This window comes from Pristiophorus japonicus, chromosome 9 (assembly GCF_044704955.1).
Source record: "Pristiophorus japonicus isolate sPriJap1 chromosome 9, sPriJap1.hap1, whole genome shotgun sequence".
Taxonomy (NCBI): domain Eukaryota; kingdom Metazoa; phylum Chordata; class Chondrichthyes; family Pristiophoridae; genus Pristiophorus; species Pristiophorus japonicus.
Window position 1 is genome coordinate 63,133,357 of NC_091985.1, and position 144,179 is coordinate 63,277,535.

A 144,179-nucleotide genomic window follows, 5' to 3' on the forward strand; every position below is an offset into this window, starting at 1 on the left:
CAGTGCAGCTCTTCCGGCCGGTGCTGCTCAGTGATGCCACAAAACCCGACTAGAGGATTGCGGCGGGACGTTGGAGACCTCACCGCTGCCTTTCAAATCACTCCAGGGCGAAACCCGGAGTGCAAAGGACCGGGAAATCCAACGCTTGACTCTGCAAAAGGATATAAACAGGCTAAGTGAGTGGGAAAATATTTGGCAGATGGAGTATAATGTGGGAAAATGTGAGGTTATCCACATTGGTAGGAAGAATAAAAAAAGCAAATTATTATTTAAATGGGGAGAGACTACAAAATGCTTTGGTACAGAGGGATCTGGGGGTTCCTTGTACATGAAACACAAAAAGTTAGTATGCAGGTACAGCAAGTAATTAAGAAGGCAAATGGAATGTTGGCCTTTATTGCAATGGGGTTGGGGTACAAAGGTAGGAAAGTCCTGCTACAGCTGTACAGGGCATTGGTGAGACCACGCCTGGAGTACTGCGTACAGTTTTGGTCTTGAATAAGGAGGGATATACTTGCATTGGAGGCAGTTCAGAGAAGGTTCACTAGTTTGATTCCTGAGATGAAGAGGTTGACTCATGAAGAAAGGGTGAGAAGGTTGGGCTTATACACATTGGAGTTCAGAAGAATGAGAGGTGATCTTATTGAAACATATAAGATACTGAGGGGACTTGACAGGGTAGATGCAGAGAGGATGTTTCCCCTCATGGGGGAATCTAGAACTAGGAGGCATAGTTTCAGAATAATGGCTCGTCCATTTAAATCAGAGATGAGGAAGAATTCTCTCAGAGGGTTGTGAATCTTTGGAATTCTCTACTCCAGAGAGTTGTGGAGGCTGGATCATTAAATATATTTAAGGTAGTGATAGAGAGATTTTTGAACTACAGGGGAATCAAAGATTATGGGGAGCAGGCAGGAAAGTGGAGTTGAGGCCAAGATCAGATCAACCATGATCTTGTTGAATGGAGTAGCAGTCTCGAGGGGCCAAATGACCTACTCCTGCTCCTATTTCTTTTTTCTTATGTTCTTATGTTAGCAGTTCTCCAATCCTCTGGTACAACTCCGATAGCCAGGGAGTATTGAAAAATGATGTTCAGAGCCTCTGCAATTTTCTCCCTTGCTTCTTTTAAGTTCCTCGGATTTATTTCATATTGTCCTGGTGATTTATCTATTTTCAAGGATGCTAAACCCCTTTATACTTTCTCTCTTACTATGTTTATCCCATCCAATATTTCACTATCTTCCTCCTGAACTTCAACATTGGCATCGTCCCCCTCTTTTGTGAAGACAGTCGCAAAGTATTCATTAAGTACCTTACCCACATCCTCTGCCTTCACACATAGGTCACCATTTTGGTCCCGAATATGCCCTACTCTTTCCTTAGTTATCCTCTTCCTCTTTATGTAATTGTAAAACATCTTTTGGGTTTCTTTGATTCTACTTGCCAATATTTGTTCATGCCTTCTTTTTGCTTTCCTAATTTCCTTCTTAATTTCACCCTTGCACTTTCTATACTCTTCTTGGCTTTTTGCAGTATTGAGTTCACAATATCTGATATAGGCTTCCCTTCTTTGCCTTATCTTCTTACACTGTATGCACCTTGTCATCCAGGGGGTTCTAAATTTGGCAGTTCTTCCCCTTTCTTTGTGGGAACATGTTTACCCTAAACTCCATGGGATGGATTTTAAGGTCTTCTGTGCTCCGTTTTTTGCCCCGGAGTGGCGGCAATGGCGGCGGTCTTCTGGGAGGACCATGATCGCGCAAACTTGTCACGCGATATTGAGGTCAATGACACTGTGTTTGTAATCAATTATGGACATGGTCCCAAATGGCTTGCTGGCACGGCCATAGCCAAAGAAGGGAGCAGGGATCCTCGGGACCTGTTTTGCGGCGGTATGGAGCAGCACCAAAAGAGCTGCACCAGTGTGCAATGCCCCTGGTTGTGGCACCGGCGTGAGTTTTGACTTCAGCCCGACCCGTACGCCCCGTAGTGAACGCCAGGGAAATCAGGCGGTCCAACGATACCGACTGCAGAGAGGTAAATAATGGACTCCTAAGGTAAGTGTGATTGTTTTTTCTTTTAATTTTTTTTGCGATTTATGCTGTGTTGGCGAGGGCAATGTTTTGGGAATGTTTTTGTGAGGGTTTTTTTCGTGTTCTTTTCTCCCCAGGCATCTCTCGGAGCGCTCCCAGCCCGGTTCTTTAGCTCAGGATTTTCTCATACTAGCGCCCAAGAAAGGTGTACAACGCCTCCCTTAGCGCTGCAATCCCTGCCTCAGGGCCCAGCTGCCCAACTTTACTTACTGAGGCGCAAACTATTCCTGGGCACCAACTTTACCGCCCCGCTGCCATTACCGCCCCGAAATCATCAAAGCCAAAAATCCAGCCCAATGTATCTCCCATTGAATGCCTCCCACTGCTCTGGCACTGATTTACCTTCAAGTAACTGTTTCCAGTCCACTTTTGCTAAATCACGTCTCAGCCTAGTAAAATTGGCCTTCCCCCAATTTAAAATCCTTTCTCTTGTTTTTTCTTTGCCCTTATCCATAATTATGCCAAAACTAACTGAATTATGATCACTACCACAAAAATGCTCTCCCACTGACACTCCTTCCACCTGCCCAGCTTTATTCCCTAACACTAAATCCAGAACAGCCGCCCCCCCACCCCCCTCTTTTGTTGTTTTTTTTACATATTGGCTAAAAACGTTTTACAGGATGCAATATAGAAATTCTGCGCCCTCTGTACCGTTTACATTTCTACTTTTTTTTTCAAGCGAAGCGGAAGTGGCCTCATCATGGGGGCAGAAGTGGGAGCAGAGCGGAGTGGCCATCACTAGCGGGGTGGAGGTGGGGGCGGGACGTAGCCTCCGCCACTGTCACTCATCCGTGCCGCGCCGATGATGTCATCATGCTGTTGCATCACAATGTCTCTCAACTTCAGTTAAAGGGGAGGGCCACTACGAGCTCTGCATCTTTTTTAGGTAGGTCCACTGGGCCACCAGGGAGGGTTTCGGCCAGGTGAATAGCCTGGCACCAAAGAGATCAGGCAGTCGGCCAACAAAAATAAAATGGCATCACCAGCAGCGTCATCTCCCTTTTAAGAGCGGCCACGCCCACAGCCAACAAGGAGTGCAGCCACACAAAAAGCTGTTGGGGGCACCGAGCGGAGGCCGGGAGACTTTGGCAGGGGAACTTCCCTCCTGGGGCGGCTCCGTTGCAGTGCGCTTTGATGACATCTTTAAGACGCATCTGCAGGAGCGGGGAGGTTCGTCACAGCTCAGCAAAAAGCCCCGAGCTGAATTTAGCGAGCATCGGCCACTGCTTTCAGGGGGCCAGAGGCCTTAACGTGAGGCTGAATTTTGGACCCATAGGGAAGCTGAATTTCTCCGGTTAGGCCGCCGCATCCATTGCAGCGGCCAGAAGACTTCGAAAACGGGAGGTACGCGTCGTTTTGAGTGGAGGTGAATTTCGGCATCATATTATCCCAGTTAATATTAGGCTAACTGAAATTCCCCACTATTGCTGCCCTATTGTTTTTGCACTGGTCAGAAATTTGCCTACAAGTTTGCTCTTCTATCTCCCTAGGACTGTTTGGGGGGATCTATAGTACACTCCCAGCAGTGTGATCTCCCCTTTTTTGTTCTTTAGTTCAACCCATATAGCCTCATTTGATGATCGTTCTGACATATCATCCCTCCTCACGGTTTCTAATTGTTTCTTTAATCAATACTGCGACCCCTCTCTCCTTTTTTAAGGCCCCCTCTATCTCCCCTGAAAACCATGTAACCAGGAATGTTGAGCTGCCATTGCTGCCCTTCTTTCAGCTATGTCTCAGTAATAGCTATATCATACTCCCTTGTGTCTATCTGTGCCCTTAGCTCATCTGCCTTATTTCCTCGACTCCTTGCATTAAAGTTTAAACCATTTAGCATTGTCAAACTGCTTTGTTGTCTTTTTTCTAGCCTTTGTTTCCTCTGCCTTCCAAACTCACTTACTAATTTTCTGCCTTCCATTTCCAGCTTGGCTTCTCTCCCTTCTGACAATGATCTCACGTTCCCATCTCCCTGCCAAGCTAGTTTAAACCCTCCTGTTATGTATGGAGAAAGAGTCAGACTGAACACTGTGAGCTCAAAGTAAAGTGTGACCTTAGTCTTTTATTGCAGGTCTCCAACCTGTGAGGCCTCCTTAAATATCTGTGCTCCCAAGGGATTATGGGACCCCTTGGGACTCCAGGGGATGAGCACTCTGGTGGCTGTACAGAGTATATACAAGTTTATATATATAACAACACTTCCCCCCTAAGTCAATAGTGTAACTATTTACATTGTGAGTCAATCTGGGGCCTTTCTTTTCCTGGTTGATCGTCTCGGTGTAAATGCTGGTTTTGGTGAGTCATTTGTTGGGCCCTCGCTGGGCTGCTGTGCAGCTGGCCTTGCTGGGCTGCCTGGTGTGGTGGGTCCTGCTGGGCTGCTGTGGATGATGGGTTCTGCTTCGTGGTCAACCGTGATTGCCACTGGTGTGTATGTTGGGGGGTCAAAGGTGGTAGGGTCCAAGGTGGGTTGCTCAGGATAGTCCGTGAATCTGAGTTTGATTTGGTCCAAGTGTTTCCAGTGAATGAGTCCATTTGAAAGTTTGATCCGAAACACCCTGCTCCCTGCTTTGGCCACGACAGTGCCAGGAAGCCACTTGGGACCTTGCCCATAATTCAATACAAATACAGGATCATTGATTTCAATCTCGCGTGACACATTTGCGCTATCATGGTATGTACTTTGTTGAAGCCGCCTGCTCTCTACCTGTTCATGTAGATCATGGTGAACTAACGAGAGCCCTGTCTTAAGTATTCTTTTCATGAGCAGTTCAGCAGATGGGATCCCAGTGAGCGAGTGGCGTCTCGTGCGGTAGCTAAGCAAGACTCGGGATAGTTGAGTCTGCAGTGAGCCTTCTGTTACCCTCTTCAAGCCCTGCGTGATAGTTTGCACTGCTTTCTCTGCCTGACCATTGGACGCTGGTTTAAACGGGGCAGATGTGACATGTTTGATCCCGTTGCGGGTCATGAATACTTTGAACTCAGCACTGGTAAAACATGGCCCGTTGTCGCTCACCAGGACATCGAGTAGGCCGTGTGTGGCAAACATGGCCCGCAGGCTTTCAGTAGTGGCAGCGGGCATGCTAGCCGACATTATCTCACATTCAATCCACTTGGAGTACGCATCTAAAACCACAAGGAACATTTTACCCAAGAACGAGCCTGCATAGTCGACGTGTACCCTAGACCACGCTTTGGAGGGCCAAGATGATAAACTTAGCGGCGCCTCCCTTGGTACATTGCTTAACTGCGAGCATGTATTACATCTGTGCATGCAGGACTCTAAGTCCGCATCGATACCGGGCCACCACACGTAGGATCTGGCTATCGCTTTCATTACGATGCCTGGGTGGGTACTGTGAAGGTCACTGATGAAGGTATCTCTGCCCTTCTTGGGAACCACTACTCGATTGCCCCATAGAAGGCAGTCTGCCTGTATAGATATTTCATCTTTGCGCCGCTGAAATGGCTTTATCTCTTCCTGCATTTCCACTGGGACACTGGACCAGCTCCCGTGAAGCACACAGTTTTTAACTAGGGTCAATAAGGGGTCTTGGCTCGTCCAGGTTTTGATCTGCCGGGCAGTGATGGGTGATTGCTCACTCTCAAATGCTTCCATAACCATGGCTACATCTGCGGGCTGTGCCATTTCTACCCTCGTGATTGGCAATGGCAGCCTACTGAGAGCATCGGCGCAGTTTTCTGTGCCTGGCCTGTGGCGGATGGCATAGTTGTATGCGGACAACGTGAGCGCCCATCTCTGGATGCGGTCCGATATTGAAGGAATGCAAAATTCATAAGAAACCCCCCCTGTGTTTGGGCTCATTCAAAAGGAAATTTAATTTAGGACTTTCTACCGAAAAGTTTGGAACTCTAAAGTGCTTATGGAAGAAACTATGAACTTTAATAGAATTTTGGATTTTAAAAGATAAACTCAAGGCTGTGGGCGGACCTACGGAACTAGCAAGAGACAGTCTAATCAAGTAAAGCGACCTGGGTGTGAGGACTGAGTTAACCTGTCTGGAATAATGAGTATTCAAAAATTCTTCCACCACAAGAGACATTAACATCGCAAAATCACCCAGAGGTAGCTACCCATCAACATGGATAACCATTTCAGCATATACATCACAAAGAGGCCCAATCCAGCCTGTATACGAAAGACTAAGCACAAAAGGACATTGCAATTACCAAACTAATATTTCCATCAGGAAACAGTTTTCAAACATCAACCCACCCAGACATAGCAACTTTTAACGAGCCCGACAAAATATTGCAAAGACGAACCAAGCTCGCCAAAATTATACAAAGGATTGTGAACAGATTTGGCGGCAAGATTATAACACTGAAATCGTAAAACTGACTCCTGTTTTCAACAGAGGTTAGGTGGTTGCTAGGTAGCTACAAGGCTGATACTACCTCATCAAGACAAGGAGAGAAACCAACGCGACAGTTGTAAACTAACTTCTCCAGCCTCAAAGTCCTGAAATCCTGAAGGAAGGAAAAACATCACCATCGCAGCAGCGACCAACCACAGTCAACGTGGTATCAAGGGAAAAACAACCGCGATCTACCGTTAACTATCAAAAGGGTTGGTAAGCATAGTCCCTGCAGGCCCTGGAGTCTAACCTCGCTAGAATTAGGTATTGGGAGGTGGGAGGTATAATTTACTGTGACCCCCCTTTGAATGTGTAGTGCATGGTTCTTTATTAGAGTGATTTGTGATTTTAAGTTTGACCTTGTACCTTTCCTTGTATTGTTCTTTATTAGAGTGATTGTAAGTTTGGCCTTGTATTTTCTTACTAGAGTAATAAGCCTGTATTACCTTGACTGTAATAAAAACAAAGTTCTTTGCATCAAACCGGTGTCCTTTGCACTTTTGTCACACCCCCCAAATAAATCCAGAGTACAGAACCCAAGGGAGTGGGAGAATTCGAACCGCTCAAGTTGGTCAGAAGGGAACCTGACCCCCTCATAGAGACCATCCCCCCTTACAGTATGTATCCCTTTACTCTCGGAAAACAGTGATATGGGTGACTTATGGTCAGTTTTCAATTCGAATTTTAGCCCAAACAAATATTGATGCAGTTTCTTTACCCCATAGACACACGCTAATGCTTCTTTTACAATCATGCTGTAGGCTCTCTCAGACAGACTCCTGGATGCATAAGCAACCGGTTGCAGTCTCCCAAAATCATTCGCTTGTTGCAATACACACCCGACGCCATATGACGGCGCATCACATGTTAGTACCAAACGCTTACATGGAGCATAACAATTTTCTCGCTTTTACAAAGACATTTTCTTGGCTTGCCCCAAACCCATTCGTTCCCTTTATGCAGTAAGACATGCAGTGGTTCTAACAGTGTGCTGAGACCTGGTAAGAAGTTACCAAAATTGTTCAGGAGTCCTAGAAATGACCGCAGCTCCGTCACGTTCTGTGGCCTTGGTGTGTTTCCGATTGCCTCCATCTTCGAATCAGTGGGCCTGATACCATCCGCCGCGATCCTCCTCCCCAAGAACTCCACTTCAGGCGTCAGAAAAACGCACTTCGAGCGTTTTAACCTGAGCCCCACGCGGTTGAGTCAACTAAGAACCTCCTCCAGGTTCTGCAGATGCTCGGCTGTGTTCCAACCTGTGACCAAGGTGTCGCCCTGGGGGACCGGCTTCAGCAAGCTTTCCATGTTTCTCTGGAATATCGCCACCGCTGATCGGATTCCAAACGGGCATCTGTTGTAAACAAAAAGACCTTTGTGCATGTTGATGATTCCTCCAGTTCCTGCGTCATGTAGGCTGAAGTCAAATGCAGCTTCATGAACGTCTTTCCTCCTGCCAGCGTTGCAAAAAGGTTGTCGGCCTTTGGTAGTGGGTATTGGTCCTGCAGGGAGAAACGATTGATAGTTACTTTGTAATCGTCACAGATTCTGACGGTGCCGTCTCCCTTGAGGACAGGAATGATCGGGCTGGCCCACTCGTTGAACGCAATCGGTGAAATGATGCCCTCTCGTTGCAGCCAGTCTAGCTCGATCTCTAACCTTTCTCTCATCATGTACGGTATTGCTCTTGCCTTGTGATGGATGGGTCACGCCCCCGGAATTAGGTGGATCTGCACTTTTGCTCCTTGGAATTTCCCGATGCCCGAACAGCGAAGGAAATTTGTTTAAGACCTGTGCACACGAAGTGTCGTCAACGGGCGATAGCACTCGGACGTCGTCCCAGTTGGCCTCATGAGAATCATTGGAATACAGAATTTGGTGATAGTCATGAAATGTGATGTCTGTGATGATTTTGATAGCAGTGGTGCTTTTGTCGTGCATATGCTGTGTGTAGCGCTGGAGTCACCATGTGACCCTAGCATCCCCTTCTTCTCTAATAACCTCATTTGTGTTTTGCAGCTCAGCCAGCAGCGTGGCCCCATGCAAGACCACAAAGGCCAGAAGCTGGGGGCACGGGGCCGGATTTGCCAGACGATTGGACATCTGGTGCTGAGGAGCGCCGATTCTCGCCCGTGGATCTGCTGGGTCCATTCTCCATGGATGACAGTGCAGAATTTGAGGAGCTTGCATCACCAGGCTCCATAACGCATTCCACCCCAAAGCCATCTAGTGCTCCTGCGGCCATTCCCTCTCCACCGTGGAGGTACCAGTCCCAAGCACCTCACCACAGGGCACCCGAGATGTCCCAGGACGGCGCCGGCCAAGCGGAGGTTGGTTAGATGCAGCAGGTCTGCTCCACGAGCGGAAGATCTGAGCGGGGACATGGTAAACTTGTCCAGGAGGAGTGTTGACATAGGTCAGCAGATCCTACAGACAATGGGGGGCATATCCCACCAGCTGGCCAGCATGTCCGCCACCATGACGGAGTACGTTCCGCAGATAGCGGAGGCCCTGGAGGCGATAGCCAGGAACACTGGTGGCAGAGGGCTCCCAGTGGTCCCGGAGTGCGGCACTGCACCCCAAGGTGCTGCACCCCATTGCCAACCACACATGAGAGCCAGGAGGAAGATCTTGCTTCTGGCTCAGAGCATGTTCCCACCTCAGGACCGTCCTCTCACGTATCCATCCAACCACCAGATCTGCCGTCATCGCTCCTAATGAAGCAGCACCTGAGAAGCTCCTCGGTCAGGCGGCGTGGAGTCAGGAGGGGAAGGGGAAGGGGCAACGATGGGGAGAAGATGTGGGGTGGAGAGAAGGAAAGTGAGGTGCATGGCCGCAGGTGATGGCTTGGTAATATTTCCATGCTGTTGTAGCAATTTTGTTGAGAGGTTTGGGGGAAGGGGGAGGGGGCTACCTTGTTGGTTTGCATTTGTGTTCTGTGTTGCTGGAAATGTTGACCATCTGATTGATGTAAATGTGATCAATTTGTTATGGGGTGGGGTGGGGTGTTTTTTACAGTTATAATTATGATTTCACACAAATGTTCGGCTTAAATGTTTTTTATTTAACATAACCTTGTTGCACATTGTCTCAGATAGCTGCACCGTTACACACTGGTGATTCCTTAACATGATAGGGTATAATTAAACTTAACTTGAATCAACTTAAGCTTTAACTGTCACCAAGGTGATGCACACCATTGATGTATGAGCTGCACACACAGCAGTTTGTCAGCTTTGTAAATACCAACAACATTCTTTTAAGCAAAGCACTCATTTATGAGCTGCTGACGTAAGAGTCTTGCAGCGATGTAGCAACCATAGGCCCTTTCCTGTGGTCAAGAGGGGGGCGGGGGCAGGATTTCAGCATCAGCCTGATTGTCTGGCCCGAGATCAGCATCCATCTCCTCGTCCTCCTCTTCCTCTCTCTCCTGAGGTGGACCGGCAGTCCCTTCCGGCAATTCTTGTCCCCTCCTGATAGCCAAGTTGTGCAGCATGGAGCACATTACCATAAATTGAGCTACCTGCTCAGGGTGGTATTGTAGCTCGCCTCCTGAGTGATCCAAGTTTCTAAAGCACTGCTTAAGCAATCCAATGGTTTTCTCGACAATATTGCATGTGGCTCTGTGGCTCTCATTGTATTGCTTCTCGACTTCTGTCTGGGTGTTACGCAGGGTGGTCATCAGCTAGGTGGCGAGGCCATATCCTTTGTCATCAAGCATCCAGCATTGACCTTGTGGTTGACTGGTAAACATGTCAGATACAGTGCTCTCACGCAGGATGTAAGCATCATGAATGCTGCCCGGAAATTTGGCATTCACTGCCATAATTATTTGCTGGTGGTCAACAACGAGTTGCACATTCAGGGAATGGAATCCCTTTCAGTTCCGAAAAGCCTCTGCATCCTGAAAAAGTGCTAGTATTGCGATGTGCGTACAGTCTATTGCTCCCTGCACCTTGGGGAAGTTAGCAATTCGGTAGAATCCTACAGCCTGAGTCTGAGCCTTCGTGGTCATGGGGAAACTGATAAAGTCCATCCTGCGTGCGTAAAGGGCTTCAATGACCTGTCGAATGCAGAAATGTGTGGCATGCTGAGATATAGCGCAAATGTCGCCAGCTGAGTCCTTGGTTACCACGGTAACCTTGACCTCGACGGAAAGTGCGCTCCTGATGGTGCTGGCAGGCTGCAGATCTTCCCTGGTATATCTCACTGATAACCTCTTTGTGGAAGCACAGTCTCCTAAGGCAGGTGTTATCAGACAAGTTGAGGTAAGACCGCTTCTCCCTGTAAGTGCAGTGGGTGTAAGGTCTGGTCCTCCTCATCAGTCTGGCACATCTTAGATTGGGCACATAATGCTGTTGAATATATCTTCTGCCATCTCTAGTCTGCACCATCTGCGTGGTCATCAAGACAGGCTGAGAAATGACAGGCCCCATTCCAATAACTATCAGTGTTATACCTATTGTTCACAAACAATAAATTTCCCCACTAAGACACCTAAACTAAATTCCAATTATCCACAGTATGATCAGATGTTTGTTTAGATGTTCTCATCACCTTAAAAGAACTCCAGAGTACAGCAAAACTCCCAAGAAGTTGAAGCAGCCTTTTAAATGAAGCGATCTGCGATTTACAAAATGGCGTCCATACCACTGTGATTAGATCAGGTGAGAGCAACTTTTTCATAGCGGTTTTGTTGGCGAGCAATATTTTCTGTGATATATTTGCGAGGTGCCGAAAGTAACACTCGCCAATATTTTGGGCGTCAGTTTTGGCAAATCTGATCTTTCCGACAAAAAAAAGTTGGCGGGCGGTATTATTAAATCTCGACATTAATTAAATGCCAAAAGTAACGCTGGGCGATATTATGGGTGTTGGTTTCACCCATTCTAATCTTTCCGCCAAAAAAAGTGGGCGGGCGGTATTATTTTTTCTCGCCGTTAAGTACATGCCGAAAGTAATGCTCGGCGATAAGTGACCAAGAAATGGGCGTTAATTTCCATTTTGTGGCTAAATAGGTGATATATGGGCATTACACCTCATTTCAGCGTTAAAATGGATGTTAAGTAGGCGGTATGCACGCAAAAATAATGGAAAGTCTAGCGCTCCGGATTTAAGGTGTCACAGTGACCTACAGTTAACTGGACCACTATTGCTGCTGGGGAAAGTGACTGCCTAACGAATTCTATTAATATTTTAAGACTTTATATTAATGATTAAAATTGATACTTAATGCAGTGGGATTGATACAATTTTCAATAAAAGTTAACGCAGGATAATAGAAATGTAGGACAGACCCATTGCAAACCCATTGCAGAGTCTTGTCAAAAAATCTTTCGACCCTTTATTGTCTGATATATGTTGGTAAAATTTGTCTTCTTTTCTGAAGTGTTAAAGAAATGTTCAATGACATGATGTTTCTGAGCTCACAATTGATTTAAGTTGTATTGACAGTATATTGATGTTTATACTTAATGAAACATTACCTGCATAGAAGTTGCACAATATTCTTCGAAGATTGTTGATATAAATAATAAAATGTTGATAAATAGGGATTTACAGTGCTGGTGGGATGGACTTTAATTTTATCATCATTTAGGACAACCTTCACAAATTAAGATTGTTTGAAAAGCAAGTTTGGCAATTACTAACAACACAAAGGGGTGTCAGTTTGGAGAGAAGGCAAGGGTAGCACATTAACTTAAAATTAAGTCATGTAGGTTTCTTTTTATTTGTCAATGGTACTAAGTTTTATAGACCAGGGCACTAACAATCTAAAAATCTGCTCTGAAGCCAAACTGGCAGTTATAGTTAGCTGACTAGTATTAAAGTTATTTCCACACAGGATCATTGGAACTCAGCCAATTACATTGATACATCAATGGTTGGCTCGGCCTAATCATGGCATAGTTTTCCACTGTTATGAAAAATTCTGTGCTTGTTGATTTGAAAGAGCCCAGCTAAAGGCTTGGCCAACTCACTTGAGTATCCTTACTGGAACAGGGATGAGCTTTAATGGTCAATTTTTTTTTCTCATCCTTACTTTTCTTGTATTCCTGTGGACATGATTAAATCCTCTCTGACATGCTTCTCTGATTTGTGTTAGTCTGTGGAAAGCATATTTTGGTAGGTAGTATATTCTTTAATTGTACTACATGTTGGAGTGAAAACATCTTCTATGTGAGACCAACAGCCAAGTCCAATTCAAACCAAATGGAGCTGATTTTCCACATTCCCTCTGCTCCATTGTCAGCAGCTCTCCAGCTGTGCTTTAGCCTTGGGCCTTTGGCCTCGGGCCATCCACAATATGCTGAGCCGTGCTTTGGCCTCCCTCTTTGACCTTGCTCCATGGCTTCTTCGTCCAATGGCTCACTGTCTGCTTGGCCCAGCTTTCTTCCCTATGGTTCCTTCTTTCCACATGAGTTCTCCTCCTCCTTAGCTCTCCATTCCTGCCCAACTTGAATTAACCTGAACCTCCCTTGAAGGCCTGCCATCAACTTAAAGGAGAAATAGCAGTTTGGAATGTTGACTGCAAAGATTACCTGCACAGCTGAAAATGTGTCTGGCAATAGCCTAGGAAGAGCCAGGGCAAACTGCTTTGATGAGGAGACCATAGATATCTTGCTGCAGCCTGAGTGACCTCCACTTTTCCAGAATTGGGCATCAGGTGAACAAGATGGTGGGGCAACGACCTTAACAGGAAGTGGCAAATTCTATTAATGCAGGCAGCACTGAGCAAGGGATGTGACACAAGTGGCCAGCTTCCCTCTTGTCCTGGATACTATAGATTGCACTCATGTAGCCATCAAGCAGAAGATGAGCCAGAAGCTTCAGTGAACAGGAAGAGCTTTCACTCCATTAACGTCCAACTGGTGCATGATCACACAGAGGGCCTATGCCACTCTGTATCAGTTTTGTAGGCAGCTGCCACAATGAATTCATCCTGTGATACTCATCCATCTAGATCTCTCTTCGCTGAGATTGTAGATGTTTGTTAGGTAATGGCATCAAGGATATGGTGAAAAGGTAGATAAATGGAGTTGAGGTACAGATCAACCATGATCTAAAAGAACAGCAGAACAGACTTGAGAGGCTGAATGACCTACTCCTGCTCCTAGGTGGGAATGTAAGTTGTCAGGAGGATGCAAAGAGGTTTCAAGAGGATATAGAGGTTTCAAGAGGCTAAGTGAGTGGGCAAGAACATGGCAAATACAATATAATGTGGAGAAATGTGAAGTTATCCACTTTGGTAGGAAAAATAGAAAAGCAGAGTATTTTTTAAATGGTGAGAGATTAAGAAATGTTGGTGTTTAGAGGGACCTGGGTGTCCTTGTACACGAATCACTGAAAGTTAGCATGCAGGTACAGCAAGCAATTAAGTGAGCAAATGTTGCCCTTTATTACAAGAGAATTTTAGTACAAGAGTAAAGGCATCTTACTGCAATTATATAGGGCTCTGGTGAGACCTCACCTGGAGTATTGTGTACAGTTTTGGTCTCCTTACCTTAGGAAGGATATACCTGCCATAGAGGGAGTGCAACGAAGGTTCAGGAGACTGATTCCTGGGATGGGGGGGATTGTCCTATTGAGTAAATTAGGCTTATATTCACTAGAGTTTCGAAGAATGAAAGGGGATCTCATTGATACATACAAAATTCTTACAGGGCTTGACAGGGTAGATGCAGGGAGGATGTTTCCCCTGGCTGGGGAGTCTAGAATCAGGGGTCACAGTCTCAGCATAAAGGGTCAGCCATTTAGGACTGAGATGAGGAGAAATTTCTTTACTCGGAGGGTTGTGAATCTTTGGAATTCTGTACTCAGAGGGCTTTGGAAGCTCAGTCTTTGAGCATATTCAAGACAGAGATCAATAGATTTTTGGATATTAAGGGAATCAAGGGTTATGGGGATAGTGCAGGAAAAGGGAGTAGAGGTAGATCAGCCATTATCTTATTGAATGGCAAAGCAGGCTTGAGAGGCCGAATGGCCTACTCCTGCTCTTATTTCTTAAATTCTCATGTCCCTATGTTCCTCCCACTTTTCCATCCTTCCAGCAGTGTCAGAGGATAGCTGCTTGGGTACCCATTTGGGTACATAGCCGATGAACCCCTCCGCAACACCACGACTCCTGAACAGCTCAGATTCAATAACAGCCATGGGACCAGCAGAAGCATCATAGAGCACACTATTGGGATATAGGAGCAATGGTTCAGGTGCCTTGATCAGTCTGAGGGCTCCTTACAATATGGCCCAGAAAAAGTCTTCCGCATCGTGTGGGTTTGTCGATTTCTGCACAACCTGGCTATGCAAAGGAAATTGCAGTTGGAGGAGGCACAGCAACAGGAAGGGTCATCATCTGATGAGGAAGAAGTGGGTGCAGGTGAAGGAGAAGCAGAAGAAAGAGAGTGAACACAACAAATTACGGCCAAAGAGGCCAGGGAGCAGTTAATAGAACATCGCATTCGGTAACTTGCTCATTCCCCTCTCCTGAAAAGTTACACAAAGCCCCTCTGCATTGCTGGGCAAATCTGGTGGCAATTCCACCAGTCAAATTAAAATGATAGCCGAGAGTTAAAATAGCACGGGTCTCAAATTTTCTGCAGCAAATGCATTTCGCACTCACCCCCCCGCCCTCTCACCCCCACCCACCCAAAACCCACCCAGACTTAAAATCGGGGTCTATAACTATTGAAAATATTGCAGTAGATATGCAATGTTCATTTCTTCCCATTTTCACCTGTCCTATATCGAAAGCATTGACTCGTGCGAATGCCAGCAGCCAACTCAAACAAGTGAATGTTTAGCAATGTGTGAGCCTCAGTAGTGGGTTGTGATAAACTATTCAATCTTTGATGGTGTCACAGGTGAACCTGATCCTGTTCTCATCTGATATCCACAGGTACTTTCCAGCAGGAGTCACTGGAAAGTGAACAGGAGCAGAAGCCCCACTGTTTTTCCTCTCTCTGGCTCAGAAGCAATTCTAGTGGCTCAGCTAGCTTTGGTTGAGATCAACATCATAGTCCAGGAATCTAACCTGGGCTCCAAGCATTTAAGACCTTCTGGTTGATGGGGCTCAGTATTATACAAGGTAATTTCTTTACACAATCACAGAGGCTATTTGGCCTATTTTAATTTATCCATCCAGAACAACCCACAAGATCACAAGATACGTACGGAACTAAACCATTGGAGGAGCAGACAATGACCTATTAAAAATCCCAAACAGTAATGTTAATGCAGCTCCAAGTGGGCTCAATCTGGGTAACAAAATGAAAATCAGCTTCCACACTGTCTTCAAGTACAATGATTTAACATATATAACAGAATGTGCATTCATAGCCATGGGACAAAAATTCTCAGTTTGAACAAACTTAAGCATGGTCAGCCTGAGAAAAAAGATGAGATTCAACATTTCCCAAAACAACTTAATTTTTTTCTTGCAAATTCTTTTAAAATAGGTAAAACTGTGACTGCAATGTCTCAAGAACAAAAGCAGACACGTTGTGAAATGACTTAACTGATCTGGCCGATAATTGTTTTCTCCACTTGAGAGCAGTTTGGGCATCCCCCAGACATTGTTAACTGCTGAGATCTGAAACTAAACAGGTTCTGTGAAAAAGGAGGCAGATCAGGTAACAATGATTGAGGTGGTGAAAGTATGAGCAAGGTGGCACCCTATCATCATCCGCTAATAGGTCATGCAAAGAGTCTGAGGAAAGCCCCCCTTGGGGTAGTTCTTGATATAACACATTATCCTTCACCAGAAAGAAAAAACAAGGACAATGAAGAAAGGAAAATGATGCAGAGAAAGTGATTTTTATCTCAGCAGTATGTAATATTGATATTGAAGAGAGCAATTTTAATCTCTGTAAAGTTAGTACAGTCGCTGTTACAGCAACGCTACATGTTGGAGCTCCACTAACTTTTGCCACAGAGTGAAAAAAGTTGGAATGCTTTCCAGTGGGAATCTGCTCCAACAAGGCAGAAACCGGTCACAGTAAATTTAACTGCCGGGCCTAATTTAAAGACCGTTGTCCACTCCCGCCCAGAACGGGTGGTTAAAAAGGTCTCAGACCGGATGCTGGCAGGGAAGATCGGCCGGCCCTTAGCCACCTGTTGGCTTCCAGGTAAGTGAGTGTCTTATAGAAGGCAAGAGGAGGTCTGGGGCAGGAAAGACCTCAAGGAAGCTTTCCTTGTGAGACCTGCCAAAAGAAATACCTGGAGGTTCTCGCCGTCCTTCCCGTCAGCTGCCAAACTGCTTCAGCCTGGTGGGCAAGCAACAGTGGCTTCCCCACTCAGCTCCTGTTAAAAGGATGACGGGGTCCTTATGGCACAATAGGACCCGGATCTGCATAAGTTCATGAGGCTCCCGCCCTCATTTAGAAGTGCACCTTATTTGCCTGCAGAACTTTGCAGGTTAACATCGGACACAGCAGGAAATGGTCAAGTTCTGAGCGGTTAAATAACCAACTCATTATTAACTGCCCACGCACACGGTTTTCACCAATTGAATCGACTCCATAGATTCATGTCTGTAATTCATCCACGTAGTCAGATATCAGTCTCAGCCATGGCATTTTTTATAATGTTGTACAATCTACTCTCCTCAAATCTATTAAGTGCATATATCCTGCTTAAAATGAGTATATTTTTCAAAAACAAATTCTTCACACCAATTAATTTTCATACAAGCTTCTTCTTTAATTGTCACTAATGGTCATTTTCTTTCGCATGTTGCATTTTATAATCCTTGCCAATTATCAATTCTGTCAACACAGACTGCCAACATATATTTTATTTTACATTTCTCTTATGCTCCTGGCTGGCCTCCCACATTCTACCCTACATAAACTAGAGGTGATCCAAAACCTGGCTGCCCGTGTCCTAACTCGCACTACGTCCCGCTCACCCATCACCCCTGTGCTCGCTAACCTACATTGGCTCCCGGTTAAGCAACACCTCGATTTCAAAATTCCCATCCTTATTTTCAATTCTCTCTATGGCCTCGCTCCTCCCTATCTCTGTAATCTCCTCCAGCCCCAAAAACCCCCAAGATGTCTGCGCTCCTCTAATTCTGCCCTCATGAGCATTCCTGATTATAATCTCTCAACCATTGGTGACCGTGCCTTCTGTTGCCTAGGCCCCAAGCTCTGGAACTCCATGTCTAAACCTCTCTGCCTCTCTACCTCTCTTTCCTCCATCAAGACACTCCTTAAAACATACCTCTTTGAACAAGCATTTGGTCACCTGCGCTAATTTCTACTTATGCGGCTTGGTGTCAAATTTTTATTGCATAATACTCCTGTAAAGCGCCTTGAGACGTTTCACTACATTAAAGGCACTATATAAATACAAGTTGTTATTGTTATGGCTGTGATCAAAAATAGATCGTTGATGCTATAAAATGTATATTGGATATAAGTTTCCAACTAATTAACTTTTCTTTTTCTTGTTAAAAGTTATATTGATAACACAAATACTGTTCATTCTCTTGTGTAAATAGCATCACATATCAAGTCCATGAAACACAACAGCAATGGTCACTGATGCAAACCTCTTAGAATCATAGAAATTTATAGAACAGAAGGAGGCCATTTCGGGCTATCGTGTACGTACCGACTGACCAAGAGCTATCCTGTCTAATCCCACTTTCCTGCAATTGGTCCATAGCCCTGTAGGTTATGGCCCTGTAGGATAAGTGCACATCCAAATATTTTTTGCCTCTTTCTGCCTCTACCACCCTTTCAGGCAGTGAGTTCCAGACCCCCACCACCATCTGGGTGAAGAGAATTCCCCTCATATCTCCTCTATACCTCCCCGCAATTACTTTAAATCTATGCCCTCTGGTTGTCGACCCCTTTGCTAAGGGAAACAGGACCTTCCTATCCACTCTATCCAGGCCTCTCATAATTTTATACACTTCAATCAGGTCTCCCCTCGGCCTCCTCTGTTCTAAAGAAAACAGACCCAGAATCTCCAATCTTTTCTCATAGCCAAATTCTCCGGTCCAGGCAACATTCTTGTAAAACTCCTCTGCACCCTGTCCAGTGCAATCACATCTTTCTTGTAATGTGGTGACCAGAACTGCACATAGTACTCCAGCTGCGGCCTAACCAGTGTTTTATACAGTTCAAATATAACCTCCTTGCTCTTGTATTCCATGCCTCGACAAATAAAGGCAAGTATGTCATATGCCTTCTTAACCACCTTATCTACCTGGCCTGCTACCTTCAGGGATCTGTGGACATGCACTCCAAGGTCCCTTTGTACCTCTACACTTTTCAATGTTGTACCATTTAATGTGTATTACCTTGTCTTGTTTGATCTCCCCAAATGCATTACCTCACACTTATCCGGATTGAATTCCAGTTGCCACTATTCTGCCCACCTGACCAGTACATTGAGCTCTTCCTGCAGTCCACAGCTTTCTTCTTCATTATCAATCATACAGCCTACTTTAGTGTCATATGCAAACTTCTTAATCATATCCCCAACATTCAAGTCCAAGTCATTGAAATATACCACAAAAAGCAAGGGACCCAGCACTGAGCCCTGCAGAATCCCACTGAATACAACCTTCCAGTCACAAATATACCCATCAACTATTGCTTCCTGCCTCTGATCCAATTTTGGATCCAACTTGCCACTTTGCCCTGGATCCCATGGGCTTTTACTTTCATGACCAGTCTGCCATGTGGGACCTTATCAAAAGCTTTGCTAAAATCCATATACATTACATCGCCCTCATCGACCCTCCTGGTTTCCTCCTCGAAAAATTCAATCAAGTTAGCCAGACACGACCTTCCCTTAACAAATCCATGCTAACTGTCCTTGATTAATCCATGTCATTCCAAATGAACATTTATCCTGTCTCTCAGGATTTTTTCCAATAATTATCCCACCACCGAGGTTAGGCTGACTGGCCTGTAATTACTCGGTCTATCCCTTTCTCCCTTTTTAAACAAAGGTACAACATTAGCAGTCCTCCAGTCCTCTTGCACCACACCTGTAGCCAGGGAGGACTGGAAAATGTTGGTCAGAGCCTCTGCTATTTCCTCTTTTGCTTCTCTTGACAGCCTGGAATACATTTCATCCGGGTCTGGGGATTTATCCACTTTCAAAGCTGCTAAGCCCCTTAATACTTCCTCTCTCACTATGTTTATCTTGTCTAATATTTCACACTCCTCCTCCCTCATTGCAAAGTCTGCATCACCCCTCTCTTTTGTGAAAACAGATGCAAAGTATTCATTACGAATCATAGCCACATCTTCTGCCTCCCACACACAGATTTCCTTTATGGTCTCTAATAGGCCCCACTCTTTCTCTTGCTTTTAATGTATTTATAAAACATCTTAGGGTTTTTCCTGATTTACTTACCAACATTTTTTTAAGCTCTCTCTTTGCTTTCCTGGTATCTTTTTTAATTGCACCCCTGCACTTTTTATACTCCTCTAGAGGTTCTGCAGTGTTGCGTTCTCGGTATCTGTCATAAGCTTCCCATTTTTTCTTGATCTTACCCTGTATGTCCCTCTTCTCTGTTTGTTACCCTGCATGTAATGAGCTATGACAGTCTCAATCCAATTTCTAATTTGATACAATTGGCACTAAATTGTCAGTGTCCTTCAGAAAGTTTCCAGGATGGCTGGTGCAGTTGGGCTGCCATTGTGAGGTTCAGGATAAAGAACATGGTTGGAACGGAGTAGATGGAGCTTTACTCCGTATTTAACCAAGCCATACCAGACCTGGAAATATCTAACGCTAATATCAGACACACCAGCATCTGTTCCGTTCCCTTGAGCAAAAAATGTTACAAAGAGCTGGGAAAAAAACTGACAATAACTACAAGCAGCAGTCTAAGTTTAGATTATCCTGAGCCAGTAGCACCATACTGTACGGCTGCACCCGCAGTGCTCTGAGTAAAGCAGTGCTATGAGCATATGTACTTTAATGCATGCACAGAACCCTGCTCGTGGGCTTTGGAAAACTGGGAGAATTTTTTACTTTAGTGAAGAGCCAACTGGCCTGTCAGTTCTTCATTATTAATATTTAAAATATTAAGGGGCCCCAAAAATAGTTAGGTATATATCTAAACTTTAACAATAAATAGCATTAGAACAGCTGCAATTATATTGCTGTCAATGTGAACCCCAAGTGATGTGACCTCCTGGAAGTGATCTCATACATTTGCCTAAATTCAAATTGCCCTCATCTCAATGAGTTCAAACCACAGTTAAACTATGCTGTGTGCTTTTAAACTGCATTGCAACAATACAAAAACAGTAATAACATTGCCCAATAAAATCCCGGAATAAAACTGAAACAGCATATCCAGATCTATCAATATTAAAAATGTTATGTCTGCATGCACTTCTTGTCTGCATCACTTGGACTTTCTGTTGTCACTTTATTGCAATAGTTTTTGTGTCAACTTTTTCCAGTATAAATGGCTGTGTCCACATTTTTCATGGGTTTTGTCTATGTAAATTCACTACTCTCCAAATTCTGGCTCATGGGTTGTACATTCTGGCCACATGGTTCCCACAATTCTCTCAGTATACTCTCAGAAAATATTTCTCCGTTGTCAATTTTTCCTCAGTAATTAGAATTTGTAATATTCAAAATAATGATTCAAACAAAAAAAAATTTTAAATTATATTTCATAATAATATAATTAAATTTAACCATTGAATTGTCATTATTAAGTCTTTGAAGGCCTTTATTAAAGTTTCACTTGAAGGATTCGATCGCTCCCAAAAGTCCAGACTGATATCTTTGCCCAGAGTTGAATTTGGATTGTGTAGAGTGCCTAGTTTCCCAGGATACACCAGTACCATTCAGTCAGCTGTACTAAAGGCTATTCTTTCCTTAGCTTCAAGCAGAGTTGGCTCAAAAATTTTTCAAAATTATTTGAAAAAAAGCTGGAGGATCAATTTCAAAAGTTTTACTGAGGTAAAATTCATATTGAATGCTTAAAAAAGGATGTGAGTGAGAGAGAGAATTTCTGTGGTCTGATTACATACCTGTTACAGCTTTTGTCTTGTGTTCCTTAAGTTTAGAAAGTGAAAATAGAGAAAGGAAGAGAGAGAGTGAGAAAGAGAGGTTTATCTAAATGCAAGTTCATTCATCTGTCCTGCATTACTCCCTCGATCTGCTTTAATCCTTTTAGTTATTTGCTACTCCATATTCATTTTGCCATCTAAATCTATTCATTTCCATTGCTTATTTCAAACAACAGCTCTCTCTCCCATTCTCCATTCTACCTCCACCAGTTCCCTCTCTCCACATATCCACTCACCCACTAATGCTAACCATCACTCCAGATACCCAGTACCCACCTCCAAGCTATTCACTTCCTCCAAATACCCACTGACCCTCACATACCCATTACACCCAACTCCATCCAATTCATTCAATGCCCCTCAGCTGTCCTCTTCCCCTGTATATAGTAACCATTCCCTCAACTATTCGTTATACGTGTATCAACTATTTTTGGCGCAAAGACTAATGGCTCCCTGCACAATTACTAACTTCCCCAATTCAATTCTTACTAGCAACACTGCTGAATACCCCAATTCCTGAAATTCTCACTACTCACACTACCCATCAACTGCTTACTAACCCTCCCTATCCCTTCACTAACCCAACTATCATTCTCCCAAATCTTCATTATTTTACACCCCAAATTAGTCCCACACCACCTCCCATATAGTCACAAACACAACATCCCTTTCTAAACACCAATTATTACTTCTTTCGTAAACATTACAGCATGTCTACTTCCCTACCGATCACGGTATCCGATTTCTCCCCATTAGAAACAGAAGGGAGATGCATTCATCTGTTTCCTCAGGGGGGGATTCCCAATCGGCCGTCATAACTTTGGTGTAAACTCCATTTACGCTACTAAATGGGATTTCAGTGCCACACTTTTAAAAAAAGTAGAAAGGCCTTTATTTCCTGCTAATTTCTTCTGATCTGGAGCTGGGAAATTTACAAGCAGCTGCCAATCTACAAGCATCCTTCAACAGCTTCATTTGGCCTCTAATTAACCTCAGGTCTGTTACTTACAGAAATTAGATCTTGTGGTTTTAAAATAACTGGACAGATTAAACACCTCCTTAGGAGTAGAATAATATATTAGGTAATACATTAGAATATTCCAGGAGTGATTAGTTAATTGACGTGTTGCAATGTCTACACCTGATTTCTAGTTTGTTATTTACCTAGACAAAATATAAGGTCATCTGACAATGAACATCTAGCAAGTTCACATTAAAATGCAGACGATCATGAAGAACAGAACTGAAATACTAGAACTGAAATATTCAATATCAATAAAGCAAAACTACTCTCAAGTGGATCATTCACGTTGTGTCTTTCTATGTAGAACCTTCAACTGGGAGAACTTTGAGAATTAAATGAATCTCCAGTTCTTTCCCATTGTAATTTATTGCCTTTCAAATGTAGAACAGAATACAACAAACTACAATTGGACACTATCTTCATGCTTAGAAAGGTCTCTTATAGCCCCCTTTTGCACCACTAGTGACAGGCATGGTATAATGATGATACATCACTTTCCTCCTCAGTAGTAGCATTTAAATATATTTTTTAATAGAAGTATTGGATAAAAAACAAGAAATGGGTACAGCTGGTTGGTTTTTCCAGGTAATTAATATGTGCTGACACCAAATTTAGCCAGATGCATCTGACATATTGACTGATTCATCTGGTGGAACCTGTGGCTTTTTGGCATAGGTGTATCCACAGGAATATTTGACTAATTATACAATCTTACAATAAGCGATCTGGGAACAACCTAATGGAAAAAACAGATCAGTTCCTGCAAACAAATTAGCTAATTCCACAGTACTCTGTGTAGCATGGAATTCATGTGGAAAAGAATGGACATATGGGCAATGTTTACCATGGCAAGTTTTGTTATGTGCCCCAATCCCCAATTACAACCAAAAGTGTTTTTTTTAAATATTATGGGGGAGAAATTGGGGAGCGCCCCACTTGGGGTGCTAACATTTAAAAGTTTGGAAAATTAGCGCCAGACGCTAATGGTTTTAAACTTATTTGGCGGTTGCCCTCCAGGAAGGAAGTGGAGCGCTAAATCAGGTGGGGCTGTGATTGGGGCCGTGCTGCACACCGGGCCATACATTGTTGCCGTGTTGAAAGATTCCTTCCCTCCCTTAAAGGGAGGGGCCATCATTGCAAGCTCTACAAAGAAAAAAAGACTTACCTTCTCCACGACGGCAGCCACGATCCCGCGCAATCAGCCCTGCACTCAAGCAGAGAGCCGTGCTGTTCAATCGCGAATAGGAACCCGTGAGAAAATCTACAAGCGAGAAGGTACTTTTTTTTTTACTTATCTTGGACACCTCGCCTTTAAGAATCGCCCTGACCCGAAGCGGCCAGTCACCCGATACATGCCTCCTGCAGCTGTCGGTATTTTTGCCCAGCGATGCTGCAGGGGATGGATTGCAATTTCGGGTCTGGGGCACTATCGAGGCGATGCGCATGGTGATGATGTCATGATCTCCGGGCGAAGGGGATCGGGGCGCAACGCTGCGCCGTCACCGGATTTAGTGGAAGTCGCCGATATCGCAAAACCAATCGCAAAACCAAACCCCCGGCAGCGCTAATGGGAGGCGCAAAGGAGCCCAATTTCGTTCCCTGAAAGTAATTAGATCTCAAGTATACAAAACAATCTTATGTCTGGGTTTTCAGATGTTTGTAGCACTTGCTAAGATATTATATTTCAAATTTAAATTTAAAGTATTTTTAATATAGCACTGTTAAAAATAAGTTAATGGAATAATAGAATCATACTGCACAGAAGGAGGCCATGCCTGTGCTGGTTCGCAGTTAACACCAGCAGCTTGGTGTAGCAAGATCCACTCAAATGTTTTGGCGAGTAAGTTTACTCATTTCAGTTAAAATATTTTGTAATATCCCTGTGCAGTGCTCACCTAATTGTTGAAAGCTGCAAGTGACTCGTATCAGCCACTGTCTTGGTGCAGTTGAAGCAAAAGTATCGACTGGGGTCACAAGTGGGGTCATACATCAATAAGCCCAATAAGAATATTCATGTGATTTCTATCAACTCCATGCTAGCCCTGGGATTCTCAATTTAGTTCAGTGAGCATTTCTTGCTCTCGGGATTTGGCTGTGTTTCAACTCCAAGCTGTTCTGTTAGAACATTGCTCTGCTGCCCCACAAAGAAGGCTTTCATGATAATGGCCCCTTTCTATTCAAGATCATGTATTTCAGGATTCTCTATCATTATTATTCTTAGAAAATGTCTGTGCTCAATAAAGTGATATACAAGAGAGTCCTTAATATTAATGAATTAATGTTATAGTGCTTATGTAGTTTACCCAAAAGTCATCACCCAAACTCTTTAGAGATTTTAACTTCCAGCTTCAGCCATGCTGGGGGGGGGGCGGGGGCGGTCATGGCGGGTGGGAAACCAGGTGAGTGAGGCTCAGGCGAATTTAACTCCTGGGCTTCACCTGTAAGCTGGTCGTCAGTTTCCCGCCTGAACCGTAACTTCGAGCAACAAGAAGCCGCTGCCAGAGATCAAATATTACAATCCCCAGCACTAAGGTAAGTGGTCCAAAGAGAATATCGGCTGGAAGAATGGTTGGGAAACCCAAAAGAGGGGAGGCCTCCTGCTCTTCCTTGCCCACAAGGCAACCATAAAAAAAATTAAATTACCTACCTATGAGAGGGGATCTCATAGAAACATATAAAATTCTGACGGGTTTAGACAGGTTAGATGCAGGAAGAATGTTTCCGATGTTGGGGAAGTCCAGAACCAGAGTCACAGTCTAAGGATAAGGGGTAAGCCATTTAGGACCGAGATGAGGAGAAACCTCTTCACTCAGAATTGTGAACCTGTGGAATTCTCTACCACAGAAAGTTGTTGAGGCCAGTTCGTTAGATATATTCAAAAGGGAGTTAGATGTGGCCCTTACGGCTAAAGGGGTCAAGGGGTGTGGAGAGAAAGCAGGAATGGGGTACTAAAGTTGCATGATCAGCCATGATCATATTGAATGATGGTGCAGGCTCAAAGGGCCGAATGGCCTACTCCTGCACCTATTTTCTATGTTTCTATGTTTCTATCCGGGCCTCTTTTGGCTCCACTTCTGCTTGCTGCCAGGTTTCACTGGCGGGTCCAACACTGCGTATCTTGAGTGATCATCAGTAAAAATGGCATCAGGGTCTTAATTGCGTCATAGACTTTTACATACTATTGAGACCCCTGCCTGCCTTTGACGGAGGCCTTCTACGAAACCAAAAACATGGCGGTTAAAATGGCGATGGACAGGACATGTCACGAATGCAGCAGGAAAGAAAGAAAAATAAATTAAAAAAAGGCTTGCATTTCTATAGCGCCTTTCGCGACCACCGGACGTCCCAGCGAATGAAGTAATTTTGAAGTGTTGTCACTGTTGTAATGTGTAATTAGGAAGCGCGGAGCTGCCATTTTAACCATACACTCACCCCATTACTATCGGGGAGGGAGGGGCAAGAATTAAAATCAGGCCTCTTGATTTTTCATGCCCGGGGCCAGATGCTTTGAAGCCACTTGGGTAATATTTCAGAAACATGAATTGCCTCTCTAGCCTGCAGTCTTCTGAAAGCAGGGCCCGATACTCTTCTTGTTGGGATGTAGGGCAATTTTTGCACAGCAAGAAATCAAGGGTGAGCAACAAGTGACTTGTGCACTCATATAGCTTCCAGTACTTAATCTAAGTGCTAGAAAATAGCTGCAGGAGTGGGCCATTCGGCCCTTCGAGCCTGCACCACCATTCAATATGATCGTGGCTGATCATGCATTTCAGTACCCCATTCCTGCTTTCTCTCCATACCCTTTGATCCCTTTAGCCATAAGGGCCACATCTAACTCCCTTTTGAATCTATCTGAAGTGCTGCTATACAGTACGATCAATGTTTCTTTCATGTGTAAATATATTAAAAAGAGAACTGACATAAAGAAATGCAAAGAACATACAGTCAGATATTACTGCAGTATATAATTTTCATTGATTCCAGCTGAAGCTTCTCCTGATTTATTTATCGTTTCATTGGTCAGGCATTACAATGGTGATCCATCTTCCTTTCACCTCTACCTTCGAAAACTCCTAAATGGTAAGCGAAGCAGATAAAGAGGTTAGGGTATTTAAATATGTGCCAGATGTTCCCAGTATATTTATTTAAGGCACTTTGTCAGAATATTAATAAAATATTACTCTTTGAGCAACTTGCTACTTGAAAGACTGGAAGCGAGAAAACATCTGGTCTGTCTAGATCTTTGACTTAAAATCATTTAAAATGAAACTGAGAAGTTCTGAGGGTTTGTGCATCTACCTGAAAGATAGATGACGGACACAATGCTACAGTCTAACAACTCTTTCTTTCTTTCGCACTCTATCTCTCACTTTGTCACTGTCAGTCTCATTTCTCTCCTCCTGCCCGCCTCCCACTCACTCTTGCTTATTTTCTGTCTTTATTTGCCATGGCAGTCGCCCAAGCCCAAGAAGAAGGACAGTGAAATTATTCACTAAATCTAACAGGGTAACTTTCCCAGTCTATCATTCTAAGCTCCCTAAGCACTGACAGAGCAATCTCTGGAGCTTTTCGTTTTTTGATGGACAAGGCCTGGAAAATCGAAGCTCAAGCCAAGCTCAACAGTAATACTGCTGTAACAGCATTTCTCATTCAAATCTGTGCAGACAGTTGGCCAGAATAATATGAACGTAATAAACAGGGATATCATGCTGACTTGTAGAATCCTCCCGTTGCAGAGCTTTTAATGAAGTGTTAAAACTGTTAAATTCCTCGTACTGCTCTCTCAGATCCAACATTTATACTCTAAACATAAAAGTACAGCAGCTTTATTTTATTTTTAACAACATAGCACTGGCTTCTTGCAACGACTTATTGCCACGATTGTTGAATTATAATAGTTTTATTTCTGAATTCAGCTGCCTCAAACTAGTTGGTTGTTGCAAATGTTCAAACTGTAAATCTTGCAAAATTAAATCTGGTGAGGTTTGGTCTAACTCCATCTTTCCCATTCTCAAAAATGTAGAACTTATTATTCCCTTTTTAACCTTACCGTGTGAAAAGAAAAAAAAAAGCCTTGCATTTATATAGCGCCATTCACGACCACCGGACGTCCCAGAGCACTTTACAGCCAATGAAGCACTTTTGGAGTGTAGTCATTGTGGTAATGTGAGAAAAAGCTTTTAAAACCGAAGCTCGCTATCACCTGATCAGAACTGCTTGATTTAACTTGTCAGCGGGATCTTTCCTTAAATACACAGGTAGATCTCTGATGATGTCATGGGGGTCGACTGCAATTTTAACCACAGGCCTGCACACTTTGAAAGGGAAGAGGAGCCGGCATCAGAAGAGGCCAAAGAAAGCAAGTGCATGTCATTGTTTTTTTACTTTCCTTGTGGGCCCAGGTTTACCCCCACCACCATCATCTGCCGCCGCAAGGCCCTCCTGAACTCCCTCCCAAATATTTACCAGAGTGCCGGGCAATGTTTCCTTTACGCTGCTCACCCGCGATCTTACTCCGCTGTGATCTTTCCCCCGCCACCTCTCTCCTCGCCGTCTGTCTCCCCACCATCTCTCTCCCCGCCATCTCTCTCCCCGTCGTCTCTCTCCCCGCCGTCTCTCTCCCTGCCGTCTCTCTCCCCGCCGTCTCTCTCCCCGCCGTCTTTCTCCCCGCCACCTCTCTCCCCGCCACCTCTCTCCCCGCCATCTCTCTCCCCGCCATCTCTCTCCCCGCCACCTCTCTCCCCGCCACCTCTCTCCCCGCCACCTCTCTCCCCGCCACCTCTCTCCCCGCCGTCTCTCTCCCCGCCATCTCTCTCCCCGCCACCTCTCTCCCCGCCGTCTCTCTCCCCGCCACCTCTCTCCCCGCCACCTCTCTCCCCGCCGTCTTTCTCCCCGCCACCTCTCTCCCCGCCACCTCTCTCCCCGCCGTCTCTCTCCCCGCCATCTCTCTCCCCGCCACCTCTCTCCCTGCTGTCTCTCTCCCCGCCGTCTCTCTCCCCGCCACCTCTCTCCCCGCCACCTCTCTCCCCGCCACCTCTCTCCCCGCCGTCTCTCTCCCCGCCATCTCTCTCCCCGCCACCTCTCTCCCTGCCGTCTCTCTCCCCGCCGTCTCTCTCCCCGCCGTCTTTCTCCCCGCCATCTCTCTCCCCGCCACCTCTCTCCCCGCCATCTCTCTCCCCGCCACCTCTCTCCCCGCCATCTCTCTCCCCGCCATCTCTCTCCCCGCCACCTCTCTCCCCGCCGTCTCTCTCCCCGCCATCTCTCTCCCCGCCACCTCTCTCCCCGCCGTCTTTCTCCCCGCCGTCTCTCTCCCCGCCACCTCTCTCCCTGCCGTCTCTCTCCCCGCCACCTCTCTCCCCGCCGTCTCTCTCCCCGCCATCTCTCTCCCCGCCACCTCTCTCCCCGCCGTCTTTCTCCCCGCCATCTCTCTCCCCGCCACCTCTCTCCCTGCCGTCTCTCTCCCCGCCACCTCTCTCCCCGCCACCTCTCTCCCCGCCATCTCTCTCCCCGCCACCTCTCTCCCCGCCGTCTCTCTCCCCGCCATCTCTCTCCCCGCCACCTCTCTCCCCGCCGTCTTTCTCCCCGCCGTCTCTCTCTCCGCCACCTCTCTCCCCGCCACCTCTCTCCCCGCCACCTCTCTCCCCGCCACCTCTCTCCCCGCCGTCTCTCTCCCCGCCATCTCTCTCCCCGCCACCTCTCTCCCCGCCGTCTTTCTCCCCGCCGTCTCTCTCTCCGCCACCTCTCTCCCCGCCACCTCTCTCCCCGCCACCTCTCTCCCCGCCACCTCTCTCCCCGCCACCTCTCTCCCCGCCACCTCTCTCCCCGCCACCTCTCTCCCCGCCATCTCTCTCCCCGCCACCTCTCTCCCCGCCATCTCTCTCCCCGCCGTCTCTCTCCCCGCCACCTCTCTCCCCGCCGTCTCTCTCCCCGCCGTCTCTCTCCCCGCCGTCTTTCTCCCCGGCGTCTCTCTCCCCGCCACCTCTCTCCCCGCCACCTCTCTCCCCGCCACCTCTCTCCCCGCCACCTCTCTCCCCGCCACCTCTCTCCCCGCCATCTCTCTCCCCGCTATCTCTCTCCCCGCCACCTCTCTCCCCGCCGTCTCTCTCCCCGCCGTCTCCCCACCATCACTCTCCCTCCGCCATCTCTCTCCCCGCCACTTCTCTCCCTGCCATCACTCTCCCCGCCATCACTCTCCCCCCACCAACACTCTCCAATGCCATCGCTCTCCCTGCTATCTCTCTCCCCACCATCACTCTCACCTGCCAACACTCTCACCTGCTAATTCTGTCCCCGCTGTAAAGTCCTTACTCTATAGCATGAAACCACATGAGGCACATTCCAGGGACAAGGCCACTCTATGACCTAACTCTTTATTACAGGACTCCAGAAGTGATGACCCTGCGTGGGACCTCCCTTTATATACCTGTGTGATCAGGTAAGGAGTGTCTCCCACAAGTTCACCCCTTGTGGTCAAGGTGTGCATCTGTGTTGAGTGTATACAGTAATACAGTGGTGTTACATTGTAGTTACAAACATGACATCACCTTCCCCCCCACCCCCCCAAAGTCTTACTGGGATCATAAGTTCAGTCTTTCAGGTGGTCTACGCTCCCTTGTGGAACGCCGCAGTTGGGGCTCAGGTTGTTGGACACTGACGTGAGTGCATGTCACCTGTGGTGATTCCGGCCTGTCCGGGCTGATCGCAGGGACTGTGCATTCTTCTGATTGCTCTTGTTGCACATTCGCTGGCGGTGTTGTGAGCTCCATCTCATGGTCTTCTTCAGGTTCCTCCGTGTTCCTGCTGAACCTTTTTTTTGCTTGGTCCATATGCTTACGGCATATCTGGCCATTGTTGAGTTTTACCACGATGAACCTATTCCCCTCTTTGCCAATTACAGTATCCTCAAGCCATTTGAGCCCCATGGCGTGATTGAGGACGAATACAGGATCATTTATCTCTCGCTTGAATTTCGGTCATGGTACTCATTTTGTGACTTGCGCTTGCCCTCAACTATGTCGGTCAGGACTGGGTGGATGAGGGATAACCGAGTTTTGAGTGTCCGTTTCATGAGTAGCTCTGCGGGCGGGACCCCCGTGAACGAGTGCGGGCGGGATCTATAGGCCAGCAGGAGGCGCGATAGGCGGCATTGTAGGGAGGGTCCTTGAATCCTGAGCATACCTTGTTTAATGATTTGGACTGCTCGTTCCGCCTGGCCATTGGAGGTTGGCTTGAACGGTGCAGTCCTGACGTGGTTGAAGCCATTGCCCGACATAAACTCCCGGAATTCATAGCTTGTGAAACACGGGCCATTGTCACTAACCAGGGTATCTGGCAAGCGATGGGTTGCAAAGATCACACGTAGGCTTTCCACGGTGGTGGATAACATACATGAATTCAGGATGATGCACTCGATCCATTTCGAATACGCATCTACTACAATGAGGAACATCTTCCCTATGAACGGGCCCGCGTAGTCAACGTGAATGCGTGACCATGGCTTGGTGGGCCAGGGCCTCGGGCTGAGTGGGGCCTCCCTGGGGGCATTACCCACCTGGGCACAGGTCGTGCACCTGCAAACACAATGTTCCTGGCCTGAATCAATTCCAGGCCACCAAACGTGTGACCGGGCAATGGCCTTCATCATCACAATGCCTGGGTGCTCGCTGTGGAGTTCCCTGATGAATGCCTCCCTGCCCTTCTGGGGCATGACTACCCGGCTGCCCCATAGTAGGCAGCCAGCTTGGATGGAGAGCTCATCCATCCGCCTGTGGAACGGTCTGACCACCTCAGGGCATGCTCCGTGTGCGGGCGCCCAATCCCCGATCAGGACACATTTCTTAATCAAAGATAGGAGGGGATCTCTGTTTGTCCAGATTTTGATCTGACGGGCTGTGATGGGGGAGCCTGCACTGTCAAAGGCCTCGGCAGCCATGACCTTTTCAGCGCTTTGCTCAGCTTCCCCCTCGGTGGTGGCCAGTGGGAGCCTGCTGAGTGCGTCAGCGCAGTTTTCAGTGCCGGGCCGGTGCCGGATGGAGTAGTCATAAGCAGCCAGCGTGAGGGCCCACCGCTGTATGCGAGCAGATGAGTTGGCATTGACAGCCTTGCTGTCTGACAACAGGGATGTAAGTGGCTTGTGGTCCGTCTCTAATTCAAACTTCCTACCGAAGAGGTACTGATGCATTTTTTTTACACCATAGACACATGCAAGCGCTTCCTTCTCGACCATGCCATATCCCCGCTCTGCTTGAGAGAGCGACCTGGAGGCATAAGCCACAGGTTGTAGCTGACCCTCAGCATTGCCCTGCTGCAACACGCACCCAACCCCATAGGACGATGCATAACAAGTCAGAACTAAGCGTTTACAGGGGTCGTACAGGGTCAACAATTTGTTTGAACAAAGTAGGTTTCATGCCCGATTAAAAGTCCGCTCGTGGCAGTCCCCCCCAAAACCAATCACAACCCTTACACAGGAGGACGTGTAGCGGCTCCAACAACATGCTCAAGTTAAGCAGAAAGTTCCCGAAATAGTTCAACAGTCCCAGGAATGTGCTGCAGGGGCTGGGTGCTCGTCGAATCGCCTGTTTTGGATTCGGTGGGCCGAATCCCATCTGCAGCAACCCTCCTGCTAGAAACTCAACCTCAGGAGCTGAAGTGAGGTCCAACTTGGTGAACAGCTTGCCGCCTGCCAGTGTGGCGAAGAGGTCCTCCGCTCTTGGAAGCGGGTATTGATCTTGTAGGGACACCCGATTGATGGTGGCCTTGTAGTCGTCACAGATCCTGACGGGAACGGGAACGGGAACGGGAACGATGGGGCTCGTCCAGTCGCTGAATTCAACAGACGAGATGATGCCCTCTTGTAACAGCCGGTCCAATTCACTCTCAATTTTCTCCCGCATCACATATGGCACCACTCTGGCTTTGTGGTGCACTGGCCTGGCGTCCGGGGTGACATGCATCACTACTTTAGTGCCTTTGAAAGTCCCGATGCCTGGTTGAAATAGTGACTCGAATTTCTGTAGGACTTGTGAGCACGAACTTTGCTCTACCGAGGACATTGCGTGAACATCCCCCCATTTCCAGTTTATCTCGGCTAACCAGCTCCTCCGCAACAGAGCGGGACCATTGCCTGGGACAATCCAGAGCGGCAGCCGATTCACTAACCCATTGTGTGTGACAGTCAACATTGCACTGCCTAGCACCGGAATTATTTCCTTGGTGTAAGTCCGTAATTGTGTCTCAATACGTTCTAATTTGGGTCTACTGGCTTTGAGTGGCCATAGCTTCTCGAATTGTTGAACGCCCATGAGTGACTGGCTGGCCCCAGTGTCCAGCCCCATGTGTGCTGGGATACCGTTCAACAAAACCCTCATCATCATTGGTGGCGTTTTGGAGTATGAACTGTGAAGACCCGCTGAACTTCGGCATCCATCGATTTGCCCCAAAAGTCATCCTGCCTCACAGAACCCTCTTCTGGTCCCTCAGTCTCATATATCAGTCTGATTACAGGTTTTCTGCACATTCGAGCTAAATGGCCATTGAGATTTCAGGTTCTGCAGACAAAATGTTGGAATCTGCAAGATCTGGCTGAGTGTTTTCCCCCACACCTCCAGCATGAGTTAAAGTTTCCATTGTTGGGAACAAAGGGACTATGGCCAGGCATTCCGCGCTGATTGTCCCTTTGACTGCTCTTAAGTACCCTATTAGTGGGTGTCAATGGCCCCATCCCCGGCTGCATTGTCCACTGTGATGGCGTGAATTTCTGTTCAGCCTGCCATTGTCTCTGTCGAGGTCCTGCTCTGGGGTCTATTGCTGCCTGGGGAGTGTCGGACTGTCCCTGCCTGCCTGCGGGGCTCTGAGTATCATTTATGATGTTGACTCCCTGATCCATCGTCACGTTAGAGGCAGAATTGCACGCGTGTATTATTTTCATCTCTTCCTCCACCGCCATGAAAGTTTGAGCTAACAACGCTGCGCTTCCAAGGTCAAATCCTTGGTCTCAATTAACTTGCGAAAAATTCCCGCATGACCGATACCCTCGATGAAGAAGCCCCTTAGCATCTCCCCCCTGCAGGCGTCTGTCAACTTACAGAGGCTGGCCAAATGCCGGAGGTCCGCTACAAAGTCCGGTATGCTCTGTCCTTCACGACGTCGGTGGGTGTAGAATCTGTGTCGGGCCATGTGTATGCTACTCGCTGGTTTGAGGTGCTCCCCGATTAGTTTGCTGAGCTCTTCAAAGGTTTTGTCCGACGGCTTTTCGGGTGCCAGTAAGTCCTTCATGAGCGCATAAGTCTTTGACCCGCAGCTGGTCAGGAGATGAGCCCTTCGCTTGTCGGCCGCTGCATCCCCTCGCCAGTCTTTAGTTACGAAGCTTTGCTGAAGCCGCTCAACAAAATTGTCCCAGTCTTCCCCCACACAGTACCGTTCCTCTGTGCTACCGGTGGCCATACTCATGGGTCGTGAATTCCCGTTTCTCGTCGCCAATGTAAAGTCACTACTCCACAGCATGAAACCACACGAGGCACATAACAGGGACAAGGCCACTCTGTGACCTTAATACTTTATTACAGGACTCCAGAAGTGATGACTCTGCGTGGAACCTCCCTTTATATACCTGTGCGATCAGGTAAGGAGTGTCTCCCACAAGTTCACCCCCTGTGGTCAAGGTGTGCATCTGATTTGAGTGTAAAAACATAGAAACATAGAAAATAGGTGCAGGAGTAGGCCATTCGGCCCTTCGAGCCTGCACCATCATTGAATAAGATCATGGCTGAACATGCAACTTCAGTACCCCATTCCTGCTTTCTCGTCATACCACTTGATCCCCCTAGTAGTAAGGACTACATCTAACTCCCTTTTGAATATATTTAGTGAATTGGCCTCAACAACTTCCTGTGGTAGAGAATTTCACAGGTTCACCACTCTCTGGGTGAAGAAGTTTCTCCTCATCTCGGTCCTAAATGGCTTACTCCTTATCCTTTGACTGTGACCCCTGGTTCTGGACTTCCCCAACATTGGGAACATTCTTCCTGCATCTAACCTGTCTAAACCCATCAGAATTTTAAACATTTCTATGAGATCCCCTCTCATTCTTCTGAACTCCATTGAATACAAGCCCAGTTGATCCAGTCTTTCTTGATATGTCAGTCCCGCCATCCCGGGAATCAGTCTGGTGAACCTTCACTGCACTCCCTCAATAGCAAGAATGTCCTTCCTCAAGTTAGGAGACCAAAACTGTACACAATACTCCAGGTGTGGCCTCCCTGCCCCTGTACTTAAATCCCCTCGCTATGAAGGCCAACATGCCATTTGCTTTCTTAACCGCCTGCTGTACCTGCATGCCAACCTTCAATGACTGATGTACCATGACACCCAGGTCTTGTTGCACCTTCCCTTTTCCTAATCTGTCACCATTCAGATAATAGTCTGTCTCTCTGTTTTTACCACCAAAGTGGATAACCTCACATTTATCCACATTATACTTCATCTGCCATGCATTTGCCCACTCACCTAACCTATCCAAGTCGCTCTGCAGCCTCATAGCATCCTCCTCGCAGCTCACACTGCCACCCAACTTAGCGTCATCTGCAAATTTGGAGATACTACGTTTAATCCCCACGTCTAAATCATTAATGTACAATGTAAACAGCTGGGGCCCCAGCACAGAACCTTGCGGTACCCCACTAGTCACTGCCTGCCATTCTGAAAAGTACCCATTTACTCCTACTCTTTGCTTCCTGTCTGACAACCAGTTCTCAATCCACGTCAGCACACTACCCCCAATCCCATGTGCTTTAACTTTGCACATTAATCTCTTGTGTGGGACCTTGTCGAAAGCCTTCTGAAAGTCCAAATATACTACATCAACTGGTTCTCCCTTGTCCACTTTACTGGAAACATCCTCAAAAAATTCCAGAAGGTTTGTCAAGCATGATTTCCCTTTCACAAATCCATGCTGACTTGGACCTATCATGTCACCATTTTCCAAATGCGCTGCTATGACATCCTTAATAATTGATTCCATTATTTTACCCACTACTGAGGTCAGGCTGACCGGTCTATAATTCCCTGTTTTCTCTCTCCCTCCTTTTTTAAAAAGTGGGGTTACATTGGCTACCCTCCACTCGATAGGAACTGATCCAGAGTCAATGGAATGTTGGAAAATGACCGTCAATGCATCCACTATTTCCAAGGTCACCTCCTTAAGTACTCTGGGATGCAGTCCATCAGGCCCTGGGGATTTATCGGCCTTCAATCCCATCAATTTCCCCAACACAATTTCCCGACTAATAAAGATTTCCCTCAGTTCCTCCTCCTTACTAGACCCTCTGACCCCTTTTATATCCGGAAGGTTGTTGGTGTCCTCCTTAGTGAATACCGAACCAAAGTACTTGTTCAATTGGTCTGCCATTTCTTTGTTCCCAGTTATGACTTCCCCTGATTCTGACTGCAGGGGACCTACATTTGTTTTCACTAACCTTTTTCTCTTTACATATCTATAGAAGCTTTTGCAGTCCGTCTTAATGTTCTCTGCAAGCTTCCTCTCGTACTCTATTTTCCCTGCTCTAATCAAACCCTTTGTCCTCTTCTGCTGAATTCTAAATTTCTCCCAGTCCCCGGGTTCGCTGCTATTTCTGGCCAATTTGTATGCCACTTCCTTGGCTTTAATACTATCCCTGATTTCCCTTGTTAGCCACAGTTGAGCCACCTTCCCTTTTTTATTTTTACGCCAGACAGGGATGTACAATTGTTGTAGTTCATCCATGCGGTCTCTAAATGTCTGCCATTGCCCATTCACTGTCAACCCCTTAAGTATCATTCGGCAATCTATCCTAGCCAATTTACGCCTCATACCTTCAAAGTTACCCTTCTTTAAGTTCTGGACCATGGTCTCTGAATTAACTGTTTCATTCTCCATCCTAATGCAGAATTCCACCATATTATGGTCACTCTTCCCCAAGGGGCCTTGCACAACGAGATTGCTAATTAATCCTCTCTCATTACACAACACCCAGTCTAAGATGGGTTCCCCTAATTGGCCTAGAAAACCATCCCTTATGCACTCCAGGAAATCCTCCTCCATCGTATTGCTTCCAGTTTGGTTACCCAATCTATATGCATATTAAAATCACCCATGATAACTGCTGCACCTTTATTGCATGCACCCCTAATTTCCTGTTTGATGCCCTCCCCAACATCACTACTACTGTTTGGAGGTCTGTACACAACTCCCACGAACGTTTTTTGCCCTTTGGTGTTCTGCAGCTCTACCCATATAGATTCCACATCATCCAAGCTAATGTCCTTCCTAACTATTGCATTAATCTCCTCTTTAGCCAGCAATGCTACCCCACCTCCACAGTAATACAGTGGTGTTACATTGTAGTTACAAACATGACTCCCGCCACCTCTCTTTCCGCGATATATCTCTCCCTGTGATCTCTCCCCCTCATGTGACCTCTCCCTCCCACCCTCCCTCCTCGCTGTCACACTCCGACCCCTGATCTTCTTGATTGCCAGGCTCCGACCCCAGCGGTCCCCGGCTGCTGCATTGTGCCACAGGATTTCCCACCTGGTTGCCAGGCACGAAATGGAGTAAAGAAATTTTAATGAAGTCCTGCCAAGTTTCTTGGCTGCTGACAAACACCCCCTCTCCCTCTCCGTAAATATCGATGCCAATATTCTGGGTTATCATGTCTGTTGCTCTTATCATTTTGAACACCTCTATCAAATCTCCCTCGACCTTCTCAATTTGAGAGAGCACAGTACTAGTTGCTGTATCATTTCATCATGACTCAGACGCCTGACTTAAGAACATAAGAACATAAGAAATAGGAGCAGGAGTAGGCCATTTTGCTCCTCGAGCCTGCTCCGCCATTCAATAAGATCATGGCTAATCTGATATTTTGCTCAGCTCCACTTCCCTACCCGTGCCCCATAATCCTTCACTCTCTTATCATTCACAAATCTGTCTATCTCCATCTTAAATATATTCAATGACCCAGCCTCCATAGCTCTCTGGGGCAGAGAATTCCACAGATTTACAACTCTCTGAGAGAAGAAATTCCTCCTCATCTCAGTTCTAAATGGGTGACCCCTTATTCTTAAACTATTCCCTCTAGTTCTAGATTCCCCCACAAGTGCAAACATCCTCTTTGCATCTACCTTATCGAGCCCTCTCAGTCACTTATAGTAGTGGGGAAAATGTTGGAATCAATCATTAAGGATGAAATAGCAACGCATTTGGACAGCAGTGACAGGATTGGACCAAGTCAGCATGAATTTATGAAAGGGAAATCATGCTTGACGAATCTTCTGGAATTTTTTGAGGATGTAACTAGCAGAGTGGACAAGGGTGAACCAGTGGATGTGGTGTATTTGGACTTTCAAAAGGCGTTTGACAAGGTCCCGCACAAGAGATTGGTGTGCAAAATCAAAGCGCATGGTATTGGGGGTAATGTACTGAAGTGGATAGAGAACTGCTTGGCAGACAGGAAGCAGAGAGTCAGGATAAACGGGTCCTTTTCAGAATGGCAGGCAGTGACTAGTGGAGTGCCGCAGGGCTCAGTGCTGGGACCCCAGCTCTTTACAATATACATTAACGATTTAGATGAAGGAATTGAGTGTAATATCTCCAAGTTTGCGGATGACACTAAACTAGGTGGCGGTGTGAGCTGTGAGGAGGAAGCTAAGAGGCTGCAGGGTGACTTGGACAGGTTAGGTGAGTGGGAAAATGCATGACAGATGCAGTATAATGTGGATACATGTGAGATTATCCATTTTGGGGGCAAAACGAAGGCAGAATATTATCTGGATGGTGGCAGATTAGGAAAAGGGGAGGTGCAACGAGACCTGGGTGTCATGGTTCATCAGTCACTGAACGTGGGCATGTAGGTACAGCAGGTGGTGAAGAAGGCAAATGGTATGTTGGCCTTCATAGCTAGGGGATTTGAGTATAGGAGCAGGGAGGTCTTACTGCAGTTGTACAGGGCCTTAGTGAGGCCTCACCTGGAATATTGTGTTCAGTTTTGGTCTCCTAATCTGAGGAAGGACATTCTTGCTATTGAGGGAATGCAGTGAAGGTTCACCAGACTGATTCCAGGGATGGCTGGGCTGTCACATGAGGAGAGACTGGATCAACTGGGCCTTTATTCACTGGTGTTTAGAAGGATGAGAGGGGATCTCAGAAACGTATAAGATTCTGACGGGACTGGACAGGTTAGATGCAGGAAGAATGTTCCCGATGTTGGGGAACTCCCGAACCAGGGGACATAGTCTTAGGATAAGGGGTAGGCCATTTAGGGCTGAGTTGAGGAGAAACTTCTTCACTCAGAGAGTTGTTAACCTATGGAATTCCCTGCTGCAGAGAGTTGTTGATGCCAGTTCATTGGATATATTCAAGAGGGAGTTAGATGTGGCCCTTACGGCTAAGAGGATCAAGGGGTATGGAGAGAAAGCAGGAAAGGGGTACTGAGGGAATGATCAGCCATGATCTTATTGAATGGCGGTGCAGGCTCGAAGTGCCGAATGGCCTACTCCTGCACCTATTTTCTATGTTTCTATGTTTCTATGTTTATATGTTTCAATAAGACCCCCTCTCATTCTTCTAAACTCCAATGAGTATAGGCCCAACCTGCTCAACCTTTCTTCATAAGTCAACCCCTTCATCTCAGGAATCAACCCAGTGAACCTCCTCTGAACTTCCTCCAATGCAAATATATCCCTCCTTAAATAAGGAGACCAAAGCTGTACAGAGTAGTCTATGTGTGGTCTCACCAATACCCTGTACAGTTGTAGCAGGACTTTCCTGCTTTTATACTCTATCCCCCTTGCAATAAAGGCCAGCATCCCATTTGCCTTCCTGATTAATCGCTGTACCTGCATGCTAACTTTTTGTGTTTCATGTACAAGGATCCCCAGGTCCCTCTGTACAGCAGCACTTTGCAATCTCTCTCCATTTAAATAATAATTTGCTTTTTTATTTTTCCTGCCAAAGTGGATATCCTCACACTTTCTCACATTATACTCCATCTGCCAAATGTTTTCCCACTCACTTAGCCTGTCTATATCCCTCTGCAGATTCTTTGTGTCCTCACGCATTAGGGTATAGAGTATCCTTAAAGCAATTTGTGATAGATTTGAAGGGCTTGTTGAAGTTATTAATTGTGAATTTATCATTGTAAAGTTTGAGCTTCTCTGCTGACTGCATTAGATGAATGATTTAATTGTAAAAGCCGAGTTTGATAGTGAGCTTCCACTAACCATTTGCAATAGAAGAAAACAATGTGATATGCTGTATACGAATGGAACGTAGATTTGTTTGAATAGTTTTTGGTTAACAAATTCTCCATTTCAGACCTACTTAGTGTCTTTTGACCCTGTTATTTTTTGTGATGAGATGCAGGAAAGTTAGTCTGAGCCCAGAGGATTTGCAGCCACATTCCATGATCCCTTGTGAATGACATGAAATGAAGTGGAATGCAGCAGGAGTGTAAGTGGAATGCTTTGAATGTTGTTGTGAAAACAAGGGGGAGATTACAATATGAATGCAAAAATACCATAAATTGAAATGAAATAACAAATGTTTCCATTGTTTTTATCTATGAGAGTAGACCTTCTACCCAGCGGAATGACAATTGTGCCCATTAGCAAGATGAACGAGAGAGAACAGCGGTATCATCAGAGACATTTTAAAGGTTCAGAATGTGGTAAGCACGTCTCCTTTTGGACAATAACAACTGAGTAATTCTAGCCCTTTTTTAGCATTGTTAGATAGCTGAACAGGTCAGAGGATTTGAGAAATTAGGCTAGAAGTCTGCATCAAATACCAGGTAATGTATTTAAAGGAAAATAAGCATTTAAATGAAAAAAAGAATAAAGCAAACATAAAAGACATGGGAGCGGGGCAATTTAAAGATATGGGCAAAATGTGTGAGAGGTCAGTGGAGCGGCCTAGCTGCCCGACCAAAGCCAGCGTCGAGATGCCCTAGCTATTTTCAGGTTCGGGTCTGATTTGAATGCCGCCAGTCAGTTGCAGGAATCACATGGGCCGCTTCATTTCCAGCTGTGGGAGGTGTGGGAAATCGAGGGGCTCCTGTGCTCAGCTAGTCAACAGGTTAGATTGGGGACGGGGAGGGGACAGTGGTTGGAGAGCACGGGCTGGAAGTGGGCATTTTTGGAGCCAGAGGGGGCACTCCTGCTCGTCCTAGCCCCACAGAAATAAATGACAAAAAAGGCTTGGGCCCATTTGCAGAGCGGCTAGCAGCCGTCCCTTTAAGGGCCACTGATTCGGACATTCACCACCGGGTACAAATGTGCGAAGTGCACGTGGTGCATGCTCGGCCTATTCGTACTTCAAAATTCCAATCGGGGTCCTTCAAAGGCATAGGACCCTGATTTGCATATTTAAACAGCCTGAACTAGGCAGGAGTGCAGTATGTCCAACTCCTGCCTGAAAATGACATACGGCACACTTTCCCCCCGCCCAATCCTCCACAGCCAGCTGCCCGTTTTTTAGCCGATAAACAAGTAGGTAGTAGTTGAAAATTGGCCCCATGGTAAAAACTTCAGCCTGGAAATTATTACGGTGATATTAAGGGACAGACATTTTACATGTTCATATTGCATTCTTTTGTCCTTTTATTTTAACAAGACGTTATCCAGTTTATTTTAAATGGATTAACACCTCAGCTGAAACAGTGAACAATGGGACGCCATTTGAAGGTATTCCACTTATATCAACAACAGTATTTCCTAGGTTTAAATTAGGTCAACTAAAGGGAAAGAGAAAGACAAAAACAATGGATAGATGCAATTTGGCATATGGATAAAAGGATGAGTGTTTCAGTTGCCAAAAATGCCTCTTTAAATTTTTTTAATGCCTTATCCAGGCCAGAGATCTGAATAGACCACAGATCCCCATAAAACTGCAGATTGGTCATAAACTGGTTTCAGGCACTAATTACATATCAGTTGCGGGCAGTAGCTGCTTGTAAAACTGTCCGACCTATTTCCTTTTGGTTATAAATAAAGAGAGTGTCATGATTGATGTAAAAAAATTGCCACCATAATTGTGCTGAGAAAGTTTTGCACCAATTTCATTAACTTGTTTTCTGTGGTATCCAATTTTATAAACCAGCAGTGTAATAAAATTAAACAACTGATGGCAGTAAACAGTTTATAAAGTTAGGTACAAATTATAATTGATTGCTGGGTGAGGGCTGAAATAGAAAAAAACATATCATTTGCTTTTCATCAGTTGCATACAGCATTAGTCATTATACAGTACTTATAGCATTTCCTAAACCCCCTTCTGTTACTTTGATGTTAGGGATATGGCCCACTTTTGCAGAGTTATAACACATCTGTGTTCACAGTGTGGCATTCCTTCCTGTGCTGTGCGCTAAATGAAATGTTCTCAGCTGAGGCATGACAATTCACAAAACATTGCATAGAATCTGCTTACACACAAAATAACTTCCCTGGTAAAAGAAAAAAAACAATATTGATTAAATTTTTTGAGGGGGTAACGAAGAGGGTCGATGAGGATAGTGTGTTTGATGTAGTCTATTTGGATTTTAGCACGGCTTTTGATAAGGTCCCACATGGCAGACTGGCTATGAAAGTAAAAGCCCATGGTATCCAAAGCAAAGTGGCAAGTTGGATCCAAAATTGGCTCGTATGCAGAAAGCAGAGTCTAATGGTTGATGGGTGTTTTTGTGACTGGAAGGCTGTTTCCAGTGGGGTTCTGCAGGGCTCAGTACTAGGTCCCTTGCTTTATAGAAACATAGAAAATAGGTGCAGGAGTAGGCCATTCAGCCCTTCTAGCCTGCACCGCCATTCAATGAGTTCATGGCTGAACATGCAACTTCAGTACCACATTCCTGCTTTCTCGCCATACCCCTTGATCCCCCGAGTAGTAAGGACTTCATCTAACTCCCTTTTGAATATATTTAGTGAATTGGCCTCAACTACTTTCTGTGGTAGAGAATTCCACAGGTTCACCACTCTCTGGGTGAAGAAGTTTCTCCTCATCTCGGTCCGAAATGGCTTACCCCTTATCCTTAGACTGTGACCCCTGGTTCTGGACTTCCCCAACATTGGGAACATTCTTCCTGCTTCTAACCTGTCTAAACCCGTCAGAATTTTAAAAGTTTCTATGAGGTCCCCTCTCATTCGTCTGAACTCCAGTGAATACAAGCCCAGTTGATCCAGTCTTTCTTGATAGGTCAGTCCCACCATCCCGGGAATCAGTCTGGTGAATCTTCGCTGCACTCCCTCAATAGCAAGAATGTCCTTCCTCAAGTTAGGAGACCAAAACTGTACACAATACTCCAGGTGTGGCCTCACCAAGGCCCTGTACAACTGTAGCAACACCTCCCTGCCCCTGTACTCAAATCCCCTCGCTATGAAGGCCAACATGCCATTTGCTTTCTTAACCGCCTGCTGTACCTGCATGCCAACCTTCAATGACTGATGTACCATGACACCCAAGTCTCGTTGCACCTCCCCTTTTCCTAATCTGTCACCATTCAGATAATAGTCTGTCTCTCTGCTTTTACCACCAAAGTGGATAACCTCACATTTATCCACATTATACTTCATCTGCCATGCATTTGCCTGCTCACCTAACCTATCCAAGTCACTCTGCAGCCTCATAGCATCCTCCTCGCAGCTCACACTGCCACCCAACTTAGCGTCATCTGCAAATTTGGAGATACTACGTTTAATCCCCACGTCTAAATCATTAATGTACAATGTAAACAGCTGGGGCCCCAGCACAGAACCTTGCGGTACCCCACTAGTCACTGCCTGCCATTCTGAAAAGTACCCATTTACTCCTACTCTTTGCTTCCTGTCTGACAACCAGTTCTCAATCCACGTCAGCACACTACCCCCAATCCCATGTGCTTTAACTTTGCACATTAATCTCTTGTGTGGGACCTTGTCGAAAGCCTTCTGAAAGTCCAAATATACCACATCAACTGGTTCTCCCTTGTCCACTTTACTGGAAACATCCTCAAAAAATTCCAGAAGGTTTGTCAAGCATGATTTCCCTTTCACAAATCCATGCTGACTTGGACCTATCATGTCACCATTTTCCAAATGCGCTGCTATGACATCCTTAATAATTGATTCCATTATTTTACCCACTACTGAGGTCAGGCTGACCGGTCTATAATTCCCTGTTTTCTCTCTCCCTCCTTTTTTAAAAAGTGGGGTTACATTGGCTACCCTCCACTCGATAGGAACTGATCCAGAGTCAATGGAATGTTGGAAAATGACTGTCAATGCATCCACTATTTCCAAGGCCACCTCCTTAAGTACTCTGGGATGCAGTCCATCAGGCCCTGGGGATTTATCGGCCTTCAATCCCATCAATTTCCCCAACACAATTTCCCGACTAATAAAGATTTCCCTCAGTTCCTCCTCCTTACTAGACCCTCTGACCCCTTTTATATCCGGAAGGTTGTTGGTGTCCTTCTTAGTGAATACCGAACCAAAGTACTTGTTCAATTGGTCTGCCATTTCTTTGTTCCCAGTTATGACTTCCCCTGATTCTGACTGCAGGGGACCTACGTTTGTCTTTACTAACCTTTTTCTCTTTACATACCTATAGAAACTTTTGCAATCCGCCTTAATGTTCCCTGCAAGCTTCTTCTCGTACTCCATTTTCCCTGCCCTAATCAAACCCTTTGTCCTCCTCTGCTGAGTTCTAAATTTCTCCCAGTCCCCGGGTTCGCTGCTATTTCTGGCCAATTTGTATGCCACCTCTTGGCTTTAATGCTATCCCTGATTTCCCTTGATAGCCACGGTTGAGCCACCTTCCCTTTTTTATTTTTACGCCAGACAGGAATGTACAATTGTTGTAGTTCATCCATGCGGTCTCTAAATATCTGCCATTGCCCATCCACAGTCAACCCCTTAAGTATCATTCGCCAATCTATCCTAGCTAATTCACGCCTCATACCTTCAAAGTTACCCTTCTTTAAGTTCTGGACCATGGTCTCTGAATTAACTGTTTCATTCTCCATCCTAATGCAGAATTCCACCATATTATGGTCACTCTTCCCCAAGGGGCCTCGCACAATGAGATTGCTAATTAATCCTCTCTCATTACACAACACCCAGTCTAAGATGGCCTCCCCCCTAGTTGGTTCCTCGACATATTGTCTAGAAAACCATCCCTTATGCACTCCAGGAAATCCTCCTCCACCGTATTGCTTCCAGTTTGGCTCGCCCAATCTATGTGCATATTAAAGTCACCCATTATGTGGTATATATCACTGATTTAGACTTGAATATAGGGGGTATGATTGAAAAATTTGCAGCTGATATAAAAATTGGCCATGTAGTTGATAATGAAGAAGAAAGCTGCAGAATGCAGGAAGATATCAATGAACTGGTCAGGTAGGCAGAACAAATGGAATTCAATCCTGAGAAATGTGAGGTAATGCATTTGGGGAGGGCTAACAAGGCAAGGGACTGCACAACAATAACAACAACAACTTGTATTTATATAGCACCTTTAATGTAGTGAAACGTCCCAAGGTGCTTCACAGGAGTATTATGAGATAAAAATTTGACACCGAGCCATATAAGTAGAGATGAGTGCAAGTGACCAAAAGCTTGGTCAACGAGATAGATTTTAAGGAGCGACTTAAAGGAGGAAAGAGGTAGAGAGGCAGTGAGGTTGAGGCAGGGAGTTCCAGAGCTTGGGGCCTAGGCAACAGAAGGCATAGCCACCAATGGTTGAGCGATTATAATTAGGGATGCTCAAGAAGGCAGAATTAGAGGAGTGCAGACATCTCGGGGAGTTGTGGGGCTGGAGGAGATTACAGAGATAGGGAGGGGCAAGGCCTTGGAAGCATTTGAAAATAAGGATTAGAATTTTGAAATCGAGGCGTTGCTGAACCAGAAGTCAATGTAGGTCAGCGAGCACAGGGGTGAGTGGTACTTGGTGTGAGCCAGGACACGGGCAGCCGAGTTTTGGATCACCTCCAGTTTATGCAGGGTAGAATGTGGGAGGGCAGCCAGGAGTGCATTGGAATAGTCAAGTCTAGAGGTAACAAAGGCATGGATGAGGGCTTCAGCAGTGGATGAGCTGAGGCAAGGGCAGTGATGGGCAATGCTACGGAGGTGGAAATAGGTGGTCTTAGTTATGCTGCGGATATGTGGTCAAAATCTTATTTCAGGGTCAAATAGGACACAATAAATGGTAGGACACTGAGAAGTGCAGAGGAACAAAGGGATCTTGGAGTGCATGTCCACAGATCCCTGAAGGTAGCAGGACAGGTAGATAAAGTGTTTAAGAAGGCATGTGGAATACTTGCCTTTATTAGCCGAGGCATAGAATACAAGAGCAGGGAGGTTACGCTTGAACTGTATAAAACAATAGTTAGGCCACAGCTAGAGTTCTGCGTGCAGTTCTGGTCACCACATTACAGGAAAAATGTGATTGCATTAGAGAGTTTACAGAGGAGATTTATGAGGATGTTGCCTGGACTGGAGAATTTTAGCTATGAGGAAAGATTGGATAGGCTGGGGTTGTTTTCTTTGGAACAGAGGAGGCTGAGACGAGACCTTATTGAGGTGTATAAAATTACCAGGGGCCTCGATAGGGTGGATAGGATGGACCTATTTCCTTTAGCGAAGCGGTCAACAACCAGAGGGCACAGATTTAAAGTAATTGGTAGAAGATTTAGAGCGGTTTTGAGGGGAGATGTTTTCACCCAGAGGGTGGTGGTAATCTGGAACTCACTGCCTGAAAGGGTGGTAGAGGCAGAAACCCCCACCACATTTAAAATGTACCTGGATATGAACTTGAAGTGCCGTAACCTACAGGGCTACAGACCAAATGCTGGAAATGGCCTCCTTCTGTGCTGTAAATTTCTATGATTGAATATTGGCAATGAAAGCACTGCTTTTAGGAGTGAAGAATTGTATTAGGGATCGTCGAATGTGGTAACTACAGAAACAATTCTCAAGTAGGCCTTGAGCTCCTTTATGGTGGTCTTAGACAGGTTAAATTTTTAGTTCTATTGGAAAGTGGACTGCACACCATAGCCCCAGGCAGTATCTGCAGCCAACTTTCTTTTCCTTCTCACCTGTAGATTGTCGCAGACTTGCTGCTTTATATGTATCTGGGCTCCTTTGATCTGTTTGGCTGTAGAGTGTTGCTGTGGATTCAGCACTGTTTCCTCTCAAGAAATAAAAAAGAACGTGCATTTATATAGCGCCTTTCACAACTTCAGGATGCACTTTACAGCCAATGAAGTCATTCTGAAGTTTCACTGTTGTAATGTAGGAAACACAGCAGACAATTTACGCACAATCAGATCCCATAAACAGCAATGAAATAAATGCCCACGTCACCTGTTTTTAGATGTTGGTTGAGGGATAAATGTTGGTCAGGATAATTCTCCTGCTCTTCTTCGAATAGTGCTATGGGATCTTTTAATTTCACCACAAATTCTGCCCTCTTGAGCACCCCTGATTATAAATGCTCAACCATTGGTGGCCGTGCCTTCTGCTGCCTGGAACTCCCTCCCTAAACCTTTCCGCCTCTCTACCTCTCTTTCCTCCTTTAAGACGCTTAAAACCTACCTCTTTGACAAAGTTTTTGATCATCTGCCGTAATTTCTTCTTATGTGGCTCGGTGTCAAATTTATTTGTTTTTTCTTAAAACACTCCTATGAAGCGTCTTGGGATGTTTTACTACGTTAAAGGCACTATATAAATACAAGTTGCTGTTGTTGTTGAGAGGGTAGACGAGGTTATTCGGTTAATCGTCTCATCTGCAAGATGGCACCTCCCTCAATACTGCACTGTGCTCAAGAAAGCAAGAAAACAAGGAAACACTATTCGAAGACTACCTCAGTATTCATAGCACAAGTAAAACAACCACTCAGGAGTTCACCCTGTTGCACAAAATCTAGAGCTTACTGTGTGAGAAATGAAGGCACAGACCCGTGTCCCATCACTCCATGCTGCAGCATGTAGGAACATTCTTGATTAGCCTGCAATCAAGCCACTGTTTGGAACAGTGGCCCTCAACATAAACTTAGTATAAAATATCGTTGTTAGGATTGACACAAAAATTGGCCCTACTGAACTTTTTTATAACAGTAACATATGATTTATTTGTTTATGGTGTCGAGCTCTCGTATTCGTTAACTTGGTTCTAGCCTGCCACACAGCTAGAAATCAGGGCAGAGGTTAGTGCAGTAAGAACACAAAGTTATTTTGGTGAGATTAGGTTCTGCTGCAAAAAAGTTCAATTGTACAGTATGGGAAGCACTGTTTTTCATTGATAGCCACTTTGTGTGAACTGATTTTAATTGGCAGCTTTAATACTTGCATATCAACATATCATCACAAACTATTCTTCCAGTTAAGACTTTTGATCAATACTGAAATCTTAGTAGTTTTTCATATTCTATAGTTGGGGAGGTCATGATTGCCCATTTCCACCTGTACATCAGGCGTTGGTGAGACAAAAGTTGTGAAACAGAAACACAAACTTACCACTGGAGGTCCGCTCATTCTGATTTTTGGGCGGACCTCAACTTAGTGTCCAGCACTACTGCCAGAAACGGTTGGGGGCTTCAGTAATATATGCAAATAGGAGGTTAACTGGCATTGTCAGGACCCACGGCACTATTTTCATCTCAGTTAGCATTGCCACCGCTATTCCCTCAACCCACCTCCAAATCATAGGCAGTCCAGGTCTTGAGGCAGCCATGTACAGCAGTATGTAAGGAGATACTTAACTACAGTCAGGGAAAGCTGGAAGCTAGTCTGGCACTCATTTTTTTTTCAGTCTCATGACTGCTTTTATCTCCTGTGGGTGCTGCTAAAGTTTTCCTGCTGCTGAAATCTGCTGCTTTATTCACTCGCAATGTTTCCACCCCATCCCTTTAAGGTGCTGTCGGAAGCCCATGATCAGTGTCTGCATTGCCAGATTTCCCACCCTCCCAAAGAGTGATCTGCTTATAGGCAACACAATTAGCACTGTCAGTTCGCCTCTTGCACATAAATGAGGCCTGACCACCAAAATCGATCAGGCCTTCCACCAACATCATCTGGCAGGTTCACAATCTGCCTGATATGTGCCAGAGATAAAAGTCGATCCCAATGTTTCTTCACAGGCAGATTTCCAACCTGTGCATAATGACATTTTAATATTGCAGTACAGCTTTAAATATATTAAGTGTGTCTCGCTTTCATTACTCATATCCATGGAAGGCTAGAATTTTACAATTACAGGGCTATGTCATTTTACATGACGAGCACCCTGTTTGTAAAAGTGCTGCATACATTTTACCAACTGAATGTGTTGAGGTCATTTTTAATACATATATTTTAAGTTTAAGTTCTGATTTTTTTTTAAATACTTAAGAAGAGTTGGCACTATGGTAGATCATTTAGCCTTTACAGTGCAGCTATTTAAGGAACTAAACTTGCCCAGAAAACTCCCCAAAGTAACAACACAAACCCTTTAAACTAACAGTTAGATTCACTTTTACTTTTTTTGTGTCTGACTGATTTGCTGAATTTGTGATCTTTAACCTTTTTCCATGGGGCAGAAACTTGATCAGTCCTGCTTTGCTAATGTCCCTCTGCCCCAAGTTCTGTTTACCAAGAGCTTTAATGTGAGAACAAGCTGCGCTACTTAGCCCTACCAGTCCCCTGGGAGAATCTGGGAGTCAGGGCAGACAATGTGTGGCTAAGGTTTATCCAAACACCATCTCATTGGAGACTCATTCCACTACACTTGATGGATAGGGTCAACAGAGGTCATTTTGAGCAGGTTTAGTTGGTTAGTTCTGTGATGCTTTGTTGGACAATTTTTCTTTCATCAATTGTGGCTTCAAAATGTCCACATTTCCTGACCAAACGTGTACCAATTTTTGTTTAAAGGGTCGCATACATCTTGAATCCCCCGAAGAAGTATGCCTATTAAAGGAAATGACACTACAATAAAGGAACATTTTAGTTTCAAAATCAATTTTTCAAGGTGTTTAAGAGTCGATGTAAATTATTCTTCCCTTCGCATCTCTTCCTTTTCTCTCTTGCAATCTTGCTAGGGTACAGTTCCATAGATGCTCAGCATTTTCCAGAACCTCTCCAAAGTGGCTCTTTTTCATAGCCCGACCTGATCCTATACTCACCCAATATCTACCATTGTCCAGCAGGAGTGATTGGATAATCAGTCATGGAAACGCAAACTAATTTCCCAGTCTGTTGGCAAGTGACACTAAGAACATCTGTAGCTCCCCATCGCCTGCCTCAACAGTGACCAGCTAAGTCACTACCCCTTATGCAACTTCTGTCTCTGTACATAATAGTGAAAGATGATAGCTGAGTGTTATCGTAGTGCCACCTTTGATTCAGAAGCCTAGAATATAGAAGTTTCTTCATGTTTCAGTCCATTTTTTAACCATAGTTTCTGTCATGTATGTACTTTTGGGATCCCTAGCCACTAGATGGCATCAATGTTAGAGGCCAATGCGCTGCATGCACGTGTGTGCAGCCCAAGTATAAAAAACTATCCATTTTGTACATTAGTCACTTTGGGCCTTAATAAAGCAGAGCCAAGGTCATACCTCTTGGAGTTAAACAATACTCAGTCTAACAGTTATTGCATACACAACATTTGGCGACGAGGCAACAAGAACCTTTGCATGCAAAGATGAACACAATTGGATTGTTGAAGCGATTTGTGGAAGAAGATTGGGCAGACTTTGTGAGCCATTTGAGCCAGTTCTTCGTGGCTAACAAAATGGAGGAGGTCGGCGACGCAGATCGGCACCGGGCGGTGTTCCTCACGGTTTGCGGTCCAAAAATTTATGGTTTGATAAAGAATCTACTCCTGCCTGTGAGTCCAACAGAGAAGACGAATGAAGAATTGTGTACACTGGTACAGGACCACCTTAAGCTAGACGAAGGCATCATCATCTCGAGATACAGATTTTACACACACGTTCGCTCAGAGGGCCAGAATGCAGCGGAATTCATTGCCGACCTGAGACGTCTAGGGGGACCATGTAAGTTCGGGCCTCTGTTGGCAGACATGCTGCGGGACTTCTTTGTAATCAGCATCAACCACGAGGTGATCCTGCATAAACTACTGGCGGTGGAGACATTGGACTCGAACAGGGCCATCACGATCATGCATGCATGACGACGGATAGAAGTCTAAAGCAGAAATCAGTGAAAAATCGAAACTCAGTAAATATGATTGATTCGCCGTTTGGCCGAGTGGCACATGGCATGGCCTACCCGACTGCGTACACGAAACCTGTGGCTGCCCAAAGTCCGCCAGCAGGAATGCATCCGATTTCTCCGTGTTGGCGCAGTGGGGGAAATCATCGGCACCAGCAGTGCAGATTTAAGCAATATAGTTGCAAAGGCTGTCTGAGAGTGGGGCATCTCCAGTGCAAGTGTCCGCAGATGAGCAAGCGTACTGCGACACATCATGTGGAGAATGGTGGTCAGACTAGCGCAGATCCGGATATGCAATCCGAGATACCAGAGGAGGAAGTGTATGGACTGTACTCGTTCCTAACTAACAGCAAACCGATAATGATCAATGTGAAATTTAATGGGGTGCCGGTATCGATGGAACTGGACACTGGGGCGAGTCAATCGATAATGAGCCAGAGGGCATTCGACAAACTGTGGGATACTAACGCTGTGAGGCCCAGGCTGAGTCCAGTCAATACAAAGTTGTGCACGTACACCAAAGAACTCATAATGGTGATTGGCAGTGCCACAATTAAAGTGTCGTATGATGGTGCAGTTCACAAGTTACTGTTATGGATTGTCCCAGGCAATGGCCCAACGCTGTTCGGCAGGAACTGGCTTGAAAAAATCAGATGCAATTGGAACGACATCAAGGCGTTGTCGTCGGAGGAAGATATATGTGCCCAAATACTGAGCACATAAAAAATAATTCCCCTCGCTGTTCGAACCAGGCATCGGCAACTTCACGGGAACCAAGGTGCAGATCCACGTGGACTCGGATGCAAGACCCATCCATCATAAAGCTTGGGCAGTTCCGTATATGATGAGGGAAAAGGTCGAAATCGAACTGGGCAGACTCCAGCATGAAGGGATCATATCACTAGTTGAATTTAATGAATGGGCCAGCCCCATTGTCCCTGTGCTGAAAAGTGATGGCACAGTCAGAATCTGTGGAAACTACAAGGCTACGATCAATAGAGTTTCGAAACAGGATCAGTACCCATTACTGAAGGCTGATGATTGTTTGCAACGCTAGCCGGGGGGAAGTCGTTCACCAAACTGGACTTGACGTTGGCCTACATGACACAGGAGCTGGTCAAGACGTCGAAGAGACTTACGTGCATTAACACGCATAAATCACAGGTGCCCTTTTGGAATTCGCTCGGCTGCAGCAATATTTCAGAGGAACATGGAGAGTCTACTGAAGTCCGTTCCCAGAACCGTCGTGTTCCAAGATGACATCCTGATCACAGGTCGTGACTCCGAGGAATATCTGAACAACCTGGAAGAGATTCTACATCGTCTGGACAAAGTGGGACACAGACTGAAATGCTTGAAGTGCGTCTTCATGGCACCAGAGGTCGAATTCCTGGGAAGGAAAATTGCCGCTGACGGCATCAGGCCCACGGACACGAAAACCAAGGCCATCAAGAATGCACCCAAGCTGCAGAATGTGACGGAGCTGCATTCGTTCCTAGGTCCACTCAACTAGTTTGGTAACTTCCTACCTAAATTGAGCATCTTATTAGAACCACTGCACATGCTGCTAAGAAAAGGCGACAGCTGGGTGTGGGGCGCATTGCAAAACAGAGCTTTCAAGAAAGCCACCAATCTGCTTTGCTCTAACAAGCTGCTGGTACATTATGACCTATGTAAATATTTAGTATTGGCCTGTGATGCTTTGTCATATGGAATTGGTTGCGTACTCCAACAAGCTAATGAGTCGGGTAAACTTCAACCAGTTGCATATGCTTCAAAAAGTTTGTCTAAAGCGGAAAGAGCCTATAGCATGGTAGAGAAAGAAGCACTAGCCTGTGTGCATGTGGTTAAAAAGATGCATCAGTACCTGTTTAGTTTTCAGTTTGAACTGGAGACAGATCACAAGCCGCTCATTTCACTGTTCTCTGAAAACAAAGGTGTAATGTCTGTAAGCTTGTAATGTTTGTAGCTCCACACTGTGGATGTGGACGTATTGTGTATTGCAATTGCAGAGTTAATAATTAAACAGAACCAGGCAGATTCCGAAGACTTCCGAGAGAGCTGCCTGCCATGTTAGGAAGCTGTGTGTGCTGTGCTCTATGAATATATCAGAAAAGGTATCAATACCAATGCTTCATTCTGCATCTGGAGGTGGATGCATTATCCGCTTATGATTATGTCATTGCCATAGACCTGGCACCGAGAATTGTGCCGATGCTTTGAGCCGTCTGCCGTTGCCCACGCTAGAGGTGGAAACGCCACAACCAGCAGACCTATTGTTAGTTATGGATGCTTTTGAGAGTGAAGGAACCCCTGTCACGGCTCAACAAGTTAAGACCTGGACCAGCCAGGACCCGATTTTATCGGTGGTGAAGAGTTGCATCCTCAAAGGTGATTGGTCTGCCATACCCAAGCAAATGTGCAAGGAGACCAAACCTTACATTCGTCGCAAAGACGAACTGTCTACTCAGTTGGATTGTATACTGTGGGGCAATCGTGTTGTTATGCCCAAGAAAGCGAGAGAAAAATTTGTACGTGAGCTACATAGCACACATCCCGGCATTGTAATGATGAAAGCCATCACCAGGTCCCATGTATGGTGGCTGGGAATTGACTCTGAGCTGGAATCACGTGTGCATCAGTGCAACACTTGCATGCAGCTCAGTAAAGCACCAGCGGAATCGCCGCTGAGTCTGTGGTCGTGGCCGTCCAAACTATGGTCCAGGATCCACATAGACTTTACACGTCCCTTCCTGGGGAAGATGTTTTTAGTTGTGATGGATGCATATTTGAAGTGGATAGAGTGTATAATCATGTCATCCAGCACATCCACAGCTACCATTGAGAATTTCAGTGTCATGTTCGCGACACATGGTCTGCCTGACATCGTTGTTAGCGACAACGGATCGTGCTTCACCAGTCAGGAGTTTCAAGAGTTCATGAAACTAAATGGTACCAAACATGTAAGGTCAGCACTGTTCAAACCTGCATCCAATGGGCAAGTAGAAAGTGCTGTCCAAATCATAAAGCAGAGTATGAAGCGAGTAACCCAAGGGTCACTGCAGACCCACCTTTCATGCATACTGCTTAGTTACAGGACAAGACCACACATGCTTACCGGGGTCTCGCCTGCTGAACTAATGGTTATGAGAGGTCTTAAGACCAAGCTATCTCTTGTACACCCTGACTTGAATAAGCATGTTGAATATAGAAGACAAAGTCAGCAAGGGTATCACGATCGCACAGCTGTGTCACGAGATATTTCTGTAAATGATCCTGTATATGTTCTGAATTATGGTCAGGGTCCCAAGTGGATTGCTGGTACTGTCATGGCAATGGAGGGCAACAGAGTGTTTATTTTCAAGCTCAAAAATGGGCAAACATGCAGGAAACATATGGATCAGACTAAGATGCGGCACACAGACGAACCGGAACAGTCGGAGGAAGAGACAATCGATGACCAACCAACCTACCCCCAGTCATCAGAGGACTCAGTGATCATCAGTGAATCGGGACTTTCAATCACTGACATGTTCAATGAAAATGGACTTTCAATCCCTGACATGGCCATTGCCACTCCCACCAGGTCAGCCACCCAGCCACCAGTCACAACAGACTCTGAACACTCACCCAAGGCTGGAGTTGAACTGAGACGGTCAACCCGGGAGCATAAAACACTGGACTGTCTCTGTTATGTATGTAAACATTGTAACTGTGTAAGACTTGCCACCAGAGGGCGCAACTGTTGGAGGCCCAAGCGTCACCTGCACACCTCGTGCAAGGGAGTACAAAAGGTTGTCTGCCATGCTGCTTAGGTACTCTGGAGTTGTATTAAAGAGACTAAGGTCACATCAGTTTTAGCTCACAGTACTCAGTCTTGTGGAGTTCTTCCATCCTTAACAATTGGCGGCGAGTAACAGATTACAAACTTTCACGCAGTTATGGCTGCCGTTGATATTTTAGAGACATTTATAGAGGGTGATGATTGGGAAGCCTTCATTGAGCGTCTCGACCAGTACGTCGTGGCCAACAAGTTGGATGGGGATGATAAAGCGATCAAGCGCAGGGCGATTCTCCTCACCGTGTGTGGGTCCACAATATACAGCCTCATCAAGAATCTGCTAGCACCGGAGAAACCAGCGGAGAAGACATATACAGAGTTGTGTACGCTGGTACAGAACCACCTCAAGCTGAAGGAGAGCGTCTTAATGGCCAGGTATTGCTTCTACAAACACCACCGCTCCGAGGGCCAGGACGTGGCGAGTTATGTCGCCGACCTGATACGCTTTGTGGGAACTTGCGAATTTGCTGCATTTTTGGGGGAAATGCTGCGGGACTTTTTTGTGCTTGGCATCGGCCACGAGGTCATTTTTCACAAGCTGCTGTCCACCGAATCCCTCGACCTGAGCAAGGCCATCACGATAGCCCAGGCATTCATATCCACGAGCGATAATACCAGACAGATATCTTCGCAGCATCGAAGCTCACCGGCAAGCACTGTGCATAAAATAATGTCGCTAGCAGGCAGAACTGCATATGGCAGGGCCTACACGTCTGCAGCTGCAAGACCTAGGATGACTCAGAGTCTGCCATCGAGCGAGAATGCAAATCCATTCGGACCATGTTGGTGCTACGGAGATAATCATCGAGCCCATCAATGTCGATTCAAGCACTACGTGTGCAAAGGTTGCGAAACAATGGTGCACCTCCAGCGAATGTGCAAACGTGCTGCGACTCACCATGTGGCAGAGTCAGCAGAGGATGATCAATCCGGCGCAGATCACACAGAACAAACAAGAAAGGCAACTCAACCCGAGGAAGAAGTGTATGGAGTACACACCTTCACCACCAAGAGCCCTCCTATCCTGCTGAAAGTCAAATTGAACGATATTCCGATATCAATGGAGTTGGGCACGGGGGCGAGTCAGTCAATTATGAGCCAGAAGGCTTTTGAGAAACTGGGGCAACAAGGCACAAAAGCCCAAACTGACCCTGATTCAGACAAAGCTGCGCACCTACACCAAAGAGCTCATACCAGTCACTGGCAGTGCGGCAGTTAAGGTATCGTACGATGCAGCTGTGCACGATTTATCACTGTGGATTGGACCAGGCGATGGCTCAACGCTATTCGGCAGAAGCTGGCTGGGAAAGATTCGATGGAACTGGGACGACATCAAAGCACTATCTTCAGTGGATGATGCCTCGTGCACCCAAGTGCTGAGCAAGTTTCTGTCGCTATTTGAACCAGGCATCGGCATCTTCACAGGCGCCAAGGTGCAGATCCATCTAGTCCCCGATGCAAGGCCCGTTCATCATAAGGCTCAAGCGGTTCCATATATGATGTGGGAGAAAGTCGAGATCGGACAGGACAGATTTCAACGAGAGGGAATCATATCGCCAGTCGATTTCAACGAGTGGGCCAGTCCATTGTTCCGGTGTTGAAAAGCAATGGCACGGTCAAAATCTGCGGAGACTACAAGGTAACGATCAACCAAGTCTCGTTGCAAGACCAGTACCCGCTACCCAAGGTGGATGACCTGTTTGCAACGTTAGCGGAGGGAGGGGGGGGTTGGGGGGGGGGAGTCGTTCACAATTTAGACCTAACCTCCGCCTACATGACACAGGAGCTGGCTGAATCTTCAGGCACAAAGGATTGTTTATATACCACAGGTGCCCTTTTTGAATTCGCTCAGCTGCTGCCACCTTGCAGAGGAGCATGGAGAGGCTGCTAAAATCGGTTCCACGCACCGTTGTATTTCAAGACGACATCCTGATCACCGGTTGTGACACCTGCACAATCTGGAAGAGGTTCTAAGTCAACTAGACAGAGTGGGACTCAGGCTGAAATGCTCCAAATGTGATTTCCTGGTGCCAGAGGTCAAATTTTGGGGGAGAAAGATTGCGGCAGACGGCATCAGACCCACGGACTCAAAGACGAAGGCCAGCAAGAATGCACCCATACCACAGAATGTGATGGAGCTGCGTTCGTTCCTTGGACTCCTCAACTATTTTGGTAACTTTCTACCCGGGTTAACATAGAAAATAGGTGCAGGAGTAGGCCATCCGGCCCTTCAAGCCTGCACCACCATTCAATAAGATCATGGCTGATCATTCCTTCAGTACCCCATTCCATACCCCTTGATCCCTTTAGCCACAAGGACCATATCTAACTCCCTCTTGAATATATCCAATGAACTGGCATCAACAACTCTCTGCGGTAGGAAATTCCATAGGTTAACAACTCTCTGAGTGAAGAAGCTCCTCCTCATCTCAGTCCTAAATGGCTTACCCCTTATCCTACGACTATGTCCCCTGGTTCTGGACTTCCCCAACATTGGGAACATTCTTCCTGCATTTAACCTGTCCAGTTCTATCAGAATTTTATATGTTTCTATGAGATCCCCTCTCATCCTTCTAAACTCCAATGAATACAGGCCCAGTCGATCCAGTCTCTCCTCATATGTCAGTCATGCCATCCCAGGAATCAGTCTGGTGAACCTCCACTGCACTCCCTCAATAGCAAGAACGTCTTTCCTCAGATTCGGGGACCAAAACTGAACACAATATTCCAGGTGAGGACTCACCAAGGCCCTGTACAACTGCAGCAAGACCTCCCTGCTCCTATACTCAAATCTCCTTGCTATGAAGGTCAACATACCATTTGCCTTCTTCACCGCCTGCTGTACCTGCATGCCAACCTTCAGTGACTGATGAATCATGACACCCAGGTCTCGCTGCACCTCCCCTTTTCCTAATCTGCCACCATTCAGATAATATTCTGCCTTCGTGTTTTTGTCCCCAAAGTGGATAACCTCACATTTATCCACATTATACTGCATCTGCCATGTATTTGCCCACTCGCCTAACCTGTCCAAAGCACTCTGCAGCCTCTTAGCGTCCTCCTCACAGCTCACACCGCCATCCAGTTTAGTGTCATCCGCAAACTTGGAGATATTACACTCAATTCCATCATCCAGATCATTAATATATATTGTAAAGAGCTGGGGTCCCAGCACTGAGCCCTGCGGCACTCCACTAGTCACTGCCTGCCATTCTGAAAAGGACCCGTTTATCCCGACTCTCTGCTTCCTGTCTGCCAACCAGTTCTCTATACACATCAGTACATTACCCCCAATACCATGTGCTTTGATTTTGCACACCAATCTCTTGTGTGGGACCTTGTCAAAAGCCTTTTGAAAGTCCAAATACACGACATTCACTGGTTCTCCCCTGTACACTCTACTAATTACATCCTCAAAAAAATTCCAGAAGATTTGTCAAGCATGATTTACCCTTCATAAATCCATGCTGACTTGGACCAATCCTATCACTGCTTGCCAAATGTGCTGCTATTTCATCCTTAATGATTGATTCCAACATCTTCCCCACTACTGATGTCAGGCTAACTGGTCTATAATTACCCATTTCTCTCTCCCTCCTTTTTTAAAAAGTGGTGTTACATTAGCAACCCGCCAGTTCATAGGAACTGATCCAGAGTCGATAAATTGTTGGAAAATTATCACCAATGCATCCACTATTTCTAGGGCCACTTCCTTAAGTACTCTGGGATGTAGACTATCAGGCCCTGGGGATTTATCGGCCTTCAATCCCGTCAATTTCCCGAACACAATTTCCTGCCTAATAAGGATATCCTTCAGTTCCTCCTTCTCACTAGACCTTCGGACCCCGAATACATCGGGAAGGTTATTTGTGTCTTCCTTTGTGAAGACAGAACCAAAGTACTTGTTCAATTGGCCTGCCATTTCTTTGTTCCCCACTATAAATTCACCTGAATCCGACTGCAAGGGACCAACGTTTGTCTTCACTAATCTTTTTCTCTTCACATATCTATAGAAGCTTTTGCAGTCATTTTTTATGTTTCTGACAAGCTTCCTCTCGTACTCTATTTCCCCCCTCTTAATTAAACCCTTTGTCCTCCTCTGCTGTATTCTAAATTTCTCCCAATCCACCGGCTTACTACTTTTTCTGGCTAATTTGTATGCCTCTTCCTTGGATTTAACACTATCCTTAAGTTCCCTTGTTAGCCACGGTTGAACCACCTTCCCCGTTTTATTTTTACTCCAGACAGGGATGTATAATTGTTGAAGTTTGTCCATATGATCTTTAAAGGTTTGCCATTGCCTATCCACCGTCAACCCTTTAAGTATCATTTGCCAGTCTAATCTAGCCAATTCGCGCCTCATACCATCAAAATTACCTTTCCTTAAGTTCAGGACCTTAGTTTCTTAATTAACTTTGTCACTCTCCATCTTAATAAAGAATTCTACCATATTATGGTCACTCTTCCCCAAGGGGCCTCGCACAACAAGATTGTTAATTAGTCCCTTCTCATTACACATCACCCAGTCAAGGATGGCCAGCTCTCTGGTTGGTTCCTCGACATATTGGTCTAGAAAACCATCCCTAATACACTCCAGGAAATCCTTCTCCACCACATTGCTACCAGTTAGGTTAGCCCAATCAATATGTAAATTAAGCACTTTGCTGGAACCGCTGCACATGTTGCTATGTAAGGGCGACGACTGGGTTTGGGGTAAATCTCGAAAGACAGCCTTTGAAAGGCCAGAAACCTACTTTGTTCGAATAAGTTACTTGTACTGTATGACCCGTGTAAACGATTAGTGCTCGCTTGTGATTGTTGTGTATCTGTAAAGCATGCACTCCCATGTTCCGCCACCAGGGAGCGCATCCCTTGAAGTCCCAAGGGATCCCAGCATCCCTTGGGAGCACTGTTATATAAGCCGGCCCCTAAGGCCTGTTACTCACTCTGGAGTGTCTTAATAAAGACTGAGGTCACTGTTACTTTAACCTCCCTGTGTGCAATCTCATCTGTGTTAGGAACACAACAACTGGCGACGAGTACACAAATCCAATGCAAAGGTGCAGCAAACTGTGGGCATCCGGGAGAAGTTCTCAGAGGGTGAGGACTGGGAACCCTATGTCGAATGGCTAGACAAGTACTTTGTAGCCAACGAGCTGGACGGAGAAGGAAGCACTGCAAAAAGGAGAGCGGTCCTCCTCACAGTCTGCGGGGCACTGACCTACAGCCTCATGAAGAATCTTCTGGCTCCAGTGAAACCCACTGATAAGTCGTATGAGGAGCTGTGTACACTGGTTCGGGAGCATCTTAACCCGAGGGAGAGCGTGCTGATGGCGAGGTATCGGTTCTACACGTGCCAGCGATCTGAAGGTCAGGAAGTGGCGAGCTACGTTGCCGAGCTAAGGCGACTTGCAGGACAATGTGAGTTTGATGGCTACCTGGAGCAAATGCTCAGAGACTTTATTGTACTGGGTATTGGCCACGAGACCATCCTATGAAAACTTTTGACTGTAGAGACACCGACCCTCAGTACGGCCATTGCGATAGCACAGGCGTTTATGTCCACCAGTGATAACACCAAACAAATCTCTCAGCACACAAATGCTAGCAATGTTCATAAATTAACTGGAACTGTGTTTGCGAGCAGAAATGTACAGGGCAGAGCACACGAGTCTGCAACTGCCATCAGGCCTCAGGTGACCCAGATGACTCAGAGTCCCCAACAAAGGATGAATGCAAGGCAATTCACAACTTGTTGGTGTTGTGGAGGCCTCCATTCAGCCTATTCATGCCGTTTCAAAGGGTATGTTTACAAGAGCTGTGGAACAATGGGGCACCTCCAACAAGCTTGCAAACGAGCTGCAAGCTCTGCAAAACCTGCTAACCACCACGCGGCAGCAACAAAATGTAAATGATGGTCGCGCCACTGTGTCACGGGAAATTGATATGAATTACCCTGTGTATGTGCTAAACTATGGACATGGTCCCAAGTGGATCGCGGGCACGGTGATAGCTAAAGAAGGGAATAGAGTGTTTGTCATCAAACTAGACAATGGACAAATTTGCAGAAAGCACCTGGACCAAACGAGGCTGCGGTTCACAGACTGCCCTGAACAACCCACAGCAGACACCACATTTTTCGAACCCACAACACACACCCAAAGGATCAACGACACCACGCCGGACCAGGAAATCGAATCCATCATGCCCAACAGCCCAGCAAGGCCAGGCTCACCGAGCAGCCCTGCAGGGCCAACAACACGCCAGCCCAGTGAGGGCACAGCCAACACACCAGAACAGACATTTATACCGAGGCGGTCCACCAGGGAAAGAAAGGCTCCTGACCGCCTCACCTTATAAATAGTTTTTACTTTGACTTTGCGGGGGGGAGTGATGTTGTGTATCTGTAAAGCATGCACTCCCATGTTCCGCCACCAGGGAGCGCATCCCCTGAAGTCCCAAGGGATCCTAGCATCCCTTGGGAGCACTGTATATAAGCCGGCCCCTAAGGCCCGTTCTTCACTCTGGAGTGTCTTATTAAAGACTGAGGTCACTGTTACTTTAACCTCCCTGTATGCAGCCTCATCTGTGTTAGGAACAAAATAGTGATGTATCTTTGTACGGGGTCGGCTGTATGTTACAGCAAACCAATGTATCGGGCAAATTTAAACGATTGCATATGTGTCTAGAAGTCTGTCTAAGGCTTAAAGAGCCTACAGTCTGGTCGAAAAAGAGACGTTAGCATGTGTATATGGGGTTAAAAAAATGCACCAGTACCTATTTGGACTTCGGTTTGAGCTTGAAGTCGACCACAAACCGCTCATTTCGCTGTTTTCAGAAAGCAAAGGTATAAACACCAATGCTTCGCCCCACATCCAAAGATGGGCACTAACATTGTCCGCCTATGCCTATGTTATCCGCCACAGACCAGGCACGGAGAACTGTGCTGATGCCCTCAGTTGGCTACCATTGCCCACTACCGGGGTGAAAATGGCGCAGCCTGCAGACTTGCTTCTGGTCATGGATGCTTTTGAGAGCGAGGGTCACCCGTCACTGCTCGCCAGATCAGGACCTGGACCAGCCAGGATCCTGTGCTATCACTTGTAAAAAGTTGCGTCCTCAATGGGAGCTGTCGGCCGTTCCCAGGGAAATGCAATATGAAATTTAGCCGTTTCACCGACGCAAAGATGAAATGTCCATCCAGTCGGATTGTCTCTTATGGGGTAATCATGTGGTTTTGCCAAAAAAAGGCAGGGAAACGTTTATACGTGACCTACACAATTCCCAGGTCACCAGTTTGGTGGCCCGGCATTGACTCGGACTTCGAGTCATGCGTACACCAGTGCAACACGTGCTCACTATTGAGCAATGCACCAAGGGAGGCTCCATTGAGTCTGTGGTCATGGCACTCCAAACCGTGGTCCAGGATCCACGTAGATTTTTCTGACCCCTTTCTCGGAAAGATGTTTTTAGTTGTAGTGGACGCTTACTCTAAATGGATTGAATCTGTAATCATGTCATCCAGCACATCCACTGCCACCATTGAAAGTCTCCGGGCTATGTTCGTCACCCATGGCTTGCCCGACGTCCTTGTCAGTGACAATGGACCGTGTTTCACCAGCTCGGAATTCAACGAGTTTATGATCCGCAATGGCATCAAGTATGTCAGATCTGCCCCGTTTAAGCCCGAATCCAACGGTCAAGCGGAACGGGCAGTCCAAACTATCAAGCAGAGTTTGAAATGTGTGACGGAAGGCTCCTTGCAGATCCGCTTATCTTGGGTTCTGCTCAGCTCACTGGGGTTCCCCCTGCAGAATTATTAATGAAGAGAGCACTCAAAACCAGGCTCTCCCTAGTCCACCCGGATCTAAATGATCATGTGGAAACCCGCCGTCACCGGCAAAACATTTACCACGATCGCGCGGCTGTATCGCGTGACATTGATGTTAACGACCCTGTGTTTGTCCTTAATTATGGTCATGGTCCTAAATGAGTCACTGGCACTGTCTTGGCCAAGGAGGGGAATAGAGTATTTATAGTCAAACTAGTGAATGGACAAACGTGCAGAAAGCATTTGGATCAGACCAAACTGCGGTTCACCGACAACCAGGAACAGCCTGAAGAGGACATCGCCATCATCGATCCACCAACACACACCCAACCAGCAATCAACCTCACTGTCAATCAAGAGGATGAACCCACCATTCCCAACAGTCCTGTCAGACCAGCCACGCCGCAGTGCAGCAATGGTCCAACCAACTCACCCATGCCAGAGTTTGAACTCAGATGATCAACCAGGGAGCGTAGGGTCCTGGATCATCTCAACTTGTAAATAATTCGTATCAAAGACTTTGGGGGGAGTGATGTTATGTATGTAACCATTGTAACTGTGTAAGACTTGCCACCAGAGGGCGCAACTGTTGGAGGCCTAAGGGTCACCTGCACACCTCGTGTAAGGGAGTATGAAAGGTTGTCTGCCATGCTGCTTAGGCACTCTGCAGTTCTATTAAAGAGACTAAGGTCACTTCAGTTTTAGCTCACAGTACTCAGTCTTGTGGAGTTCTTCCATACTTAACAGTCTCCATTTGTAAAAGATTGTGTTAATATCTCAGAGAGGGCTATTGTCATGTATGTACTTTTGGGATCACTAGCCACTCGATGGCGTCACTGTTGGAGGTCATTGGGCTGCACGCACGTGTGTGCAACCCAAGTATAAAAAGCCAGCCATTTTGTATATTAGTCACTTTGGGCCTTAATAAAGCAGAGCCAAGGTCATATCTCTTGGAGTTAAACAGTACTCAGTCTAACAGTTATTGCATACACAACAGTTTCAGTGTCTTTTTTTTGTTGCTGCAAACCTATGACAGCATTTAGCAATTCCAAGTTTGATATCAAAGGAAAATAAACCTCCCGTCACACTGCCCCAATAACATGCTCCAACTAGGAGCTCAAATGTCACATAAATATGGTAGCTGCATGCAACCAAAACATGAGTCATAATATTAAACTCCAAATGTTGGAATAAAAACCAGTACATTTTGGAAACACACATCTGGTCCAGAGAGTCTTGACATACAACAAAAGGGTTGATTCTGTGAATGTGCATTTTTAATGCTCACAGGGATATTTAGGGACTGTGGGCCCATGATTTTCTAGCCAACACTCCCTGCAAGTGTCACTCTGCACTAGGAATGCTTGATTGCAGAATTAACCATATTAATCCATCATTCCTCTTCTAGGTACTGTTAAATTTCCAATATTTTTGAGTTTTTTTATTCGGATTTCCAGTATTTGGCATTTTTATTTTTACTTCAAATGCTGGAAGTTTGGTTGTCTGCTTCTATTTAACTTAAATATAGTACGAGAAAGAGTGATAAAGGGAAATGCTGGCAATTAAAACCAAATGTACGTGGGACTAGAATAAGGAAGTGGCAGACTTATTTAATGAATACTTTTTATCCATCTTCTCAATGGAGAAAAAGGACAAAATACTAGGGAACCTATAAATAAGTAAAGGGGAGGAACTTAGTGGATTTAATATAAGATTTTTAAATGGTAATGGTGAAAATAATGAGACTCAAGATAGACAAGTCTCCAAAACCTGATCATTCCCACCCCGTGGTATTAAAATAATTTGTTGAGGAAATTTGCCTGAAATGGAGCTGGTCTTCAGGGCTGTTGGAAAAATGCAGGGAAGGGAGGGGGCTCTGTGAAAGAAAGCAGAAACATCATCACTATCAGCTTCCAGATTAATGCACAGAATGCTGCTGCACAGCTTCCAGTCATTGACAGCAGACATATCGATCATGGAATTTTGAGATGCATTAGTCTTAACTTTCCAAAGATCTCTACAGTCAGGACATCTGCCTATGGATTGGAAAAATGAAGTTGTCACTTCATTATTTAAGAAGGGAGTGAGAAAGAACCAGGTAACTACAGACCTGTCAGTTTAACATCAATTGTGGGGAAGTTATTGGAATCTATCATCAGAGACAGGGGCCGAAATTGGTCGATGTTCTGCCCGCATCCAGCGAGGTCCCGCCGCAAATGTCGGTTTTCTGGGCGATCCTTCTGGAAACATCCATCTGCCGTCAAGATTCCGCCCGGCGGAAGATTGGTGGGGAAGGGTTCCACCAACGTCAGATCGTGCCGCCCCCCCATGCCGGCTGTTGGAAAAGTGTCATTTTCATCAGTTATGCTGGCCTCCGGTCGACCTGCCACCCGCCTGAAGGACCGCTCAGGAAAAGCAGATCTGACCTGGATGGCAGTCGGCCAGCAGTGAGATCGGGTGTGAGGGAGGGAGGGAGAGGTGGACAGCAGTGAGATCGGGTGTGAGGGAGGGAGGGAGAGGTGGACGGCAGTCGGGCAGCACGGAGAACGGGAGGCTGGTGATCTGCTGGAGTCGGGCAGCATGGAGAACGGGAGACTGGTGATCTGCTGGAGTCGGGCAGCATGGGGAATGGGTGGGAGGGAGTGCTGAAGGCCATCACATCACGGCAGCCGGGCAGATGCTGCACCATTATGAGCGGGACTGCTGGAAAAAAGTTAGGTGCATGTTGCATTACTTTCTTGCTGATGGTGATGTTTAAATTGGATGTCATAAAAGCGACTGAAATGTATTTAAGCTGATGGAGGCTTTTTTGTTGGACCTTGCTGAAAGTCCTTCATTGAGAAGTCCAATGGTGAAGGGAAAATTATTATAAGTAACTGAAAAGTGTTCAGCATGTCACATTTTGTACATTCAAGCTGATTCATTAATTGTGTGACACAATGTATTGCAATGTAACTGATGACCATGTCATCTCAGGGTGGCACTCCTCCATGTTTGGTCTCGAAAAAATAGAGTTGCAGTGCAAGCCTTAAGGTCTGCCCTGCAAGTGGGTAAACTGAGATTAATTGAATGGCAGGCTTCCTGCATTGGTGACCCTGCCTTGTCGCCTTGCGATGGCCTGATGACAGGACCCATTATATACTGCAGTCAGACGTGCATGGGAAGATATTCCTGATGAAGCAGATGACTTGAGGGACAGATGTGTGTTTCTCACATATGACGTTAAAATGACACACGCATCAACAGAGGGTCAGCAATGTGAATGTATTTACAAGTGAACAATAACAAAGGTTACATAAGATTATTACATTTACATAAATGTACAGGAGCAACATCCACCCCTCTACCCGGCACCACCACCTCTCTTCCCCGCCCTTGCAGCGATGCCCGATGTCCTCTTCCTCCCCCCGCCTACACGACGGCGTGGCACTCCCATGCCCGTTACTGCCTCTGGTTGAGGAGGTTGTGCAGGAGGGCAGCAGGATGTGTGCAGACGTGTGCATTTTGGTGCAACGGTAGGGCGCAAGACCGAAGGCACAGGGATCTCCTGCTCCTCCGGATCTGTCTGCCTTGAGAGTGTGGGGTCGGGGGCTTGCACTACGCGTCAGAAGCCATCTCTTGCCTCATGGCCTCAACACTTTCTGTTGTGTGCTCCAAGACTGTAATGAGCCGGTCCATCCTCTGATCATACTGCTGGGTGAAGGAGGCGATGCTGCCAGCTATCTCAGCCATGGTCTGCAGCATGCGTGACCTACCTCCACACCGGTGCTTGATAGCTGCACCATCTGGTTGAGTACAGAGAGCCGTGCTGCATCTGCAGGTGGTTGCTCGCTGCTGCTGGGTGCTGGCGCCTTGCTTCCCTTCGAGCCACGGCCTCTGCGCTTGGTTCAGCTTGTGTCTGTGGAGTCCGTTGGAAATCCCAGGAAATCAGAGCCCAACGCCGAGGTTCTGCAGACACTTGGCTCACATCACATGGCAGGAGGCTGATGTCAGCCGCTTCCAGCTCCTCCAGGTCAAAGGGCAGAAAGATGGGCCCATCGTGCCCATCTCTCTCCCTCTCCTGTTCTTCCTGGCCCTGGGTGGCGGAGGTGGCAGTGGTGGAAATGGGTGAATGGGGGGGAGGGGAGCGGGGTGTGCAGGAAAGATCTGGTGCCTCCGGGTGTGGAGAACATCGAGATGGGAGAAGCTGGGGTCTGACGGCTTCTGTGAAGGCCAGAGGTTGATGGTCTCTTTAGATCCGTGCTGTCCAACTCATCATCTGCAAGAAGAGGACAACATTTCAGTCTGTAGGGGTGAACAGGTTGGGGGGGGGGGGGGAGGGGAGGGAATGGTAGTGGTCAAGCTGAGATGTGAGCCGTTCCTTCTCACATTATGCCAGCAAGGAGTTCCATCAGTACATGTACAAAGTGGCCAAAACTAGTGGGAGGACAGAAGATTGGGGAGCTTTTAAAAGGCAGCAACGAATGACAAAAAAATTATTAAGAAAGGGAAGATAGACTATGAAAGTAAACTAGCACGAAATATAAAGACAGATAGCAAGAGTTTCTACAGGTATATAAAAAAGAAAAGATAGGCTAAAGAAAATGTTGGTCCCTTAGAGGACAAAACCAGGGAAATTAGTGATGGAGAACATGGAGATGGCAGAAACTCTGAACAAATGTTTTGTATCAGTCTTTACGGTCGAGGACACTAAAAATATCCCAACAGTGGATAGTCAAGGAGCTATGGGGGGGAGGAACTTCACATAATCACAATCACTAAGTTGGTGGTGCTCAGTAAGATAATGTGACTAAAAGCAGATAAATCCCCTGGACCTGATGGCTTGCATCCTAGGGTCTTAAGAGAAGTAACAACAGGGATAGTGGATGCATTGGTTGTAATTTACCAAAATTCCCTGAACTCTGGGGAGGTCCCAGCAGATTGGAAAACTGCAAATGTAACGCCCCTATTTAAAAAAAGAGGCAGACAAAAAGCAGGGAACTATAGACCAGTTAGCCTAACATCTGTGGTTTGGAAAATGTTGGAGTCCATTATTAAAGAAGCAGTAGCAGGCCATTTGGAAAGGCATAATTCAGTCAGGCAGAGTCAGCATGGTTTTATGAAGGGGAAGTCTTGTTTGACAAACTTGCTGGAGTTCTTTGAGGACGTAACGAACAGGGTGGATAAAGGGAAACCAGTGGATGTGGTGTACAGGTTGAGCGTCGCTCACCGCCGCTGCCCTTACCTCGGGGCCTCCTCACCGGACCACCCCAGCACCTCCTCTGCGGCGGGGCCCGGCGGCCCGAACACTTCCTTGGCGGCGGGGCCAGCCAGAGCAGCTCCACCTCGGCGGGCCCCACCCGAACACCCCCTTGGCGGCGGGGCCCACCCGAACACCCCCTTGGCGGCAGGGCCCACCCGAACACTTCCACGGTAGTGGGGCCTGCCCAACGACCTCCTAGACGAGGCCAGCGACCTGAACAGCTTCTCGGAGAGTAACCCCGTTTCCCCACCCCCCCCAACCCTTGCTGACATAACGAAATCTGGTAATACCCGAACCTGGGCTCAGCTGTTTTCGGAATCGTGACGTCAGAAAGACGTTCCAAAGTCCTGAAAATCGCAAAATCTGGAACGGCCTCGGTCCCAAGGGTTCCGGATTTGCGATGCTGCATCTGCATTTGAACTTCCAAAACGCATTTGACAAGATGCCACATGAAAGGTTACTGCACAAGATAAAAGTTCTCGGAGTTGGGGGTAATATATTAGCATGGATAAAGGATTGGCTAACTAACAGAAAACAGAGAGTCGGGATAAATGGTGCATTCTCGGGTTGGCAACCAGTAACTAGTGGGGTGCCTCAGGGATCAGTGCTGGGACCCCAACTATTTACAATCTATATTAACGACTTGGATGAAGGGACCGAGTGTAATGTAGCCAAGTTTGCAGGTGATACAAAGATGGGAGGAAAAGCCATGTGTGAGGAGGACACAAAAATCTACAAAAGGACACAGACGGGCTAAGTGAGTGGGCAAAAATTTGGCAGTTGGAGTATAATGTTGGAAAGTGTGAGGTTATGCACTTTGGCAGAAAAAAAATCAAAGAGCAAGTTATTATTTAAATGGAGAAAAATTGCAAAGTGCTGCAGTACAATGAAGATTAGTGAAGACAAACGTAGGTCCCTTGCAGTCGGATTCAGGTGAATTTATAATGGGGAACAAAGAAATGGCAGACCAATTGAACAAATACTTTGGCTCTGTCTTCACAAAGGAAGACACAAATAACCTTCCGATTGTACTAGGGGACAGAAGGTCGAGTGAGAAGGAGGAACTGAAGGATATCCTTATTAGGTGGGAAATTGTGTTAGTGAAATTGATGGGATTGAAGGCTGATAAATCCCCGGGGCCTGATATTCTGCATCCCAGAGTACTTAAGGAAGTGGCCCTAGAAATAGTGGGTGCATTGGTGATAATTTTCCAACAGTCTATCGACTCTGGATCAGTTCCTATGGACTGGAGGGTAGCTAATGTAACCCCACTTTTTTAAAAAGGAGGGAGAGAGAAAACGGGTAATTATAGACTGGTTAGCCTGACATCAGTAGTGGGGAAAATGTTGGAATCAATCATTAAGGATGAAATAGCAGCACATTTGGAAAGCAGTGACAGGATCGGACCATGTCAGCATGGATTTATGAAAGGGAAATAATTCTTGACGAATCTTCTGAAATTTTTTGAGGATGTAACTAGCAGAGTGGACAAGGGAGAACCAGTGGGTGTGGTGTATTTGGACTTTCAAAGGCTTTTGACAAGGTCCCGTACAAGAGATTGGTGTGCAAAATCAAAGCGCATGGTATTGGGGGTAATGTACTGACGTGGCTAGAGAACTGGTTGGCAGACAGGAAGCAGAGAGTCGGGATAAATGGGTCCTTTTCAGAATGGCAGGTAGTGACTAGTGGAGTGCCGGAGGGCTCAGTGCTGGGACCCCAGCTTTTTACAATATACATTAACGATTTAGATGAAGGAATTGAGTGTAATATCTCCAAGTTTGCAGATGACACTAAACTGGGTGGCGGTGTGAGCGATGAGGAGGACGCCAAGAGGCTGCAGGGTGACTTGGACAGGTTAGGTGAATGGGCAATTGCATGGCAGATGCAGTATTACGTGGATAAATGTGAGGTTATCCATTTTGGGGGCAAAAACATGAAGGCAGAATATTATCTGGATGGCGGCAGATTAGGAAAAGGGGAGGTGCAACGAGACCTGGGTGTCATGGTTCATCAGTCACTGAAAGTGGGCATGCAGATACAGCAGGCGGTGAAGAAGGCAAATAGTATGTTGGCTTTCATAGCTAGGGGATTTGAGTATAGGAGCAGGGAGGTCTTACTGCAGTTGTACAGGGCCTTAGTGAGGCCTCACCTGGAATATTGTGTACAGTTTTGGTCTCCTAATCTGAGGAAGGACGTTCTTGCTATTGAGGGAGTGCAGCGAAGGTTCACCAGACTGATTCCAGGGATGGCTGGACTATCATATGAGGAGAGACTAGATCAACTAGGCCTTTATTCACTGGAGTTTAGAAGGATGAGAGGGGATCTCATCAAAACGTATAAGGTTCTGACGGGACTGGACAGGTTAGATGCGGGAAGAATGTTCCCGATGTTGGGGAAGTCCAGAACCAGGGGACATAGTCTTAGGATAAGGGGTAGGCCATTTAGGACTGAGATGAGGAGAAACTTCTTCACTCACAAGGTTGTTAACCTGTGGAATTCCCTGCCGCAGAGAGTTGTTGATGCCAGTTCATTGGATATATTCAAGAGGGAGTTAGATATGGCCCTTACGGCTAAGGGGATCAAGAGGTATGGAGTGAAAGCAGGAAAGCGGTACTGAGGGAATGATCAGCCATGATCTTATTGAATGGTGGTGCAGGCTCTAAGGGCCGAATGGCCTACTCCTGTGCCTATTTTCTATGTTTCTATGTTTCTACAGCGGGACCTGGGGGTCCTGATGCATGAAACACAAAAGGTTAGTATGCAGGTACAGCAAGTGATCAGGAAGGCCAATGGAATCTTGGCCTTTATTGCAAAGGGGATGGAGTATAAAATCAGGGAAGTCTTTCTGCAGTTATACAGGGTATTGGTGAGGCCACACCTGGAATACTGCGTGCAGTTTTGGTTTCCATATTTACAAAAGGATATTGTGATATATTCACAGAGCACAAGCACACATACAGCTTTCTAACATGGCAGGCAGCTCTCAGAAGTCTCCGGAACTCCCTGGTTCTGTTTAATTATTAACTCTATAGTTGCAGTACACAATACGTCCACATCCACAGTGTGGAGCTACAAACATTACAAGCTTACAGACATTACACTTCTCCCTCCTTAATGAAGAAGTTATTATAACAACATCATACATAACTTGCAAGTTTATACATAACACAGGATATAGACTTATTTTTCCATATTTACAATTTTAACTTAACCACTTGTTTTCTGTTTCAAAGAGGATACCTTCACTCCCGAACAGAACCTTCCAAACATGGTGTCGAATCTACACTCATTCGAGGTTCATCCTGAGGAACGTTTTCCTCCACGGAATTTCCTTGATTTTCAATTGAACTCACTATAACTTCAGGCTGTTTGTTTTCCTGACTCGGTCTCAGACTTACATTCTGATTCTCTCCTGGATTTGTTTCCAGTACATTGGATTTAGGATTTGCTACTGATATATCAAAACTATCTGATGAGTCAGAAATAATTGAATCATTCCCACCTTCAACTCCTTCCATGTCTGCAGGTAAAATATGATCAATGTGAATAAACCTAACCTGTCCATGATCAAACATCTTGACCAAATATGTGTGTGGACCACATATCTTCACCACTCTTCCGAGTAACCACTTTACCCATTTATGGTGATAGTTCTCCACTCTCGCCTTCTGGTTTAATTTCACACTTCTCTCTTTTACTTTACTTCTATCATGATTCTCTTTCTGTCTTAATTGTGCCTCTTCTATGGACTGTGCCAAATGTGGTTTTAACAACGAAAATCTGGTTCGTGGCTGTTGTTTGAGAAACAACTCCGCTGGTGTTCTACCAGTAGTTGTATGAGGAGTACTACGATGCATAATTAGAAAATTAGCCAATTTGTGATCCAGTGACAACTGTCGTTTCTTTGGATTTGGATCTAACATTTGTTTTATGATGACACGTTTTACAATTTGTACAGTGCGCTCTGCTGCACCATTCGAAGCAGGGTGATATGGTGGAACCTCAGTATGTTTCACACCATTTTTGTTCGTGAACTGTGCAAATTCTTCTGAACGAAATTGTGGTCCATTATCCGAAACAATTTATTCTGGGAGGCCAAATGAAGAAAATAAACTTCGCAAAATGTCCAATGTTTTATTTTTTGTTATTTTTCACATTGGAAATACCTCAACCCACTTTGAATTGGTATCAATCACAATGAACAATTGTTGTCCTTCTAACTCAGCAAAATCAATATGTAGCCTTTGCCACAAACTGAGAGGCCATTTCCATGGCTATAATGGTACTGATGGTGGTTGCTTGCTTACTGATTGACATGTTGTACACTGACTCACGATGTACTCTATACCTTTATCAAGACCTGGCCACCATAAGTAATTGTGTGCAAAACTCTTGGTCAAGCACATTCCCAGGTGCTGGTCATGGAGGTCTCCTAATAATTTGGACCTGAATTTATTTGGTATAATCACTCTTGCACCCCACATAATACAATCTTTATCGACTGATAATTCATTCCGACGAATGAAGAATGGATGAATATCTTTGTCTTTTTCCTGGTTTGGCCATGCATAATACTCATACACCTTTGACATCACTGGGTCACGTTTGGTTGCTCTACCAATCTCTTTACCTGTGACTGGCAGTTCATCAATGTATGAAAAATAGAACACTTCTTCCCTATCGGGAGTAACTTGTGACGGGGAAGGCAATCTAGACATTGCATCAGCATTACTGTGATCAGCTGATCGTCTATATTCAATATCATATGTATATCCTAACAAAATCAAAGCCCATCTCTGCATTCGGACTGCAGCTAATGTTGGAACTGGGGACTTTGGATGGAGGATTGCTGTCAGGGGCTTATGGTCCATAACGATGATAAACTTATGACCATACAAGTATTTGTGGAACTTCTTGACCCCAAAACTTAATGCCAAAGCTTCCCTTTCAATTTGCGCATAATTACTCTCACTGGCACTGAGAGTGCGTGAAGCAAAAGTAATTGGTCTCTCCCCCCCACTATGTAATACATGAGAGATTACTGTCCCAATTCCATACGGAGAGGTATCACATGCTAGCTTAATCTCCTTAGATATGTCATAGTGAACTAACATGGTGCTCTCTACCAATTTGCTTTTGCACTCCTTGAATGCTGTATCGCACTCTTTTGACCATTTCCAATGGATCTATTTTTTCAATAGTTCATTCAGTGGATGTAATACTGTAGCCAAATTTGGTAGGAACATCCCATAATAGTTCAAAAGACCCAAGAATGAACGAAGTTCAGACATTCCTGGGAGTGGGTGCATTTCTGATTGAATGGTTGGATGTAAACCATCTTTGTCTACTCTGTACCCTAAGTACTCCGCTGAGTTTTGAAATAACTCACACTTACAAGAAGACACTCATACTCTGTGCTTCTCTAGCTGTTTGAGGACTTCATTCAATATGTTTCTTCTGCAGAAAGACTGGGCATCTTGCGAAGGCATGCCGACTGAAGGGTAAATAAGCTTTGAAAGCTATGAGTCCAGTGTTCAAAGCTATGAGTAGAAATTCCCAGAGACTATATAGCATGGAAGAACAAGAACAGGACGTGGAGATGTTAGAGTTACATGTCATCAAGAGCACAAGGTTAACGGACAGCGATTAAAAAAAGTATCAAAATCCACATAGATGTTGCGGGATTCAAGGTACCAATGGAAATCGAGACGGGTGCATCCGTGAGTGTAGTACCGGAGTCGCTATACCTTGACAAATTGCGTGATTTCCCATTGGAGAAAGCCAAGATGGAGCTGTGAGGCTACTCGGGAGAGAAAATTCCTGTGGTAGGTCATATCACCGTACCGGTGAAATACAAGGATCAATTCCAGAACTTGCCTCTAATAATAGTCAAAGGATTCAAGCTTGCCTTACTAGGAAGAAATTGGTTGAGATCACTGAAGCTGGATTGGAGTGAGATTTTCCGTGTGGAAGCGAGATTTGCATCAACAGATGATGTTATCAAGAAGTATCCGAAGGTGTTCTGCAAAACGGGCAGTCCGATCCAAAGCTTCAAGGCGAATGTCAGGGTATAGAAGGGCGCTAGATCGGTTTACTGCAAGCCACGTTCCGTACCATATGCACTCGAGGAGAAAGTGGAGCAAGAACTCCAAAGACTAGAGACCGAGAACACTATTTGTAAGATAGATCGATGTAATTGGGCTACACCCATTGTTGTTGTACCGAAGTCCGATGGTAAGGTAAGATTGTGTGATGATTATAAAGTAACAGTAAACCAGGTTCTAGAGGGTAATGTCCCCAATATTTTCCTGCGGCATCGTTTCTGTTGCCGCCACTGCTTTGGGGCTACAATGATGGAAATGACAGCAGATTAGGCGGTGGTCCATCCAGCATTCATCAGCTCCTGTCATGGTGCTGGTGATGCGGATGTCCTCGCTCGGACGATGGCATAATGTAGTAGATGCCAATGCTTGGAGCGAGGGTGTTGCCATGAAGCCTTATATATGTCTCTCTGACGGAACAAGATGTTGGTTATGACAAGGCCATGTTCTAAGCATTTCGCCAGGAGGAGGGTACCGTTGGAGTTGGTTTTCCCTACCCCCCCCCCACTCTCCCTGCCGATCACACCTCCCCAGAGGTCTGTGTCCTTTCCAATTCTGACATTAAAGTCACCAAGGAGGATCAGCTTGTCGCCTGTTGGGACTCGGGATAGGGATTCTTCAAGGCTGGAGAAAATTCCTCTTTGGTCTCATCTGTAGCTTCTAGTTGGGGTGTACGCACTGATGACCATAGCGTACTAGTTCCGGGCTAGGGTGAGGTGAAGGGTTATGAAGCATTCATTTGTCCCGCAAGGGGAGTCTCTGAGATGGCCCAACTAGCTCATTTTTTATGGCAAAGCCTACCCCATGGAGGTGGCGTTCTTCTTCTGGTTTACCTTTCCAGAAGAAGCTGTAACCACCACCATACTCCTTGAGCTGGCCTTCCCCTGCCTGCCGAGTCTCGCATAGGGCAGCAATGTCCATGTCGAAACGTCTGAGCTCCCGGCATCAATAGCAGTACGGCATTCCAGTCTGTCGCTCTTGGGGTTGTCCATAAGGGTTCTGACATTCCAGGTACCGAACTTCATTTTAAAGGGTAGAAGATGCCTGCGTGAACTCTTTTAACGTGAACAAAAAACAAAAAGGGCCACTGCACAGCAAAATTCTAAAGGGTCAGAGTCTAATAAAAAGGCAAACCTGAAAGCTCGGTGCCTCAAGGCTAGGAGTATTCGGAACCCAGGAGAGGGCTCTCAGCTAGTTAGAGTGGGTGAGAGCGCAGATTAACAGGACCCCAAGAAAAAATGCAAAAGGCAGGAGGCAACAGAGCAAAGTAGCACTGGGGTAAGTGTAAATCAATATGTATGAATATAAAGGGGCTGCAGGAGGGGTCAAAACTAAAAATCATGGTTTAAAAACTAGTATTAAAACACTTTCCCTAAACGCACGCAGCATTCGAAATAAAGTAAATGAGTTGATGGCACAAATCATTACAAATGGGTATGATTTGGTGGCCATTACAGAAACTTGGTTGCAGGGTGGCCAAGACTGGGAATTAAACATACAGGGGTATCTGACAATTCGGAAGGATAGACAAGAAGGGAAAGGAGGTGGGGTAGCTCTGTTAATAAAGGAAGATATCAGGGCAGTTGTGAGAGATGATATTGGCTAATGAACAAAATGTTGAATCATTGTGGGTGGAGATTAGAGATAGTAAGGGGAAAAGGTAACTGGTGGGCGTAGTTTATAGGCCCCCAAATAATAACTTCACGGTGGGGCGGACAATAATCAAGGGAATAATGAAGGCATGTGAAAAAGGAACAGCAGTAATCATGGGGGATTTTAACCTACATATCGATTGGTCAACTCAAATCGCACGGGGCAGCCTGGAGGAGGAATTCACAGAATGCATAAGGGATTGTTTCTTAGAACAGTATGTTACAGAACCTACAAGGGAGCAAGCCATCTTAGATTTGGTCCTGTGTAATGAGACAGGAATAATAAACGGTCTCCAAGTAAAAGATCCTCTCGAAATGAGTGATCACAGTATGGTTGAATTTGTAATACAGATTGAGGGTGAGGAAGTAGTGTCTCAAACGAGCGTACTATGCTTAAACAAAGGGGACTACAGTGGGATGAGGGCAGAGTTGGCTAAAGTAGACTGGGAACACAGACTAAATGGTGGCACAATTGAGGAACAGTGGAGGACCTTTAAGGAGCTCTTTCATAGTGCTCAACAAAAATATATTCCAGTGAAAAAGAAGGGCGGGAAGAGAAGGGATAACCAGCCATGGGTAACCAAGGAAATAAAGGAGAGCATCAAATTAAAAACCAATGTGTATAAGGTGGCCAAGGTTAGTGGGAAACTAGAAGATTGGGAAAATTTTAAACGACAGCAAAGAATGACTAAGAAAGCAATAAAGAAAGGAAAGATAGATTACAAAAGTAAACTTGCGCAAAACATAAAAACAGATAGTAAAAGCTTTCACCAATATATAATACGGAAGAGAGTGACTAAAGTAAATGTTGGTCCCTTAGAAGATGAGAAGGGGGATTTAATAATGGGAAATGTGGAAATGGCTGAGACCTTAAACAATTATTTTACTTCGGTCTTCACAGGGGAAGACACAAAAACCATGCCAAAAATAACGTGGGAAGGGAGGACCTTGAGACAATCACTATCACTGGGGAGGTAGTGCTGGACAGGCTAATGGAACTCAAGGTAGACAAGTCCCCTGGTCCGGATGAAATGCATCCCAGGATATTAAAAGAGAAGGCGGAAGTTATAGCAGATGCATTCTTTATAATCTACCAAAATTCTCTGGACTCTGGGGAGGTACCAGCGGATTGGAAAGCAGCTAATGTAACGCCTCTGTTTAAAAAGGGGGGCAGACAAAAGGCAGGTAACTATAGGCCGGTTAGTTTAACATCTGTAGTGGGGAAAATGCTTGAAGCTATCATTAAGGAAGAAATAGCGGGACATCTAGATAGGAATAGTGCAATCAAGCAGACGCAACATGGATTCATGAAGGGGAAATCATGTTTAACTAACTTACTGGAATTCTTTGAGGATATAATGAGCATGGTGGATAAAGGTGTCCCGATGGATGTGGTGTATTTAGATTTCCAAAAGGCATTCGATAAGGTGCCACACAAAAGGTTACTGCAGAAGATAAAGGTACGCGGAGTCGGAGGAAATGTATTGGCATGGATCGAGAATTGGTTGGCTAACAGAAAGCAGAGAGTCGGGATAAATGGGTCCTTTTCGGTTTGGAAATTGGTGGTTAGTAGTGTGCCACAGGGATCGGTGCTGGGACCACAACTGTTTACAATATACATAAATGACCTGGAAGAGGGGACAGAGTGTAGTGTAACAAAATTTGCAGATGACACAAAGATTAGTGGGAAAGCGGGTTGTGTAGAGGACACAGAGAGGCAGCAAAGGGATTTGGATAGGTTAAGCGAATGGGCTAAGGTTTGGCAGATGGAATACAATGTCGGAAAATGTGAGGTCATTCACCTTGGAAAAAAAAACAGTAAAAGGGAATATTATTTGAATGGGGAGAAATTACATCATGCTGCAGTGCAGAGGGACCTGGGGGTCCTGGTGCATGAATCCCAAAAAGTTAGTTTGTAGGTGCAGCAGGAAATCAGGAAGGCGAATGGAATGTTGGCCTTCATTGCGAGAGGGATGGAGTACAAAAGCAGGGAGGTCCTGCTGCAACTGTATAGGGTATTGGTGAGGCCGCACCTGGAGTACTGCGTGCAGTTTTGGTCACTTTACTTAAGAAAGGATATACTAGCTTTGGAGGGGATACAGAGACGATTCACTCGGCTGATTCCGCAGATGAGGGGGTTACCTTATGATGATAGATTGAGTAGACTGGGTCTTTACTCGTTGGAGTTCAGAAGGATGAGGGGTGATCTTATAGAAACATTCAAAATAATGAAAGGGATAGACAAGATAGAGGCAGAGAGGTTGTTTCCACTGGTCGGGGAGACTAGAACTAGGGGGCACACCCTCAAAATACGGGGGAGCCAATTTAAAACCGAGCTGAGAAGGAATTTCTTCTCCCAGAGGGTTGTGAATCTGTGGAATTCTCTGCCCAAGGAAGCAGTTGAGGCTAGCTCATTGAATATATTCAAATCACAGATAGACAGATTTTTAACCAATAAGGGAATTAAGGATTATGGGGAGCGGGCGGGTAAGTGGAGCTGAGTCCATGGCCAGATCAGCCATGATCTTTTTGAATGGCGGAGCAAGCTCGAGGGGCTAGATGGCCTACTCCTGTTCCTAATTCTTATGTTCTTATATTCTTATGTGAGATGGCCTTTGCACACCAGCTATCACACGGGCTTGACAGAGCAAGGTCTTGGTCCAATGGCAAGGGGATCCAAGACTACTGGAGACCAGGCTCCACTGCATACGCCTAATACACACCGCTGCTGGGTTCGACCTCGCTCCTGGGTACCGACCTCACTCTTGGGTCCCGACCTCGCTCTTGGGTTCCTCGCTCCTGGATCCTGACGTCGCTCCTGAATCGCGACCTTGCTCCAGGGTCCCCACCTCGCTGCGCCTCTCCTGGGCCCCGCTCCTCCCGACCTCGCTCCTGGGCCTCGGCCTTGCACCTGTGTCCCGACTTCGCTCCTGGGTTTGAATACCATTCCTGGACCTCGCTGCCCCTCCTGACCTCGCTCCTGGGCCTCGTCCTCGCTCCTGGGTCCCAACCTCACTTCGAAATATGCAGCCAATCGGCTACCTGTAAAGGCGTGTAAATGGAGTTGAGGTACAGATCAGTCATAATCTAACTGAATGGTAGAACAGGGATGAGAGGCTGAATGGCCTCCCTTTGTTCCTATGTTCCCATATATAAAATGTCTGCTTCAATCATGACATGATTAAAAATGCTAGACTATGTGTGGGTTGCAGAGGGTGTCAACGCAAGCCCCACCACCAGCTTTTAGGGGAAACCCTGCATTTGGGCACCTCACGGACGGATGCAATGGATAGTGAGGTCGGAGAGTCAGGAATACCCCCTTCCACCTGATTTGAATACTAACACTGGGCCAGCACAGTTATGGCCAGTCAGGGTTCCTCAGGAAATCCCGGGGCAGTATAGTGGGATGCAGACCTGATGTAATGGGTCTCCACCCCTTTTTTCTCTTTGCTGCACCTGGGAACCAAGACTCCCCCAGGAACAGCGAGAAGGTAGATCGCCTGTAATGACAACTTTGGAAATACAGCAGCCATGGACAAGCAGAAGCAAATTTACTTGTAAATGATCATGACACAGGCTTCAAATGGGGCGACAAATTGAGTAATCCAATTGACCACCACTGAAGAACATTACACATCACTGCACCAAAAGAATACCTCCTTACTGCACCAGCTGAAAACATATTTCATTTATCACAACTCAATTTTAAAGCTTTTTAGATTAGAATGTCCAATAAATATAAATGACTAAAGCACCAAATTATATACAATCTATCGCACCCACTAGGAAAGTGTTTGGTGTATGCAAACTCATTTCACTTGAAATAACTTTTTAACGGTCCTCTGGGGAGGATACTGGGCAGAAATAGCCCAGCGGTATAAGTGCTTAACTCCATCTTCCAGCCTCACTAGTTCTTTCAGTAGTCATAGCCAAACATCAGGAATTCGTGCCAAATGATGTACATTTCCCAACTATATGCATCAAGCCTTTTGTTAGTTGTGTTCATAACAGTTGCAGAATGTCAGATTAACAAGAAAAAAGCAATACTAGAAATCTGAAATAAAGACAGAAAATGCTAGAAATATATAGTGGGCCAGCCAGCATGTTAAAACAAAAGACGGGTTTAATATTTTGGATCGGGCTCTTTAAAGAAACCATAATTTCACTTTCTGTTTTTTATTTCTGGAATATGTGGACTTTTTGTTGGAATGGGTGGAAAGTAGGATACAATGAGACTGATTAAGAAGGGGAAAACCAGACAGAAAGCATACAATTATAGCAATTACAACCCAGAAAGCTGCCATTTGGACGGTCTAATATCCTTTCGATAGTGGGATGCCCAGAATAGCAAACAATACTCCAATTCTGACCCACCCAATATTTTGTATAAATTCAATGTCATTTTCTTGCTTTTAATAACCTTTGCCCATTGTATAAAATTCAGAATTCCATTAGGCATTTTATGGCCTATTCTACCTACAGTCGCATTGTTAAATATTTATGTATTTGCACCCATACTCTGATCCCCAACTCGATATACTCCTTTCAATGTTCTTTTCTCCAAAATGCACTTCCTCGCATTTCTCTATACTTAACTGCTTTTGGCATCTATCTACTCACTCCATTAATCGTTCTATGTCCTCCGACATACTTCTTCACGAATTGTAATGCCCCCTAATTTGGTATAATTCCTTTTGTGCATGTGTCCAAATTATTGATTTAAATGGAAAACAAAAGAGGTCCCAGCAAGGATCCCTGGGACACACCACTACCCACTGTTATGTCTTCAGATGTTCTAATAATGACTCCACGAGACAATGTGCTGTGCTTGAATTGTAGTGACCTTAGTCCATTTAATGTAACTCCAGAGTGAGGATCACACATGGCGGCCTGTCTTTTATATTAGGCCTGGCACACCTGTACAGGTAACCTACAAGTCTCCCACTGCAGTGCCCTCTGGTGGCACACCTTGTAATGGTACAAGCAGTAACCATGCAGGATACATGAAATCACTCTCCCCCAAGTCTTTAGTGCAAATCACCTTCGCATTGACTGTGCTCTGGGTTTGGCTCTATCTGGTTGACCCTTGGAGGGTCGTTTCCATCTTGGGTGAATAGGTGGTGTTTTGTTGGCAGTAGTGTTGCTGGTGGTTTCTGTTTGTGCGTCCATGACCACTCCATTCTCTCCCCCACCCACCACATACAGATTGTGCCGTTGGCTCATTACATTCATATACATTCAAGTCCAAAATAAAAATTGCATTTACAGTATTGCATTCGTGGTACCGTGAGTACATTTGAATAGTGAGGTACATACTCGGAGTCAGTGCTGGGGTCAGCACCGGTGAGTGAGGACAAACTAGTTCCAGAACTGCTGGATGGTGTCCAGGTAGTCTGGTGGCAGCGCGGTGCCCAGTGCTGGCAGTGGGAACCCGGTTGGTTCAAGTTGCCTGCTCTTGGGGTTTTTGCCGTTGCTTCTAGCAACGGGCAGGTTCACAGATGCCTGTGACCTCCCTGTCCTCTCCTTGCACCCCGGGTCACTGCTGCTCCCTGAGGAGCAGTCATGTAGCAGTGCACAGGGAACTGCTGACTCATTTGCCTGGGCGTTATTTGGTTTGGGATCCTGGCAGGTCCACCCATTTGAGAGAACCGTTGCGGGTAACCCTTCATTCCCGGGTGTGGCCTTGGTGGCGATAGGGTCTAAGGGCTGTGCCTTAGCGCAGTTTGCACTTTCAGGCTCATGGTGGTTGGTGCCATCGGGTGCATGAGAGGTGGAGCCGATCAGGGGCAGGGTATCGATACCGTTGCCGTTGCCCTCCTGAGATCGCTTGCTCTGCAACTTGTATATATTAGCTGCTTGTGACCACACTCCGTGGTGCATCACTCTGGTCTCAGGAACACAGGCTACAGCATTGGATAGCTCGCTGGACCTGTGTGCTCCCGATGGGTGTTTGCCCGCTGCATTGACTGTATGCAGTTGAAATCCTATATCGCACAACGTTTCATTACTTATTGTAAATAATCTGTAGCTCTGATCACAATCGCGTGACTTTTCCTTGCTTATTGCATGTACACAACTCTGATCATCAATTACACATTTTACATCTAACTCACAGTTGCTGTTACATTGATTGAGAGTGTGGAACTATCCCTTTAAGTGTGGTGGGTTGTGGGCCTCCTTTAAGAGAGCCTTGCTATCTTTACCCCAATCCTCTTCTTCGCTTGGTACCACATGTTGCTCCAGCAGCGCTGCACCTTGTGGTCCGGCCGCCACCATCTTTTTCTTCAGTGCCTCACCTCGTGATTTGGGCGCCATCTTTTTTCCATCCACGATGTCGACTGCTGTGATCTTCTTCTCCCCGGGTTTTGCCACCGAAGCTGGGAAGTCGCCTCTGGGTCCGATTTTCTTCCTCCGGAGTCCTGCCACTGGAGCCTGGAAGGTGCGTTCGGGTCGTCTCAGCTGGATCATCTCCACACAGTCGTACTGAGCGGTCTGTGCCTCGGGTGCTGTGCTAGCTTGCTCTCTGGTGCCGGATCCAACCTCAGGTGGGGGTTTGCTTTGCCTCTGAGCGCGGGGGACATCGATCGCTGGAGGGATGAAATCTTCCCAGCTCCAATGGATCTTCCCCATCCACCTTCTTCCAAGTAGCATTGGTCCATCACCTGCAACAATCCACAGGGTTAACTTGTGCACCACGTCATTATGGAGTACCTTTACATCCGCACTACCAACGACTGGGATGTTCATTGGTGTAGGTGCGCAGCTTTGCCTGAACCGGGACCAACTTGGGCCGTTCAGCCTGATAGTCCCATAGCCTTTCAAAGGCTTCTTGATTCATTACTGGCTGGCTCGCCCCCGTGTCCATTTCCATGAAGACTGAAACGCCATTTATCTCGACTTCCATCCTCAACGGAGAACATTCAGTGGTGCAGGTAAACATGCTATATACCTCCCCGTGGGGCTGAGCTGCCTCTCTGACTATCGCTTCATAATCCGCGCTGGATTCATGGCCATCTGCAGACTCTTCATCAACACAGCGAGTCATATTTCTTTTATACATTTGCTGGAGGTGGCCCTTTGTGCTGCAACCTTTACATACATAGTCTTTAAAATGGCACTGGTGAGCTCTGTGATTCCCTCCGCAACGTCAGCATGGTGCTACTCGATTAGCCCCCCTCGGTGGACTCTGAGTTAAGGGACTCGGGGGCCTGTTCTCTCTCCCCTGAGAAGATTCACATTCTACAGTCTAGCCTCTAAAAGGCGCCACTCTATGCACAGTACTTGCCGAGTTTGAGTCCTGAGGATGAGTCATCCGCTTAGAGCTGCAGGTCGAGGTTATGAATGCTTGGTTCACAGAGGATGGCCTTCTGCAGTGCGACTGTGGTATCCGCAGATAGTAGCTTATGAAGAAGGTCCACATGGCCGATTCCGATGACAAAGATATCCCGCAGCGCTTCAGTGAGGTGGTCGCCGAAATCACACAGTGCCGCCAGCCTCCTGAGGTCTGCAGCATATTTCGTGATCTCCTGGCCTTTGTGCCGTTGGTGTGTATAAAACTGGTGTCTGGCTGTGAGGATGCTCTCTTTGGGCTTGAGTTATTCTTGGATCAGCATTACAAGCTCCTTGTACGTCTTGGTCGTTGTCTTCGCTGGTGCCAGCAAGTCCCTGATGAGGCCATAGACGGCGGGCCCACAACTGGTTAGCAGTACAGCTCTGCGCTTATCAGCCACTGTGGCCGGATTGTCGCCTGCCAGGTCGCTTGCTGTGAAGAAATGGTTGAGCCAATCCACAAAGGCGTCCCAATCATCATCATCGGCAAACTGCTGCAACGTACCAAGGTTACCCATTTTCGCGTGAAGGTCCGTAATCTCGTCGCCAATTGTTATGTCTTCTGATGCTCTAATAATGACTCTACGAGACAATGAGTTGTGCTTGAACTGTAGTGACCTTAGTCCATTTAATGTACTCTTTTTGGAGTTCACCTGCAAAACAAAAAAACATTAAACTGTGCCACCCGACCTGGGTGACACACCAGACATTTACTAGGCCCTTTTTTCCTTTTTTTGTTTTTTTTTGTGTTTTTCATTTTTTTGGGGGTTTTTTTTGGGCGCTAAAATCAAATTTTTCCAGTGCCCCCTATAAAAGAGAAGGGGACACTAAAATCACCGGCAATTAAAACAAATTAAACTTTAAAACGTAAAATCAAATTAAAATTTGGTTGCCGGGCGTGATGATGCACTCCAGTCCCTCCGGTGCCCACCTCTCGCGGAAGGCCGCGAGCATACCGGTGGACACCGCGTGCTCCATCTCCAAGGACATCCTGGACCGGAGTCCATTTAATGTAACTCCAGAGTGAGGATCACACCTGGTGGCTGGCCTTTTATTCTAGGCCTGGCACACCTGTGCAGGTAATCTACAAGTCTCCCACTGCAGTGCCCTCTGGTGGCACACCTTGTAATGGTACAAGCAGTAACCATGTAGGATACATGACACCACCAATCCGAAAATATCCAACCCTTTGCTTTCGGCCCCTTAGGCACCGCTCTACATGCAGCTACAATCCCCTTTAATATTATGTGTCTTATTGGTCATAACAAGGCTTCTTTAAAAAATCAATTAAATTAATCAAGCGTGGCCTTCCTTTTATAACTGCAAGCTGACTATCCCTGGTTAGCCCATGCCATTCTGAGTGTGCACTACTTTCATCCCATGTCTCCATAATGGACATAAGATTAATTCTCCTGGATTATCCCTTTCTCCTTTTCTTGAACAAGGGTGTAACATTTACCACCAACCCCCAATTTTATGACTCTACACCCATTTCTAAAAATCTAAAAGAAAATTTATTTTGTGAAAAATTGCTATACTTTTTAATCTTTAGAGACAGGCAGATTAAACAAAAACAATTTTCTTATGCCAAAGGCCAAAGGCTAGCTATAACAATGTGAGTTCAAGACTTGGAATAGAAAAGTTATCTTTGCACTTCAGTTGCAATCTTTCATTTTGCAAGCAATTTAGAGTGATGTTTAATACAACTCTAGGAAAGGTGAATGATGAATTACTGAAAGAAAATCCTATTAGGTAAAAAATTACTTCCATTAGCTGGATAATTTAACTTAACATTGTTTTTTCTATTTTAGGAAGATCATTCCAGAAGACTTAGTTTACATCTGTAGAAACTGACAGGCTCATGACATTGACAAACCACAAACATTCAAAAGCTTAAAAAATTGGCTGCAACATGTGAAAGATTTCTGGAATAGGAGACAGAGCACTGACTGAAGCAAGAGATGGTTGTTGAGTGCAATTAACCCATTCAAAAGCCTCTGTTCCTCAATGGAACAAACCTGCTTAGACATACACAATTACCTTGCTCTCGACTTAATGATCCCAGACCCACTAACACACATATAGATGCAAATAGAAAATGAATGATTTCTAGCAGATTTAAAGGGAACGTAATGATTCATTGTTAGAATAATATCCTTTCACCTCTAGAACCTGGGCTCAGTATGAAGGGATGAAAGCTCTTTCCTTCTGTTAACGGTGATGCATGTAATGTAAATGTATGAAGTCTGTATCTAGCTCTTATAGAATCATAGAATGGTTACAGCACGGAAGAAGGTCATTCGGCCCGTCGAGCCCATGCCGGCTCTCTGCAAGAGCACTCCAGCTAGTCCCAATCTTTTCCCCGTAGCTCTGCAATTTTTTTTCAGGTACTTATCCAATTCCCTTGTGAAAGCAGTGATTGAGTCTGCCTCCACCATCCTTTATGGCAGTGTATTCCAGATCTTAACTGCTCTCTTTGTAAAAAAGTTTTTTCTTATGTCGCCTTTGGTTCTTTTGCTAATCACCTTAAATCTGTGTCCTCTCGTTCTCGACCCTTCTGGCAATGGGAACAGTTTCTCTTGATTTATTCTGTCCAGACCCCTCATGATTTTGAAATCTCTATCAAATCTCCTCTCAGTCTTCTCAGCTCTAAGGAGAACAACCCCAGCTTCTCCAGTCTATCCACATAACTGAAGTCCCTCATCCCTGGAATCATTCTTGTAAATCTTTTCTGCACCCTCTCTAAGGCCTTCACATCCTTCATAAAGTCCGGTGCCCAGAATTGGACACAATACTCCCGTTGAGGCCGAACCAGTGTTTTATAAGGGTTCATCATAGTTTCCACGCTTTTGTACTCTATACCTCTATTCATGAAGCTTTTTTAAACACTTTCTCAACCTGCCCTGCCACCTTCAATGATTTGTGCATATATACCCCCAGGTCTCTCTGTTCATGCACCCCCTTTAGAATTGTACCCTTTAGTTTATATTTCCTCTCCTCATTCTTTCTACAAAATGTATCACTTCTCACTTTTCTGTGTTAAATTGCATCTGCCACGTGTCAGCCCATTCCACCAGCCTGTCTATGTCCTCTTGAAGTCTATCACTATCCTCCTCACTGTTCTCTATACTTCCAAGTTTTGTGTCATCTGCAGCTTTTGAAATTGTGCCCTGTACACCCATGTCCAAGTCATTAATATATATCAAAAAAAGCAGTGGTCCTAGTACCAACCCCTGGGGATCACCACTCTATACCTCCCTCCAGTCCGAAAAACAACTGTTCACCACTGCTCTCTGTTTCCTGTCACTTAGCCAATTTCTTATCCATGCTGCCACTGTCCCTTTTAATCCATGAGCTTCAATTTTGCTGGCAAGCCTATTATGTTGATCTTTATCAAATGCCTTTTGGAAGTCCATGTACACCACGTCAACCGCATTGCTCTCATCAACCCTCTCTGTTACCTCATCAAAAAACTCCATCAAGTTAGTTAAACACGATTTGCCTTTAACAAATCCATGCTGGCTTTCTTTAATTAATCTACACTTGTCCAAGTGACCGTTAATTTTGTCCATGATTATTGTTTCTAAAAGCTTCTCCACTACCGAGGTTAAACTAACCAGCCTATAGTTGCTGGGTTTATCTTTACACGCTTTTTTGAACAAGGGTGTAACATTTGCAATTCTCCAGTCTTCCGGCACCACCCCCAGTTATAAGGAGGATTGGAAGATTATGGCCAGTACCTCCATAATTTCTTCCTTCACTTCCCTCAGCTTCCTAGGATGCATCCCATCCAGTCCTGGTGACTTATCTACTTTTAAGTACAGCCAGCCTTTATAGTACCTCATCTTTTTCAATTCTTATCCCATCCAATATTTCCACTACCTCTTCCTTTCCTATGGCTATTGCAGCATCTTATTCTTTGGTGAAGACAGAGGCAAAGTACTCATTTAGTACCTCAACCATACTCTCTGCTTCCATGCGTAGCTTTCCTTTTTGGTCCCTAATTGGCCACACCCTACCTCTTACTACACTTTACTATTTATATGACTATAGAAGACCTTTTATGTTGGCTGCCATTTTATTCTCATACGCTCTCTTTGCCCCTCTTATTTTCTTTTTCACTTCTCCTCTGAACCCTCTATATTCAGCCTGCTTCTCAGATGTATGCTTGATCTGACATCTGTCAAAGGTGCTCTTTTTCTGCTTCATCTTACTCTCTATCTTTTACATTATCCAGGGAACTCTGACTTTAGTTGCCCTCATGGGAATGTACCTTGACTGTACCAAAATTTTTCCTCTTTAAAGGCAGCCCATTGTTCCACTACAGTTTTGCCTGCCAATCTTTGATTCCAATTTACCCGTGCCAGATCCATTCCCATCTCACTGATTGTGCCTTCCTCCAATTATGTATTTTTACTCCACATTGCTCCCTGTCCTTTTCAATAGCTTATCTAAACATTATGATAGTATGATCACTGTTCCCTAAAAGTTCACCTACTGACACTTGCTCCACTTAACCTATCTCATTCCCCAGAGCCAGATCCAGCAATTCCTCCTTTCTCGTTGGGCCGGAAACATACTGTTCAAGAAAATTATCCTGAACACACTTCAGAAATTCTTCTCCTTCTCTGCCTTTTACACTATTATTATCCCAGTCTATATTAGGATAGAAACATAGAAACATAGAAAATAGCTGCAGGAGTAGGCCATTCGGCCCTTCTAGCCCGCATCGCAATTCAATGAGTTCATGGCTGAACATGCAACTTCAGTACCACATTCCTGCTTTATCGCCATACCCCTTGATTCCCCTAGTAGTAAGGACTTCATCTAACTCCTTTTTGAATATATTTAGTGAATTGGCCTCAACAACTTTCTGTGGTAGAGAATTCCACAGGTTCACTACTCTCTGGGTGAAGAAGTTTCTCCTCATCTCGGTCCTAAATGGCTTACCCCTTATCCTTAGACTGTGACCCCTGGTTCTGGACTTCCCCAACATTGGGAACATTCTTCCCGCATCTAACCTGTCTAAACCCATCAGAATTTTAAACGTTTCTATGAGGTCCCCTCTCATTCGTCTGAACTCCAGTGAATACAAGCCCAATTGATCCAGTCTTTCTTGATAGGTCAGTCCCGCCATCCCGGGAATTAGTCTGGTGAACCTTCGCTGCACTCCCTCAATAGCAAGAATGTCCTTCCTCAGGTTAGGAGACCAAAACTGTACACAATACTCCAGATGTGGCCTCCCTGCCCCTGTACTCAAATCCCCTCGCTATGAAGGTCAACATGCCATTTGCTTTCTTAACCGCCAGCTGTACCTGCATGCCAACCTTCAATGACTGATGTACCATGACACCCAGGTCTCGTTGCACCTCCCCTTTTCCTAATCTGTCACCATTCAGATAATAGTCTGTCTCTCTGTTTTTATCACCAAAGTGGATAACCTCACATTTATCCACATTATACTTCATCTGCCATGCATTTGCCCACTCACCCAACCTATCCAAGTCGCTCTGCAGCCTCATAGCATCCTCCTCGCAGCTCACACTGCCACCCAACTTAGTGTCATCAGCAAATTTGGAGATACTACATTTAATCCCCTCGTCTAAATCATTAGTGTACAGTGTAAACAGCTGGGGTCCCAGCACAGAACCTTGCGGTACCCCACTAGTCACTGCCTGCCATTCTGAAAAGTCCCCATTTACTCCTACTCTTTGCTTCCTGTCTGACAACCAGTTCTCAATCCACGTCAGCACACTACCCCCAATCCCATGTGCTTTAACTTTGCACATTAATCTCTTGTGTGGGACCTTGTCGAAAGCCTTCTGAAAGTCCAAATATACCACATCAACTGGTTCTCCCTTGTCCACTCTACTGGAAACATCCTCAAAAAATTCCAGAAGATTTGTCAAGCATGATTTCCCTTTCACAAATCCATGCTGACTTGGACCTATCATGTCACCTCTTTCCAAATGCGCTGTTATGACATCCTTAATAATTGATTCCATCACTTTACCCACCACCGATGTCAGGCTGACCGGTCTATAATTCCCTGTTTTCTCTCTCCCACCTTTTTTAAAAAGTGGGGTTACATTGGCTACCCTCCACTCGATAGGAACTGATCTAGAGTCAATGGAATGTTGGAAAATGACTGTCAATGCATCCGCTATTTCCAAGGCCACCTCCTTAAGTACTCTGGGATGCAGTCCATCATGCCCTGGGGATTTATCGGCCTTCAATCCCATTAATTTCCCCAACATAATTTCCCGACTAATAAGGATTTCCCTCAGTTCCTCCTTCTTACTAGACCCTCTGACCCCTTTTATGTCCGGAAGGTTGTTTGTGTCCTCCTTAGTGAATACCAAACCAAAGTACTTGTTCAATTGGTCCGCCATTTCTTTGTTCCCCATTATGACTTCCCCTGATTCTGACTGCAGGGGACCTACGTTTGTCTTTACTAATCTTTTTCTCTTTACATATCTATAGAAACTTTTGCAATCCGTCTTAATGTTACCTGCAAGCTTCTTCTCGTACTCCATTTTCCCTGCACTAATCAAACCCTTTGTCCTCCTCTGATGAGTTCTAAATTTCTCCCAGTCCCCGGGTTCGCTGATATTTCTGGCGAATTTGTATGCCACTTCCTTGGCTTTAATACTATCCCTGATTTCCCTTGATAGCCACGGTTGAGCCACCTTCCCTTTTTTATTTTTACGCCAGGAAGGAATGTACAATTGTTGTAGTTCATCCATGCAGTCTCTAAATGTCTGCCATTGCCCATCCACAGTCAACCCCTTAAGGATAGTTGAAGTCCCCCATTATCACTACTCTATAGTTCCATGCACCTCTCTGTAATTTCTCTGCAAATTTGCTGCTTCATAATTTTCCTACTAGTTGGTGGCCTTTGGTCATCATAGGCAATCCCTCGAAACGAGGATGATTTGTTTCCACGCCAAAAAGGAATGAGTTCACAGGTGTTTCAATGAAGGACCTAATATTCCAGATCCCGAATTACATCCTGAAGGGTGGAAGATGCCTGTGCGTGGATTTGTTTTAACGTGTAGTGGCTGTTGTACACCAGCCACCACACGGGCTTGGCAGAGCTAGGTCTTGGTCCAGTGGCAAGGATTACCCAAGACTACTGGAGACCAGCTCTGCAGCACGGACCTAGTGTGCACACATAGCGCAGTTTGGGCTGGCCCGTGCTGCCCCTGAGCTCTCGCCTCTTCTGAGCCCCAAACTCATACCTCTTCTGGGCCCCGGTCACTTCCATTTACAAACTCTTGCCGCTCCTTCGCCCCTCCTGCTGTGCCTGCCCACACTGCAATCAGCGACCTGGCTCCGCAGCCATCTCCCTCCTGCAGCAGCACGTGCTGCTCCCTGCAGTGGCATGCTGCCGCATACTGCTCCCTCCAATGGCCCCGGCCTGCTGATGGTCTTGCAGGCCGGGTCTGCGCCGATTTCTGGGCCGGACTGCCACACACTGCACCCTCCAACGGCCCCGGCCTGGCCTATAGAATACACCTAGGGCTAGACTTTTGGCACATCATCGCCCATTTATCGCCCATTTAGCGCCCATATAAGCGTTGAGATGCAGGCCATATTTGCTGAAAAGTGAAAATGAGCGCCCGATTATAGCCTATTTATCGCCGGCGCAACTTTTAGCATATATGAATGAGCTGCTTCGCCCGGCCTGTTTTTTAAAAAATATGACATCATCCTCGTGCAAAGCCGAGAATAGTGTTTATAATGGAAACTTGCGCCCGATTATGGCCCAGATTTTCGCCGAGTGCTACTTTCGGCATTTCACCCACAATTCGCCCAAATGATCGCTGGTCCAAAAAGACTCTGAAGAAAAGCTGCAATCACCTGACCTTAACTAGGCAATACGGATGCCATTTTCTAACTCGGAGGATCTGTAGTAAAAGGCTGCTTCAAGTGCTTGTCAGAAGAATCAATGTGTGAGTGATTTTAAGGGCCTTTTTGACTCTTGCCGAATATCCAATCACATTTGTATTTGTTGAGGACAAATTAAGGGTATTTTTAACGATTTATAGTGATGGGGCCTGTAATTTCTCAACCAGTATTGATCACTAATCACATGCTGCAGAATAGAGATGGGAGAAGGTTTATTGAAGAGCATCATGTGCCCAATCAAAGAGGTGGTAGACTGCTGAGGAGGAGGAGACGTTACACCCAACGCATTTACAGGGATAAGCGATTGTACCTGGACTTGTTCAATACAGCGTGCGTTAGAAGGCTGCGCTTCCGAAAGGAGATCATCAGTGAGATATGCCAGCTCATTAGGGGAGATCTGCAGCCTACCAGCACCATCAGGGCCGCACTGCCCATTGAGGTTAACGTTACTGCGGCACTTTCCTTCTACGCATCAGGCTCCTTTTAGGCCTTAGCTGCCAACATTTGCAGTATCTCTCAGCACGCCACACATTGCTGCATTCGACAGGTGACTGAAGCCCTTTACGCTCATAGGATGGACTTTATAAGCTTCCCTATGTCCAGGAAGGCACAGACTGAGAGGGTTTTGGGTTTCTCGCGAATAGCAAATTTCCCCAAGGTGCAGGGAGCAATAGACTGAATGCACATCCCTGCGAGCACCTTTACAGGATGCAGAGGTGTTTTGGATCCAAAAGGGATTCCACTCCCTGAATGTGCAGCTCGTTGTCGACCACAAGCAAATGATCATGGCAGTAAATGCAAATTTTCCAGTGAGTATCCATGATGCGCACATCTTGCGTGAGAGCACTGTCTCTGACCTGTTTAAGAGTCAGCCACACGGTCACGGTTGGATGCTGGGGGATAAAGGATATGGCCTTACCAGCTGACTCATGACCCCCCCTGCAGAAGCCCCAGATGGAAGCCGAGAAGTGCTACAATGAAAGCCATATCGCTACACGCAATATCATCGAAAAGACAATTGGAGTGCTTAAGCAGTGCTTCAGATGCCTGGACCACTCAGGAGAACCACAATACCACCCTGAGTAGGTTGCTAAGTTCATTGTGCTGTGCTGCATGTTGTATAACCTAGCTATCAGGAGAGGACAACAATTGCCAGATGGGACCGCCGGTCCACTTCAGGAGAGAGGGGAGGTGGAAGAGGAGGACGAGGAGGAGGAGGACAAGGACCTCGGGGAGGACAATCAGCCTGGTGATAAACCCATGCCCCCACGCACCCCACCCGCCTCCCTGCAACACTGGAAAAGCCCCGTGGTAGTTACGCAGCTGCAAAACTCTTGTGTCAGCAGCTCATAAATGAACGCTTTGGTGATAGTTACAGTTGCGTTATGTTTCATCCTGGCCTGGCCTGGCCATGGCCATTGTTTCCAACCATTGTATTGAGGTTTTACATTACGTTATTCGAAGAGACTTCATGACAATTGTAAAGTTAAATAAAAATGCTTAATAATTAAAGACGAATTAAAAATTTTTTGAACAAACATATATTTTCCCTGCCCCCCAACCCCCAACAATCAACAACATTTGTAACACAACAATATTACAACACCTCCCATCATCTGCAACAGTGAACGTTCAACAATTTTTCTTTTAACAGCAACAACAACACTAACAATATACAGCAGCTCCCCCCCACCTACCTATGGCCATGCTTCCCTCCTGCACCTTGACCACTCCCCCATTGTAGTAACCCCCTGTTTCCCACTAACTCCCTGAGCAATAGGACCAAGACATCTTGCAGCAGAGCACCTCAAGGCCTGCTGCTGTGGGGGGGGGGGGGGGGGGGTGCAGGGTTGAGGGGGGGGAGGGGGAGGGTTGATGTCAGCAGAATAATTTCAGTGGCTGGAGGAGAAGACGTTTCCGAAGAAATATCTTCCGAGTCAGAAGGAAGTTAATCCTCCTGTCCCGCATCTGTCATGGTGCTTGGTGGTACGGCACCTTGTGGTGCAGTGCCATCTCCTGAAACTATCGCAAGCCGCAAGGCATCAACAGAGTCGGTCATTCGCCCCACTGCCACAACTATCCGCTCCATGCCCTCCATTATTCGTGCGGACAGTGTGGCAATATTGCCGTTCAACCCACCAGGTGCCTGGAGGAGCTCTCGGCCTATGTCGACGCTCGCCCTTGACAGTGAGACCATGTCCTCATTTGGATCTGCCCATCGCAGCGTGTGCCTACCTCACCGACTCAACCTCCGCGGGGTCGGCGTGGGCACTGGACGCCTTGGAGTGGCCTGCTGCAAGCCACTTGGCCCCGCTACTTCATCCGTTGATGATGACGTGGCCGCAGGTACCACAGATGGAAACTAGTCATCTTCCTCCTCCTCGACTTCTTGTTCCTCACCCGTGGTGATGACCACCTGCAGCAGTAAAGGGGTTGGTGCAGTGGCCTCCCTTTGCGCCGAGAGAGTCTGGAGAGCTGCAAAACATAATTGAGGTTATTAGAAGAGAAAGGTAGACATGAGAATGCTTGCGCTGCACTGGTATATATATAAGGAGCAACACTATTGCAATAAATGTGAACGAGAGACGTTACATATGATTAACCTGAGAGTACAGAAGCGGCATACATAACATTACATCATTCACGTATTATAATGAAATGCCATTAAATTACTTTAAATTACCACTGGTTTACACATTACTCACGTGGCGCACCACCACGGTGGCAGAGCCATTGTGGGTGCCCACTAGTGCTGCGGCATGTTCCTCCAAGTCCGTGAGCGGGTGGAGCTCAGCGGGGTCTCTTCCAGTCCACCTCTGCTCGGCATGATTCTTAGATATCATTCTCTGTAAACGTGACAAGAGCATGGCATAAGCTAATTGACTAGGTACTATTACAGAAATACAACAGATATTGCAATCCACAATTAGTCACCCCACATTCTATTCATCCATAACTTTGACATTATATGCTAATACGGTTTGTATCCACAATGGATGCATGGTTATAATATCTACGTTCAGAGAAAATATTTAATAAGATCGTATTTAGGAACTAATGCTTGACACCAAACATCTCGTGTACAATCTCCACGAAAGGCCCCATCCACGGGCCGTGCCATTCGGCGCCTCAGGGGAGGTAGACGGTTTATTTGAATCGATGGAGGTCCCCCAGAAGGGGGAATCAGGACCGCTGGTGAGCTCAGCAATGACAGGACTGTAATGGGAGGGGGCACCGTCTCCATGAGCTGTGCTCGGAGACCTCCGTGTGGCCGGAGCTAATGTCCCAAAGTGTCCCAGGGCAGAAAGTAAGCCAGTGCAGCTCTCCCCCAGTCTAGGCTGGGTCACTGTGTGAGTGACAGCAGCCGGAGAGACTCTCTCAGTCTGGTTAAAGGTGACCGGACCCCTCAGTGCTCAGTCACGCCCCATCCACCAACGTAACCAAAAAGAAGACGGTGCCCAAGTTAAAGACTTGCTCACAGCACACATAAATTCTCCTTCTAAACTAACACGGTAGAAATGACAAATGTTTGCGATCTGTCTGTTTCCAGCCATTCCCTTAAATAATAATAATTAATACTGTTCGTTAATTGTAAGGCATCTGAGCAAAATTAGATTTAAAGGGCGCAGGTTCCAACCTCAGTCCAAATCTTAGTAGGGAAGCTATCCAAGATTACCCAGCTTAATTACAATCTGGCAGATTTACATTCTAATTAATTCAGTGCATCATTACAATTTAAAATGTAATAATTTAACACTTACTCTTGACGAAGCAACCAGGCTGTTCCACCTCTTGCAACACTGGTCTGCCTCACGCCTATCGTGGGCCACTGAAGAAACAACGACAGCGATATCACCCCATATTTTTTGATAGGTTCGGTGGGGGGGAGGTTTCCCACGCCCACCCCGGGTTAATTGGCCCCACCTAGTTTCCACCTCATTTACAAGTGCCTCATTCGTTTCATCGAAGAAGGCTTTTGCACTCCTTCTCCCTGACTGCTCCTCCTGCTGCATACTTGTATCGCTAGACATATTTCAGTACCACTAATATAAAGATCTCCAAGATTAAGAATACTAAAGTTTATGAAGAACGGAGACACTACTCAAATAACAACTAAATCCTTTAAAATGCTTTACAATCAAAATGATCAACTCAGATGGAATGCTCTAAAGGTATCAGACTGCTTGCTTCTCTCTCCTCTCTCTCCCTCTCTTTCAGTCTTCTGAGCATGCGCAGATGACCCTTGAACTCCCGAATCGCGGGAAAATTTATTTGCTTAAAAAAAAGCGCATATGTGCAGAACGGCCGTTGCTATGGACGCCAGCCTTGCACGACTGAATACATCGCTAAGGTCCATTTCACGTCGCTAAGGCTATCACCCAAAATAAAAAGGCAAAACTAGCGCTTTTTAAAATGGCCGATATTCCAGAGATCATGAAAAATAAAAAGACACTAAGGCCAGAAATATTGCCCAAAAGCGATCATAGTGGAAAGTCTAGCCCTAGTTTAATAGCACCTCTATTATTTCATAACTCTAACCAAATAGATTCTGTCCTTTACCCCTCAAGGACATCCTCTCTCTCCAGCACTGTAACATTCTCTGTAACAGAGGTTTACAAGGATGATGCCAGAAATGCGAGGGTATATATATTAGGAAAGGATGAACAGGCTGGATCTCTTTCCTCTTCAAAAATGAAGGCTGAGGGATGACCTTAAAATTCTGAAATGTTTTGATAGAGTGAATACAGAGAGAATGTCTCCACTTGTGGAAAAGAGCATAACTAGAGGCTATCAATATAAGATAGTCGCCAAGAAATCTAATAGGGAATTCAGAAGAAACTTCTTTACACAAAAAGTGGTGAGAATGTGGAATTTGCTACCACAGATGAAGCGAATAGTATAGATACCTTTAAGGGGAGGCTAGACAAGCATATGAGGGAGAAGGGAATGGAGGGGTATGCGGATAAATTTAGATGAGGAAAGACAGGAGGAGGCTCGAGTGGAGCATAAACGTCAGCATGGACTGGTTGGGCTGAATGGCCTGTGTCTGTGCCGTATATCCTATGTAATCCTATGTAATTCTCCTTAACCAATACTGCCACACCACCTCCCAGCTTTCCTTCCCTATCTTTCCTGAACACCCTATATCCAGTAATGTTTAATACCCAATTCTGCCCTTTTTTGAGCCAGTTCTCTGTTATTGTCATGACATCATATTCCCTTGTGGTTATTTGTGCCTGCAGCTTGTTTACTATGCTTCATACATTCACATACATACACTGTAAACCTATCCTAGTCCATCCTGTGTTCTATCTTAGTCTGACCCCATCTAATACCTTACTATTTCTTGCTTTAGTGCTATCCATCTCTCCAAATCCTTTGTGCCCTTTGTTTCTCCTTTATAATGCTACATCCTGGTGCTCATCCCCCTGCCAATGTAGTTTAAACCCTCCCCAACAGCACTAGCAAACCTCCCCGCGAGGATATTGGTCCCGGTTCTGTTGAGGTGCAACCTGTTATATATGTGGACTTGTATTTACTCTGTACAGCCACCAGAGGGCTCATCCCCTGGAGTCCCAAGGGATCCCATAATCCCTTGGGAGCACAGGTATTTAGGAGTCCTCACAGGTTGGAGAGGCACTCTGGAGACTGCAATAAAAGACTAAAGTCACACTTTACTTTGAGCTCACAGTGTTCAGTCTGACTCTTTCTCCATACACAACACAGCCCATTCGGTCTGTACAGGTCCCCACTCCTCCAGAACAGGCACCAATGTCCCAGGAATCTGAAGCCCTCCCTCCTGATCTCCCCAGCCACACATTCATCTGCTCTATCCTTCTATTTCGATACTCACATGCGCGTGGCACCGGGAGTAATCCAGAGATTACTAACTTTGAGGCCTTGCTTTTTAATCTCCTTCCTAGCTCCCTAAAATCTGCTTGCAGGACCTCATCCCTCTTTCTACCTAGGTTGTTGGTACCCAATATGGACCACGACCTCTGGCTGTTCGCCCTCCCACCTCAGAATGTGCACAATTCCACCACAAAAAACTGCTCATATTTCAATGGAAATGGGTATAAGATGGCAACTTAAAGGTCCATGAGGGCTGATGTGGGAAAAGAAAATGCCAAATTAGGGCAGTAAAAATGCTTTGCTAAGGTTGGTTTCCAGCATGCTGCAAAACAATGTAGATAGGCACATTTTGCTCACGTCTAAACAATATTAGACTTTATATGATGCTGACACTAGGTGGAAAACACTCTATGCCTGGCACTCAGATCTCATCACAGCATTCAAAAAAACAGAGGAAGTATCAGAGGGAAACTGGAGAGAAAATTAAATGACATTAATGAAAAGATTGATTTGACCATTTGGGATTAGCTACCCTTTAATATGTGTTGAATGTTACATTTCATTACAAGCTTTTGAATTCCGTATGAATTCTTATAGATTATTTTTGGTATGCAACTCCAAGGCATATTTTTTCTGCTTGATAAGGCACACAATCCTATCAGCAATTATTTACAGCAGTTCTAATGACACTCTATTGCTTTGTGTCCACTGTATCCTCAAGAGCAATGAACAAAGCATCCCTCAACTCGATCCCTCAGGATGACCACAAAGACTGCAAAATGAAGATTGATTGTACAACAGGAACTGCGTGAGATATGTTCAGTGGGGAAATTGAATGAGATGGTTTAATGAAGCATGAGCAACTTTCTTTTTGTAAATTTAAATCTCAATTCTGTCTTTGTGAAAAAGGAAAAGTAAATACATCAAGCAAATGCCACCTTTCCAATGCATTTCTGAATGCACCTTCATGGATAATTTATCCAGAGCGCAGGATAACTTCCCTTGGTCCTGGCCCTACCTTTTCACCAAGACACACACGTCTGCAGACATCCCGCTGCCCTCCTGCAGAAACTTCTTAACCAGAGGCAATGAGGGGCAGGGGAGCGCCACGCCATCGTATAGGCATGACCATCCCTGAAGGTGGGGAGGAGAGGTGGTGGTACTGGGTGAGGGATGGGTGTTGCTCCGGTAAATTTTTTCATATTTAATAATCTTTTGTAACCTTTGTTATTGTGCACTTATAAATACACTCACATTGCTGACCCTCTCTTGATGAGTGTGTCATTTTTACGTCATGTATGGTGAATTGTGAGAAACACCCATCTGTCCCTCAGGTCATCTGCTTTATCAGGAATATCTTCCCATCCACATCTGACTGCAGTGAAAATGGGTCCTGTCATCAGACCATCACAAGACGACAAAGAAACATAGAAACATAGAAAATAGGTGCAGGAGTAGGCCATTCGGCCCTTCGAGCCTGCACCGCCATTCAATGAGTTCATGGCTGAACATGCAACTTCAGTATCCCATTCCTGCTTTCTTGCCATACCCCTTGATCCCCCTAGTAGTAAGGACTACATCTAACTCCTTTTTGAATATATTTAGTGAATTGGCCTCAACAACTTTCTGTGGTAGAGAATTCCACAGGTTCACCACTCTCTGGGTGAAGATGTTTCTCCTCATCTCGGTCCTAAATGGCTTACCCCTTGTCCTTAGACTGTGACCCCTGGTTCTGGACTTCCCCAACATTGGGAACATTCTTCCTGCATCAAACCTGTCTCAAACCGTCAGAATTTTAAATGTTTCTATGAGGCCCCATCTCATTCTTCTGAACTCCAGTGAATACAAGCCCAGTTGATCCAGTCTTTCTTGATATGTCAGTCCCGCCATTCAGGGAATCAGTCTGGTGAACCTTCGCTGCACTCCCTCAATAGCAAGAATGGCCTTCCTCAAGTTAGGAGACCAAAACTGTACACAATACTCCAAGTATGGCCTCACCAAGGCCATGTACAACTGTAGTAACACCTCCCTGCCCCTGTACTGAAATCCTCTCCAACATGCCATTTGCTTTCTTAACCGCCTGCTGTACCTGCATGCCAACCTTCAATGACTGATGTACCATGACACCCAAGTCTCATTGCACCTCCCCTTTTCCTAATCTGTCACCATTCAGATAATAGTCTGTCTCTCTGTTTTTACCACCAAAGTGGATAACCTCACATTTATCCACATTATACTTCATCTGCCATGCATTTGCCCACTCACCTAACCTATCCAAGTCACTCTGCAGCCTCATAGCATCCTCCTCGCAGCTCACACTGCCACCCAACTTAGCGTCATCTGCAAATTTGGAGGTACTACATTTAATCCCCTCGTCTAAATCATTAATGTACAATGTGAACAGCTGGGGTCCCAGCACAGAACCTTGCGGTACCCCACTGGTCACTGCCTGCCATTCCGAAAAGTACCCATTTATTCCTACTCTTTGCTTCCTGTCTGACAACCAGTTCTCAATCCACGTCAGCACACTACCCCCAATCCCATGTGCTTTAACTTTGCACATTAAACTCTTGTGTGGGACCTTGTCGAAAGCCTTCTGAAAGTCTAATTACACCACATCAAGTGGTTCTCCCTTGTCCACTCTACTGGAAACATCCTCAAAAAATTCCAGAAGATTTGTCAAGCATGATTTCCCTTTCACAAATCCATGCTGACTTGGACCTATCATGTCACCTCTTTCCAAATGTGCTGCTATGACATCCTTAATAATTGATTCCGTCATTTTACCCACTACTGATGTCAGGCTGACCAGTCTATAATTCCCTGTTTTCTCTCTCCCTCCTTTTTTAAAAAGTGGGGTTACATTGGCTACCCTCCACTCCATAGGAACTGATCCAGAGTCTATGGAATGTTGGAAAATGACTGTCAATGCATCCGTTATTTACAAGGCCACCTCCTTAAGTACTCTGGGATGCAGACCATCATGCCCTGGGGATTTATCGGCCTTCAATCCCATCAATTTCCCCAACACAATTTCCCGACTAATAAGGATTTCCCTCAGTTCCTCCTTCTTACTAGACCCTCTGACCCCTTTTATGTCCGGAAGGTTGTTTGTGTCCTCCTTAGTGAATACCAAACCAAAGTACTTGTTCAATTGGTCTGTCATTTCTTTGTTCCCCATTATGACTTCCCCTGATTCTGACTGCAGGGGACCTACGTTTGTCTTTACTTACCTTTTTCTCTTTACATATCTATAGAAGCTTTTGCAGTCCGTCTTAATGTTCCCTGCAAGCTTCCTCTCGTACTCTATTTTCCCTGCCCTAATCAAACCCTTTGTCCTCTGCTGAGTTCTAAATTTCTCCCAGTCCCCGGGTTCGCTGCTATTTCTGGCCAATTTGTATGCCACTTCCTTGGTTTTAATAGGGTCACCAATGCAGGAAGACTGCCATTCAATTACTCTCAGTTTACCCACTTGCAGGACAGAGCTTAAGGCATGCATTTCAACTCTATTTTTTCGAGGCCAAACATGGAGGAGTGCCACCCTGAGATGGCATGGTCATCAGTTATATTGCAGTACATTGTGTCACGCAATTAATGAATCAGCTTGGATGTACAAAATGTGACATGCTGAAGACTTTTCACTTATTCACAATAATTTTCCCTTCGCCATTGGACTTCTCAATGAAGGACTTTCATTACTATACAGTATAAATGCACGCGAGGCCCATACTTGAGAGAAGGTCACTCTGTGACCAGTTACCCTTATTACCAAGACCTCAAGTGATGAAGGTGGGTGGAGCTTCCACTTTTATACCTGAAAGTCCAGGTTAAGAGTGTCTCCCACAAGTTCAACCCCTTGTGGTCAATGTTCTCAGGTTGTACAACTTAGGTCAGCTTATGCATGGGTTACAATGATAGTTGAAGATATGACATCACCTTCCCCCCAAAGTCTTATTGGGATCACAGGTTGAGTCTCTCTGGTGGTTTACGCTCCCTTGTAGAGCGCCTGAGTTGGGGCTCCGGTTGTTGGGCGCTGGCCTGAGTGTCTGCTGTTTGCAGGCCTGTCCGGACTGCCCACAGTGACTGGGTTCTCCTCCACTTGGTTCCGGTGCTCGGTCACCTGTGGTGGAGTAAACTCTACATCGCATTCTTCCTCTGCTTCTTCTATGGGGTTGCTGAACCTCTTTTTAGTTTGATCCACGTGTTTGCGGCAGATTTGTCCATTGGTAAGTTTAACTACCAAAACCCGATTCCCCTCTTTGGCAATCACAGTGCCTGCAAGCCATTTGGGCCCTGCAGCGTAATTAAGGACAGAAACAGGGTCATTGACATCAATACATCGCGCCCTCGCATTCCTGCCATGGGAGTCACATTGTGACTGACACCTGCTCTCAACAATTTCTTTCATAGTAGGGTGTATGAGGAATAACCTGGTTTTGAGTGTCCTTTTCATTAGCAGCTCTGCAGGTGGAACCCCTGTGAGCGAGTGTGGTCGGGATCTATTGGACAACAGGAGGCGTGATAAGCGGCTTTGCAGGGAACCCCCTTGGATTCTGAGCATCCCCTGTTTGATTATCTGCACTGCTCGTTCTGCCTGGCCGTTTGAGGCCGGCTTGAACGGTGCCGTTCTGACATGGTTGATTCCATTGCCTGCCACGAAGTCCTGGAATTCAGTGCTTATGAAGCACAGGCCATTGTCGCTGACCAAGACATCCGGTAGACCATGGGCAGTGAACATTGCCCATAGACTTTCTACCATGGCAGAAGATGTGCTTGAATTTAAAATGACACACTCAATCTATTTGGAGGAGGCATCTACTATAACCAAAAACATTTTTCCCATGAAAGGACCTGCGTAGTCCACATGGATGCGTGACCATGGCTTGGCGGGCCAGGACCAGGGGCTAAGGGGGGCTTCCCTGGGTGCGTTGCCCAGCTGAGCACATGTGTTGCACCTGCGAACACAAAGTTCCAGGTCTGCATCTATCCCTGGCCACCAAACGTGTGACCTGGTAATTGCCTTCATCATGACAATGCCCGGGTGCTCATTGTGAAGTTCTCTGATAAACACCTCTCTGCCCCTCTGGGGCATGACTATTCGGTTTCTCCACAGTAGGCAATTGGCCTGAATCGAGAGTTCATCCTTGCGCCTATGAAGCGGTTTAAATTCCTCATGGCATGCCCTGTACGTGGCTGCCCAGTCCCCATTCAGGACACATTTCTTAACTAAAGACAGTAGCGGATCTTTATTTGTCCAGACTTTAATCTGACGGGCTGTCACAGGTGAGCCTTCGCTTTCGAAAGCTTCAACAGCTATGAACATCTCAGCATCATGCTCAGTTGCCCCCTCAGTGGTGGCGAGTGGGAGTCTGCTGAGTGCATCGGCGCAGTTTTCAGTGCCCGGTCTGTGCCAAATTGTGTAGTCATAGGCGGCTAATATAAGTGCCCACCTCTGTATGCGAGCCGATGCATTTGCATTTCTGGCCTTGTTGTCGGCCAAAAGAGACGTTAGGGGTTTGTGATCTGTTTCCAGCTCAAATTTCCTGCCAAACAGGCACTGCTGCATTTTTTTTTACTGCATACACACATCCTAGCACTTCCTTTTCTACCATCCCGTAGCCCCTTTCTGCCTGGGACAGACTTCTGGAGGCATAAGCTACCGGCTGTAACTGACCATTGGCATTCACATGCTGCAACACACACCCAACCCCATAGGATGACGCATCACAAGTTAGAACAAGTTTCTTACACGGGTCATATGACGTTAACAGTTTGTTGGAGCATAACAAGTTGCGTGCTCTATCAAAAGCCCTTTCCTGGCTGTCCCCCCAGACCCAATCGCGGGAGCACATGTAGCGGCTCTAACAGCGTGCTCAATTTGGGAAAAAAGTTACCAAAATAGTTCAGGAGCCCCAGGAATGAATGCAGCTCCATCGTGTTATGGGGTCTGTGTGCTCTCTGGATCGCTTCCGTTTTGGACGCAGTGGGTCTGATCCCGTCTGCTGCTACCTTCCTCCCCAGGAATTCTACCTCTGGAGCTAAGAAGACGCACTTCGCCTTTTTCAGTCGCAGCCCTACACTGTCCAGTCTGCATAGCACCTCCTCCAGGTTGTGGAGGTGTTCTTCAGTATCGCGACCCGTGATGAGGATGTCGTCTTGAAAAACCACCGTCGTTGGAATCGACTTGAGGAGGCTTTCCATATTTCGCTGAAAGATCGCGACGGCCGAATGAATCCTGAACGGACATCTGTTATACTCAAACAACCCTTTGTGTGTCATGATGTGGTCAGCTTCTTCGACTCACTTGCCAGCTCCTGGGTCATGTAAGCTGAGATCAGGTCCAATTTTGAAAAAAGTTTGCCACCAGATAGTGTCGCAAAGAGATCCTCCGCTTTCGGTAACAGGTGTCTTGGAGTGACACCCGATTGATGGTGGCCTTGTAATCGGCACATATCCTGACCGACCCTTCCGCCTTGAGCACCGGCACAATCGGGCTCGCCCAATCACTAAATTCGACTGGCGAGATGATACCTTCCCTCAGCAGGCAGTCCAATTGGCATTTTATCTTTTCGCGCATCACGTACGGCACCGTTCTGGCCTTGTGGTGTACTGGCCTGGCGTCCGGGATCATGTGAATCACTACCTTGGCCCTCATGAAAGTGCCGATGCCGGGTTGAAATAATGAGTCAAATTTGTCCAGGACTTGTGAGCATGATACTCGCTCCACAGAAGAAATTGCATTGACATCGTCCTATTTCCAGTTCATGACAGCAAGCCAACTCCTCCCCAGTAGTGCGGGACCGTCCCCCGGGACAATCCAGAGTGGCAACCTGTTCTCTGAATCTTTGTGGGTCATGACTGCCGTGGCGCTGCTGAGCACCGGTATGATCTCCTTTGTATATGTCCTTGGCTGTGCGTCAATCGGCAATAATTTTGGTCTCCTGGCCTTGGACACCCACAACCTTTCGAACTGTTTGATACTCATCAGGGACTGGCTGGCCACCATGTCTAGCTCCATTAATACTGGGATGCCATTGAGGAGCACTTTCATCAATATCGATGGCGTCCTGGTATATGAACTGTATATGTGCTCCACATGAACTCACTGAACTTCAGCTTCCAGTGATTTCCCCCAGTATTCATTTGGCCTCGTAGGGCTTACATTGGGCCCGTCTTCCTCGTACATCAATCTGGCTGCAGGCTTCCTGCACATACGTGCCAAGTGACCACTGATGTTGCAGTTTCTGCAGGTATATTGCTGATACCTGCAAGCTCTGGTTAGGTGTTTGCCTCCACACCTCCAGCATGAGCTGGAGGCCCCGTTGTTGGAAACAAAAGGTCCATTACCAGTCGATCGTCTCTGACTGTCTCTGTAACTGTCCTTAAGCACACCATTAACAGGTGTTGATGGCACCATTACTGGTCGCATTGTCCATTGCCATGGCATGAATCGCCGTTCAGCTAGCCATTGTCTCTGTTGAATTCCCCCTTTGGGTTCGACTACATGCTGGGGCATGTCCGATTGTCCTTGTCTGCCTGGAGAACTGTGTGCCGCATTAACAATGTTGACTCTCTGGTCATTTGCCGCATTTGAGCCAAGATTTTTGTCATACATCATTCTGGTCTCTTTATCCCCTGAGATAAATGTCTGGGCTATCAGAGCCGCCGCTTCCAAGGTCAAGCCTTTGGTCTCAATCAGTTTCCTGAAAACCCCAGCGTGCCCGATGCCTTCAATAAAAAAGTCTCGCAGCATCTCCGCTCTGCATGCATCTGTGAACATACATAGGCTCGCCAGTCGCCGGAGATTTGCCACGAAGTCTGGAACGCTTTGCCCTTCTCGCCGCCGTGCATGTAAAACCGATGTCTCGCCATGTGCATGCTGCTCGCCGGTTTAAGGTTCCCCGATCAACTTACTGAGCTCTTCAAACGTCTTGTCCGCCGGCTTCTCTGGCGCTAGAAGCTCCTTCATCAGAGAGTACATTCTGGATCCACAAACCGTCAGGAGATGAGCCTTGCGTTTGTCGGCCGAATCCTGTCCCAACCATTCCTTAGTGACAAAACTTTGCTGTAGTCTCTCAATAACGTCGTCCCAATCATCACCAACACAGTACCTCTCTTCTGTGCTGCTAGTGGCCCATGCTCGCATGGTTTAAATCCCAGTTTCTTGTCGCCAATGATATGTCCTTACTATACAGCATAAATGCACACGAGGCCCATACTTGAGAGAAGGTCACTCTGTGACCAGTTACCTTTATTACCAAGACCTCAAGCGATGAAGGTGGGTGAGCTTCCCCTTTAATACCTGAAAGTCCAGGTTAGGAGTGTCTCCCACAAGTTCACCCCCTTGTGGTCAATGTTCTCAAGATGTACAACTTAGGGCAGCTTATACATAGGTTACAATGATAGTTGAATACATGACAATCACCATCAGCAATAAATTAATGCAACATGCACCTAACTTTTTTCCAGCAGTCCCACTCATAATGGTTCAGCATCCGCCCGACTGCCGTGAAGTGATGGCCTCCAGCCGTGATCTAATAGAAACATAGAAACATAGAAAAAAGGAGCTGTAGTAGGCCATTCGGCGCTTTGAGCCTGCAGCGCCATTCAATATGATCATGGCTGATCCTCTGTCTCAACACCATATTTCTGCTTTTTCCACATACCCCTTGATGCCTTTTGTGTCTAGAAATCTATCCATCTCCGTCTTAAATATATTCAGTGACTTGGCCTCCACAGCCTTCTGTGGTAGAGAATTCCACAGGTTCACCATCCTCTGAGTGAAGAAATTTCTCCTCATCTCAGTCCTAAATTTCCTACCCCGTATCCTGAGACAGTGCCCCCTTGTTCTAGACTTCCCAGCCAGGGGAAACATCCTCCCCACATCAAGTCTATCCAACCCAGTCAGAATTTTATACATTTCAATGAGATCCCCTCTCATTCTTCTAAACACTAGTGAATACAGGCCTAGTCGACCCAATCTTTCCTCATACGACAGTCCTACCATCCCAGGATTCAGTCTGGTGAACCTTCGTTGCACTCCCTCTATGACAAGTATATCCCTTCTTAGGTAAGGTGACCAAAACTGCACACAATACTCCAAGTGTGGTCTCACCAAGGCCCTGTATAACTGTAGTAAGCCATCCTTGCTCCTGTACTCAATCTTCTTGCAATGAAGGCCAACGTACCATTTGCCTTTCTAACTGCTTGCTGCACCTGCATGTTTGCTTTCAATGACTGGTGTACAAGGCCATCCAGGTCCCTTTGTACTTCGACATTTCCCAAGCTATCACCATTTAACTGATACTTTGTCTTTATGTTTTTCCTACCAAAGTGGATAACTTCAAAGTGATGGCCTCCAGCACTCCCTTCCACCCATTCTCCCTACCACCCGACTGCCATCCAGGTCAGAGCTGCTTTTCCAGAGCGGTCCTTCTGGCGGGCGGCAGGTTGACTGGAGGCCAGCATAAATGACCAATATGGGCTATTTGGAGCATCCGGCATGGGCGGGCGGCACGATCTCACGTGGTGGAACCCATCCACACCAATATCCTGCCGGGCGGAATGTGGGTGGCAGATGGGCGGTTCCAGAGGAATCGGCCAAAAAAACTACATTTCCGGCGGAACCTCGGCGGCTGCGGGGCAACTTCCACCAAGTTCAGCCCCCTTGTCTTTTACCCATCATTGAAAAATTCCAGACACTAATGAGAGTAATGCTGTGCAAAAATTTAACTTGATCAGCCCACCAAAAATAAACTTAGATATGCTGGCAAACTGTGTTTTGATTTGTAGAAGGCTTTGTCAATAACTAATGACTAGTTAGCCACAGGGCAAAGTGACGACATTATCGCTGACATAATAAGGATTTGGAATTGTATAGTTGTAGCCTGGCTAATACATTTCTCTGCTGGAAAATGATGCACAGCAAAATAGAACTATTAACTATTCAATGCATGGTTGACTCTTAACTGAAGGGGTTTAGCAAGCCACTCAGCTGTAGCAAACTGCAACAAAGAATAAGAAAAATAAAACCGGATGGACAACTCAGCAGCAACCTAGGCATCAGAATAAGAGACGAAAAACACACACCCAGTCAAGTTTCCCTCCAAGTCACACACCATCCCAACTTGGATATATATCGCTGTTCCCTCATTGTCGCTGGGTTAAAATCCTGCAACTCCCTCCCACTTAACAGCATTGTAGGAGAAGGCCCACTGAAGCTCTGCCACCACTTTGTCAAGGGCAACTTGGGATCGGCAATAAATGCTGGATTTGGCAGCAGTGCACATCTCTCAAGAATGAATTTTTAAAAATAACATATCCCTTAGAATATTTCATCCAGTCCTGGTGATTTATCTACTTTCAAAGATGGTAAACCCCTTAATACTTCGGGGCTGAAATTGCCCACTGCCTGAAACGTGTCTCACCGACCGTTTTTGAAGTATTCCGGCCGCCCCAAAGCATGGGGCGGCCAAACTGGAGAAATTCAGCACTTCGTGCTTTTTGTTGGAGCGGGGCGGAAGTGGAGGTGGGGCGGAGTAGTCAACATTCAAAGTCATCAGCGCCACGCTGATGACGTCATCTCGCTGACACGTCACAACGTCCCTCCCCATCATAGAAACATAGAAACATAGAAAATAGGTGCAGGAGTAGGCCATTTGGCCCTTCGAGCCTGCACCACCACTTAATAAGATCATGGCTGATCATTCATCTCAGTACCCCTTTCCTGCTTTCTCTCCATACCCCATGATCCCTTTAGCCGTAGTGGCCACATCTAACTCCCTTTTGAATATATCTAACGAACTGGCCTCAACAACTTTCTGTGGTAGAGAATTCCACAGGTTCATAATTCTCTGAGTGAAGACGTTTCTCCTCATCTCGGTCCTAAATGGCTTACCCCTTATCCTTAGACTGTGACCCCTGGTTCTGGACTTCCCCAACATCAGGAACCTTCTTCCAGCATCTAACCTGTCCAGCCCCGTCAGAATTTTATATGTTTCTATGACATCCCCTCTCATTCTTCTAAACTCCAGTAAGTATAAGCCCAGTCGATCCAGTCTCTCCTCATATGTCAGTCCTGCCATCCCGGGAATCAGTCTGGTGAACCTTCGCTGCACTCCCTCAATAGCAAGAACGTCCTTCCTCAGATTAGGAGACCAAAACTGAACACAATATTCCAGGTGAGGTCTCACCAAGGCCCTGTACAGCTGCAGCAAGACCTCCCTGCTCCTACACTCAAATCCCCTAGCTATGAAGGCCAACAGACCATTTGCCTTCTTCACCGCCTGCTGTACCTGCATGCCAACCTTCGATAACTGATGTACCATGACACCCAGGTCTTGTTGCACCATCCCTTTTCCTAATCTGCCGCCATTCAGATAATATTCTGCCTTCCAGTTTTTGCCACCAAAGTGGATAACCTCACATTTATCCACATTCTACTGCATCTGCCATGCATTTGCCCACTCACCTAACCTGTCCGTCACCCTGCAGCATCCTCCTCACAGCTCACAGCGCCACCCAGCTTAGAGTCATCTGCAAACTTGGAGATATTACTCTCAATTCCTTCATCTAAATCATTGATGTATATTGTAAATAGCTGGGGTCCCAGCACTGAGCCCTGCGGCACCCCACTAGTCACTGCCTGCCATTCTGAAAAGGACCCGTTTATCCCAACTCTCTGCTTCCTGTCTGCCAACCAGTTCTCTATCCACGTCAATACATTACCCCCAATACCATGTGCTTTAATTTTGCACACCAATCTCTTGTGTGGGACCTTGTCAAAAGCCTTTTGAAAGTCCAAATACACCACATCCACTGGTTCTCCCTTGTCCACTTTACCAGTTACATCCTCAAAAAATTCTAGAAGATTTGTCAAGCAGGATTTCCCTTTTATAAATCCATGCTGACTTGGACCAATCCTGTCACTGCTTTCCAAATGCGCTGCTATTTCATTTTTAATAATTGATTCCAACATTTTCCCCCCTACTGATGTCAGGCTAACCGGTCTAGAATTCCCTGTTTTCTCTCTCCTTCCTTTCTTAAAAAGTGGTGTTACATTAGCTACCCTCCAGTCCATAGGAACTGAGCCAGAGTCGATAGTCGTTGGAAAATGATAACCAATGCATCCACTGTTTCTAGGTCCACTTCCTTAAGTACTCTGGGATGCAGACTATCAGGCCCTGGGGATTTATTGGCTTTCAATCCCATCAATTTCACTAACAATTTCCTCACTAATAAGGATTTTCTTCAGTTCCTCCTTCTCGCTAGACCCTCGGTCCCCTAGTATTTCCGGAACGTTATTCCTTCTTGAAGACACAACCAAAGTATTTGTTCAATTGGTCTGCCATTTGTTTGTTCCCCATTATAAATTCACCTGATTCTGACTGCAAGGGTCCTATGTTTGTCTTCACTAATCTTTTTCTCTTCACATATCTATAGAAGCTTTTGCAGTCAGTTTTTATCTTCCCAGCAAGCTTCCTCTCATACTCTATTTTCCCCCTCCTAATTAAACACTTTGTCCTCCTCTTCTGAATTCTAAATTTCTCCCAGTTCTCAGGTTTGCTGCTTTTTCTGGCCAATTGATATGCCTCTTCCTTGGATTTAACACTATCCCTAATTTCCCTTGTTAGCCACGGTCGAGCCATCTTCCCTGTTTTATTTTTACTCCAGACAGGGATGTACAATTGTTGAAGTTCATCCATCTGATCTTTAAATGTTTGCCATTGCCTGTCCACCGTCAACCCTTTAAGTATCATTCGCTAGTCTATTCTAGCCAATTCATGCCTCATGCCATCGAAGTTACCTTTCCTTCAGTTCAGGACCCTAGTTTCTGAATTAACTGTGTCACTCTCCATCTTAATAAAAAATTCTACCATATTATGTTCACTCTTCCCCAAGGGGCCTCGGACAACAAGATTGCTCATTAGTCCATTCTCATTACACAGCACGCAGTCTAGGATGGCCAGCCCTCTAGTTGGTTCCTCAACATATTGGTCAAGAAAACCATCCCTAATACACTCCATGAAATCCTCCTCCAACGTACTGCTACCAGTTTGGTTAGCCCAATCTATATGTAGATTAAAGTCACCCATGATAACTGCTGTACCTTTATTGCACACATCCCTAATTTCTTGTTTGATGCTGTCCCCAACCTCACTACTACTGTCTGTACACAACTCCCACTATCATTTTCTGCCCTTTGGTATTCCGCAGCTCTACCCATACAGATTCCACATCATCCAGGCTAATGTCCTTCCTTATTATTGCGTTAATTTCTTCTCTAACCAGCAACGCCACCCCACTTCCTTTTCCTTTCTGTCTATCCTTCCTTCCTCAGTTAAAGGGGCAGGCTGCTACGAACTCTGCAGCCACTTTAGTAGCAAACACTGGGCCACCAGGGAGGGTTTTGGCCAGACTAGCAGCATGGCACCCAAGAGGGGGTGCCTGGCAGTCGGCCGACAAAAAAAAATAACATGGCGTCGCCAGCAGTGCCACCTCCCCTTTAAGGGCAGCTGTGCCGCCAAGCCACAGAAACTGTACCGACAGCAAAAGCTGGGATCGGGGCAATTTCCCACAGGGCAATTTCGGGAAGGGGTCCCCGCTGGTCGGTAAAGGGTCAGTGCGTGCATGACACAGTGGGAAAATGGGCGGAGCGGTTCCCTACACCACTCCAAACCTGAGGAAGGGCAATTTTAAAAATGACAGCCCCTCTGCAGAGACTCAGCGGCCACTCCGCACCATTCGTGGCCGCCGCTTTCAGGCAGTCACAGTCCTTATAGAAAGGGGCAATTTCGGCCCCTTCCTCTCTTACTATGTTTATCCCATCCAATATTTCATTCTCTTCCTCCTTAACTTCAACGTCAGCATCGTCCCCCTCTTTTGTGAAGAAAACCGCAAAGTATTCTTTTTTTTGTTTGTATTACACAACCGGGGTGTGTTCTTACTGGGTGCAGGTGTGTTTTAACTTGAATAAAGCATTGCCAGTTGAGACCGGGGTATTTGTCCGTGACTCATTCATCTGTTCAGTACAGTAATCACTCCCAGGTCTAGAACTATTGTAACGTGGGGGTGCATCGAAAACACCTGAGGGAAACCACTTACAATAGGTCACCATTTTGGTCCCTAATATGCCCTACTCTTTCCTTAATTATTCTCTTGCTCTTAATGTAATTATAAAACATCTTTGTGTTTTCTTTGATTCTACTTGCCAATATTTTTTCATGCCCTCTCTTTGCTTTCCTAATTTCCTTTTTAATTTCACCCCTGCACTTTCCATACTCCTCTACGCTTACTGCAGTATTGAGTTCTCGATGTCTGATATAAGTTTCCCTTTTTTGCCTTATCTTACCCTGTACACACCTTGTCATCCAGGGGGCTCCAGATTTGGCAGTTCTACCCTTTTTTTTTGTGAGAACATGTTTACCCTGGACCCCTTGTATCTCCCTCTTGAATGCCTCCCACTGCTTTGGCACTGATTTACCTTCAAGTAGCTGTTTCTAGTCCACTTTTGCTAAATCAGTTCTCAATCTAGTAAAATTGGCCTACCCCAATTTAAAACGTTAACTCCTGTTTTATCTTTGTCCTTATCCATAACTTTGCTAAAGCTAACTGAATTATGATCACCACCACAAAAATGCTCTCCCATTGGTACTCCGTTCACCTGCCCAGCTTCATTCCCTAAAACTAAATCCAGATCATCATCGATCCCTCCAGCCCTGCCAATGGCCACAGACTCAGTGATGTCCTTTCCCCTGATGGCCAGCACTGTCTCCTCCATGAGGGTTAAAACATGCAGCTGCATTTGTCCTCTTCCAGTCCTTTCCTGCTGCCTGCTGCTATGTGCCACCATCTCCTGCAAGAAATAGGGAAGTGTGTCAATGAGTACCCTACAATATGTTTGGATGATGTGGTTGTCATGGTTGAAAAGCTGCCACTGTGCGCGAGCTGTGAGTTATGGGTGAGGCTTGTAACAGTGCGATGAGGTATAGCATATTAATTTTAAAGTTGAGTACTGATTGACAGAGATTGCTAGTAGGCGGGTGATGTGGGTGTAGAGAATTGAGCAGTGAATGAGGCTGGTGGTTCTGTTGGTAGTGTATTCCATTTGAAGATGAACTAACTTACCTTGACAATACGTGTCAGATCGTTAAACTTCTTCCTGCACGGCATCCATTTTCTTGGAGCTACACTCCTTGCATTGACCTCCACCACTACTTATTCCTAGTTCCTCCTGAGCATATGTCTGGATGACTTCCTGCCCACCTATGGATACAGGATTTCTCTCCTCCTTTCCATCTTCCATCAAGACCTCCAGTGCATTCTCCCAGTTTCTCCGTCTCCATCACATCTGTTCTGACAACGCCACCGTCCATACTAGTGCTTCCGATATGTCTTCCTTTTTCCTCAACCGAGGAGTCACCTCTACAGTGGTTGACATGGCTCTTGACCGTGTCCGTTCTATTTCCCACATTTCTGCTCTCACCCCTTCTCCTCCTTCCCAGAACCACGACAGGGTTCCCCTTGTCCTCACCTTTCACCCTATCCGCTTCCATGTTCAACGGATCATCCTCCGCCATTTCCACCAGCTCCAGCGTGATCCCACCACCAATCACATCTTTCCCTTCCCTTTCAGCATTCCGAAGGGACCGCTCCCTCGGCGACACTCTGGTCCATTCCTCAATCACCCCCAGCATCCCCTCCCCTCCCACGGCACTCCTGTGCAAGTGCAGGAGATGCAACACCTGCTCTGTTACCTCCTCCCTTCCCACTGTCCAGAGCCCCAAACACTCCTTCCAGGTGAAACAGCGATTTACTTGTACTTCTTTCAATTTAGTAAACTGTATTTGCTGCTCACGATGTGGTCTCCTCTACATTGGGGAGACCAAACACAGATTGGGTGACCACTTTGCAGAATACCTTCGTTCAGTCTGCATGCGTGACCCCGAGCTTACGGTCGCCTGTCACTTTAATTCTCCGCTCCACTCCAATTCTGATCTCTCCATATTCGGCCTTTTACACTGTTCAATGGAGCTCAATGCAAGCTCGAAGAACAGCACCTCATCTTTCGTTTTGGCATTTTACAGACTTCTGGACTCAACATTAAGTTCAGATTTGAAACCATAAACTCTGCCCCTATTTTTTCTGTTTTTTGCTCTTTCCCATGGTGGCTGTTGATGATTCTTCCATCTCCATTTACACACTATCTAGACTCATCTTTTGTTTCTTAACTTGTCCCATTACCATCTCCTTTTGCCTTGCACCATCATCCATTTTGTCTCTTAATCTCGTCTGCCTGCCATCCTATCACAGACCATCCCTTTTGTTCTTTCCTCCCCTCCTCCTTTCCCTGCCCCTACACTTGCTTAAAAACCTGTTACATCTCTAACTTTTACCAGTTCTGATGAAGGGCCATCGACCTGAAACGTTAACTCTGTTTCTCTCTCCACAGATGCTGCCTAACCTCCTGAGTATTTCCAGCATTTTCTGATTTTATTCCTCCAGTGCATTGTCTGAACAGCTTGAAGCTTGCTCTCTCACATGTTCAAAGTATCACAGCCCTGATTTCCTTTTGAAAAAACTCCCATCACTTCCAAAAGAGGAAATAGCAGAGGCCCTGACCATCATTTTCCAATCCTCTCTGGCTTCAGCTGTGGTGCCAGAGGACTGTAGGACTGCTACTGTGGTACCTTTGCTTAAAAATGGAGAAAGGGATAGACCAAGTAATTACAGGCCAGTTAGCCTAACCTCGGTGGTGGGAAAATTATTGGAAAGAATTCTGAGGAACAGGATAAATCTTCATTTAGAAAAACACGGATTAATCAAGGTCAGTCAGCATGGATTTGTTAAGGGAAAGTTGTGTCTAACAAACTTGATTGAATTTTTTGAGGAGGTAACAAGGAGGGTAGATGAGGGTAGTGCATTTGATGTAGCATATATGGATTTTAGCAAGGCTTTTGATAAGGTTCCACAAGGCAGACTGGTCAGGAAAGTAAAAGTTCATGGGATCCAGGGCAAAGTGGCAAGTTGGATCCAAAATTGACTCAGAGGCAGGAAGCAGAAGGTGATGGGTGTTTTTGTGACTAGAAAGCTGTTTCCAGTGGGGTTCCACAGGGCTCAGTATTAGTCCCTTGCTTTTTGTGGTTTACATCAATGATCTAGATTTGAATATAGGGGGTATGTTAGATCTCTTAATTTTCAATGAGATGCGAACTCCGATTGTAGATTTAAAGTAATTTTGTTCTGGCAGCTACAACAAGCTCTGGCTGATTGCCAACCCTTTGTCCTTCTGAGAACACATGGCAAAAATGGCTGTTCTTATCCTGGATCAATTTACAGAAATGAATTTGCCTCCTTTGACCTTATTGGTTCAATTGATATGTTGTTAACCCCTAATTGGCTCGCTGCCAAAAGTCCTGAAATGTCAAGTTGATTGATGACTTAATGCAATGTGCTCATTCTCACGTACATAAGAACATAAGAATTAGGAACAGGAGTAGGCCATCTAGCCCCTCGAGCCTGCTCCGCCACGTAGGCATGGGGTCAGTGTTTTCTCAACTTTGCAGCCTGTTCGAATTCTCTATCAGGGTATGATTAAGAAGTTTGCAGATGATACTAAAATTGGCTGCATGGTTGATAATGAAGAAGAAAGCTGTGGACTGCAGGAAGATATCAATCAACTGGTAAGGTGGGCAGAACAGTGGCAAATGGAATTCAATCCGGAGAAGTGTGAGGTAATGCATTTGGGGAGGGCTAACAAGGAAAGGGAATACACATTAAATGGTAGAACACTGAGAAGTGTAGAGGAGTGCAGGTCCACAGATCCCTGAAGGTAGCAGGCCAGGTAGATAAGGTGGTTAAGAAGGCATACAGAATACTTGCTTTTATTAGCCGAGGCATAGAATACAAGAGCGGGGTTGTTGTGCTTGAACTGTGTAAAACACTAGTTAGGCCACAGCTAGATTACTGCGAGCAGTTCTGGTCACCACATTATAGGAAGGATGTGATTCCATTAGAGAAGGTACAGAGGAGATTGACAAGGATGTTGCCAGGAGCAGAGAATCTTAGCTATGAGGAAAGATTAGATAGGCTGGGTTTTTTTCCTTGGAACAGAGGAGGCTGAGGGGAGACCTTATTGAGGTGTATAAAATTATGAGGGGCCTAGATAGAGTGGATAGAAAGTACATTTTTCCCTTAGCAGAGGGGTCAAAAACCAGGGGGCATAGATTTAAAGTAATTGGTAGAAGGTTTAGAGGGGATTTGAGGGGAAATTTCATCACTCAGAGGGTTGTGGGGGTCTGGAATTCACTGCCTGAAAGAGTGGTAGAAACAGAAACCCTCACCAAATTTAAACGTACTTGGATGTGCATTTGAAGTGTCGTAACCTACAGGGCTATGGACCAAGAGCTGAAAAATGGGATTAGGCTGGATAGCTCTTTGTTGGCTGGCACGGACACGATGGGCCGAAATGGCTTCCTTCTGTGCTGTAACTTTCTATGATTCTATGATTCCTAGAGCCACAATGCACCTCCCCTTTAAGAGGTGCAGCCTGCCTGTAAGTAGCGCTAGCGTCTTGTGATTTCGGGCCCCCTGCTGATGCATGCAGCTGATGAACAGCACGGGGAGCATTGACTGCACACAGCAATCATTTAAAAGAGCAAACAGCACCAATTTAAAGGGCTGCCTGCAATGCAAGAAACACGTACTGATTAATTGCCTACCACATGTCCCACGCTCGTTCATGGGGGTTATGCAATTTAACCCCGGGGTAACATTTGTGATAGAGTTACTTTAAAGCAGGCAACAAACATCCTCAAAATGTGTGTTGCAAAAATCTACCAGTCATATTTATTTTCCAGAAATGAAGTTAATACATAACCTTCGCATATATAGTTTTCAAATAATCTGATCTTAATTCTATTGGACAAGTTAAACTGCAGCAAAAATTGTTTAATTTGCACTAGATCAGAATTAATATAGAGGCCCGTGATAAGAATATATAAAGCAAGGATCACTTGACAAATGAAGCAATGTAACAAAAAGAGTTCCACTGTTGCTTGTTTTGAAATGCCTGCACGGGTGAAAAATCAAAGCTAAGTAAGTATCTCAAAATCAAAAACCTTGACCACATCAAATCAGAGTCAATTTACTGCAAAAATAGGCCTAAATGAGGCTTAGGTGAAAGTCTCTGAACCATTTCAACTTGCTCCCATGTCAACACTTGGAGCCACTTATACAGTAAAGGTCTGATCTGTGCTGTCGGCTGCATAGGCCAGGTCAAGTGTCAACCGACTGAAGCAGAGTTATTGAGATTCCCTGCAATGTGCCAGCAGTGCATACGTGTCTATTTCCTGTCCCTGACAAGGGATTTGTCATCATCACAGTTCAAATTCCAGTAGGACAAGTATAGAGTTTCACTTCCTTGCTATTGTCTCAAATTCTGGGACAGCCTTAAGAGATGTGGATCTACATTTCCAAAGATTTGCCACCCATTTTCAGGTTGTTACTGGATGGGTGAGAGCAGGAAATTCAGCGGGGAGCTGACCTGCTGGCTCCTTGGCCTTTGCTGCCACTTCCAAGGATCTCCAACTGAAACAGACTGTGGACATTGAATACACACAATCACATATGGGTGTGTACATTCAAATGATATGTCGATGATAGGAATACAGCATCCAATGTATTTCCTGTCATTGATGCTATGGCAACACTTGTGTCAGGACATTGATATCCAGCATTATTGAGGGGAAGGGTCAAAAATGAAAAGACTGCCTTGCCCAGCACACTAGATGACATAAAAGATATAAATATCCACAGGCCTGCTGCATTCAACAGAATCATGGTTACATGCGACCTAGCCAGTGGTACTCAAAGGCTTAGGGGGAAAAAATGACCTTCGCCCCAATTGAGAGCGGTAACCTTCCGGGATTGGGACTTTTAGAGAATCGGCCGACAAAAAAAATGACAGCCTGGGGCACTGGCGGCCTCCCCTTTAAGCACCATCCCGAGAGCCGATGTCGGTTCGCGAAGCTGGCGTTAACATCTGCCCGCACAAGCCTCACAGCTCACGGGACAATTTCCCCCACAGGATGGTAAGGGGCTGGTGCGGGGTGGTGAAGGAACGCCATGCACAGAGATGACATCATCGGCAGTTGCGCAATGGCCCGGGCGCTAACGATGGGGCGCGGCACTGCCATGTCAGCGCTTCCGCAGACTCCCGGGCAATTTCCAGGAAGCGTTAACGTCCCCCTCCCCCGAGCAAAAACTGTCCTGTGTCTCATTATGAGCTAATGGGGTTATAAAAGGGGGTAATTTCATCCCCTTAAAGTTTAATCTTTACATAATTATATATCCTTCAACAGGCACTCCTTCATCAACGTGTCTTATTAATTATTATCTTACACTGCATAGACAGTTGGTACTGCATAGCATTCACACACTTGTACAGTGGGGCAGAAAATTTACAGTTCTTCCAATACAGCTCCACCATAATTTCAGCGGGTGTGTTCTTTAAGGACAACAAGTTAGACTGGGGCCTGGCATATTCAGGTCCCAGCCTTATGCCAGGGATTCCAGGATAGCATTTTCTGAACGGAGCCTTTGCCTATCCCAAACATGGCCATTGGCTTAAGAGGGAGTAAAGAAACATAGAAACATAGAAAATAGGTGCAGGAGTAGGCCATTCGGCCCTTCGAGCCTGCACCACCATTTAATATGAACATGGCTGATCATGCAACTTCAGTACCCCATTCCTGCTTTCTCTCCATACCCCTTGATCCCTTTAGCCAAAAGGGCCACATCTAACTCCCTTTTGAATATATCTAACAAATTGGCCTGAACAACTTTCTGTGGTAGAGAATTCCACAGGTTCACAATTCTGAGTGAAGAAGTTTCTCCTCATCTCTGTCCGAAATGGCTTACCCCTTATCCTTAGACTGTGACCCCTGGTTCTGGACTTCCCCAACATTGGGAACATTCTTCCTGCATCTAACCTGTCCAATCCCGTCAGAATTTTATATGTTTCTATGAGATCCCCTCTCATTCTTCTAAATTCCAGTGAATATAAGGCTAGTCGATCCAGTCTTTCTTCATATGTCAGTCCTGCCATTCCGGGATTCAGTCTGGTGAACCTTCGCTGCACTTCCTCAATAGCAAGAACGTCCTTCCTCATTTTAGGAGACCAAAACTGTACACAATACTCAAGGTGTTGCCTCACCACGGCCCTGTACAACTACAGTAAGACCTCCCTGCTCCTATACTCAAATCCCCTCGCAATGAAGGCCAACATGCCATTTGCCTTCTTCACCGCCTGCTGTACCTGCATGCCAACTTTCAATGACTGATGTACCATGACACCCAGGTCTCGTTGCACCTCCACTTTTCCTAATCTGTCACCATTCAGATAATAGATGGCAGGATTCCCTACATCAGGAATTCCTGCTTTCCCAGCCCTCAGAAGGATCTGCAGTAAGGTCAGCAGATGTGCAGCATACTGTAGAAAGCAGCCATAATAAGCCAGCAACAGCGATAGTAAGACCGAAATTGTGGTCAGGATCGTTCAAGATATATTTCAAATTTTTGTTTTAATCATTGTAAAGCAGCTGAAAGGAGAACTTGTAACTCTTTCTGCGAACTGTCATCAAGGCTACTTGCAACAGACTTTCCAGACTTAAAATCATGGGGTTGCAGGAGCCCTAGTGGAATGAACATTCAATATTGACCTGCTCTGACCCCATGCACTTTGACAGGGTCAGCAGTGAAGTTCCCAGGTGAGCATATCCTGGCAGTTATGCAATCCCCATGGATTTTCGGGGCCTATATCTAGTTTTACTTGTGCAATTTGGACTTCTTCAGTCTCAGACTCAGAGAGCCCTATATTAGGTACTGTTGTCAGGAAGTCCCAAAGTGCTTTACAGCCAATTAAGTACTTTTCAATTGTAGTGACTGTTGTAATGTACAGAAAGGTGGCAGCCAATTTGCACACAGCAAGGTTTCACATACCACAATGAAATAAATGACCAGTTCATCTGTTTTTAGGTGTTGATTGAGGAATAAAAGTTGGCCAGGACACCAGGACAACTAACTTGTTCTTTTTCAAATAGTGCAACGGATCTTTAAGGAGGGCAGATTTGGCCTCAGTTTAACATCCCATCTGAATGATAACACCTCCGACAGTGCAGCCCTCCCTCAGTTCTGCACTGGGCATCAGCATGCATTGAACCTTCTAAATCCCTTAGTAAATTAAGGTTCAATAGACGAACATACAAATAGACATTGAGATGGTTGTTCATTCTGTTCCATTCATTTTATTTTTATTTTTTAAGAGTTTTTCATTACTTCTGGACATTTTTGTTCAATAGCACTGGAAAACACCACCAGGAAAATCCTGGGAAAGAGGGATGAACTACTTGTGAGAATGTGAAGAATCACACAGGTCCAGAAATTACGGTCGGCGGCGTAGCGATGGAGTAGACTGCAGACCTGTGAAAAGAACACAAACTTACCTTGATAGGGGTCCTCCTTCGTGAACTTGCTTTCTGATACTGTGTACTCGAGAGCAGCATAATGGCCCGCGGATCCCAGGGGCACAGCGTGTGCGGAAGCGTACCTGGGATCACGTGGGGGCGGTGCTTCCATCAGCACACCAAAGGGAAAGTGTCTACCTCCAATACTGGTTACTTTCTTTATATTGCATTTCACCTGATGTATTTCAGAATAATTATAAGGACTAGGGTAATAAATAATTCCAAAATAACCTGCACACACACAATCACCACAAAAATTATTTGGGAATTAATTCTTAAATCTAATTTAGGAATTAGAGTTCTGATAAATCGTTGAAGCTCTGAAATTTCATACAAAATAACGTGGACAGCAAGTGAAACAAACATAAATATAACAGAGCTCAATCAAAGATCTGAAAAATCTATACATCAATCAATGAAGATGTTTCAGACAGTTTTACAATTCATTACAATTCATTCCGAAGGTAATAGAATGAGTATCTTCTCTATCTAATCCCCTTATGCTGATGCAAAAAGGCCATGTGTCTGTTTACATCAACCGTAAAATTTTCATACGTAATTGCTGGACAGTTGGTGGGCAATTAGCCCAACTCTGCGCCAGCAATTGGGATTTCCAAGGCAGTGCGAATCACCTATCAAGGCATAACTTGACAGTTTGCACATTCGTGATTTAGCACATGCGGAAATCCCAAACTTGCTGTCCATTTCAAAGGCGGTATGATTACATACTCTGAGAGTACGCCGATACACCCACCGCAAATTCTGACCCTCAGTGTATGCAGAGCCCACTGCAGCTGAGGGGTTTTAGCTGTGCCCAATTTACTGCAGCTGAAGCAAGAAATAAACAAAGTCACAAAAACTACAATATAACTCCGATCACCAAATTCAGGCACGATCGCTTAAGGTACTCATACTGCATTCCATTCTGTGTTTTTTTCAGAGAGGGTTAACCCATATAAGATAAATCGGTTTATGCTTGGCTAAAAGTAACACACTGAACTGTATTGAGTATTCGCATCTGAACTTCATTGCTCAGCAAATATATCCTTTAATGTAAACATTCATGGTGTAAGACATTTTACATTAAAATCATATCTACAAATATTAGCTAAAAATTCACACAGTGGCATGTTCAGACAACTTTGATTAAGGAACATTCAAATGGCACAAAAATACATTTGACTTAGAACTACTCGTAATGAACAGTTGGCCCATTCAAGTATTTTCTTGTTCTATAAAACCAATCTACCAACGCAGTTTATGTCATATCATATTTTCCATATTATTCTACCTTGAAATTGTGTCAAGTTCCAATGTCAGTCTTCTGTCACATCAAACCAGTGACTTGGTTTCTCAGATCTGTAAGTAATCTTTCCTTGTTTTTGCAGAATGTGAAAGTTTTTAATGTTTGTTTTTTCAAGGGAAATCTTTTCCTCAGTGGTCACAATCTATTGATTAAATAATGGCTCTCTTCCTTACTTATGGGGAATTATTTCCTTGTGTCTTGAAATCTCAAAGGACAAGCAAGCGTATGCTTCCCTCGGTAAAATAATATACATTGTCTCTGGGTACAAGGTGAGAGAAAGACTGTTAGAAATGGATCATGTGGACTGACAACTTGAAAAAAACAAACTCGTCCTCACTTTTCTAATTAGTCCCAAAGTTACTTGGAAACAGATGATCTTGGACAGGTTCACTGGAAGTCAAACTGCAGGTGGTTGAAATGACTGGGACCTTTGCAGCTGTGGAAAGGACCCCCTTCATTTAAAACTTAAAATAATGTACATAAAGTTACATAACTGTTCGGGATACACTATGGGACTAATTTGAAAAGATCTGTAAGGTTCATTATTTCTGAAGGGTTCTTCCAGTTTTGTGCTATCTTTACAAATTATGTGACCCACTGGTATTGCAACATTGGCATTCAAGGAGGGGGCAAAGATTCATACAACGATTCCCCACATAGTAGATTCCCAATGTCCATCAGAAGTAAGAGGGGGATAGAAATGAGAGGTCAAGTAAAGTTAGGCTACTCTTGGGCACTTCCCAGCAGCCAGATACAGACAGACGTCTAATAAGAAGCTTGCACTAACCTCTCAATTAGGAAATGATAAATTCTGTGAGGGAGGGGGCAAAAACAATAATTTCAAAATAGATGAGAAGGGGGAAGGTAAGTGTTGTAACATTTCTCACACGTGAAGATATTCTTCTAGTGAAGGAGATGAAGTGTGAAGAAATAGAACTATCTTTTAAGCTGTAAGTACGCAAGCTTCTAATGTATATTTCGCTTAACCTAGCTTTAAGTTGCCATTTTGATAAATGATTATATAGTCATATATCTTATTGTTGTTTGTGGGACCTGGCTGTGCTCAAATTGAGTGCTGTATTTGCCCAAATTACAACAGTGACTACACTTCAAAAGTGTTTAATTGAAGCGTTTGGGACATCTTGAGGTTGTAACAGTTATTATATAAATGCAAGTTCTTTCATGGCACACTCCTGGGGCTGTGCCTCAGCACACCTATGACTCTGCAAGAGAACAGACTGCAGCAGTGATGTGACGCTTTGGAGGCCTCTGTCAACGCAGGCCCCCTGAGCCAAGTTGGCAGCCGTCTGAACTTGCATAGCGGCAATGTGAGCCACACGTCCAGCAGTCAGGTGGAAGATATACCTTGTTTCTTCCAGCATACCGGGTGTTCAGTGGATCCCAGGCTAGTGTTGAGGAAACTCCTGGCTTGGAAGTTCCCTCCCCTAACCACACTCAAAGCCTCCCATGTTTGGCGGGGTGGAGGAGGCCAGGATCCTACACATCCAGGTCATGACCCAATTCATGCAACTTCCACAGATGTTTCTCTTTTTCCTAAATAGCAATCCTAAATGTTGGTAATTCACAACAGGTCAATCAGAATCCGGGCACGGCGAATTTTTCAGGTATAACCCTCCACTACAACACAGTTTTCTGTTCTATCTTTGTTTCCCTCTTTACTTCTGATGTTTTTTTTCTTTAAACGACCAATGCCAGTGACTTAATTGGAGAAATATTCTTCAAAATATTGCTGGTAGCATGAGTGAGCTGAATTATCATAAGCAGGGATGAGCCCAGGATTCTTCTGTGGTTCTTTCCATTTAACTCTGCGTGATAACTCTGTTCCCTTTTTCTATCTATCCAAGTAATTCCAGCACTGTTCCCCAATTAATGTCATCACTATTCACTGATTAAACTAAAAAAAAGAATAACAGAAGGATAAAAAGTCACACATAATTTTTTCAAACTGTTTAAAAAGAATCCCTGATGCTGGAAATTTTTCAAAAATGCCTCAATTAATTGTTATTATTTTTTACATCTTATTTCTAACTTTATTTAAATATTAAAATGTTACCTTTAAAATCACAACTTAATTCTGTTAAAAGAGTTGAAATGCTGGGTGGTGAAACAGGAGATATTTGAGCTCAACCCCAACACAGAAGAACTTAAGAACATAAGAAATAGGAGCAGGAGTAGGCCATTTGGCCCCTCGAGCCTGCTCTGTCATTTAATAAGCTGATCTGATCTTGAGCTTAGCTGCATTTCCCTGCCCGCTTCCCATAACCCTTTATTCCCTTATCGTTCAAAAATCTGTCTATCTCCACCTTAAATATATTCAATGACACAGCCTCCACAGCTTTCTGGGGCAGAAAATTCCACATATTTACAACTCCTTGTTAATCATTTATTATAGTTGACCAGGAGACTAATTATTTCAGAGAAAATGTTTTAACTTATAAACAGCTTTTAAAATGTTTTTTTTCGATTAATGCATGGAGAATAAATTAATTATGGTGCCTTATCCGAGAGAGCATCTTTCAAGTCAACTGAAGTCTAAAAACATAGCTGTGTTGATATTTGTCTGGATTTTAAGCTTTGCTGATTTCTGGATGGTAATGGCGGTGGAGCGGTGGGGCGGTAAAGTTTGCGCCTGGGAATAGTTTGTGCCTCAGTCATCAAAATTGGTCAGCTTGGCCCTGAGTGTGGGGCGGAGCGCCAAGGAATGTGCTCCCTCTATTAGGGCGCGAGGCCAGCTGAGCATGGGAAAAATCTCGATCTAAAGAGCCGTCCTGGGAGCGCACTGAGAAAGGTCTGAGGAGAAAGAAAAAAGTTGAAAAAAAACCACCAGAAACATTCCCAATATGTAGCCCACACCACCACATTACAAAGCCCACGCCACCATAATACATAGCCCACACCACCACAATACATAACCCACAGCACCACAATACATAACACACAGCACCACAATACATAGCCAATAACACCTAATACATAGCCAACACCACCACAATACACAACTCACACCACAACAATACATAGCCCACACAACCACAATACATAGCCCATAGCACCACAATACATAGACCACACCACCACAATATATAGCCCATAGCACATCAATACATAGCCCACACCATCACAATACATAGGCCACACCACCACAATACATAGCCCAAAGCACCACAATACATAGCAGACACCACCACAATACATAGCCCACACCACCACAATACATAGCCCATAGTACATCAATACGTAGCCCACACCATCACAATACATAGCCCACACCACCACAATACATAGCTCATAGCACCACAATACATAGCCCACACCACCACAATACATAGCCCAAAGCACATCAATAGGTAGACCACACCACCACAATACATAGCCCACACCACCACATTACATAGCCCACAGCACATCAATACATATCCCACACCATCACAATACATAGCCCACAGCACCACAATACATAGCCCACACCATCACAATACATAGCCAATAGCACCGAATACATAGCCCACACCTCCACAATACATAGCTCACACCACCACAATACATAGCCCACACCACCACAATACATAGCCCATAGCACCACAATACGTAGCCCACACCACAACAATACATAGCCCATAGCACCACAAAACATAGCCCACACCACCACAATACATAGCCCAAAGCACATCAATACGTAGCCCACACCATCACAACACATAGCCCACACCACCACAATACATAGTCCCAGCACCACAATATATAGCCCATACCATCACAAAACATAGCCCACACCATCACAATACATAGCCCAAAGCACATCAATATGTAGCCCACACCATCACAACACATAGCCCACACCACCACAATACATAGCCCCAGCACCACAATACATAGCCCATACCATCACAATACATAGCCCACACCACCACAATACGTAGCCCACACCACCACAATACATAGCCCATAGTACATCAATACGTAGCCCACACCATCACAATACATAGCCCACACCACCACAATACATAGCTCATAACACCACAATACATAGCCCACACCACCACAATACATAGCCCAAAGCACATCAATAGGTAGACCACACCACCACAATACATAGCCCACACCACCACATTACATAGCCCATAGCACATCAATACATATCCCACACCATCACAATACATAGCCCACAGCACCACAATACATAGTCCCAGCATCACAATATACAGCCCATACCATCACAAAACATAGCCCACACCATCACAATACATAGCCCAAAGCACATCAATATGTAGCCCACACCATCACAACACATAGCCCACACCACCACAATACATAGCCCCAGCACCACAATACATAGCCCAAAGCACCACAATACATAGCAGACACCACCACAATACATAGCCCACACCACCACAATACATAGCCCATAGTACATCAATACGTAGCCCACACCATCACAATACATAGCCCACACCACCACAATACATAGCTCATAGCACCACAATACATAGCCCACACCACCACAATACATAGCCCAAAGCACATCAATAGGTAGACCACACCACCACAATACATAGCCCACACCACCACATTACATAGCCCATAGCACATCAATACATATCCCACACCATCACAATACATAGCCCACAGCACCACAATACATAGCCCACACCATCACAATACATAGCCAATAGCACCGAATACATAGCCCACACCTCCACAATACATAGCTCACACCACCACAATACATAGCCCACACCACCACAATACATAGCCCATAGCACCACAATACGTAGCCCACACCACAACAATACATAGCCCATAGCACCACAAAACATAGCCCACACCACCACAATACATAGCCCAAAGCACATCAATACGTAGCCCACACCATCACAACACATAGCCCACACCACCACAATACATAGTCCCAGCACCACAATATATAGCCCATACCATCACAAAACATAGCCCACACCATCACAATACATAGCCCAAAGCACATCAATATGTAGCCCACACCATCACAACACATAGCCCACACCACCACAATACATAGCCCAAAGCACCAAAATACATAGCCCACACCACCACAATACATAACCCATAGCACCACAATACAGAGCCCACATCACCACAATACATAGCCCACACCACCACAATACATAGCCCATAGCACATCAATACGTAGCCCACATCACCACAATACATAGCCCACACCAGCACAATACGTAGCCCAAACCACCATAATACATAACCCACACCACCACAATACATAGCCCACACCGCCACAATACATAGCCGAAAGCACATCAATATGTAACCCACACCATCACAATACATAGCCCATAGCACCACAATATATAGCCCACACCATTACAATACATAGCCCACACCACCACAATACATAGCACATAGCACCACAATACATAGCCCACACCATCACAATATATAGCCCACACCACCACAATACATAGCCCATAGCACCATAATACATAGCCCACACCATCACAATACATAGCCCACACTACCACAATACATAGCTCACACCACCACAACACATAGCCCATAGCACCACAATACATAGCCCACACCACGACAATACATAGCCCATAGCACATCAATACACAGCCCACACCACCACAATACATAGCCATAGCACCACAATACATAAACGCACATCACCACAATACATAGCCCATAGCACATCAATAGGTAGCCCATACCACCACAATACATAGCCCACACCACGACAATACATAGCCCATAGCACATCAATACATAGCCCACACCACCACAATATATAGCCCATAAACACCACAATATATAGTCCACACCACCACAATACATAGCTCAAACCACCACAATACATAGCCCATGGCACCACAATACATAGCCCACACAATCATAATTCATAACCCACAGCACCACAATACATAGCCCACACCACAACAATAATAGCCCACAACACCACAATACATAGCCCACACCACCACAATACATAGACCACACCATCACAATACATAGGCCATAGCACCACAATACACAGCCCACACCACCACAATACATAGCCAATAGCACATCAATACGTAGCCCACACCACTACAATACATAGCTCAAAGCACCACAACGTAGCCCACATCACCACAATACATAGCCCACACCACCACAATACATAGCCCACACCACCACAATACATAACCCACACCACCATAATACATAGCCCATACCACCACAATACATAGCCCACACCACCACAATATATAGCCCACGCCACCACAATACGTAGCCCATACCACCACAATACATGGCCCACACCACCACAATACATAACCCACACAACCACAATACATAGCACACACCACCACAATACATAACCCACACCACCATAATACATACCCCATACCACCACAATACATAGCCCACACCACCACAATACATAGCCCACGCCACCACAATACATAGCCCACACCACCATAATACATAGCCATTAGCACCACAATACATAGCCCATACCACCACAATACATAGCCCACACCACCACAATACATAGCCCACACCACCACAATACATAGCCCATAGCACCACAATAGGTAGCCCACACCATCACAATACATAGCCCATAGCACCACAATACATAGCCCATACCAGCACAATACATAGCCCACACCATCACAATACATAGCCCATACCATCACAATACATAGCCCACACCACCACAATATAGAGCCCACACCACCACAATACATAACCCACGGCACCACAATACATATCCCACACCACCATAATACATAACCCACAGCACCGCAATACATAGCCCACACCACCACAATACATAGGCCACACCACCACAATACATAGCCCACACCACCACAATACATAGCTCATAGCACCACAATACATAGCCCATAGCACCACAATACATAAACCAGAGCACCACAATACATAGCCCACACCATCACAATACATATCCCACACCACCACAATACATAGCCCACAGCACCACAATACATAGCTCATCGCACCACAATACATAGCCCACACCATCACAATAGATAGCCCACACCACCACAATACATAGTCCACACCATCACAATACATAGCCCATAGCACAGCAATACGTAGCTCACACCATCACAATACATAGCCCATAGCACCAAATACATAGTCCACACCACCACAATACATAGCCCATAGCACCACGAGACGTAGCCCACACCACCACAATACATAACCCACACCACCACAATACATAGCCCACACCACCACAATACATAGCCCATAGCAGATCAATACGTAGCCCAAAGCACGACAATACGTAGCCCACATCAGCACAATACATAGCACACACCACCACAATATATAGCCCAAAGCACCACAATACATAGCCCACACCACCACAATACATAGCCCATGGCAACACAATACATAGCCCACACCACGACAATACATAGCCCATAGCAAATCAATACATAGCCCACACCACCACAATACATAACCCATAGCACCACAATACATAAACCCACATCACCACAATACATAGCCCATAGCACATCAATAGGTAGCCCACACCACCACAATACATAGCCCACACCACGACAATACATAGCCATAGCACATCAATACATAGCCCACACCACCACAATACATAGCCCATAAACACCACAATATATAGCACACACCACCACAATACATAGCCCATAGCACCACAATACATAGCCCACACCAGCACAATACAAAGCTCAAACCACCACAATACATAGCCCATGGCACCACAATACATAGCCCACACAATCATAATTCATAACCCACAGCACCACAATACATAGCCCACACCACCACAATAAATAGCCCACAACACCACAATACATAGCCCACACCACCACAATACATAGACCACACCATCACAATACATAGGCCATAGCACCACAATACACAGCCCACACCACCACAATACATAGCCAATAGCACATCAATACGTAGCCCACACCACTACAATACATAGCTCAAAGCACCACAACGTAGCCCATATCACCACAATACATAGCCCACACCACCACAATACATAACCCACACGACCACAATACATAGCCCACACCACCACAATACATAGCCCACACCACCATAATACATAGCCCATACCACCACAATACATAGCCTACACTACCACAATACATAGCCCACGCCACCACAATACGTAGCCCACACCACCACAATACATGGCCCACACTACCACAATACATAACCCACACAACCACAATACATAGCCCACACCACCACAATACATAACCCACACCACCACAATACATAGTCCACACCATCACAATACATAGTCCACACCATCACAATACATAGCCCATAGCACAGCAATACGTAGCTCACACCATCACAATACATAGCCCATAGCACCACAATACATAGTCCACACCACCACAATACATAGCCCATAGCACCACGAGACGTAGCCCACACCACCACAATACATAACCCACACCACCACAATACATAGCCCACACCACCACAATACATAGCCCATAGCAGATCAATACGTAGCCCAAAGCACGACAAAACGTAGCACACATCAGCACAATACATAGCACACACCACCACAATATATAGCCCAAAGCACCACAATACATAGCCCACACCACCACAATACATAGCCCATGGCAACACAATACATAGCCCACACCACGACAATACATAGCCCATAGCACATCAATACATAGCCCACACCACCACAATACATAACCCATAGCACCACAATACATAAACCCACATCACCACAATACATAGCCCATAGCACATCAATAGGTAGCCCACAGCACCACAATACATAGCCCACACCACGACAATACATAGCCCATAGAGAACTGGTTGTCAGACAGGAAGCAAAGAGTAGGAGTAAATGGGTACTTTTCAGAATGGCAGGCAGTGACTAGTGGGGTACCGCAAGGTTCTGTGCTGGGGCCCCAGCTGTTTACACTGTACATTAATGATTTAGATGAGGGGATTAAATGTAGTATCTCCAAATTTGCGGATGACACTAAGTTGGGTGGCAGTGTGAGCTGCGAGGAGGATGCTGTGAGGCTGCAGAGCGACTTGGATAGGTTAGGTGAGTGGGCAAATGCATGGCAGATGAAGTATAATGTGGATAAATGTGAGGTTATCCACTTTGGTGGTAAAAACAGAGAGACAGACTATTATCTGAATGGTGACAGATTAGGAAAAGGGGAGGTGCAAAGAGACCTGGGTGTCATGGTACATCAGTCATTGAAGGTTGGCATGCAGGTGCAGCAGGCGGTTAAGAAAGCAAATGGCATGTTGGCCTTCATAGCAAGGGGATTTGAGTACAGGGGCAGGGAGGTGTTGCTACAGTTGTACAGGGCATTGGTGAGGCCACACCTGGAGTATTGTGTACAGTTTTGGTCTCCTAACCTGAGGAAGGACATTCTTGCTATTGAGGGAGTGCAGCGAAGGTTCACCAGACTGATTCCCGGGATGGCGGGACTGACCTATCAAGAAAGACTGGATCAACTGGGCTTGTATTCACTGGAGTTCAGAAGAATGAGAGGGGACCTCATAGAAACATATAAAATTCTGACGGGGTTAGACAGGTTAGATGCAGGAAGAATGTTCCCAATGTTGGAGAAGTCCAGAACCAGGGGTCACAGTCTAAGGATAAGGGGTAAGCCATTTAGGACCGAGATGCGGAGGAACTTCTTCACCCAGAGAGTGGTGAACCTGTGGAATTCTCTACCACAGAAAGTTGTTGAGGCCAATTCACTAAATATATTCAAAAAGGAGTTAGATGAGGTCCTTACTGCTAGGGGGATCAAGGGGTATGGCGAGAAAGCAGGAAGGGGGTACTGAAGTTGAATGTTCAGCCATGAACTCATTGAATGGTGGTGCAGGCTAGAAGGGCCGAATTGTCTACTCCTGCACCTATTTTCTATGTTTCTATGTTTCTATAGCACATCAATACATAGCCCACACCACCACAATACATAGCCCATAAACACCACAATATATAGCACACACCACCACAATACATAGCCCATAGCACCACAATACATAGCCCACACCAGCATAATACAAAGCTCAAACCACCACAATACATAGCCCATGGCACCACAATACATAGCCCACACAATCATAATTCATAACCCACAGCACCACAATACATAGCCCACACCACCACAATAAATAGCCCACAACACCACAATACATAGCCCACACCACCACAATACATAGACCACACCATCACAATACATAGGCCATAGCACCACAATACAGAGCCCACACCACCACAATACATAGCCAATAGTACATCAATACGTAGCCCACACCACTACAATACATAGCTCAAAGCACCACAACGTAGCCCACATCACCACAATACATAGCCCACACCACCACAATACATAACCCACACGACCACAATACATAGCCCACACCACCACAATACATAACCCACACCACCATAATACATAGCCCATACCACCACAATACATAGCCCACACTACCACAATACATAGCCCACGCCACCACAATACGTAGCCCACACCACCACAATACATGGCCCACACTACCACAATACATAACCCACACAACCACAATACATAGCCCACACCACCACAATACATAACCCACACCACCATAATACATAGCCCATACCACCACAATACATAGCCCACACCACCACAATACATAGCCCACGCCACCACAATACGTAGCCCACACCACCATAATACATAGCCCATAGCACCACAATACATAGCCCATACCACCACAATACATAGCCCACACCACCACAATACATAGCCCACACCACCACAAAACATAGCCCATAGCACCACAAAACATAGCCCACACCACCACAATACATAGCCCACACCACCACAATACACAGCCCATAGCACCACAATACATAGCCCACTACCAGCACAATACATAGCCCATACCACCACAAAACATAGCCCACACCACCACAATACATAGCCCAAAGCACATCAATACGTAGCCCACACCATCACAACACATAGCCCACACCACCACAATACATAGTCCCAGCACCACATTATATAGCCCATACCATCACAAAACATAGCCCACACCATCACAATACATAGCCCACACCACCACAATACATAACCCACACCACCATAATACATAGCCCATACCACCACAATACATAGCCCACACCACCACAATACATAGCCCACGCCACCACAATACGTAGCCCACACCACCACAATACATGGCCCACACCACCACAATACATAACCCACACAACCACAATACATAGCCCACACCACCACAATACATAACCCACACCACCATAATACATACCCCATACCACCACAATACATAGCCCACACCACCACAATACATAGCCCACACCACCACAATACGTAGCCCACACCACCATAATACATAGCCCATAGCACCACAATACATAGCCCATACCACCACAATACATAGCCCACACCACCACAATACATAGCCCACACCACCACAATACATAGCCCATAGCACCACAATAGGTAGCCCACACCATCACAATACATAGCCCACACCACCACAATACATAGCCCATAGCACCACAATACATATCCCACACCACCATAATACATAACCCACAGCACCACAATACATAGCCCACACCACCACAATACATAGCCCACACCACCACAATACATAGCCCACACCACCACAATACATAGCTCATAGCACCACAATACATAGCCCATAGCACCACAATACATAAACCAGAGCACCACAATACATAGCCCACACCATCACAATACATATCCCACACCACCACAATACATAGCCCACACCACCACAATACATAGCTCATCGCACCACAATACATAGCCCACACCATCACAATACATAGCCCATAGCACCACAATACATAGTCCACACCACCACAATACATAGCCCATAGCACCACGAGACGTAGCCCACACCACCACAATACATAACCCACACCACCACAATACATAGCCCACACCACCACAATACATAGCCCATAGCAGATCAATACGTAGCCCAAAGCACGACAATACGTAGCCCACATCAGCACAATACATAGCACACACCACCACAATATATAGCCTAAAGCACCACAATACATAGCCCACACCACCACAATACATAGCCCATGGCAACACAATACATAGCCCACACCACGACAATACATAGCCCATAGCACATCAATACATAGCCCACACCACCACAATACATAACCCATAGCACCACAATACATAAACCCACATCACCACAATACATAGCCCATAGCACATTAATAGGTAGCCCACACCACCACAATACATAGCCCACACCACGACAATACATAGCCCATAGCACATCACTACATAGCCCACACCACCACAATACATAGCCCATAAACACCACAATATATAGCACACACCACCACAATACATAGCCCATAGCACCACAATACATAGCTCACACCAGCACAATACAAAGCTCAAACCACCACAATACATAGCCCATGGCACCACAATACATAGCCCACACAATCATAATTCATAACCCACAGCACCACAATACATAGCCCACAACACCACAATACATAGCCCACACCACCACAATACATAGACCACACCATCACAATAAATAGGCCATAGCACCACAATACAGAGCCCACACCACCACAATACATAGCCAATAGCACATCAATACGTAGCCCACACCACTACAATACATAGCTCAAAGCACCTCAACGTAGCCCACATCACCACAATACATAGCCCACACCACCACAATACATAACCCACACGACCACAATACATAGCCCACACCACCACAATACATAGCCCACACAACCATAATACATAGCCCATACCACCACAATACATAGCCCACACTACCACAATACATAGCCCACGCCACCACAATACGTAGCCCACACCACCACAATACATGGCCCACACTACCACAATACATAACCCACACAACCACAATACATAGCCCACACCACCACAATACATAACCCACACCACCATAATACATAGCCCATACCACCACAATACATAGCCCACACCACCACAATACATAGCCCACGCCACCACAATACGTAGCCCACACCACCATAATACATAGCCCATAGCACCACAATACATAGCCCATACCACCACAATACATAGCCCACACCACCACAATACATAGCCCACACCACCACAATACATAGCCCACAGCACCACAATACATAGCTCATCGCACCACAATACATAGCCCACACCATCACAATAGATAGCCCACACCACCACAATACATAGCACACACCACCACAATACATAGCCCATAGCACCACAATACATAGCCCACACCAGCACAATACAAAGCTCAAACCACCACAATACATAGCCCATGGCACCACAATACATAGCCCACACAATCATAATTCATAACCCACAGCACCACAATATATAGCCCACACCACCACAATAAATAGCCCACAACACCACAATACATAGCCCACACCACCACAATACATAGACCACACCATCACAATACATAGGCCATAGCACCACAATACAGAGCCCACACTGCCACAATACATAGCCAATAGCACATCAATACGTAGCCCACACCACTACAATACATAGCTCAAAGCACCACAACGTAGCCCACATCACCACAATACATAGCCCACACCACCACAATACATAACCCACACGACCACAATACATAGCCCACACCACCACAATACATAACCCACACCACCATAATACATAGCCCATACCACCACAATACATAGCCCACGCTACCACAATACATAGCCCACGCCACCACAATACGTAGCCCACACCACCACAATACATGGCCCATAGCACCACAATACATAGCCCATACCACCACAATATATAGCCCACACAACCACAATACATAGCCCACACCACCACAATACATAGCCCATAGCACCACAATAGGTAGCCCACACCATCACAATACATAGCCCACGCCACCACAATACGTAGCCCATAGCACCACAGTACATAGCCCATACCAGCACAATACATAGCCCACACCATCACAATACATAGCCCACACCATCACAATACATAGCCCACACCATCACAATACATAGCCCACACCATCACAATACATAGCCCACACCACCACAATACATGGCCCACACCACCACAATACATAACCCACACAACCACAATACATAGCCCACACCACCACAATACATAACCCACACCACCATAATACATAGCCCATACCACCACAAAACATAGCCCACACCACCACAATACATAGCCCAAAGCACATCAATACGTAGCCCACACCATCACAACACATAGCCCACACCACCACAATACATAGTCCCAGCACCACAATGTATAGCCCATACCATCACAAAACATAGCCCACACCATCACAATACATAGCCCAAAGCACATCAATACGTAGCCCACACCATCACAACACATAGCCCACACCACCACAATACATAGCCCCAGCACCATAATACATAGCCCATATCATCACAATACATAGCCCACACCACCACAATACGTAGCCCACACCATCACAATACATAGCCCAAAGCACCACAATACATAGCCCACACCACCACAATACATAACCCATAGCACCACAATACAGAGCCCACATCACCAGAATACATAGCCCACACCACCACAATACATAGCCCATAGCACATCAATACGTAGCCCACATCATCACAATACATAGCCCATAGCACCACAATATATAGCCCACACCAGCACAATACGTAGCCCAAACCACCATAATACATAACCCACACCACCACAATACATAGCCCACACCACCACAATACATAGCCCATAGCACATCAATACGTAGCCCACACCATCACAATACATAGCCCACACCACCACAATACATAGCCTATAGCACCACAATACATAGCCCACACCACCACAATACATAGCCCATAGCACATCAATAGGTAGCCCACACCACCACAATACATAGCCCACACCGCCACAATACATAGCCGAAAGCACATCAATACGTAACCCACACCATCACAATACATAGCCCATAGCACCACAAAACATTGCCCACACCATCACAATACATAGCCCACGGCACCTAATACATAGCCCACACCACCACAATACATAGCCGACACCACCACAATACATAGCCCATAGCACCACAATACATAGCCCACACTATCACAATGCATAGCCCACACCACCACAATACATTGCCCATAGCACATCAATACGTAGCCCACACCATCACAATACATAGCCCACACCACCACAATACATAGCCCATAGCACCACAATACATAGCCCACACCATCACAATACATAGCCCACACCACCACAATACATAGCCCATAGCACCACAATACATAGCCCACACCACCACAATACATAGCCCATGGCTACACAATACATAGCCCACACCACCACAATACATAGCCCACACCACCACAATACATAGCCCACACCACCACAATACATAGCGCATCGCACCACAATACATATCCCACACCACCACAATTTATAGCCCAAAGCACCACAATACAATGCCCACATCACCACAATACATAGCCCACACCACCACAATACATAGCCCATAGCACCACGATACATAGCCCACACCATCACAATACACAGCCCATAACACCACAATACATAGCCCACTCCATCACAATACATAGCCCATAGCACCTAATACATAGCCCACACCACCACAATACATAGCTCACTCCACCACAATACATAGCACACACCACCACAATACATAGCCCATAGCACCACAGTATGTAGCCCACACCACAACAATACATAGCCCACATCACCACAATACATCACCCACACCACCACAATACATAATCCATAGCACATCAATACGTAGCCCACACCATCAAAATACATAGCCCATAGCACCACAATACATAGCCCACACCACCACAATACATAGCCCATGGCACCACAATAGATAGCCCACACTATCACAATACATAGTCCATAGCACATAAATACGTAGCCCACACCACCACAATACAAAGCCCAAAGCACCACAATACGTAGCCGACATCACCACAATACATAGCCCACACCACCACAATACATAACCCACATCACCACAATACATGGTCCACACCACCACAATACCTAACCCACACGACCACAATACACAGTCCACACCACCACAATACATAACCCACACTACCACAATACATAGCCTTAACCACCACAGTACATAACCCACACCACCACAATACATAGCTCACACAACCACAATACATAGCCCACACCATAACAAAACATAGCCCAAAGCACCACAATACGTAGCCCACATCACCACAATATGTAGCCCACACCATCAAAATACATAGCCCACACCACCACAATACATAGCCCACAGCACCACAATACATAGCCCACACCACCACAATACATAGCCCACACCACCACAATACATAACTCATCGCACCACAATACATAGCCCACACCATCACAATAGATAGCCCACACCACCACAATACATAGCCCACACCATCACAATATATAGCCCACACCACCACAATACATGGTCCACACCACCACAATACATAACCCACACCACCACAATATATAGCTCGCACAACCACAATACATAGCCCACACCATCACAAAACATAGCCCAAAGCACCACAATACGTAGCCCACACCATCACAATACATAGCCCACACCACCACAATACATAGCCCATAGCACCAAAATACATAGCCCACACCATGACAATGCATAGCACACACCACCACAATACATAGCCCACACCACCACAATCTAGAGCCCACACCTCCACAATACATCGCTCATAGCACCACAATACATAGCCCACACCACCACAATACATAACTCACACCACGAACAATACATAGCCCACACCATCACAATAGATAGCCCACACCATCACAATACATAGCCCACACCATCACAATACATAGCCCACACCATCACAATACATAGCCCACACCACCACAATACATAGCCCACACCACCATAATACATAGCCCATAGCACCACAATACATAGCCCATACCACCACAATACATAGCCCACACCATCACAATACATAGCCCACACCACCACAATACGTAGCCCACACCACCATAATACATAGCCCATAGCACCACAATACATAGCCCATACCACCACAATACATAGCCCACACCACCACAATACATAGCCCACACCACCACAATACATAGCCCATAGCACCACAATAGGTAGCCCACACCATCACAATACATAGCCCACACCACCACAATACATAGCCCATAGCACCACAATACATAGCCCATACCACCACAATACATAGCCCACACCACCACAATACATAGCCCACACCATCACAATATATTGCCCACACCATCACAATACATAGCCCACACCACCACAATACATAGCCCACACCACCACAATACATAGCCCACACCACCACAATACATAGCCCATAGCAGATCAATACGTAGCCCAAAGCACGACAATACGTCGCCCACATCACCACAATACATAGCACACACCACCACAATATATAGCCCAAAGCACCACAATACATAGCCCACACCACCACAATATATAGCCCATGGCAACACAATACATAGCACACACCACCACAATATATAGCCCACACCACCACAATACATAGCCCACATCACCACAATACATAGCCCACACCACCACAATACATAGCCCACACCACCACAATACATAGCCCACACCACCACAATACATAGCCCACAGCACCACAATACATAGCCCACACCACCACAATACATAGCCCACACCACCACAATACATAGCCCACACCACCACAATCTAGAGCCCACTCCACCACAATACATCACGCATAGCACCACAATACGTAGACCACACCACCACAGTACATAGTCCACACCACCACAATACATAGCTCATAGCACCACAATACATAGCCCATAGCACCACAATACATAAACCACAGCACCACAATACATAGCCCACACCACCACAATGCATATCCCACACCACCACAATACATAGCCCACACCACTACAATACATAGCTCATCGCACCACAATACATAGCCCACACCACCACAATATATAGCCCACACCACCACAATACATAGTCCACACCACCACAATACAAAGCCCATAGCACAGCAATACGTAGCTCACACCATCACAATACATAGCCCATAGCACCACAATACATAGCCCACACCACCACAATACATAGCCCATAGCACCACGAGACGTAGCCCACACCACCACAATACATAGCCCATAGCACCACAATACATAGCCCACACCACCACAATACATAGCCCATGGCACCACAATAGATAGCCCACACCATCACAATACATAGTCCATAGCACATCAATACGTAGCGCACACCACCACAATACAAAGCCCAAAGCACCACAATACGTAGCCGACATCACCACAATACATAGCCCACACCACCACAATACATAACCCACACCACCACAATACATAGCCCACACCACCACAATACATAACCCACACCACCACAATACATAGCCTTAACCACCACAGTACATAACCCACACCACCACAATACATAGCTCACACAACCACAATACATAGCCCACACCATCACAAAACATAGCCCAAAGCACCACAATATGTAGCCCACATCACCACAATATGTAGCCCACACCATCACAATACATAGCCCATAGCACATCAATAGGTAGCCCACACCACCACAATACATAGCCCACACCACCACAATACATAGCCCATAGCACCAAAATACATAGCCCACACCACCACAATACATAGCCCACACCATGACAATACATAGCCCACTGCACCATAATACATAGCCCACACCACCACAATACATAGCCCACACCACCACAATACATAGCCCACACCATCACAATACATAACCCACACCATCACAATACATAGTCCACACTACCAAAATACATAGCCTACAGCACCACAATACATAACCCACACCACCACAATACATAGCCCACACCATCACAATACATAGCCCACACCATCACAATACATAGCCCACACCATCACAATACATAGCCCACACCATCACAATACATAGCCCACACCACCACAATACATAGCCCACACCACCATAATACATAGCCCATAGCACCACAATACATAGCCCATACCACCACAATACATAGCCCACACCACCACAATACATAGCCCATACCACCACAATACATAGCCCACACCACCACAATACATAGCCCACACCACCACAATACATAGCCCACACCACCACAATTCATATCCCATAGCACCATAATAGGTAGCCCACACCATCACAATACATAGCCCACACCACCACAATACATAGCCCACACCACCACAATACATAGCCCACACCATCACAATACATAGCCCACACCACCACAATACATAGCCCACACCACCACAATACATAGACCACACCATCACAATACATAGGCCATAGCACCACAATACAGAGCCCACACTGCCACAATACATAGCCAATAGCACATCAATACGTAGCCCACACCACTACAATACATAGCTCAAAGCACCACAACGTAGCCCACATCACCACAATACATAGCCCACACCACCACAATACATAACCCACACGACCACAATACATAGCCCACACCACCACAATACATAACCCACACCACCATAATACATAGCCCATACCACCACAATACATAGCCCACGCTACCACAATACATAGCCCACGCCACCACAATACGTAGCCCACACCACCACAATACATGGCCCATAGCACCACAATACATAGCCCATACCACCACAATATATAGCCCACACAACCACAATACATAGCCCACACCACCACAATACATAGCCCATAGCACCACAATAGGTAGCCCACACCATCACAATACATAGCCCACGCCACCACAATACGTAGCCCATAGCACCACAGTACATAGCCCATACCAGCACAATACATAGCCCACACCATCACAATACATAGCCCACACCATCACAATACATAGCCCACACCATCACAATACATAGCCCACACCATCACAATACATAGCCCACACCACCACAATACATGGCCCACACCACCACAATACATAACCCACACAACCACAATACATAGCCCACACCACCACAATACATAACCCACACCACCATAATACATAGCCCATACCACCACAAAACATAGCCCACACCACCACAATACATAGCCCAAAGCACATCAATACGTAGCCCACACCATCACAACACATAGCCCACACCACCACAATACATAGTCCCAGCACCACAATGTATAGCCCATACCATCACAAAACATAGCCCACACCATCACAATACATAGCCCAAAGCACATCAATACGTAGCCCACACCATCACAACACATAGCCCACACCACCACAATACATAGCCCCAGCACCATAATACATAGCCCATATCATCACAATACATAGCCCACACCACCACAATACGTAGCCCACACCATCACAATACATAGCCCAAAGCACCACAATACATAGCCCACACCACCACAATACATAACCCATAGCACCACAATACAGAGCCCACATCACCAGAATACATAGCCCACACCACCACAATACATAGCCCATAGCACATCAATACGTAGCCCACATCATCACAATACATAGCCCATAGCACCACAATATATAGCCCACACCAGCACAATACGTAGCCCAAACCACCATAATACATAACCCACACCACCACAATACATAGCCCACACCACCACAATACATAGCCCATAGCACATCAATACGTAGCCCACACCATCACAATACATAGCCCACACCACCACAATACATAGCCTATAGCACCACAATACATAGCCCACACCACCACAATACATAGCCCATAGCACATCAATAGGTAGCCCACACCACCACAATACATAGCCCACACCGCCACAATACATAGCCGAAAGCACATCAATACGTAACCCACACCATCACAATACATAGCCCATAGCACCACAAAACATTGCCCACACCATCACAATACATAGCCCACGGCACCTAATACATAGCCCACACCACCACAATACATAGCCGACACCACCACAATACATAGCCCATAGCACCACAATACATAGCCCACACTATCACAATGCATAGCCCACACCACCACAATACATTGCCCATAGCACATCAATACGTAGCCCACACCATCACAATACATAGCCCACACCACCACAATACATAGCCCATAGCACCACAATACATAGCCCACACCATCACAATACATAGCCCACACCACCACAATACATAGCCCATAGCACCACAATACATAGCCCACACCACCACAATACATAGCCCATGGCTACACAATACATAGCCCACACCACCACAATACATAGCCCACACCACCACAATACATAGCCCACACCACCACAATACATAGCGCATCGCACCACAATACATATCCCACACCACCACAATTTATAGCCCAAAGCACCACAATACAATGCCCACATCACCACAATACATAGCCCACACCACCACAATACATAGCCCATAGCACCACGATACATAGCCCACACCATCACAATACACAGCCCATAACACCACAATACATAGCCCACTCCATCACAATACATAGCCCATAGCACCTAATACATAGCCCACACCACCACAATACATAGCTCACTCCACCACAATACATAGCACACACCACCACAATACATAGCCCATAGCACCACAGTATGTAGCCCACACCACAACAATACATAGCCCACATCACCACAATACATCACCCACACCACCACAATACATAATCCATAGCACATCAATACGTAGCCCACACCATCAAAATACATAGCCCATAGCACCACAATACATAGCCCACACCACCACAATACATAGCCCATGGCACCACAATAGATAGCCCACACTATCACAATACATAGTCCATAGCACATAAATACGTAGCCCACACCACCACAATACAAAGCCCAAAGCACCACAATACGTAGCCGACATCACCACAATACATAGCCCACACCACCACAATACATAACCCACATCACCACAATACATGGTCCACACCACCACAATACCTAACCCACACGACCACAATACACAGTCCACACCACCACAATACATAACCCACACTACCACAATACATAGCCTTAACCACCACAGTACATAACCCACACCACCACAATACATAGCTCACACAACCACAATACATAGCCCACACCATAACAAAACATAGCCCAAAGCACCACAATACGTAGCCCACATCACCACAATATGTAGCCCACACCATCAAAATACATAGCCCACACCACCACAATACATAGCCCACAGCACCACAATACATAGCCCACACCACCACAATACATAGCCCACACCACCACAATACATAACTCATCGCACCACAATACATAGCCCACACCATCACAATAGATAGCCCACACCACCACAATACATAGCCCACACCATCACAATATATAGCCCACACCACCACAATACATGGTCCACACCACCACAATACATAACCCACACCACCACAATATATAGCTCGCACAACCACAATACATAGCCCACACCATCACAAAACATAGCCCAAAGCACCACAATACGTAGCCCACATCACCACAATATGTAGCCCACACCATCACAATACATAGCCCACACCACCACAATACATAGCCCATAGCACCAAAATACATAGCCCACACCATGACAATGCATAGCACACACCACCACAATACATAGCCCACACCACCACAATCTAGAGCCCACACCTCCACAATACATCGCTCATAGCACCACAATACATAGCCCACACCACCACAATACATAACTCACACCACGAACAATACATAGCCCACACCATCACAATAGATAGCCCACACCATCACAATACATAGCCCACACCATCACAATACATAGCCCACACCATCACAATACATAGCCCACACCACCACAATACATAGCCCACACCACCATAATACATAGCCCATAGCACCACAATACATAGCCCATACCACCACAATACATAGCCCACACCATCACAATACATAGCCCACACCACCACAATACGTAGCCCACACCACCATAATACATAGCCCATAGCACCACAATACATAGCCCATACCACCACAATACATAGCCCACACCACCACAATACATAGCCCACACCACCACAATACATAGCCCATAGCACCACAATAGGTAGCCCACACCATCACAATACATAGCCCACACCACCACAATACATAGCCCATAGCACCACAATACATAGCCCATACCACCACAATACATAGCCCACACCACCACAATACATAGCCCACACCATCACAATATATTGCCCACACCATCACAATACATAGCCCACACCACCACAATACATAGCCCACACCACCACAATACATAGCCCACACCACCACAATACATAGCCCATAGCAGATCAATACGTAGCCCAAAGCACGACAATACGTCGCCCACATCACCACAATACATAGCACACACCACCACAATATATAGCCCAAAGCACCACAATACATAGCCCACACCACCACAATATATAGCCCATGGCAACACAATACATAGCCCACACCACCACAATACATAGCCCACACCACCACAATACATAACCCAAAGCACCACAATACATAGCCCACACCACCACAATACATAGCCCACACCACCACAATACATAGCCCACACCACCACAATACATAGCCCACAGCACCACAATACATAGCCCACACCACCACAATACATAGCCCACACCACCACAATACATAGCCCACACCACCACAATCTAGAGCCCA

At 45.8% G+C, this 144,179-nt stretch overlaps 1 long non-coding RNA gene across 1 annotated transcript; it reads left to right on the forward strand.

The window, feature by feature from the left end:
* Positions 1-26,568: 26,568 nt before the first annotated feature.
* Positions 26,569-59,888, forward strand: LOC139273071 (uncharacterized). Its single transcript, XR_011595009.1, has 4 exons — positions 26,569-26,626; positions 39,942-40,034; positions 40,156-40,251; positions 59,630-59,888. It is a non-coding gene; the product is annotated as an uncharacterized lncRNA (long non-coding RNA).
* Positions 59,889-144,179: the final 84,291 nt, after the last annotated feature.